A 144,179-nucleotide genomic window follows, 5' to 3' on the forward strand; every position below is an offset into this window, starting at 1 on the left:
ATCACTAAACTGGAAGCAGCCGACTCAGCCGGCCAGCCTATAGATGCACAAGATCCATAAAAGATCAGAGTATTTTAATGCAAATTTTTGGGCTCCATGCTCCACTGAGCATCATTCATAGGAATGAACTGGTCCCAGCCTCCTATGTTGCATCCAGTTCTCTTTATGCATCCATACCACGCTTTTACTTTCTCCAGCGTCGTCACCTGTGACTGCTCTCTGCCGGGCTGTGGTTCTCTGTGCGCTCTGCTGAGCAACTAATGGTGCAGGAAGGAACGTAACAGTTGCAACAGTCAATCTTTGCAACACAATACATTGACGTCTTTGACATTACGTCAACACTGTCACTTCTTCATCGATAATGTTAGTTTTAAGGGCGTTTTAAACTAAAAATATGTGCATATCTAACACTTTACGCCTTTTTTAGAGAGCTGAATCAAAGTGCTATAAGCTGTGGAGTGCTGCAGGTTTTCTTCTCAGGTGTTTCAGCGCTGTGAGCAACACTTTAAGAGTCATTTGATACAATTTAAATATCACAAATCTCGCTTAATGAAGCTTTAAGCTCATCACACCCATTCACATTCAGTCTAAAAAAAAAAGGGCTTCATTGTACATCTTGTGTTTTCAGGAACAAAGCCTCAGAGGATAAAAGAGATTCAATGTATGTGAAATCGTGTTTTTCTCCCAAAGTACTTCCCGAAATGGCTTTTTTTATGGTGAAAGAAGAAAGAGAAAGCTATTTATTTAAAAAAAGAAAAAATGAAAAAAAAGGATTTTCTCACAACCACCATGCATTTGACTGCAATAGCAAAGACTTGTGTTTTCAGCAAAGAAATAACTATTCACACTCACTCCTGTGTGCCAATGTATAGTACATGTATATAGCATTGCGTACATAAATATTTATTGAAAGTTAAAGGGTTCTGCTTTGTTTTTACAGTATGTGCAGTGACAACTGATCAATAAGCTGCAGCGGATAAACCATTGAGTCACATTAAAGACCATTTTTCTTCCACATTTTCATCTTTTTAATGGATTTCTACTTTTTTTTAAAAACTCGATAGACTAGGAATTACATTGTTTTTTGCAAACAATTAGATGTAAATATACATGCTCAATTTTGAGATGTTTTACTTGTCAGAAAGCTGTTTTTTCACAGCTGTTTTGTAGAAGTTGTTAACAAAGCTGTTACATCACAGCCAAGTGTACTGACCAGACAGATGCTTTATTTTAACCAATAAAACATTAATAGTGTAGTACCAGTAAACCAGTAAAGTTGTTTTTTTTATGCTGTTTGTAGTTGTCAGTATTGTCTAACCATTTTACATTTTCCTCCCTTGTTCTTTTCACATCCTTTACTTGCTGCCTATACAACATTGCTGCTAATGTTATACAGAGCTTGTAATGATAAATAGGGTACAGTAGTTGTAGATGTTACCTTGACAATCCCTGAGCCTCAGACAGATATTACTGCATAGGATTCTCCATGTACTGTATCAATACCCCTGTGCTATCCGTGCATTGAAGTATTACGATTGTCATGACTGTCAGTCACTCTCTGCTCTATTCGCTTTTCTATGTATTTGTGTAGATTGAAGTGTACACTACTGATGCTGTTTGTTGTAATGGGGAGCACATAGCAATAAAAGATATGTAAAAATACTCTTTATTCCTTCCTTTCGGGATTTCTCCACCTTCATTTCTGCACCCGTGAGGTTCAGTATTGCAGCATTAGACACAAAAATTATAAACTCGATAAAAAGGTAAAATTACGTTCTTGTGCATTTTGGGACTTTGTGTGAATTAAATAAGCGGCAGTGTCCAGTTCTTAAAGGTAAAGCCAATGCATAAGTGCCTTAAACCTGCATTCTTTTAAATGGCCAGCAGGGGGCGACTCTACCGGTTGCAAAAAGACTTGTAGATATGTCTATGAGAAAATGACCCTATTTCTTATTTGCCGAATGAGTTTATGATCTAAATTGATAGTTTAAAGTCTTTTTCAATGCAGCATCATGTTCATTTTGTAAATTATGGTGCAATTTAGCATAAAATAGAAGATAAAGCTTTAGGGCGTTGCCACCATGGTGTTTTCTGGTGTTTTCTGGTGTTTTCATCTTCAATCTTTAACCCTTTCACTGTGTGTTTTTCGATCATCAAAGTGAATTGGATCATTTTTGTTGCCTAAAAAATGTTTTGTTCAGTTGTACTAAAAGATACTCTGCAGCTAGTTGATAACTTAGCTCCACCCTCTTGTCCAAATATGGTCACTTCTGGCTCCAAAAAACAAAAATGGCAACTGACAAAATAGTAGTCCAAAAGCCAATGGACCTAAGTGATCACATCTACTTATTTAACACAGTCTGTGGGAACAAACAGAGAAGACAAAACAGATTTGTGTCCTTAGAAGGTATCCGTCAGTCATCATATTTTACTTTCAATATCTTTGCCATTTTTTCAGTATTTATGCTAAGCTAGGCTAACTGCTAAGCTGAGCTAAAGGCTAACATGACAGCTATTAGGGTAGTTCACATGCTCAAAGCAAAGAAAAAGTCTAGGCTACTTTATTGCACAAGATCTGCTGAGAAACTGTAGAGAAATGTGCAATAATTTGAGGGATAAGGTTGCATTATTTTATAGTTTCTTTGTAGTTCATCTCTCATTTCCTCATTCATTCCCACTAAAAACATGTTCACAAGCATATAGTTTGTTTTTAAAGGGTTCAATAAGCTTGTTAAACAGCTGGAGGCTGCAATAGATGTAACAAATTAGAAATACAATTGGCACATATGGAAATAACTCACAATAATAAAATGTGGTCTTCTCTTTAAATAGTGGATTTTTATGGGACTATTTTCAGCGGCGGATTAATACACATCTGGAGCTCTGGTCTCTTGCAGCAGCAGCACAGTGTATGTGGGATGTGTTCACAATAGAGTACAGTGTGTTTTCACTGGAGCTCTGTGACGCAGGAATAAGATCTAACAGGCTTTGGATACATCTTAATACGATCAATTCATTTGATTTGGAAAGTACAGAATATTTCTGGCCATATGCTGCAAATAGAAAGAAGCCCTAACGAGCGTCAGATGTGCAGGAAATGTTAATGAGTACGCCATGTCCTAATTGTTTACTCATACCTGTCGAGATAACCTTCTAATCTTAATTTAATTGCCAATCATCTGTTCTGCAGTAGAGGCTACTGCTGCTGCTTGTGGTTAATCTGCTGCCATTCATCTGTTTATTCCCAACAAACCACATACACATGACTGCCTGTACATGAGACAAACAGCTCATGTTTGATCCAGCAGCATTACAGATTTCATTAAGTCACTATTTCACTGTGGCTTAAATCACTGTCATATACATCTAACATGAAATGTCAGGCATAAAATAAGCTGTATATGTACTGGAAAATTGAGGCTGAAGCCTGTGTATTGACTGAGCAAGCACCCCCTCCATTCAGGATTGATTCTTGACTCTTTCTTTAACCGTTTGTCTTGACAAAGGCAATAATTACACCCTTATTACAGCACCAGGTTACACGCTTAAACCTAATTTCCTGTTTGAAGCGTCAACACTTGATCCTGGATGATTGATTAACTGGGAAAAGGAATAAAAATAAGATCCTGCCACGTGTCACAGTAACACTGCTGCTTTTTAATTTCCTTCCGAGCATTGTCTGCATTACTGGCACTGCTTTTATTCAAATGTCTTCATAGAAATGCAGTTTAGCTCGGGCACAACATGCAATAAAAATGGGACAGCAGGCTCAAAAAGCTTCCTCGTCACCCGTTTTGAAACATTACCTTCTAGTAGGTTCAGTAGGGTGTTATCAGCTAATTCAATGGCTGCTCGCTGGAAACTAAGCTGTTACATTTAGTTAAAAGGCTCCAGTTTAGTTCAATTTATGCTACAAAACCATTTCTCTTCAGTTAGGGCAAAAACTCCTTAGTTAGGTGTTATAAAAGTTAAAATAGTAAATGAAATGCGCGTAAAGGCCGTAAGTGAAGGTGTTATGAGGATGACACGATTCTGATGGTTATATTTCTATATAACATTATATATAACTTTATTGACACGTTGCCGTGGATACGCATTGTTCTGCTTCTCTCCTGATGACGGCTTGCCTTGTTAGTGACCTGTCAATCAAAGGTAGCCCCGCCCCAAATCATACGATTCTTTATCTTCTATTTTCTTCTAAATGGGGCCATTATTTACACTATTAACATCAGATTGTCTTGAAGAAGATTTTTTACTAGTGATTGAGACCATAGTGTTGTCCTAAAAAACATTTCTGAGGTAATAAATCAAGTGAGAAGTTTTCTCATTTTGTATTGAAATGAATGGACCAAAATGCTTTTGCAGCCAAACTTGGCGCCCCCTGCTTAGAATGCAGCTTAAGGCATTTCCTGGTTTGCCTCCATGCTCAGACCCGGAGGTTGCCGCCTGGCTCCAAAAGCTATCCAAAAAATCCCCATAGACCCCATTGATTTAAAAAAACAAAACAAAAAAAACTGCCTAATGTAACAGCAAATAAACATATTTTATGGCATGTTACAAGGGTTTTGTTCTCTATTGCTAATTTCACAGTTCATGACTTCTGTGAGGGCTTTGGATTTTTACGTAACTCACCCTTTTAGATTATATTAAGTCTTTAAAGTTATGCATAATTAATGGCATGGTTGCTTTGAGTGACAGGTGGGTAAAATGTATGCTGCAGTGTGACAATTCCTTTAATTGCAATCAAAGGGGGGCCTATAGTGTATCGGAAAACTGACAAATAATTTGTCTGTGTCTCTCTGTGAGCCACAGATCAGACAGCAAACCATGTTAGTGTGTAAATGTTAAGAAGCCCCCCCAACCGTAATTGTCCATCGTAAATCAATAAACGTAATCAGTCAGAGATGTGATTAATGCAGCAAATGTCAACTCTCATTAAGGGTTAGAAGACTGAGTAATGAAAGGAAAAACGTAAGTAATTATGTGTAATATTCATTGATTTGAACAACCAATGATTTTAATTGACAGCATACAACCCAAAATATTACACTGGTGTCGCCCTGAAACAAATAATGCATAATATTCTCCACCAAAAAGTTATTCTTTAGTGCTCTACATTGAATTTTCTTCTGAACTTGACAAGAAGGGCAGAACACAGCATGCACACACTGTAAAAAAAAAAAAAAAAAAACGGTAAAAAACGGCAGCTGTGGTTGCCAGAACTTTAATGTAATAAATACAGTAGAACTTTTTTTTAAATATTACGGTAAAAATATATTGGCACTGTTGATTTCATGTTTAACATTGCATTTTATTCCATTTTTTACCGTATCAATAAAAATCCATCAAAAGAAACGCTGTTCTGCCACATAATTGACAAGAAAATACGTTATAAATGCTGCATAAATTAAAGATTTTACCATTAAATATTACAGTATATTTTTGATATATGGTGTTTAAAACATTTAACAGTTAGAAAAAGTATTTTTTACAAAAGATTATTGCAAAAATTACAGTGATGGCTTGTACATTTACAGTGTTTCATTGTTACTGAAACTGAATTAATGGTTTAGCAGTTTTTCACTGTAAAATCAACAGACATTTTTTACAGTATATCTTTAAATTAAAAAGTATTACTGCTGTATTTTATACGTTTTCTGCACAGCATGATTCAGATTCTGGTTATTATAATTCTGTCGGAAGCAACAAAAGCTCAGTGTGTCTGTAAGCTGGAGAGCAGCGAGTATTTCCCTGATTTTAATATCCTTTCACACTTCAGGAAATTGCTTATATTGTTCACTTATAACAAGGACACAGCTTATATGGACAACAATAATCCTGTACTGGATTAGTCTGGTTGGCTATTTTCACCTTTTAATAGGGATTTAGATTATTTTCAACTACGTTGTAATTCTTCAAATCCAAACATTTAATGGTCAGCTGTATTACTGCAGGGTTCTGTTTGACTCAGCTCAATGGGATTAGCTGTGAAATGGATTTCTATAAAAACCTGATTATGAGTCTAAGAGCACCAAAATAACTGAGTAAGTAAGTTTTGTCCACATAGTCGAAAAAACTGTAATTCCAGCTCATCATGTTCTGTCTGCTTAGTGCTGCACTGCATCTTTTCTGAACGGAAAAAGGACTTTAAAAACTTCTTCATACAGTAATAAAATCCCAGAGGAGGAACCACGGCTGGAGACGTCAGTGGGACTCCTCAGCAGATGATAATAAAATCCCAGACAGTGCATGTAAGCGTCTGAGCTCTCTTGAGAAATGGGATGAGACGGAAAAAAGCCACAAGCACAGAGAATAAAACAAGAGAAGGAGGATGACACACTGCCGGTGCCGAGTCGTCCTGCTGTGTGACATAATCAGGAAACGAAGGGGGGACAAAGAACACAATGTCCACTCTGATTAGAGTTGGATAAAAGTTAATTAATCTGCAGAAAGGCTGACTGAGCTAAAGACTACATTTAATGTGCAAGAACTGACATTTTTCACCTTTTTCTCCTTCTTCCGTTCAGTTTTTAAACCTCTATTCTGCCTCCTTTTTTATTGAGAATTGGTTGTTGTGGACAGTGGATTTTTAAGGGGAGACAGCAGGTCAACAATAAATACCACATACAGTCATGGAAAAAATGATTAGACCACCCGTGTTTTCTTCACTTTATTGTTCATTTTAATGCCTGGTACAACTAAAAGGTACATTTGTTTGGACAAATATAATGATAACAACAGCTGCGGTCACAGAGCCGGAGGGGATGTTAACCCCTTAGCGTCCAGTCTGCAAATTGCTAACAGGCTAACAGTTAGCTCTGTAGCAGTACAGTGTGTATGTGCTAACAGGCTAACAGTTAGCTCTGTAGCAGTACAGTGTGTATGTGCTGCTGCTGCAGGAGGTGTTCACTTAGCGATCTCTGTTTGTTTACAACAAGCACCGGACACTATGTGCACAGTTAGTGATGCCGGTTAATTCACAATCACGATGTTTATGATCAGTAAGGCAAGGCAAGGCAAGTTTATTTGTATAGCACAATTCAACACAAGGTAATTCAAAGTGCTTTACATACACATTAAAAACAGCAAGACATAATTGAAAACAGTAAAAACAATCAATTAAAACAGGGATAAAATAAGATACAGCAGGATAAAAAAAAAGAGAGATAAAATAATAAAAAGCACAAGTCAAACATTGTGTAGTTAAAAAGTAAGGGCAGTAGAGTAGAGCAGATAAGTGTTAAAGTTAAGAGTACGCTGCAGTAAACAATAGTGTTTTTAGTCCTGATTTAAAGGAGCTGAGTGTTTGGGCAGACCTCAGATCTACAGGTAGTAAAGACGCTGTGCATAATTAGCCATGCTGGTTTGTTTATTATCAGCGGTGGACGTTGTGCACAGTTAGTGACAGCGGCCACAGTTGCGTCTCCCGTGTTTAATCCGTCACGTATGTGATCACAGTCGAAACTGTCGCTAAGCAATTACGCGACAATTGAAAAACCATACGTCACCTCCAGAGTCACTAAATCCCTCTGGGGACCTTTTTTAAATGGAGACACGCAGAGTGAGCGGACATTTGAGAGGGCGTGGCCTGAGACTTTCCCTCTGGCCAGTCTTCCCCCTAAAGGAAACACGGCAAATGTGACCAGTTTAGTAAAGTACTGAGGTATGGTGGCATGTCGCCTATTAAGACTTTATAAATGAAGAGGAACCAGTGCATGTCTCGTCTGATAGATAAAGGTGCCCATCCCACCTTCTTGTTTAGTAGCAATGATGGGTGCAGTAATTGCCACCAGTGATTAATCGGAGTGCAGATTGATGAACTGAGTCCAGTGAGGTGAGAGAGGAGGCAGAAGCATGTCTATAGATAACATCAACATAATCCAGAACTGATAAAAAGGACAGCAGATAATTAAAAACAGTCAGAAACCCCTCCAGAATATTACATCAACACACCAACCGAAAGACCCATGTCTCAGCTTTCAAGAAATACCAGATTTATGCAATTCACAGAGTGACCCCAGTATGCAGACATGTTCAAATAAAGTAGGCGAATATAATGCATGAGAAAAATAATGTTGTTTTTGTGTTAAACTGCATTTTTTTCATCATAAAGTAGCCTTGTGTATAAAGGGTTTCCATAGAGCCCATTTTCATTCAGAAGTTGAACTTAAAATCGAGCCTGATACAGCAGAAAAATGTCTGCAAAGAAATCCAATGTCCTGGCTGCGAGGGGGTGGATGTGTTTCATAAAGAGCAGCACAGAAGGTTGATGAGCAACAGGCAACGCAACCTGAGAGTTGGTTCCTCTGTGGCGCTCCGAGCTCAGCCTTCTGACAGCGAGCCAGCAGCCGCTGTGCATGACTGATGAGGGCTAATCCTCTGAGCTGACACACTATAAACTACTTTCCACTTGGGTGGCGGCTTTTGGCAATGTTGTCGAAACGTGACGTCAGTCTGCTGCAGGAAAGCAGCGCTGATGTTTGACTCTGACATCCTGATGTAACGGTTGCCGCGTTAGCACCAGTTGGTCAACTGTCGGAGCTGCGTGTCTCCTTCAGGAGAGAAGAAGTCGACTCCTGGCTCCAGCTTTCCCCGATCATGATGTCAGTGACAGATTGGTGGTGTTACAGTTGCAAATGTAACACATTAAGTGTGAATAAAAATTAACATGTTTCTCAGGAGGAACTTGTGACGAATGACTCAGTGACTCTAATGTGTTCAGTCACGAGGATGTAAGAGCAGTGGAGGTACTAACATGTATACAGCAGGCGGCAACCTCCTGGTCTGAGCCAGGCGGCAACCTCCTGGTCTGAGCCAGACGGCAACCTCCAGGTCTGAGCCAGGCGGCAACCTCAAGGTCTGAGCAGGCAGGCAACCTCCTGGTCTAAACCAGGCGGCAACCTCTGGGTCTGAGCCAGGTGGCAACCTCCGGGTCTGAGCAGGGAGGCAAACCAGGAAGTGCCTTAAGCTGCATTCTACTGAAAATTCCAGCAGGGGGCGCTAAGTGTGGCTGCAAAAGCATTTAGGTCCATTCATTTCAATACAAAATGAGAAAACTTCTCACTTGATTTATTACCTCAGAAATGTTTTTTAGGACAACACTATGGTCTCAATCACTAGTAAAAAAATCTCCAAGACGATTTAATGTTAATAGTGTAAATAATGGCCCCATTTAGAAGAAAATAGAAGATAAAAGAATCGTATGATTTGGGGCGTGGCTAACTTTGATTGACAGGTCACTAACAAGGGTGCAAAAGCAGTGGTGGGAGGTACTTACATGTATACAGCAGGCGGTAACCTCCAGGTCTGAGCAGGGAGGCAAACCAGGAAGTGCCTTGTGGTGCATTCTCCCAAAAATTCCAGCAGGGGGCGCTGACGGCAGCTGCCAAAGCATTTGGATCCATTCATTTCAATACAAAATGAGAAAACTTCTCACTTGATTTATTACCTCAGAAATGTGGGCGTGGCTACCTTTGATTGACAGGTCACTAACAAGGCGAGCCGTCATCAGGAGAGAAGCAGAACGACGCGTATCCACGGCAACGTGTCAATAAAGTTAACCCCTTAGCGCTCCTGCAAATTAACCTTAAAACGCCTGAAGAAAACATTGAAAATGTAAATTGAAAGCTGTTCTTGAATAGAGTAAATATGTGGTGACATTTGAAAGGAGGTAATTCTCATCATGTGTGCAGTAAAAATAGATTATTTGGATCCACACGAGTCTCTTCTTTACAGACAAATATACACCGTGCACCTGCCTGGCTGCTATATGAATACGTTGTTTCTTGTGTTGTTTTCTGCCTTTCAGTGAAGACTGTTTGGTGTTTTGGTTTTGTTTGTGTGCTTGTCTCTCTCTCTATCTTTTCCTCTCACAGCTCACCTGCAGATCTGCAACAACCCACCTGTCTGGCAGTCAGACGTCTCCTCTTCACTACAGAAACCTGCTCCGACAGCCAATATCAGGCCGGATTATTGTGCCATACAGGTTTGGTATGTGCCAAGCTTTCAGCACTCTACCAGTTTAGCCTGATAGTCTCATCTATCTGCCTGTCGGTTTGTTTCTCGTCCCCCCCGAGGAGACTGAGTGACTGGGCCCAGCACCAGCCGGCTCTCATTCCCTCTCAGAGAGCCAGAGAGTCTCATCTGACCTTTCTGCTGACAAAGTTTTACTTTTCACCTCCCGGTCTGTCCGCTGTCTGCATCTGCCTTCACAACTTTATCTCTCTTCTACTCCACTGCATTCATTTTTTCTCCACAATGTGAAACAGACCCAGAAAATGATGGGGGATATATGACAGACAAAGTGAAACACATAGAACACATTTATGAGGTTTTTTCAAAGCTTCTACCCCTAAATGTCAAAGATCTGTCCATATGTGTGTCACATTGGGCGTTTATGGTATTTATGTTTATGATATTTCTTATTTTAAAATATAACAAGACACATTTTCTGCTTACAGAAACACAAATTTGCTTTTTTCTTTGCATCTCCACAACATATATCAAAAGTGTGACATTAGTAGTGCTGTTTTACAACAAATTATTTTTCAGATTTGATCAAGTAACAAAATAATAATAAATCAATAATAAAGGAAAACAAATGACAAACAAACAAAACATTTGCCTGTTTGTTTGCATCTCCATTACATATATCATGATTGTGACTTTCATTTGTTCAGGAAATATGGTCAGAACATGTTAAATGTAATACAGAACATCCTATTAATGGATTAGAATTGTTAAATGGGTTTAAACTTAGCCTCGTAACAAAAAATAAGCTTTTTGAAATTAGCTACTTTTTCACATTTCTGTTTCCAGTCACAGCCACATTTTCACTTCTTGTCAAAGTCAAACAGTCTCGCTAAAGGATTTAATGAGTTAATGTTAAGCATATATATGGGAATATGGGAGATTATAGAAGATTTAAAGTGTTTGTTATATGGGTGTCACCATGGGTTCTTATGGGATATATACAACCCTAACCCTATATATATATATATATATATATATATATATATATATATACAGATTTACTATTATATATACAGATTTACTATTATATATATAGTTACTTGAAAAGAAAGATATAACACAATCTTCCCAAATTTGTCTGCTATGATCCAATAGCTGTCAATTTAAGATAGATATTTGCTATGTTTGTTCATTTTTGTGCTACTATAACATTGTAGCATGTCAGAGATGAACATTTTAATGGCTTTACTAATAAAGTGAATAAATGATGATGTTGATGTGTATCAAATCAAGATATGTATCAAATATGATACACTTGGCTTTATAGGGTTAACATCAGCTCTGACAACAACAGGACTTGGTCCCAGGTGTTCACAGCTTCACATCATTTTCATGGCTGCAGTTTTAACCAAATGCATCCAGTCATAGAAAGGATAATTGTTTCTTCATATCAAACTGAATCTGCAGCGTTGCGTGGCCAAAGCAGCAGTGGGTCCGGCGTCTCGCTGCCAGGTGACTCACTCTGTGTCAACATTTGCATGACAGTGTCTCTAATTGATGGAGCTCCTTTAGAACGAGAGCCGAGCTCGCCACAGTGTTTCCACGATATGGCTTCGGAAAAGACACGGTGAGGTTTTGGAACAGTTTTTTTTTTCGGGTGAACATCTGTGATGTGACTGGCTGAGTGTCCTTTGTGTGCTGAGAGACACACTGACAGCTCCTTTCAATCAGTGTGGGAGAAACAGGCGACATTTCTCCTCAAGCAGCAGTTCAGTCAGAACCAAACTGTTTCTAATTGTCTATTCACGTCATTTGAAAGACCAATGAAGTCTGTATGCAACATGTTTTTCTTTCATTTCACACATCTGCTCTTGTGTAAGTAGAGAGTGGAAAACAGGGCAGAAATTCATAATTAAATCCAAAAAATCTGCTAGTTTGGGGCTAGTTTGTCGGTTTTCGACTCCTTTTCATTCTGCTTATATAAACCACTTAAAAATATTTACCATGACGTGTTGGTATCATTGTTTTCAGCACAACCTCACCTATATGACCTGATTATTATTTTCATTTTAAGCTCCCCCTCAGTATCAGGGCAGCTGAGTCTGTGTATCATTTTAAAAAACTTTTAAAAACCCACTTGTACAGACTGGCATTTGTGCAATTACACATATTTTAATTTTGTATCCTATTATTTTTGCTTGTTCACTGTTTTTGATGATGTTCTGTTATTTTTGTTTTAACTGTTGTATTGCCTCCGTGATAATGTACTTTGTAAAGCACCTTGTAACCCTGGTTTTGAAAGGTGCTATAGAAATATAATAATAAATAAATATATAAATACTGGATCAACATTTTGAACACAAAAAAATACAAAAAACACAGATAAAACACATAAAAACACAAAAAAATGTTTAAATATAATGAAACTATATACAAAAAAGTCAGATAAAAACATGTATTTTTAGGGGGTTTTTTTTCTTGTTAGCTGCAACTCTTCAAAAACAAACTATGTGCAAAATTACATATTGTCATTATTAGAACCTGGTCTCACAAAAATCTGTGAAATAGCCACGGATTTGCTTAACTCAAAATCCGTGGAATAGCCACGGAATCACTCAAATTTCCGTGAAACTGACACGGATTTCGCTACAATGCAAGTTAATATTTTTTCCTATTGGTTTGTTCCAAGTCATTTCATTCACCTTTATTTAACCAGTCAGGTCATTAAGAACAAATTCTTATTGACAATGGTGGCCTGACACGTGACTTTCAAGGTTCTGGCGGTCAGAACAAAAAACATGGCGGACAGTTCTCTCATTTTTAGTGAAAAAATCAATATTTTGACTTAGTTTCTGCATAAAAATGGATTTTGATCACATTTCTAGCGAGAAATATATGTTTTATTTTCTAAATATTCACTCAGTGAATGTACATAATCACTTTGTATGTTGGAATAGCCACGGGATATGACTGTCATTAACTTGCATTGTAGCGAAATACGTGTCAGTTTCACGGAAATCTGAGTGATTCCATGGCTATTTCACGGATTTTGAGTTAGGCGAATCCGTGGCTATTTCACGGATTCCTGTGAGACCAGGTTGATATAAATACAGATTTACTATTATATATATACTTACTTGAAAATAAAGATATAACACAATCTTCCCAAGTGTGTCTGCTATGATCCAATAGCTTCTAGAAGCTAAAATTAGGAAATTTCAGATAGATATTTGTTATGATTTGTTCATTTTTGTGCTACTATAACATTGTAGCATGTCAGAGATTAACATTTTAAGGGTTTTACTAATAAAGTGAATAAATTATGATGATCATTAACTTGCATTGTAGCGAAATCCGTGTCAGTTTCATGGAAATTTGAGTGATTTATTATCTTATTATCATATCTTTGGTTTTACATGACCTGGGAATGTCAATGTTGAATGTTTTTTTGTTAAACTTCACGTGATCTGATCAGGATAGACCCCAGAGGGTTAATTATCAGTAGCACAGGTGTACCTAACAAAGTGGCTGGTGGATGTTTCAATGTCACAGTCAGATTGAGCTCATTACGGCTCTCCATGCACCAACCTTTGGCTCCTGGTCTTAATTTAAGATCCTCCTCTTCCTCGTGCACCACAGGACGTGTTTGCAGCTCTGCATGTGTTGCCTGATAATGAAAAATACATTTCATACAAGCTCAAGTGCATCTCTGAGTAGATTCCCAGCGGTTAGGGTGACATCTGTAAACCATTTGGCTGTCATCTGACACTGAGCAGCAGTGACACGGGGAGAAATATTCACCTCTGTTTGGACGGACAGCAGCCCCAGCGGACCATGATGCAATGCAAAAAAGTGCGGCTGCAGCCACAAATACTCCAGTGTGCATTAACTATTCATATCCTCATGCTGTCAACTTTGTATTGTAGCAGACAGCTTCATTTTCATTCTGCGGGAGCGCGGCCCGATGTGGGAAATGAGTCGCTGGTGCAGAAGTTCAGCTAATAAAAATAAATTACAGCTCTTCATTACCAGATAAATCATAGGAATGCTCCGCGGAGACATTTAAGCACCCTGGGGTGGAGTTTTATTGTCAAAACAAAGTTCTCCACTTAACAGATAAATCAATGGAAGAGGAGAAGATGTCTCCTGTTGCCTCTCAGTGCTCAGTGGACGTGAACTGCAGCCTCACATTGTGCACTGTGTCATTTTGTTGCATTACACACCAACCTACCTCTTCAGTCAGCTGTAAAAAAAAAAAAAAAAAAAAAAAACATGATGCATTTAAAGTGATAGACATTTTATTAAATTTAACCATATAACAGTGTATTTTGTGGTTAAAATGAGCCCTGTCTTACAAAAATAAACCACTGCTTACATAATTGCATCAATAATAATAATAACTAGAAAATTTCCTCTGGGGAAATTCTGAAAGGGCCACGGGGGCTACTGCCGGTGTGTGTACACTATGATGAGATTCTTCAGAGATTTCAAACTATGCCCTTTAACCTCAAAATGTGTGTGTGTGTGAGAGAGAAACATGTATGTGGAGGAGTGTGCGCGCATTTGTGTGTGTGTGTAGCGAAAATCGCATAAAGTTACACGTGTGTGTGTAATTAAAATCACAAAGTTACGTGTGTATGTAATTAAAATCACATAAAGTTACACGTGTGTGTAATTAAAATCACATAAAGTTACACGTGTGTGTGTGTAGCGAAAATCGCATAAAGTTACCTGTGTGTAATTAAAATCACATAAAGTTACACGTGTGTGAAATTAAAATCACATAAAGTTACACGTGTGTGTGTGTAGCGAAAATCGCATAAAGTTACCTGTGTGTAATTAAAATCACAAAGTTACCTGTGTGTGCGTGTTTGAAGCAGGTGTATGCATATGAGGGGTATTTTATGCCAGCACACTATACTTAAACGCCTAGAATGCGTCGCCTGTGCCAGCATAAAGTCTGATTAATAGGCGTGCTTACAGACACGCGTATTGCGAGTACACCAGATGACATCGGTGACGGGTGAAAAGTGCCACGAGCGAACGTAGTGGACGCCTGTGTGTGTGTGTAACGCGTGTACGTTAACAGTGTGTTACTCTGTGTAACAGTTCAGCTGTTACACAGAGTATATGGTATTGTTTATAAGAAAGCACAACTTACAGATGAACTCCAAGCCCCCACAGAGCTGTCAGGATATTTCTATTATTTTCAGGCCAGTTTTTATTTTCTTGTTAACGAAATCTCTCTCTCTCTCTCTCTCTCTCTCTCTAGGTTTGAATGATATCGAATTGATATTTAATGATAGCAAGGGTGAAAGGGATAATTAAAATAATTTCAGCTACTTAAAAATAGTAGGCTAATAGTAAAGTGCAACGGTCACAGCCAGTTCCCAGCTTCGCGCGCGGACACACAGCTCATTACGCACCAGCTGTAATTAGGTAGGTTTACCTGCCTGCAGAAGCGTTAATCGCTGTCACCCCTGAATATTAAGTAGCCATGCGGACCTATCTAATGAATATTCAGTAGCCATGTGGACAGCAGTCCGTTCACAATATGATTCCATCGGACCTTATATCTACACTGTTTAACCCAATTCGGCACTTATGCACAGTCCCATTATGTTTTACAGACATTCGTAGTTAACTAATGAGGTAAAACATTTTGTTTAAGCTGCATTTTGCTGACTTTCACTCCTAAAACAGGCTAATTAAGCCTCCGGTTTTGGCCGGAAAAACGTTAAGTTTATCTGGTACGTACGAGATAGTCTTTCTCTTCATCTATAAGTTGTGCTTTCTTATAAACAATACCATATGAAGCTGAGACTCTGTGTAACAGCTGAACTGTTATAGGCTTACACGCGTTACACACACACACACAGGCGTCCACTACGTTCGCTAGTGGCACTTTTCACCCGTCACCCATGTTATCCGGTGTACTCGCAATACGCGTGTCTGTACGCCTATGTAGAATTGTACTTAACAGTCACACGGGTCTTCATGTCACGTATTTGAGGCGTAGTTCACCCGTCACGCAGCCGTCACGTAGGCGTATGTGCAACAACGCGTGTACAGCGTCTGCGTGACGCCTACGTGACGCCTGTCTGTCCATTGAAAGTGAATGGAATTTACACGCGCACGTTAGACGTTTGATGTCATCGCATAGGCGCTGTACACGCGTTTTAGTATAGTGTGCTGGCATAAAATGCCCCTCATATATGCATGTGTGAGGAGTGTGCGCACTTACGCGCATGTGTGTGTGTGTGTGAGTATCTGTAACTGTAATCACATCAAAGATCAAAGGCAATCAGATCAAAGCAATCAACTGAATTAACTGATACCACCTGTTAAAGTTCCGAAGGAGTGACAGCAGCCAGAGGTGGACTGGAATTTCTGGCCTCGAACAGAAAGCATTTTTGGCAAAACCATAATACCTATCATTGATTCGACTTCACTTTGAGCGTCCTGAGTTCTTCCTGAACGTCTACATATGGTTTTTTTCCAGAAAATTTGAAAAAATAGCTTTGTTAGAGCGATCTAAAAAAACTGTTCCATCTCCCTCTTTCAAATATCTCCCTGTATTTTTAATATGGGACCCAATGAGGCAGTTGGTGGTTTTGGTGGCGCATCTTTGCGTCGTAAGCCCAAACTATAACTCTGACAGCTTTACCAGAGGATTGTGAGTGAGAAGACAAATTTTCCTACATTTCTATGTATGAATTATTTCTGTAGAGTGGAATTTGCGGCCTGGAGCGCAGTTTTCAAATTTATTTTTTGACAGTTTTACCTCTCCCTCTACACTCTGAGTGATGACATCACACACTCTGACACGACCATTCCGTGCAAATGATCATGGTCATTGAACAGGGATTGATAAAAAACTATATGACCTATCGAAACGTGGATTAACACACCGATACACAAGACTTGTGTCTACTGTTTAAAGTTTAAATGGAGTCTCTAGGTGAAATTATGCCAGAGAAGTAGACGTTTAAAAATCTCCAATTATTGTTCTTTTTCGCTCATTTTTTGTTGGCCGTCCCATTCATTTCAATGCAAAATTTTGGGCAGTTTTTAGCGACTTACGTCGCGAAAAATTCGTATTCTGTAGAGAAAAGTAATAGCACACCGATCCCGATCAAACCGCACGTTTTGATAAATAATTTGTCCTGCAACTCTTTAAGTTGTAGGACTAGTAGCGGGACGAAATTGCGTCCGCAAGAGGAATAAGAAGAAATCCACAGTATAACAGTAGTGCAGCACTGGTCCCTACAGCTATTGCTGTATGGGACCAGTGCTCGGTGCGATTGCCCCGAGGCCCTAATAATAATAATATATTTGACAATCTGAGTGGGTCCATTCTGCATAACAAGTACTTTTACTTTTAATACTTTATTTACATTTTGATGCTGATACTTTTGTACTTTTACTTCAGTAAGTTTTGAATGCAGGACTTTTACTTGTAGTGGAGTAATTAGGGCCTCGGGGCAATCGCACCGAGCACTGGTCCCATACAGCAATAGCTGTAGGGACCAGTGCTCGGGGCAAAGCCCCGAGCACTACTGTTATACTGTGGATTTCTTCTTATTCCTCTTGCGGACGCAATTTCGTCCCGCTACTAGACAAATTATATATCAAAACGTGCGGTTTGATCGGGATCGGTGTGCTATTACTTTTCTCTACGGAATACGAATTTTTCGCGACGTAAGTCGCGAAAAACTGCCCAAAATTTTGCATTGAAATGAATGGGACGGCCGAAAGAAAATGAGCAAAAAAGAACATTAATTGAAGATTTTCAGACGTCTACTTCTCCGGCATAATTTCACCTAGAGACTCCATTTGAACTTTAAACAGTAGACACAAGCCTTGTGTATTGGTGTATTGATAGGTCATATAGTTTTTTTATCAATCCCTGTTCAATGACCATGATCATTTTTGGAGAAATTCTGAGATTATAATGTGTGTGTATTGCACGGAATGTTCGTGTCAGAGTGTGTGATGTCATCGCTCAGAGTGTAGAGGGAGAGGTAAAACTGTCAAAAAATAAATTTGAAAACTGCGCTCCAGGCCGCAAATTTCACTCGACAGAAATAATTTATACATAGAAATGTAGGAAAATTTGTCTTCTCACTCAGAATCCTCTGGTAAAGCTGTCAGAGTTATAGTTTGGGCGTACGACGCAAAGATGCGCCACCAAAACCACCAACAGCCTCATTGGGTCCCATATTAAAAACGCAGGAAGATTTCGGAAAAAGTGAGATTAAACTGTTTTTTTAGATCGCTCTAACAAAGCTATTTTTTCATTTTTCTTAAAAAAAAACATATGTAGAGGTTCAGGAAGAACTCAGGACGCTCAAAGTGAAGTCGGATCAATGATAGGTATTATGGTTTTGCCAAAAATGCTTTCTGTTCGGGGCCAGAAATTTCACTCTGCCCACCTCTGGCTGCTTTCACTCTGCCAGAAGACTCCACAGCTGTTAATTCCGTTGATTGCTCTGCTCTGATTGGTCGACCCCAACGCTTTGATGTTTTGATGTGATTACAGTTACAGATACACGCACGCACACACACACACACACACACACACTGGTCATTTAATGTAATAACAGTTAAAGATACACGCACGCACACACACACTGGTCATTTAATGTAATATCAGTTAAAGATACACGCACGCACACACACACTGGTCATTTAATGTTATAACAGTTAAAGATACACGCACGCACACACACACACACACTGGTCATTTAATGTAATAACAGTTAAAGATACACGCACGCACACACACACTGGTCATTTAATGTTATAACAGTTAAAGATACACGCACGCACACACACACACACTGGTCATTTAATGTAATAACAGTTAAAGATACACGCACGCACACATACACACACACACACACACACACACACGCACACACACATACTTACCTTACTGATTACTATTTTTGGTCATTTTGTGTCTTTTTTAATAATTTTGTGTCTTTTTTGGTAATTCTGTGTCTTTTCTTGTAATTTTGTGTCTTTTTAAAGTAATTTAGTGTTTTTTCAGTCATTTTGTGTCCTTTTTTCTGAAGAGTTACAACCTGCTGCATGGAGGCTTGATTCTGCTCCATGACATGTTGTTTCAGGGCTGATTTTCACAGAAAAAGGTTAAAGGTTGAGGCTGAAATAAGTGATCACATGAAGATGAAGGTTTTAATTACTGTAATCATTCCTCGTTCCGTGAAAAAACGCCTGATTTAAATGTTGTCAGACTATTATGTGAGCATCGTCACTGGTTATTAGTAGTGATGGGACAGACTGTGCCGAGGCTTCGGAGCGTGTGTCGAGTAATCCAGGAATTCTTTTATGAAGCTTGTTTCTTTAACCCTCTATGGCAGGGATGTGCAACTGGAGGCCCGGGGGCCGTATACAGCCCGCACCCTCACTTGAAGTGGCCCTCAGTACAACTACATGCATTTGAGCATGAAATCTTAAAAGTGCAGTGAAGAAATGCACAAAATTACTTCTTGCAATTCATGTTGGTCTGCTGTTCTTGCACTGAAAAAAAAATCACAGTCTTTTCGTGTCTTTGTAAGTCATTTTGTGTCTTTTCTAGTTATTTTGTGTCTTTTTTTTGGGTCATTTTGTGTCCCCTGTGTTTCTTTGGTCATTCTGTCTTCTCATTTTGTGTCTTTCTTGTAGTCATTTTGTGTCTTTTTTGGTCATTTTGTGTCTTTCTTTTAGTCATTTTGTGTCTTTTTTGCTCATTTTGCGTCTTTCTTTTAGTTATTTTGTGTCTTTTTTTTGGTCATTTTGTGTCCCCTGTGTTTCTTTGGTCATTCTGTCTTCTCATTTTGTGTCTTTTTTGGTCATTTTGTGTCTTTCTTTTAGTCATTTTGTGTCTTTTTTGGTCATTTTGTGTCTTTTTTGGTCATTTTGTGTCTTTGTTGGTCATTTTGTGTCTTTTTTAGTCCTTTAGTCCAACATAAAATGTCATTTTGAATCTTTTTTTTTTACCTTCAAAACGCTATCATGCTCAATAAAGAATTTTAAATGTTGCAAATGTGAACAAAGGTGTCAAATCTAACATATAAGAGGGTTCCATCCAGTTCTATCATTTTATACTAAATCTATTTGAGCTTGTCTCCAGTTTTACTTGGTATATCATCATCAAACTGAAACTGGCCTCATGGAGTTTACAGCCAGAACTTTAGAGGTAAATTTACAGTAGGGCTCCACGCTGCTTTGTTTTCTAGTCTGGATGGAGGCAACAAGTCTGGATTATTTGGAGCTTTTGGAGACTCCACAGGGTTAACATCCAGTCGTTGATAACACCAAACCAGAATGTTTTCTGCCCCTAACCTTAGAGAAGTGGTTTGTGGTATAACACTAAGGAAACTGCAGCTTTTAAATTCAGCTTTCAGAGAGTTTCCATTATATGGGCTGATAAGAACCTCCTCCACCTGGTGGAGCAGGCCCCTCCTGGCCCATTCTCACCGGCTGATAACAGCTGATAAAATCCTTTCAATCGTCTGATAACGCTGGAAACGGGTGGCAAGTATACATTTCAAACTTTATCTCCATCAGCAGTCTGACGGAGGTGAAATGAAGTGGTTATCTGACAAATTTACAATGTTTTTAGTGTGAAATGACTTCCCTTTTCCTCCAGATAGTGTTTCCAGACTCATAAGACAAACCTGAGACCACTCTTGGTTTTCTTTTTAGGATGCAATCTTTTTTTTACATGATAATATAAGACATGTTATTCATGATTTCATGTCATATTTCTGTTTGATTTTAACCCTTTATCGGGTGAAGAACTGTATTTGGTAACTTCAGTGGATATCTAAATGGTCTCCATGTCTCACATCTGACCAATCAGTATGATAATAATATAAAAATATTAACTTTATTGACCTGGACCTCCAATGTAAAAAAGAAAAAATTTGAAAAAAAATATGCAAAAAACAGTCGAACAAACAGTTATTCTTCTTCTCTATGAAATCTGGAGCTATTTTGTACATTTTTTAATCCTTTTCATGTATTTTCGTGTCTTTGTAAGTCATTTTGGTTCTTTTTTAGTTATTTTGTGTTTTTCTTTTAGTCATTTTGTGTCTTTTTTGCTCATTTTGTGTGTTTTTTTGCTCATTTTGTGTCTTTCTTTTAGTCATTTTGTGTCTTTTTTGCTCATTTTGTGTCTTTCTTTTAGTCATTTTGTCTTTTTTGGTCATTTTGTGTCTTTCTTCTAGTCATTTTGTGTCTTGTACGAGGAGAACTTGACTATGATGACATATTAGGGCATATTAAGTATGAATAAAAATAAAATTTAGAGAAAACAGTTGCAAATTTACTAGATTCAAGTGGCAAATCTACAAGAAAAAAAGTTGCAGATTTAAGAGATTTAAAGTGGTAAATCTGCATGAAAAAAGTTGCAGATTTACGAGAAAAAGTCGGGAAAAAAGCAACTTTTTTCTCGCAGATTTACCACTTTAAATCTCATAAATCTGTGCAAGGTCCCTTTAATTACTTTTTTTTGGTAATTTTGTGTCTTTTTTAAATAATTGTGTGTCTTTTTTTGGTAATTTTGTGTCTTTTTTAATGATTGTTTGTCTTTTTAAAATAAGTTTATGTCTGTTTTAATAATTGTGTGTCTTTTTTTAATAATTTTGTGTCTTTTTGGTAAATCTATGTCTTTTTTTGTCATTTTGTTTCTTTTTCAAGTAATTTAGTAATTTGTCATTTTGTGTCTTTTTGGGGTAATTTTGTGTCTTAAAAAATTGTGTCTTTTTTGGTAATTCTGTGTATTTTTTTGTTTGTCTTTTTGTGTCTTTTTAAAGTAATTTAGTGTTTTTTCAGTCATTTTGTGTCTTTTTTTGGTAATTTTGTGTCTTTTTTAATGATTGTTTGTCTTTTTAAAATAAGTTTGTGTCTTTTTGGTAAATCTATGTCTTTTTTTGTCATTTTGTTTCTTTTTCAAGTAATTTAGTAATTTGTCATTTTGTGTCTTTTTGGGGTCATTTTGTGTCTTAAAAAATTGTATCTTTTTTGGTAATTCTGTGTATGTTTTTGTTTGTCTTTTTGTGTCTTTTTAAAGTAATTTAGTGTTTTTTCAGTCATTTTGTGTCCTTTTTTAGTAATTTTGTGTCTTTTTTTGGTCATTTTGATACTGCCTCCAGTGGCCCCCAGGTAATTTGAGTTTGAGACCCCTGATTTAAATGATTCAATATGAATCAGCTCCTAACTACCGATAATATAAACGTCAAAATTCTTCCACGTTGCACATTTTCACCTTCAAACCAACACAAACCTGCAGACTGGGAAACAACCATCAGTGTCCCTGTTGAACGTTGGCTCATCACAGCTGAATATTGATGTAAACTGAATCACTCAGTCAATCCTGGAGTATCAGCTGTGTTGTGAATTCTGTGTGCACGACTCCACACCACTAGAGCTGGTGCTTTTCCACCCAGTGCATTAATTCAGCCTCAGTGCTCCCCTCACCATCGCCTGCAGCAGAGCTTCTCTTTAATCTGCCTTATTAGCCGGACTGTGGGAGCCATGCCACTGTAGATAAGTGTGTTATGAAGCTCTACTAGTTCTGCAGAGCTTTGATGACTCTGTGACACACTCCACGATCTATTCCTCTGAGGAAAAGCTTGTTTGAACTATTAAAGGAGATCGTATATAATGTATGAAATTGAGGTTTATAATGCAAAAGAAATGTTTAAATTATGACTGATTATCATACAACTAAATTAGCATGGATGCAAATTTACTAGGTTGAGTGATAAATAAAGCACAATAACCTGCAGCATGCAGAAAATCACATGGCTGATATAGATTATGCAACATTTTTTTTAGAGAATTTAACAAAATGTATAACTTTGCCTTATATCTGAACTTATGAAGCAAAGATGTGGCACCAAAGTGATAAAACATGCTTTCCACTGATTATTAGGTGCTTTGTACCTTATAATTCATACTATGAGCTTTTGCACATTACTGCACAATAAGGTTTGTTTTTTCTAATAAAAAAAATGCCACAGTTTATATTCTATGCTATTCTATTTTAATGTATCTTGACTTTGACTTAAAAGAAAGATAAATACCATTTTCAGAATGAGCAAGTCAACACCTAGAGTGCACAGAAAAGATGGGAAAAAAAGTATTGGAAATTTAAAAAAATGTTGGAAAAAAGGGGTTGAAAATGTATTATTTTAATTACTAATTAAAATAAAACAAAAATGCAGATTAATACATCTTTTAGAATATTTTTCTCTTACCTTTTTTGTATTGCTGTTTGTTTGTTTGTTTTTAAATAATATTTTTTTATTGGAAATCAGCATTCATAAGCATCAATACAAGACATAAGTTATTCCAAAGCTGTTTTCCACATTTTTGTTTTTTAAACGGTACATTCGAATGAAGAACCACAAAAAAGATAAGCCACAAAACAAAAAGAGAAATAAAGTATTATAATAATATAAAGGGAGGCAAAAGAGAGGAGAAACATTAACAATTATACTAACAGCAATACATAAATACACACAGGATGCCGAGTGTGCTCTTTAAAAAACTTTGATAAAATAAATGAAAATTGGATGCATCAAATCAACTCAGTTGGGGTCCAGTCATTTTCCATGGTTTTCTTGATAATGATTTTGATTATTATCAACAAAACCATGGGAAATGTCTAGACATCAGCTCTTAAATGTAACTCTTATCAGCTATTTTCGTTGTTATCATTATATTAATCCAAACAAATGTACCTTTAGTTGTACCAGGAATTAAAATGAACAAGAAACTGAAGAAAAATGGTGGTCTAATATTTTTTTCCATTACTGTGTATGTAAAAACCTACTTGGCAATAAATCTATTTCTGATTCCTGACCCCGCCCGTCCGGCCGTGTATCGGTGTACGCTGTGTAAATCTAAAAGTGTACCCCTAAAAAAAACAACTCCAGACCACCTACTGCGCATGTCAGAGCGCGAAGGACGAACTCAATTCACCTGTACTGCACCTGAATTTGATAGCACGTCACTTGTATGAGTTTTATCATTAATATTGATTATATTGAACATTTGATCATGTCAGCTGTACTTTTGAAGAGGTAAAACACCTGTATCGGTTTCTAGGTGACTTTGGTAAGTCTAACTTCCATTTGTTTTTAGCATTTACTTGTTATTTTTTCCGTTATTTTGGACCGTTTGTGGACGTAATATTTTTATTTTAACACATATATTTGGATGGACCATCATGACCACACAGGTGGCTATACTGCCCTACAAAGCCTAACTAACTGCAGTAAATACATTTTTGGTTGAAATTGAGTTATAACTAAAAATGAACTCCTTGATGTCTGTTTTATCTTGTGACAAAGTTTTGGATTTAAATTTTGCTTTATTTCAGAGAAATAATTACATAAAAACCACAAAATCCAACTCAAAACCAAGCAGTAATTGTGCTTACCATGGTCTGCTTTGGATATATATACTAATATAAACATAAAAATAATAGAAATCATAAGTTTATTTGAGAGGGAAATTATTATCTAGATAGTGATCAACTAAAAAAGTGAGATACAATTATATTAAGACTAAAATATAACATTTCTTTATAATATTAAGTCTAAAATATGTTGTTAAACACTTAAATACATTTATAACAAAATCAATTTGGAAAATGTTAATTCACTGAAAACAAAATATAAAAGCTGAAAGAAGACGACAACATTATAGTTACTGCATCATTATTAGATCATTTACAGCAAAACCAGAGTGCAGAAACTATGTTTTTGGGGTCAAAGGTCAAATAAATCAGCATGATTTTTGATCATAAAAATTACATCATCAATACATGTAGAAATAAGTCATATCACTTATCTACCTTTCACCCATTTTGCTGTCCAGTTAAAAAACGTTAAAAAACTTTAAAGCAGTTTTTCTCAGTTTTAACCTTTGCGTAGTTACTGCAGTTAGACTTTTTGGTTGATGTGGTAAAATATGCAAACTTAACTTCTCTTGTAAGTGATGTAATAGACATCAAGGCTTGCTGCTACAGAAACTGTTGGGGAGAGCAGTTCAAATCAGGCACTAATCACTTTCTGCACATTCTGCAAAACTTGGAAATCTGAAATTCAGCTTTCCAGTCATGGAAAAGAATAGTTTCCCTATGAAATTGTTTGTCTTGCCTCATGATCAATTATGTTGGTAGATGATTTGGAGCTGGGAGTTTAGAGGAAAGTTTAAGGAAAATTTACATTTTCAAAAACAAACACTTCACATAATAATGGGCAATTTTTCTTATCATGTCTGTGCACAAAAAGTTGGAAAAACTAGAGCAAAAAAGTAAACAGTCCCCAGTAAGCTTAAAAACAAAACTTGCCAAAGAACTACAAACATTAGATGTTCAGAAAGTTATTTGTTTAGTTGTGAAACTCTCCACATTGGTTTTACATTCACTGGACTTATTTTCATTATGGATTAATCTGTCGATTATTTAAACAATTAATCGATTAGTTGTTTGGTCAATAAAATGTTGAAAAATATGACGTCCTCAAATCTCTTGTTTTGTCCACAAACCAAAGAGATATTCAGTTTATTGTCATAAAGGAACAAAGAAACCAGAAATATTCACATTGAAGAAGCTGAAATCAGAGAATTTGGACAAATGCTCAAACCAATTATTGGATTATCAAAATAGTTGACGATTAATTTAATCGATTATTATTCAATTAATCAAATAATTGTTGCAGCTCTAATGATAATTGGTTCATTTTGCACTAAAGTTCTTAGTTTTTTCTTTGTATTTTCAAAAAGGAAATTAGCTTTTGTGGAGGGCATTAAGAGAAAAGGCTTTATTTTTTCAAAAAAACAGCGATCTAAACTGTGAGAAGTGCTACAGGAAGCCTGGAAAAGTCATGGACATGAATGTTCTGTGTTAAATCAATTGTTGTCGAAAGGTTTTTATTTAAAAACAAAAAGGTGGTCACATACTGTGAACTTTCTAAGCATCACAAAGCCTCCAATTCTTTTCTCCTAATGTTTTTGTACCTAGTCTCTCCAGGAACAAGCTCAAGATGAACTCATGCAGGGTTGCACACTAACATAATTCATATTCATCCCATTATTCACTCTGTGAATATTGCAATAAGCTCTTCTCTGGCTTTTCACTAAAAGAAATTGATTTTCTACAGAAATTATAATTTCTAAAGAATTTAGATGAGCTTTTTTTCTGAACTCATAACCCGGTCTCATTGTTGACTTGCACTGACTTTTTAAAAATGATCTACACAAAGACATGTCCTGCAAAATGTCCTTGTAAATGAACTCGCTGGACTCTGAGGGAACACGGTGACAAATTGATTATAACCCTGAAAAGAAAATGTCACTTTCATGAACCTCAGTCCATTCAGAGAGCTGTGCATCGTCTTCAGTAGCCCTTTGGGGAGATTGTCAGGAAGTTCTGTCTGTGAAGATTATAAGCACATACTTTATTAAACTAAATATATTTCACTTTTATATGAATGAACAATATAGCCATAATGAGGCACAATTCATTGTTTTGTGCTAAAATAATATTTTCTATATTTTGAACATATTTTTGATTCACAAATTCATTACTGTAATGCGTCCAGATAAAAATGTCATGGTTTCCTCACATTTATATACAATAAATATTTAATAAACTTTATAAAAATAAATATACATTTGTTTAAAAATGTATAATTTAACAAAATATAATCAAATATAATGTTTTTTAACAATGTAAAAAAAACAAAATCTGAATGAAAATGAATGAGAAAAAATGGTTAAATGTTACGGTAGTGATGGAATTGTTGGAATTAAAATATGTGTATATTTTAAAGGAACACTCCACCGTTTTTAAGAAAGTAAGACGAGTTTATACAGACCTCTTGCATCTCAATGCGTGCAGTCAATCGCCCTTGCGCGTGGCGCCACTTGGCTAGCACTTAGCTTAGCCCAGTTCATTCATTAGGACCCAAACAGATGGACAGTTAGAAGCGACCAAACTCCTCCACGTTTTCCCTATTTAAATACAGCTCGGCGCAGTAATATCATCACTCCTGAAAAATCTTCTCTCCTCAGGAGTGATGATATTACTGCGCCGAGTCGAAGTGCTCCCAAGTGCTATTCTGCCATACATTATAGTTCTCCTTTTTATCCGCTTCGAAAAGCGCCACGTTTTATTTTGTGTCGCCATACTTGGTCGTTTAACTACTCGTGTAGCTGTATTTAAATAGGGAAAACGTGGAGGAGTTTGGTCGCTTCTAACTGTCCATCTGTTTGGATCCTAATGAATGAACTGGGCTAAGCTAAGTGCTAGCCAAGTAGCTCCGCGCGCCAGGGAGATTGAGTGCACGCATTGAGACGCAAGAGGTCTGTATCAACTCGTCTTACTTGACCGAATAACATGTTTTAATATGAAAAAACGGTGGAGTGTTCCTTTAATAAAATACATTTTTGTGATACCAGCTACTCTTGAGCATATTTAAGTGCTTGCCAAAGAAAAAAAAAAGAAAAAAAACCTTTTGTTTTTTTTTTTACTTCTATTTAAAAATGTGTTACAGTAATGAATTTTGCTCACACTGTCTCTAAAAATGTCAGAAAATACATTAAAAATTTTCAAATAGATAAGGGTCAAATAAGGTGTATAGGATTTCTGCTATGATCTGTACCATGTTTATGAGAATCACCCCACTGCTCTGTTCTTTGTGTTTTACAGGTGAATGGTCACTGGGAGACATTAGAACCTGATCCAAACCTTCTGCAGCACCACAAGTTCCCTAAAGAAAGATCTTCAACATCTGAGTCAGATAAGGTACGAGTTGTCTTCGAATGAATTTGAACAATTATCCCATTTTGAACTGGTTATTTAATCTACTCATGTGCATTGTTTGTTTGTTTTTCATGGTGTTTAGAAGTGCAGTGTTTTCCTATCTTTGATGGCGATATGGCTTATCATAATAAGACGCTCATCCACTTCTGATATTTATTGAACAGAACTCCTTGACTTTCCTTATTTTCAACACAAAATAAAACGTTTTCACTTAATGCGATGCAAAACATTTGGTTTCTAAGTGTGTATTCTAGTGTGTGAGTGCGGTCGGAAAACTGTTTACACTCCGCCTCCTAACCCTCCAAAACTTCATTCACAAAAATTAAATAGCCAGCTGCCCATGGGAGGCCCATTACTATGTCACCATATAAATAAAATAAGTGTCTTTAAGTTCCTTTAGAAGTTTCCTTAAAAATAATTTATTTTACAAATAAAAAATAACATCCATCCATCCATCCATCCATCCATTTTCCTCCGCTTATCCGGGGCCGGGTCGCGGGGGCAGCAGGTTAAGCAGGGCATTCCAGACATCCCTCTCCCCAGCCAAGTTTACATATTTTCAAATTATATTAAGTGTTCAATATGGCTCCAACAGATGGCTTTATTCTTTATGTGCTTTACTGCTCCTACACTAACACTATATTATACACTATACTATACACTAACACTAACACTAACACTAACACGTAAATACAAAAAGTGATTTATCTGTTCCAAATTGGAAATAAGGTTTTATTACAGGAAATGGTTAAAAAAAATGTAGCTATATGTTTGTAATTTTCGGGTTTTGTCCCCTGAAGTTCTTTCTTGGTATTACCTCACTCTCTTCCCACAAAACCTCTTTCTTACACTTCTGAATTATTATTATTCGAGCAAAAAAAAGAAGAAAAATTCATGTTCAAAATTCATGTTCAAAATCCCTTGTTCGCTGTTCCAAATCCAGTTTGCCATCTGCACTCTGCACAACCTCTCATTTGTTTTGAAAGTCTACCAGGAGATGTAAAGTCGAAGTCACAGTCACAGTCAATCTGCCAAGAAACCTGAAACTCCCCGGCAAAGTTTACACAATATTGTGCATATTTCCTCTGCGTCTGTGGGTTTTGTTTATTTTTGCCATGTACGCCAAAGGTTTTGATCATTTACAGGATGTATGGAGGATTGAGTCGACTGCCAAAAAGCACCAGCTCCTGTAGATTTCTAAAATCAGGAAATATGACGAAAGCACTTTTTGATATATTGCAACAGTTTAAAGGAAAGCGGTTTCATGATAACTTGGGGAACTGGGTTGTCGCCCATAACTCTTTTAGGAACACATAAGTTTCCTAACATTCAGTGTCTTAAAATTGCATCATTAAGTGTAAAAATCTGCAGCACAGAGCTAAAAGATGCTCCTTATGTGGTCCAACACACTCTCTTCTTCACAGGGGCCGTTGCTAATTAGCTACAAAGTAATGAATTCAGAATATCTATTAAGAGATGCTGACATTTTACAGTCCCCAGGCCTAAGTCAAAATTCACTGAATCAGACTTTTGCTGAGAAAATGGCTTGAATGCAAAAGGTTAGAGAAGAAGAGAGAGCTGACAAATGTGGAATAGAAAAGATTAATGGACCAACAAGGAAGAAAAGATTAAGCTTCACTGTCTGTGGAGGAGGAAACACAAATGCATCTGCCATACTGTGTATTTATAGTGAGGTGAACATCTGGACACATTACAGCCCATTATGTTTCACTGCTTTTCTTCTCCTGCCTGTCTTACTTCATCATTGTCTCCTGGAATGAACGATCATTTAGAGTTTATAAGCTTATCTAAGGCAGCGCTTTTCCTACCATTATACTGAGTGGCTCATTGTTTCTTTAATAACCAGTGCAGTGCTCGTAGGAAGTATGTATTCATATAGTGGAAGATGAAGTAGATTTTTCAATTATGGCCAAATGAGGTTGTGTGTGAAAGTGTGATGTACAATGAGGTGTAATACTCTAGTAGTGTTAATATACAAAGGTTATATTGGGTAATACATGGATGTACATTGAGATATAAAGAGACACAGAAATGGTTATTTTTAGAAAAAGAAAAATAATCATTTAACATGGTTATACATATATACAGACACAGATATAGGAGGGAATACATTTCTGCATAGAAGAGGGGTTAAGGCTTTTCCACTGCTTATGTTTCAAGACAACAAGTCCTCCGCACCATAAGAATATGTTTTTGTTCCTATCATTACATTTTTCCAAAATTACCAGGAGATCAAAGTGTATCAAAGTACACCATTTTGCACATAACTTCAGAACATCTTCACTGTACTTACACACAATCATGAACCAATTGAATAAGGTATAAAACTACCATTTGACATTTTCATTGATTTTCTTCTTTTTTTTTCCCACTTACAACATCTGTCAGAACAGCTCACAGTGACTCTTGACAATCCTTTTTGGGGAGAAAGCCTAATATTGCTTCAGGCCAGAAAGGGCAATAGATGGGTGGCACCAATGTCAAAAGTACATTTCTGAGGGTCAGGAAAGTGGCAGCAAAAAGTTTGGTACATTTGAGGAGCACGGTCTCTAATGTGGTTGCTGCAATTTTGGCTTTCTGTGCACCATCTCCAGTTCTGAAAGTCTGTCATTTTTTATTACATGCTCCTGACCTGGCACCCACCTGTCGACAAAAGCACTTTAAGTTATTCAATTAAACCATTTTTTAGGAACAGTGAGCAACCTTTGTGTGATGTTTGAACAGACCGAGATGAAAGATGAGTTCCGTTCATCTTTTATCTGTGAATTGGAAAGGTCATTCTGCTTTCATGTCTGATTTGGAGTCTGGTTTGATGATAAGTTATGTTTTGAACAACACACCACAAAGCTTGTGCAATCCTGTTTTTATCACCTTCGAAATATTTCTAAAATACGATCTATGCTAACTTTTAAAGACACATAGACCATTTTTACATGCTTTTATCTCGTCACGCTTGGATTACTGCAACAGCCTTTTTACCTGCCTGAATCAAAAATACATTCATAGACTCCAGATTGTCCAGAATTCAGCTGCAAGACTTTTGACACAAACCATGAAACATGATCACGTTACTCACGTTTTAGCGTCCTTACACTGGCTCCCAGTATGTTTTAGAATTGATTTTAAGATTTGACTGATTACTTTTAAGGCCCTTCATGACCTCACTCCGTGCTACATCTCTGACCTCTTAACACCTTACACACCAGTCTGTACTCTGAGATCCTCTAGAGGTCTCCTGACTGTTACAGAGGCTAAAACTAAGGGGGTTAGAGCGTTGGCAGTCAGGGCCGCGAGGCTCTGGAACAACCTGCCCGAGGAAATCAGGTCGGCTGAGTCAGTGATCTCTTTTAAATCTCTTCTTAAAACATACTTTTATCGGAGAGCCTTTCCTGATTTTACCTGAACTTTACCTTCCCTTAACTGTCTTTTAATTGCACAGAACGATGTCATTTTCTAACATTATTAGGGCCACGGGGCAATCGCACCGAGTACTACTGTTATACTGTGGATTTTTTCTTCTTCCTCTTCCGGACGCAATTTCGTCCCGCTACTAGTCCTGCAACTCGAACTGCAGCTCGACTGTAGAGTGGAATTTGCGGCTCCAGAAATAATTTATTCATAGAAACGTAGGAAAATTAGTCTTCTCCCTCACAATCCTCTGGTAAAGCTGTCAGAGTTATAGTTTGGGCGTAGGACGCACAGATGATCCACCAACACGCACCAACAGCCTCATTGGCTCCCAAATTAAAAATGCAGGAAGATTTCTGAAAAAGGGAGATGTAACAGTTTTTTTAGATCGCTCTAACAAAGCTATTTTTTAAAATTTTCTTAAAAAACAAACATATGTAGACGTTCAGGAAGAACTCAGGACGCTCAAAGTGAAGTCGGATCAATGATAGGTATTATGGTTTTGCCAAAAATGCTTTCTGTTCGAGGCCAGAAATTCCAGTCTGTCCACCTCTGGCTGCTGTAACTGTTCAGGAACATTCAGGTGGCAGTTAATTCTATTGATTGCTTTGATCTGATTGCCTTTGATCTTTGATGTGATTACAGTTACAGATACACACACACACACACACATGCACGTAAGCTCGCACACTCCTCAAGATACACATACTTCAAACACACATGCACATACACACACACAAACACACACACACACACGCACGCACGCACACACACACACACACACAGAGGTAACTTTATGGGATTTTAATTACACACACACGCACACACACGCGCGCACACACGAGCAAAAACACACACACACACACACACACACACACACACACACATTGAGGTTAAAGGTCATAGGTTGCTGTCTAAATAAATACTTGAAAAGGAATGCTTGTTGTAGGTGTGCAATCCAGAGGAAATTTTCCTCTGGATTGTTTTTATCTGTTGTTTAATGTCTGTTTTTAAAGCACTTTGTAACATGCGTTTTGAAAATTGCTCTATAAATAAAATTATTATTATGATTTGTAAATGCACACTCGGGTCTGTAAGTGACGATAATACTGAATTTATGTATGATGTTTACGTATAGTGTATGTCTGCTGAGGTGGTGATGTCACTCCTACATGTTCACTGTTGTCTGATGTCTGCAGCTGATAATCCAACAACAAAGTCATTAGTGTCCTCTCAGTGACTGGAAGGAAGCTGCTTTTAGCCTAAAGAAAATGTACTCGCAGTTAATTGTTGGTTTACATTGTGGAAGAGATAATTAGACAGCAGCTTCTCTCATATATTCCTATTACAGGCTCAGAGACATACAGTCTGAAGAATGAATTATAACGCAGGTTAATTATATTTAGAAGCTGCCCTCTGAAAGTCAATGAGTTGACTCATCAGTCATAAAGCCATCAGGTTTTATTTGTTGATTTATCAGTCAGTGTGCATTAGGCTACATTATATTTTGTATTCTAGCAGAGGAAGTGCACTGCATATACAGTGCTTAACACATTTATTAGACCAACTGTCGTAAAAACAATAAAAACAATATTTTAGAAATCTTTCAAAACTGAATTTGCCTTTTTATAGCCAGATTTGAGCTGGCTCACTGAGCTAAGTCAGAAATTATTTTTGATCATTTTCATTGATAAACATAATTCTTCAGGTACAAGTACGAGGCTTAAGTGCTACAATCTGTCTCTATCTCTGATATAAAAGAATCATGAGGGAAAACTAAGACTTAGGCTACGTTTACATGATGACGGTCTGAACAGAAGACGCAAAAGTGGCGTTGCGTCTTCACTTTTTATTCCGCGTTTAGACGAGCGTTTTCGGGAGGAAATCTGCGCGCAAAAGTGTGTGGAATTGGATTGTATGCATGCCAGGCGGCATCACTTAAAGCGATAAGAGCATCTTTGGGCATGTGGAAGTTTTCACACCACGTATTTTCATCAGCTACTCCTTCCACAAAGTTCTCCACCATCACTAGATCTCCCAGGTCTCGTCCAAAGCCGTCTGGCTCGCCTCCGACCAATCGGTGCATCCAAAATGTGATGGAGGTAATTCCAGATCCTTCTCTGTTCACTAATACTATCTGTACATATCCTGTACATTTGGTGGAAAGACTCCTGTAAGTTTATTAGAGCTGCCAGAGCAGCTTGAAGGTCCCACCATGGAAAAAATCCAACATATTTGTTTATTTCCTGTACTGGAGCATGTATGTGACGTAAACACATACGTGACGTGAGCAGATCAGATCAGAGTTTTGTGTCTTGTCAGTGTAGACGACACGCTACGGCGGAGCGGATTCAACTTTTCCACTTTGGAAGGTGGTTTCAGATTTTTGCATTTTTAAGCCGATAAAATATTTTGTCGTTTTTACCCGCAAGCGTCCTCGTGTAAACGGGGCCTAAGACTGGGTTAATCCTGAAGTTACTTCACTATCCCCAAATCCTGCTTCGTAGTACAGGCCTGTGCACATGATGCTTTATTCTAAGCTATAAGTTAGAGTCTTGGGGTCCATTTACCAGATAAGCTAAGGACAGGCCACCTGTTTCACAATTGCACCTGGTACAGTGGGACCTATTTGTAGAAAGAGGGCACAATAACCACTTCACGGCCCTGTGAAGCGTGAGGTTGGGCTGATGGATTCTGCACAGCCGGAGCATAGATCGACCTTCACCATGGGCCTTTTTAAATGCGCCGCCACGAAGGAAATGAGGCACACTGAGCGGCCGTACCTGACTCATGACTTAACCCCCAAGCAGACAGCATGATCCCCACCTGGTCATTAGTGTAAAACTATTTCTGCTTCATTATGAAACTGTGGCGGGTCACCTTTTACCATATTTGAAAAAGTTAATGTTGTCAAAGTCACCACTGAAACTCATACCAATGGATTTTATGATTGCAAGATAGTACGTATGAAAAAGGAACAAAGAGTTTATTCTTATCGAACAACCAAATCCATTTCAAATGAAAAAAAGTCTGATTCTGGTACAGATCTACTCTCTTTATATACAATAATCACTGGAATTCAGCCAGTCATACAGAGTTTTTATTCTCAAAGTGTCAAAACATCCATACAACGTATCATTTTTATAATAATGTTTGGGATGTGTTCCAATCATAGTTTTGCCAATATGAAAAGATGTCCTTGGATTTTGTGAGGATAATGAAAAGTGTTACCCCTTCTCTTCAAATGAAATGACATCTTTTTCATACTGAGTCGGTTTATTCTGCTCAAGTTGTTTTCATGAGTTGTTTGTGTTCTGGTTGAGCTCTTTTTCCTCAGTTAGAGAGGTACTGCTTATACGGATGGTTAGGGCTCACAGGTTGGATCGTTTCTTGCAGGCAGTTGTTGGAGTTGCGTGCAACTTTTTTCAAGTTTTACAAGAGTTAAAAAAAGTTTTTCTCAATTGCAATATTTACCTTAACCCTTTGGAGTTTGGGGCTATTTTGTCGGTTTTTGACGACTTATCATTCTGCCTTTATAAACGACTTAAAAAGTGTTTACCATGCCATGTTGGCATTGTTTTCAGCACAACCTCACCTATATGACCTGATTATTATTTTTTCATTTTGACTTACTGGATCAACATTTTAAACACAAAAAACACACAAAAAAACACACACACAAAGTTATAAAAACACACATAAAAAGCACTTTTTAAATTAAAAAAAAAAAAAAAAAAACACATAAAAACACACTTAAAACACACTGAAAACACGTACATTTATTTTTTATTTTATTTTATTTTTTTTTACAAAAAATACAAAAAACACACACAAAAACAAACAAAAAATGACAAAAAAAACACATAAAACATACATAAAAAACACACATAAAAAACACACATAAAATTGACAAAAATCACACACAAAAAACCATTGTAGCATGAAGAAGTCTTGCTCCGGTGCCTTCGTGGACTCCAGAGGGTTAGAGCCAACTGTAGTACTGAATATTAATCGTTTTCCCTCTCTACCCAGCTCAGTCTTCCCTTTTGCTTTTTTGCTTTTTACGAGCTCTGCTAAAAAAAAATGTTTCCAAACACTTACACTTAGAAAAAACAATACATTTTTGTTATTCAGTGAATGCCAAAGCTGTGCAACATCCCATTTGTTGTGGCTTCTCTGTGAAATATCTGCAGGCATGGCTGAGCAATATTCTTAAATCCTGCACAGTTGGCTGCTCCCTCTCCAGCTCCTCCATCTGTCCCGACTCTCTGTCCCCTCCAGGGAGGCTGGTTGACCCGCGGAGCCAACCTTCTCTCCTCCACAGTGCTGTGGTTTGCCTAATGTACCACTGAGAAGTGGCTGACTCTAATGAGATGTGGTTACAAATGCTGTTAGGTTGTGTTTTAGACTGAGTGTCTTGATATTTGCTTCAGCTGTTTTGCCACTAGTAAACTAACTGGCTGTAGTCACCTTCTCCTGCGTGCTTCAGAGCGCTCTCAATAAAAGGGATGCATGATAATGAGCCAACAAAGAGAAATCCCCCCACAGTTTTTCTTTTCCATCCGATTGCACAGCCACTCCAAGGTCAGCCCGGGGAACAGGCAATTAGATGTATGATGCTCATGACTCAAGTCATGCTTAAACCTGTAGGGCAGTGCTCACCAGCTCTATTAATTAACCACTGTTGTTATTTAGACTATCAAGCCCAGTCTAAATATACAGAAGAGAATGCACCCAATGATTTGTTTTTGGGGCTGGAAAAAAAAAATAGGAAGAAAGCAGAAAAGACAGTCTGAGAACACAGAACTTGAATTCATCCCGGTGGGTGATTCTCATGAACATGGTGCAGCTCCTAGCAATAATCCAAGAGCATTGAATACATATTTTATTTGACCCTTTATAACATATGCAATCTAAAGTCACTGTTTAATATGAATTTATAATCTTTTTAAGTAATTTTAAGGTATTTTCTGACATTTTTAGAGACACTGTGAGCTAAATTCATTACCGTAATAATTAATATTAATTGCAATTTAATTAACATTAAATATTAATGTGCTCAAAGGTAGCTGGTATCACCAAAATGTATTTTTTATTAAAATATACACAATTCTATCATTACCGTAACATTTAACCATTTGTTCTTTATACATTGTTAAAAAACATTATTTTTGATTATATCCTTTTAAATTATACATTTCAAACAAATTTATATTTATTTTTATAAAGCTTAAAAAGTATTTATTGTATATAAGTGTGGGGAAACCATGACATTTTTATCTGGATGCATTACAGTGATGAAATTGTGAATCAAAAATATGTATAAAAATATAGAAAATATTATTTTAACACAAAACAATGAATTGTGCCTCATTTTGGAAATGTATTTAGTTTAATAAAGTATGTCCTTATAATCTTCACAGACAGAACTTAGACTGGCTTCATGACATCACTCAGGTGTCTGATTCCAGACCTCCCTGACTCGCTTCAGCAAACCTTTTGTTGCCGTTTCACAGTTTAGACGCAGCCGATGGGACTGTGTGGTGTGCTAGTTGGCTTATTTTTGTCTTATTTATGGTCTGAAAAACAAATGAGAAAGGGAGAATGGGACAAGAAGGGGTTGAGCAAATGGATGCTGCATTCAGCTCTGCAATGCAATAAGATTTTTCCCATTTAAAAGTACAACATCAGTGTGTGGAGGTTAATGTTGATAATGTGGCGGCCACCACAAGTCAGTCTATAAGAAACTGCACTAGCTTGATGAGCAGGAACAGCTAAATGTAGCAGTTAAAGTTTACTTTCAAGAAAGCTAATTATTTTTTTCTTTGTTATACATTTTATGAATCTTTTTTGCAGTATTTGATGCTGCTGAAGTCAGTTGTTTTTAAAAAAAATCAACAAATGAGTATATCATCACATCCTTGTGTATTATCTTCACCAAAAATAGACACAGCTAAGAGTTTACATGTGTAGTTTGGGGTAAAATGTCTCAACAACTATTGGATGGACTGCCAAGACATTTGGACTTTCATGTCCCCTCAATAAGAATTATAATACCTTCGGTGATCCGCATACTTTAAACTTGGCTCCGTCTTTGGGTCATCACACTGCAAAAAGGTGTGTCTAAAAACACTAAATCTAAGGGAAATTATCTTGCTGCATGGACAGATAATTTCATTTGACAAGATTTCTTAAACGCTTAAAATAAGAAATGAACTCTTAAAACAAGATAAATTATCAAACACTTCTAAATCTAAAAGTATAGCAATGAAACTATGATCTTTTTTTGTACAAACGTGATCTTTCTTCCAAACTTTTGGCCTTTAGTGTAGATTGAATGACACATTCTGCAGACACATAGTATCTGAGGCCCAGGCAGGTTATGATTACATCAACAGTAGGTCTTTCAGCTTAGAGATCAAGTTCTCCCATGTCAATATTGTATATGTGGCTGAGCATTATTTACTCTTGCTGACCACAGTTCCATATAAGATATGACCAAGAATGTCTGCAGCCAGTGAGTCTGAATCAGAAATGTCATGAGGGGATTTCCAGCGCTGGGCAACAATCTTTTTGGCTGCAGTGAGCCCTGTAAGCTATAGCTTACCATGTTTTTCCTCAAGGGAAAGCTGGGAATCATTATTCAAAAGGTGCACAGCAGGGTCCATAAGGAACTCCTTTAAAATCAGTAATATTTTCGCTCACCTTTCTCCACACTGCAAAAAAAAGAGTGTCTAAAAACCAGATAAAAACACTAAATCTGAGGGAAATTATCTTTCTGCATGGACAGATAATTTCACTTGACAAGATTTCTTAAATTAAGATTATTAAATCTAGAAATAAGCATGTTGAACACTTAAAATAAGAAATTAACTCTTAAAACAAGATAAATTAAAGCTGCAAGCAGCGATGAACTGGCCCGAGCAGAGTGACCTGTGAAATATTTGTTTCTTACCAAGATAAAAAAAACTTTAGATTTAGATATGTTAGATAATTTATCTTGTTTTAAGAGTTAATTTCTTATTTTAAGCGTTCAACATGCTTATTTCTAGATTTAATAATCTTAATTTAAGAAATCTTGTCAAGGTAAATTATCTGTCCATGCAGCAAGATCATTTCCCTCAGATTTAGTGTTTTATCTTGTTTTTAGACACTCCTTTTTTGCAGTGAACAAAATATACAGTACAGGCTAAAAGTTTGGACACAACTTCTCATTCAATGTGTTTCCTTTATTTTCATGACTATTGACATTGTAGATTCATCAAAACTATTAATGAACACATGTGGAATTATGTACTTAACAAAAAAGTGTGAAATAACTGAAAACATGTCTTATATTCTAGTAAGCAAAGGGTGGTTACTTTGAGGAATCTAAAATACAAGACATGTTTTCAGTTATTTCACACTTTTTTGTTAAGTACATAATTCCACTTGTGTTTATTCATAGTTTTGATGCCTTCAGTGAGAATCTACAATGTAAATTGTCATGAAAATAAAGAAAACGCATTGAATGAGAAGGTGTGTCCAAACTTTTGGCCTGTACTGTATGAATAAATAACATTTCTGTTATCCTCAACTGTACTTTGGGATTATCACTAGTTGGTAAATGTTACTAAAATGGTAAACATGTTGGACATTATATCTGCTATATAGTACCTGGCTTTACACTCTTAGTCTTCATGTTCATGTGCTTTTTGGTCCTCTCATGTCGACAGCCTCACAGGAGGATGGAATCTATCCCAGCATGCATTTAGCTTGAAGTACACTCAGGACAATCCATTCTGTCAGACTGTTACATTTATTCTTGCAATATTGAGAGATTTGAGCCCTAACCTGTATGAGTGTATGAAGCAGAGCGGAGCCCCCAGAGTAAACCTCTATAGATGGAGAACATGCTAACTCCTGGATTCAGATTTATTTTCATTCCGCTGCTCTTGACACATGGCATCTGTCTTTGTCGCTGAGAACCCGGTGGTCAGAGGCCACGCAACTGGATGCCTGCCGTTATGGGATTTTAAAACCACCAAGGCAGAATAACACCATTTCACTCAGACTATTATGGTAATTAGAGTGTAATGGCTCTCCCCAGAGCTCCATTCGGCCTCTGTGGCCAGACAGAAAGACATTTTACATGGGGAGAGGCCGAATAAACTCCCTGTTGGAGCAAGAGCTCGCCATCATGACTCAACACTGTTGATCAGTGTTATGCAGCCACAAGGGCAACAGCGATTATAATCACTGACATTTAATTCACCTTTTTTTTTTTAATTAATCTTTTAGTTAAGTCTTTAAAGTAGTAAGTAAGTAAAGCTCGGGTTACAAATTCTCAGATCCCAAATAACATCTTCATATTGCTTGTTTTATGTGAAAAAAACAACCTAAATATGCAAATATGCAAATTAATGCAAACTAGTGCAGTGCCCGTAGGAAGTATGTATTCATATAGTGGGAGATGAAGTAGATTTTTCAATTCTGGCCAAATGAGGTTGTGTGTGAAAGTGGGATGTACAATGAGGTGTAATACTCTTTAGTAGTGTTAATATACAAAGTGTATATTGGGTAATACATGGATGCACATTGAGATATAAAGAGACACAGAAATAGTTATTTTAAGAAAAAGAAACTTAATCATTTAACATGTTTAGACATATATACAGACACAGATATAGGAGGGAATAAGTTTACATGCAGCACAAACAGATGGATGTGAATAATGTGAGTAAGGGTTATTAGCTGTGTTAATGTGGAATGTATAGATTGATTGATAACTATTGTGTTTCATATATTGTGGCTATGCAGACCACTACAACGTCTGCAACTCCATAAAACACTTACTTTTCATAAGGTACCACACCATCCAGCACATACACACTGAACATTGATATTAGCTGAAAACTATTAGAACGTTATTGTAAAATCAAACCTTGTAGCCACTTTAAAACTCCTAAAGATAGGTAGGCTAAATAGACTTCCAGATGAGATGAGTCAGGGTGGAAATCCAGAGTGAATTGTGTTACTGACCAGGTGTAGGCCTATCACACAATGGGGCGGAGCTCCCCTAAAAGGGGGCGGAGCTCCACTAAAAGGCGTCCGATCGGAAACAGTGCATTGCACGTTCTATGTAAATAATGATATTTTGAAAAATTAATTCAAAAATCTTCAAAATCGAGGATGCACACCTTCGTGCCATGAGCAAGACACATACGAGATCTGAGGTCAGTCTGACTAACGATCAGAGAGATATGAACTAGACACACACACACACGCACATACAAGCTTCTTCCTTTTATAGATAATATATATATTAAACTTCATCAGCTGCTCGTTTCATGCGTATTTATGCCCAGCATATCTGCGTAGAAATCATTCTGCTGCCAAATGTATCACCTCAGACACTATACATACTGTACTGTAGCGTGCCAACTGCTTCTGACAGGGACAATATGAAGAGAGGTTGTGTGACAACATCTGTTGCTACCAACATTTTAATAATTCATCTTTGAAGTAATATACAGACACCTCGATGGCTTTGAAGTTATGAAAAGAAATCACAGCGTCAGATCAAAAGGATGTGCACTCGTGTGGGCTGTGTCTGTGTGGAAGAATTCAAATTAAAGTCTTGTCTACATCCATTTTGGAGTGCAATAAGGCTATTTGCACTATATCAAACAGAGAAAAGCAGCCAGTTATATCATTTGAGAGGCTAGACCCAACACGTTTGAGGTTTTTAACATTTGTAAAGATCCACAGATCATTGTTTCTTTTCTCCGACATTGAACACTCACATTTTAAAGTCTTCTTTGAAAAGATGGTTACACGGTATCAAGTGTGATATAACTGCCATACTGAATTTGAAATGTACTTCGCTAAGGCCAGCTCGGAGAAGCTGCTTGTCACTAAAGTGAGAATAGCTGGTCGACCTTGAAGGTCTTCTCGCCTTAAATGAGTCGCCTGAAGCAAATCTTCACTTTAATCAACAGACTCCATAACAGACCGGAGCTTGACCCTGGGCCTGTAGGAGCACAGATACAGATACATTCACAAGGCTTATGTCACATCTCGATTTTTGATTTATAATCCAAATATTAACCCCCATATAAAAAACACCAATCCCCAAAAAGTTGGGACACTTTGAAAAATGGATTTAAAACTAACAGAGAGAAGATATTCAATGCTTAAACTGTGATGCTTTTGTTTTTTTGCATTCTAATATGCAAAACATATATACTTTATTGCAGGAGTTAATAGAAATGTACTAACCATTTTCTTCATTCTTGTAGCATTCCTGCAAATGTTTTTTTTTAGTAAGGAATGATTAATTGTAAAAAATTGAATAAAAAACAAGGTAACAAGTAGAGGACACAAATTATTATTTTCCTTAAGCTACAGCCAATGATAAATGACGGCACACAGAATCAAATATCGAGTTCATGTGTTTTCAGTTTGCACTGCAGCAGCACTGAACACCAGGCAGCCATATGGAGATATCTGTGTAACAAGATTGTGTGTGTGTGTGTGTGTGTGTGTGTGTGTGTGTGTGTGTAACAAGATTGTGTGTGTGTGTGTGTGTGTGTGTGTGTGTGTGTGTGTGTAACATAATTGTGTTTGTGTGTTGGTGAAACCAGCTGTTTTATCAGCTTGTGTGGGTGGCGTGAATGACATCATGTCTCTTCCTAATCCTATGTTATGACATTTATTTATGTAAATCAAAAAAACAATAATAAACCCATTATGTTATACAGTCAGTGGTACATCTCAGGGTCCTAGTTTACCCAGTGAGCAAAAATATTTGTTGTCATTCAAAAGGGCCAGTAATGCTTCATTATTCTTTTATAAACATATCACTTTAGTCTTTGCCTTTCATAAATTGGGATCAGTGAAACAGAAACCCAAATATTGTCTATGAAGGCTTATAAATGGTGATTAAGTAGATGGTGGGAAAAATGACCTTTTCAGTGACTTGTGTTGCAGATTCCTTTTTCTTTGGTGAAATTTGGAGCCGTGAATGGAGGAAAATAACTGTAATTGAGTTTGCTTGAAAGAGAACACTGTCTACTCTCCACCGGGCTTAATCCTAGATTTTATTTTTCCGTTTCTTCTGTTTTTTTTCCCAGTCGACTTTTTTTTTTTTTTAGTTTTGGTCACACATACACGAAAAAGGTATTAAATCGACTGACTCGGCCATGACAAGTGTGCTATGACACATGTGGGTTTTGGCAAATGGTTTTCAAATTATTCTGCAAAAACACAGCAAAAAAATCCCCCCAATGTTACCCTATGGAGAGGCTAGAGTGGATGACATCATCGCGAGAGTGCAGAGGGAGAGAAAACATTTTCAACAAAATACATTTGGAAACTGCGCTTGTGGCTGCAGATACCACTCTACAGAAATAATTAATACATAGAAACGTAGGAAAATTGGTCTTCTCAGTCACATTGGTGTGGTAAAGCTGTCAGAGTTATAGTTTGGGCGTAGGACGCACAGATGATCCACCAACACCACCCACAGCCTTATAGACCGCCATGGTAAAAAGGCGGGAAAAGGTCTGGAGGAAACCAGAGGTACCAGTTTCTTCTGTAAAAAAACAATTCCTTCATTTTTCTTCACAAAACACATATGCAGACGTTCAGGAAGAACTCAGGATGCTCAAAGTGAAGTCGGATCAATGATAGGAGCTATGGTTTGGACAAAAATGGTTTCTGTTCGAGGGGTAGTTTTTGCTGTTTTTTGCTCTCTGTCAGTGGCTTCACAGGAGCATTTCAGTTGATTGCTCTGCTCTGATTGGTGGACATCGCCTGGCCCTGGTTGCTTAGCTACCAAAGCCTGCCCCCCCCCTCCCCAACACACACACACTAACTGAAAACTGTCATTTTACACTAACTGATCAGTTTTACACACTAACTGACGAGTTTTAGACACAAACTGACGAGTTTCACACTACTTTCAGACAAACACACACACCAACACCTGCTTTATTATCTTACATGACTTCCTCCTCTTTTCCATTTTGAAAACAGTTCAGATTGTAATCTAATAATGTATGCGTGAGAGTCACTGGCCAGAGTCAAGCACACTTTAAATTTCTTTAGAAATTTTGTAGTTATCTTAGTTTTGCTGCATTAGCTGTTACACAGCTTGCCATTGTTCCAATGTAAAATTGGAGTTATTAGTTCCATGCCATTTTGTACCGCCGTTCTACTCTGACTGCATTGTCTTCACGTCACATTAACAAAAGCTTTATTGGCATTACAATAAATATATTGAGGGAATATGTAACAGAAATAGAATAATTCCTGTAATTCAGAGCGATGTGAGGCAGTTTTTATACTTCTAACATCCAAAGTTGTTAAGTTCCTAAGCCTGAAAGAGAAAACGATATTGACATTGATGTTATCTTTGGCTGCACCTTCACAGCACAGTAAATTGAAAACGTCAGGCTCTTTCCTCTACCTATTTAATTTGATTCTAGCCTTGAGCATTGTCATGTTATCAGGCGTATTAAGTCAATGTCAGAGTGGTTTTAATGGATACATTTTAGTATCAAACTAAGCCTTTAGACACAATAAAACCTCGCAGTACTTTTGCAAAATGCTGTCTTTTTGTAGTAACTACGGTCTTTTAGACGGCACTAAAATGTTTCTCTAGGGAATGTCTTTAAAACGACTTTGGATTTTATTTGAACGTTTGGAATAGAAGAGGCTGCTTTGAAATGCAGCAACACTCACCTTTTAAAGAGACCATTGATACCGCCATTACATGAGATTACATTTACATGAACATGACAATAGTCTTTGCCTTTCCCAAATCATGAGCAGTGAAACGGAGAGGTCCAGATGTTGTAGTTACAATACAATACAATAGTTAAACTAGTTACAATAGTTTAATGTTACTTTATTACCAGAGAACGTCTCTCTCTCTTTGTGGGGGGATAATCAGCAACGTTATAATAGTTTTGGATTTTTCATTAGTTTTAGTTTTAATTTTGTTGTGATTTTTTTTTTTTTTCAAATTCAGTTAGTTTTAGTTAGTTTGTAGAGTGAGTTTGCTAGTTTTAGTTTAGTTTTTATTTTTTGAAAATGCTTAGTTTTAGTTTAGTTTTTATTCATTTTAGTGTTAGTTTTAGTTTTATCGTAATGGGTATGTGCCTTTATTTCCTTTGGTTTCTCCATCTCAGCCCCAATAAGGTTATTAACTCTTACAGTTCTGGGTGTTTTGAATTTTGGTTCTAGTCTGGAAATCCCAGTCTCAGTAAACATATTTACCTGCATGTTCACTAACAGAATCCTCTTTCTAATAGAGACACTGAATTATGTATGAAAAAAGTTGACCAAAACATAAACTAAGGACATTTTCACTATAATTTTAGTTCGTTTTAGTTAGTTTTGTAACCACACAATATAGTGGGGCGGATTAGCTGAACAATCGTTCACTTTGTGATAAAAGCATGAAATTTGGTAGATGTGTTGGTGAATATGTTTCAAACAAATCTGGATATTGGGCCACCTCAAAAGCACCCCCTAGTGGCCGTGGCAGGCATTTGTTATACGAATAAATCAATGATGAATAAAAACTGCCCTTTTAACAATACCAACTGGTGATGAATTGTATATTGTTGGAAAGCCTGATTAGTCACCTTTACAACGAGGTACAGCTTGTAAGGATCGTGCATTCATGGAATGAGCAACGGGGCTAAACGTGTGGGTAGCACCCCCCAAAAATGTGCATCCCCTGTGGGGCGGATTAGCAGAACAATCGTTCATTTTGTGATAAAAGCATCAAATATGGTACACTCATTGCTGAATACATGTTTAATGAATCTGGATATTGGGCCATCGCAAAAAAAAATTCTGATGGCTGTGGCGGCCATTAACATATTCACCAATTCACCAATTATCGTTTTTTTAAAAAACTCTTTCAATTAACGAAAATGTTTTTTCAATTTTAGTTTTCGTTATTTTGTTAGTTTTCGTTAACTATAATAACCTTGATAATCAGTCACAGATAGCATCAAACTGCAAAAAATGTTTTTTTTGTCGCCAGATATACTTGACAGCCAAAATATACCTCAATGGCCAGCCCAGGTAGTCTATGTGGATAACTGTAAATACAAGTTGGATTTAGCGCTGTGACGCTGTTGGCACAGGCTTGTTGACATAGGCTGCTTTTTAATTTGTCTTAATGACAAATGTCAGTTCAGCAGGTTGACATAAAATCAAACCTGACCTGACCTGAAAAAACCGTAAATCGACCCAACTCTAGTTCCTAATCCTAAAGGAGATGTAGATATTGACATGTTGGTTTTTATCTTTGGCTGCACCTTGACAGCCAGTGACCCATGTCTACTGTCAGGTTCCTCCACATTAAGCCTAGTTCTCTGCTTATTTATTCATTTATTTTGTCATGTTTAGTGTGGTTTTAATGGATATGTTTTAGAATTATATTTTGCGGTTTAATGCAATAAAACCTTTTCAATGCTTTTACAAATTCCTGTCCGTCTATAGTAAAAACAGTCTTTTAGAATTCAGACAGCAGTTAACTTTTACCCAAGGAAATGCTTTGAATACTACTTTGGATTTATTTTTGATTTGATAAAATGGAAAATGCTGAAATCAATGCAGCAACATTCTTGAGACTTTTGATGCTGGCATGACCTTTTTCATTTTCAGCAGCATGAATCCTACAAAAAATGAATAAACAAACTTGTTTTGAAGTGGCGTGCAAATAAGAATTGGGAAAGTAAGATTAAATTGAATGAGTAAGAACTGTATTTTGAAGAAGGAAATGAATCAGAACATGACTCACAACATCTTTCAGTTCAGATGACTTCTTTTTTTGCAAAGGGTCTTCCATTGCTCTTTGTACACAGGCTGTATTTTTCGTATTACTTCTTTTTCTTTTGGATTGCTTCATTTTTCTTCATATTTCAATATTTTCAAACCAATACCAGCCAAGGTGCCCTAGTGATCAGCAATAAGATGTGTCAACATTTCTCATTTCCTGTCGATAACCTCACACACACAGCTATCATCAGCCTATAGGCTCCATGAGCCACCGGGATCAATCTGCATCAATCTATATACAGATTATTTTGTTGGTGGCCACTCTACTAGCCCCACACTTTGACCTCTGTATCATGATGGTTCAGTATGAATACACCAACAGATGCAGCCCTGATATTATACCAGCCACTTGTTTTTTGTCACTGACTTGTGTGAATATTATATATACTATTCTGTGTTTTTTTCTATTGTTTTTATTTATGGTACCTCAGTATTTTATTCTATTGTATTTTATTGTACTTGAATACTAATCTATCTATCTATCTATCTATCTATCTATCTATCTATCTATCTATCTATCTATCTATCTATCTATCTATCTATCTATCTATCTATCTATCTATCTATCTATCTATCTATCTATCTATCTATCTTTCTTTACCAACATGGAGAGTAGGCAAATTATATACATACAGTCATGGAAAAAAATTATTAGACTATTGTTTTCTTCAATTTCTTGCTCATTTTAATACCTAGTTAGGGCTGGGCGATACATCGATATAAAAGATTTATCGATATATATTTTTAAATGTGATATGGAATTAGACCATATCGCATATATTGATATAGTTTTTAAAAATATCTTTCTTTCTATCTAAATGCTGCCCTTACTAGGGTTTGTCATATTTCGTTATTTTGTAATGTTCGTTATTCTATTCTCATATTAATATATTTATTTTGGAAAAAGATTGGCCTATTTTATTTCATAGGCTATTTTTATTTAAGATTTTTATTTATTTATTTAAATGTGCACTTTATGGAGCTTTGATTTGAAAAGGTACTCCTGTTGTTATACAATATTAATGTTCACTTAAATAAACAGTTGCAATAAAACTACTTGTGACACGTCATATTTGACTTTGACTTTGACTGGACATTTGCTCTCACTTTGCCATAAAAATATTGGGATATATATCGTATATTGATATTCAGCCTAAATATATCAGGATATGACTTTTAGTCCATATCACCCAGCCCTATACCTGGTACAACTAAAGGTACATTTGTTTGGTCAAATATAATGATAACAACAAAAATAGCTCATAAGAGTTTAATTTAATGCTGATATCGAGACATTTCCATGGTTTTCTCGATAATGATTTTGGTTATTATCAAGAAAACCATATTTTTTTCCATGACTGTAGGTGCAAACCTTGGCATATTGCAAGCACTTCTCTTTAATATAGTGACTCAGTGGTTTGAAAACTAAGCACTGTGGGCAGTAAATCTCAGTGTTCACTATCTCTAAGTGCTCTCATCAGACCCTGAGAGTAAAGACACAGATTCTACTATAGATTTAACTGTTGCTGAAGGCTTTTTGCCAATCAGACTAATCACTGTTAGCTGCAATGTGTTGCATGGCTTGTCCTTATCTGTTTACACTCAATCAATTACAACACCAGGGAGACATTTTAGTACTTTATTGTTAAATCTCTTTTATTAATGACCTTTTTGGACATTTTGCTGATAACAGGAACACAGATGCACCCTCTCACAATTTGGGCACATTGAAATATCTCTTGATACAAAGGCAAGACAGAAATGAGCTCGACAACTTTTAAAAGCATAAACACAACTGCAACTTTTTTTCCCCCCCTCCATTGATTTAATACTCTCCACATTTTATAAAAACAATAAAAAAGACTATATATACTCAGTGACCAGAGAAATGGAACCTCTGTACCTGAAGAAGACCTTTCATTTGTGTTATATAACATGAAGGGATTATGTTGTCAAAGGTGTGGTTATTATGGTCTGCAGAGTGGGAGGCAGCCCTTGGTGGGTGAATGTGGGAGACATCGGGCTTTCAGCTGGAGGACACTGGGTCCTTTATTACCTGGAGGTCGAAACCTTCACGCCAGGTTCATGGAAACAATAGGAATCTTATATGATGGGCCTTCAGAAAACACTTTCACACAACAGTATTCACTGATGTCTGACGTCAAGCCTTGGTCTCAACCTGTGAAGCAGCTGAACAGTACATGTGATAAAAGAGATCACACCTCTTTCTTTACGTCCTGTCTTGGTACAAGAACACAAGGTTTTCTTTTTCTGGTCACTGAGTGCTTTTAGAACACAGCAAGGCAGAAGGCGAGCATCCAGCGTTTAGGCTAGGTAGACCGAGAAGAAGGCAGAGAAGAGAAGAACTCAAAAAATAAAAGGATTGTGTCAGAAATTGGTCACAATTACAGGCTCTATTATAGCTTGTTGGTAACTTTATAAGAGCATCTGACATACAGTAATTCTGGTTTCGAAAGTCAGTTGTTGGTCTGCAATTTCCATTTTATACTTTTATGTAGGATCGATTGAGTAGAGTTTCAGCAACTGTCACTGCACAACTGGACACCATTACAGCCGTATTGTTCTGTCACTGTTCCCTGGAGATAAATGACATCTTTTCTCATACACAAAATAAAAAAATACAACAACGGTATGAGTTATATGATGGAGCAGCACAGATTTTGAAATATAAAACAGCTTTAAAAGAAGGAAAACACCATGCCAGGATGAATTCAGCTCACAGATCAACAACCATCGTTATCACAGCAAAAGAACAAAAATGGTTTAATGTTAAAGCCAGTTGTCACTATGATTCATTGCAGAGTTGTAAAAACCAATAGGCAATGGGCAATACTAACTGCTGTGCAGTATTTGGCCAGTCTTACAAGCTTTTAAAAGCATGAATCTGAAAGTCCAAAAACGACTTCCAGGATCATATTTCATTGTCTCACAAATACATAAACAACATTAAGGCAGAACAAATGTTGTCAAGCAGTTAGGTTGCTATGTGCACAACATTAAACTTATCAAAAATGTTACCAGGGAATAGTTTTTTTATACTAGATTTCATATTCAGTTTATTATCTCTAGCAGGCAGTTATAATATTACAGTTGATGTAAGCAAATGTTGACTCCAGGCCAGCTTTGTATTCCACAGTGTGTCAGAGATTTGGGGCAAAATCTGTTATTTTATTATGGGGGTTTGCTTTAACCAGAGGCACATCATTTTAATCTTCTAGTAATTAAATTCTCAATCCTCTTCATATATGGTAAATTACATCAGATAATGTGCAAATAAAATATTCATTACACCACTAGTGCTGCAAAGCAGAGGCATTCACAAGCCTTTGTTCATCCTCAGAACCTTGCAGTTATATTTTCTGCAGACAATCACAGAGGTAATTAATGTGATGAATAGCCCTTCACAATTAAATGGGACACAATTTACTTCCTCACTTTCTATAAAAACCTACTATCTCGCTTCCTGTAAAAACAGCAACCAGCCTTTGTAGTCCCGACAAATAAATTTGTTATTTAACATTATTTAAGAACGTGTAGGTGCAGACACAAAAACCACACATGCTATAGTACACAAGATACATGCAGACTATACAAAGATACCAAGAGTCTTTACGTCCCCAAAAAAAGTTCACAGTAATTAGCCCACACTTGTTAAAAGAAACAAAAAATATAACAATTGAAGCAGAGAGAGAAGTTTTTCACCACAGGCACCAAAAAGTACAAATTCATTACATTCAATACTGGAGCGTCACACTTAACATGTTGTTTCTGCCAAATGTCTCACAAGCAATGTTTCCAATGCCATCAAGAATAAAGAGGTGTTATTGTATCTACCCATGACTTCCTTGAAGGATAAATCAATGCAAATGACAGCTTAAAACCCAGAAAAAAACATAAACCCCTTTAGAAAATGAACTAAAAATTTGCACTTTTGCAAAATTGCTTTTTTTTTGGTTTTTACCATTTAGTAGGAAATGGTGAATTAGAAGCTGGAGTTGTGTGTAAAACTGGTTATTGAATCCCAATACTAAATAAATATGGACTGATGCGTCCTGTAGTATTAATGAAGTATCAAAAAGTGTTTAATGAGTATTGAAACTTGTTATCAAATGGTTGGTCTGATGTGGGTTCGTCTTGGGCTTGTTTCTTTTAAGTTTAATCAGTTTTGGTCCAATCTAAATCAGGAAATTTAACAACGCGTTTGTAGGCAAACTCAGTTGATTTTGACAGTTTTGAAATGTGTTACATTTTCCAGGTTTTGTGATAGTTGCAGATGTGGATATACTACTATGTAGATGGGTAGGTTACTGAGGAAGAGGTGGGTATTCTCTTCCAATGGCTTTCTGACTGATAGGTGGGCAAACTATAAACTGCAAGAAAAGAAGCAGTAAATACCCCTTATAACTGTGCATACCTTCTATTACACCAATGCATTTCACCAAATATGGTATTATAAAAGGTATTCTTTTGTTACGAGTACCAAAACTATTGTATTGGCATTGATTTCCAACAACGTCCAGCCAAAGCTGTGAGGCTGAAAGTTGAAAAAACCTCCATGACCTCCTGCTGTTTTGATGCTGTGCCTCATTTGTAAATTTTGGTCTGCAACAATTATTCGATTAATCTAACAATAATCGATTATTAGATTAATCGTCAACTATTTTGATAATTGAATAATTGGTTTGAGCAGGGTTTTTTTAAAGACAAAAGTCCAAATTCTCTGATTTCAGCTTCTTCAATGTGAATATTTCTGGTTTCTTTGTTCCTTTATGACAATAAACTGAAGATCTCTTTGGTTTGTGGACAAAACAAGAGATTTGAGGACGTCATCTTGTGGTTTGGGAAACACTGATTGATATTTTTCAACATTTTATTGAACAAACAACTAATCAATTAATCGTTTAAATAATCGACAGATTAATCGATAATGAAAATAATCGCTAGTTGCAGCCATATTGGATTTCTGATTGGTGGTCCCATTTTTGGAGCCTTGTTCTGAGCTGCTATATACCCAGCTTTCTTGAGCTTTACTTTACTATGAAGCTAAATCCAACTACATTCAATGGACTCAAAAGCATTCAAATTGAATTAAACCTTATCACACCCTGACTATGCCCGGTGGCTGACAATGCTTTGTGTCATACATAACAGCAGTCAGATGCACTCAGCGTGCTCAGAAGCCTATAGGAATTACATCTAATTATAAACCGGATGTATAAACAAGGTTTCCAGATGGTCAGTCCGCCAGATAATAGCAGGAATGTATGGCAGAAAATGGCAATCACCCAAGTTGAGCAGCACTATTCAATGAGGAGATGTGAGCTTGCTCTTCAAAATAGGGGTCAAATCTGGGTCAAGGGGCCTCGCTGCTGAATGTGTTAACACATCACAAAGCCATACCCAATAGGGAGACATAAAGCCTTTTCAGAGGAGAGGTTGAGGTCACACCACGGCAGAATGAGTCATGAGCACACAGAACAAGGGTGCGACTACAGTATGGAGACTAACAGGTGTTAGAAAACTCTTAGCAGCCATGTCTGGTGCCATCTTGGAGGTCCTCAGAAAGAAGAAATGGTTGCTTTTATTGTGATTTTTAATTCACAGATTAAAAAAAAAAGCATTGAGACTAGAGAGCAGACCGATATATATCGGGCCGATATTTGCGTTTTTTACTTGTATCGGCATCGGCCGATACGTGCGGTCAATTAGCCCATTTCCCACCGATTATGTGGGAACAATGCTAAACTTTAACCCTTATGCCGTCCTCAAACTTACTACCCTCTGGTGACCCTCATGGCCAAAAATGGCCACACACACTAAAACTGCTATAAAATCACCATACATCAATATTTTTTTCAGATTTTTTTTCATAAATCTCTTAAACAACTTCCGACTTGTTCAAAACTACCAAACACCCAGTCATTTAAAGAATTTTAACCCTTTATATGCCAGTTTATATCTTTGAAGTTTTCCAAAATTTCTTCCAAATATATAAACTGGCATATAAAGGGTTACAATTCTGAAAATGATTTAATGTTTGGTTCCTGCAAAAATTCATGCCTCAAGCTGAAACACAGCCAAAATGATCAACAAATGAAAAAAAAAAGAAAAAGGAAAATGTACAAAAATGCCAGAGGAAGGCACAAGGGTTAAACAGGAGTTTTGCTACATATCTGTGAACAAATATACGGGTATGGTCTATTGTCAGACTAGAGAGCAGACCGATCTATATTGGCCGATATTTGCGTTTTTTACTTGTATCGGCATCGGCCGATACGTGCGGTCAGTTAGCCCATTTCACTGAGCCAACAGCAGGCAAGGCTTGGTGCAACATCTGCCATTCTCTGGTGAGCTGTTGCTGATACCGGAAAAAAGAAAAACACATCAAATATGTGGATCATCTGAGGCGCCACCACCTCCAGGCCTAGAACAACATACACATTGTTTGCTGTTGTAGGCTGTTAATATGTTTTGTTTGTTTTGTTAATAAATGTTTCTTTTTTTTTGTTTAAATTGAAACTTGTGTGACATTTTTTATCGTGTCATTTCTATAATGTAAATGGAGGGACAAAAGGCAATATCGGCTTCAAGAATCGACCCAAAAAAATCGGTAGTATCGGTTAAGACTGATGTCAAAATAATCGGTATCGGCCTTAAAAAACCCGTATCGGTCGACCACTAATTGAGACCAACTTCTACGTCTTAAAATGTATAACCTGACTCGTGACTGATGGGTCTCATATGACAGTATTTGACCTCAGCAAGTCTCATGTCTCACTAAGTGACACATAGGTTAAAGTGTCTGACGCCTGCAGCCGTTTGGAAAAAGCCTCCCTAAGTTGTTTTTGACATACTCGGTGTAGAATGTACAGGAGGATGATGTTAGTGGACAACTTGTCAGGATAAAGGGTGTCTGCGTATGTTTTTTCTTTCACCGGTAGCAGCACTAGTAGTGATCTCAGCAACTCAAATAAAATCTGCTGTTAAAGCACTGCACAGTTCAGTTGATCCGACTCTACTTCACTTCTAACCTTTCAAGCCTCACACAAAGCAGACTAACAGCCAGTGTACACAGCATCCGGCTGCTCCATCACAGCTGCAGCTTCTCAATGTACTGGCTAAAGATACATTTCAGTCTTTTCTGGCTTCACACATGCACAGTACAGTTTGTTTTTTGTGTTTGTAGTAGCACAATTTGGAAAAAAAAAATAGAATTGCAATTTTGACTATAGCAGTTGTGATGTGATTCACAATGTTGAGGGTAATTAACATAGTGTGATTGTTTTAATCAAGATTCTTTTCATAGTTTTATAGAATACAGTTTGTATGCTGGGATGTCTCTGCAGCACCCTGATACTTCATTCAGAATTGAATTTGACACTTTTTTTGTTTTAACAGCAATTTGGATATTGCCTGGTTCCATAAACTTTTGATGTATTGTGCAGCCCAGAGAGGTCCTGGACCTCTGTTTGGTCCCTTCCTGCTCTCTGTGATCACATATATTGTGTTATATTGCAACTGGATTTACTATATAGTTGTTCTCATTTACATTACTTTTTCCGTTGATGGATAATGGAACAAGTACGACATTTCACAACTAATCACAATGTTGAGCAGCAGTCAGTACAAAGCTGCTGAGCTGCAGATAAAAACATTATTTTCTAATCACAAAAAATTAACCAAATTATGTAAATGAGAGCAGCTGTGCTGCGAGACCAGCTTTATTGACATTTAAAATAAGTGATCACAGAAAATTACAGAAGTCGTACTCAAGTACAGCCCAAAAGCATCAACTTAATGAGCTGCTGACAATTTAAAAAGCAGAAATTAACAGCAGACGTTGCACTTTGGAAATGTCTCCCGTGGACATTGAAATGGAGCGTAGCTCAACATGCAATGCAGCCTTATACTGTGTACATTTGGCTTAAACTTTGCAATAGAGGAAACTGATTTGTTCCCACCGTTTATGTGGGAACATTGCTAAACTTTGACCCTTATGCCTCCCTCAAATGTACTACCCTCTGGTGACCCTCATGGCCAGAAACGGCCACACACACTAAAACTGCTATAAAATCACCATACATCAATATTTTTTTCAGATTTTTTTTTCATAAATCTCTTAAACAACTTCAGACTTGTTCAGAACTACCAAACACTCAATCATTTAAAGAGTTTTAACTCTTTATATGCCAGTTTATATCTTTGAAGTTTTCCAAAATTTCTTCCAAATATATAAACTGGCATATAAAGGGTTAAAATTCTGAAAATGATTTAATGTTTGGTTCCTGCAAAAAGTCATGCCTCAAGCTGAAACACAGCCAAAATGATCAACAAATGAAAAAAAAAAAAAGACGAGGAAAATGTACAAAAATGCCAGAGGAAGGCACAAGGGTTAAAAAGGAGTTTTGCGAGATATCTGTGAACAAATATACGGGTATGGTCTATTGTCAGTATTCAGAAAAGGCTGCATTGTTTTGCAGGCTCAGTAGTATAAATCAATCTGTCACTTTGTGTCAGTAAAATGTGCATCATTATCGCACTGCTACCGTCAACACACATTTCCGATTTTCCATCTGCCTTGGCACTGATTTACGACTCGGTAAACTAGTGAACTCAAAACTGATATTAAATCAGCTGAAGCACACAAAGTGTCTGTCACATATCTGGCCAGGCTCCACCACAACTTAAGATGAAATTAAACCTTCTGAGGCCATTTCCTCCTCAGGTTTAAGCTATAAAAACATCTTGTTGCTTCTTCTCGTACCTTTATATCTGAATGTTGAAATGCATTTTTTCATCTGCTCATGCACGATGTTTATATGCACAACAAGTCACAACAAGTTGCAGAGAGTTTGGCCCAAACTGCCAGTTAGACGAGCTACTAGGACCTCCAGTATGGCCACCTGAGATTGCACAATTTCTCTTGTAGCTTTTTGTAATCATTATAATTATTGTATTTTATTAATGCATGGTTTAAGAAATTAGCAGATGCTGTTACTGATTATTCAATGTTTTTTTATACAGTTTTTACATATTTCCTATACAAGTTTTAAAAATGGGCCCCTCCAAGAATTGAACAGACACCACCAACAGAGATTTAAATTTAGTAAAACGCCTTTGAACCAAAGCTTGTTTAGTACACTACCCCTGCAAGAAGTTTCCTAAAAGTTCACTCAGACAGATTCACATTATCACTTGTAACCTAAGCTTTAGACACAGTAAAATATACTTACAGTAGACAATTCATGTTTCGGCCCACTGTTCCCAGTTACTGCACAAGACGGTTCATAGAGAGATAAAAAATAAACGGCAAAACACTTTGTTATCTGAGATTTACATGGCACATTCTTAACAGGCTCTTGAGATATTCATGAATAAATAATATTCAATTCAGCATCATTACACCTTTTTATGTACATGTTTACAGAGCAGAATTCAGAATAAAAGCCTGGATAGAAATGGGACTCGTAAGTAGATGACTCACATACAATCATAATCAGAGTCTGCACAAAAAGGGATTTCAAGCCTGGGCGGCTGTGGCTCAGTTGGTAGAGCGGGTTGCCCACCGACCGGAGGGTTGGTGGTTCGAGCCCTGACCATGGCAGCCTACACGTCTTCAGCAAGATACTGAACCCCAAATTGCTCCCGATGCTGCGTTCATCGGTGTGAGAGTGAATTCCCAATGGTGGCAGGTGGGACCGTTTAAGGTAGCCTCTGCCACCAGTATGAATGTGTGTGTGAACGGGTAAATGAGTGCAGTCTGTAGTGTGAAGCGCTTTGAGTGGTTGCAAAGCGACTAGAAAAGTGATATATAAGTGCAGATCCATTTACCATTTAAAGAAATAGCTGTTGGAGTGAGCAGACCTCTGTCAAGGCTGGTTGTGCATTAATGTGCTCCTCTGATGACCCCATTTCCAGTCATAATCAAATTTTTTGTTGTTGCATTTTGTTATTTATTCTCAGAGTACAAAATGGTTTTGAGTATGCTTATCAACGAAGAGCAAAGAAAGAAAAATCAATTGAGCCATTGATTGTCCTGCTGGCAAACAGAAAAAAACACAGCAAAATCATAACCTGCTTGGCAGATAAAATAATAAAAGTTGTTGGTGTTAATATGTGTATCATCTGCATAATTGGCCCTTTCCATTTGTGTGTCAATTCAGTCAGGTTTCCAGCTTAATAAAAGTCTATTCTGTCATAAAATAAAACCATAATTTAAACGGTATAAAGTATTTCAACTGGCTGAGAAAAAACTAACTGTATTTCAAGTAACAGCTTTATAATGAAAGGTTCAAGTGTTTTAACACCAACACATCCTTAGCACATTAATTGTTAGAACTTCGTTTAATTACCATACGCAAAGAAATCCAATGACAAGACCATCAGCAGCTCCTAGCAGCCTGTATACTGCATCTTACATTTTCAGAAAACCAAACACACTTCGTCAGAAGAAGTGTAAATATGTGGCTTTTATTTCCAGAAACACCAGCAGCAACTGGTGTGTGAGCTGCCAATGGTCTCCAGCATTTCAGTAATTATACCAATGCATGATTAACTCATTAAATCAGTATAATCCGGTTTAGCCATTGGCATGCTGTGAAAGCATCAGGTGCTGTAGTTGAATGCTAATGAGTAACAGTTGTTAAAATGGCAAGATGTTCAAATTTACTTGCCAGATGCCACTTTGTTCCATAATATGGACCGGAAGCCACAGGGACAAGTTTCAACTTTTAGAAAGACTGAAAAAATAAAACCCACAGAGAAACCTTGGCTCTTGTGACATTTTATCACAAGTTTACTGTGTAAAGAATGAAATTAAACTTTCTGAATAGGCAATGTATTTTCATTAATTGGTCTATGAATTATTAAAAAAGTTTGTATTCGATTCATATGATATTCATTTAAATATTTGCACTGGAGTCTCTGTAATGGAAGTAATCCCCCTCCAGGAATTAATAAGAATTAAGTACTTCTGATCTGATCTAATCCTTTGAAATGTGACTTTTACACATTGCTGACTCATGACTGCAACTCATTGTTAAGATGCAATAACAGCTTTCGTAGGCTACATCACAAACAAAGTTTGTATTAAAACCTGTTGATTCTCTAAGGTTCCCTTTGGTTTAGGAACCAAAACCAATTCCTTAAGGTTAGGAATAAAAACAGGGTTAGGCTTAGAAAACACTCCTCCTGGGCATAACTTCCAGTGTATTACTCATTCGGAAGAAATCATCAGGCGGCCTGAAATATGAGTCTGAGGGCGTTTTCACACCTGAAAGTCTGAACCAAGGTCCTTGTTCTGTTACATTGTATACATTTGGTCCTGTTGGTCACAATCCTGCCAGTTATGGCAAAGTCTTTTCCTGTACCGTAATTAGAGAGCGGAAGAAGAAAAAAGCTTCCTGTCATTGATACAAAGGTCCGAACTATAAAAAAAGTTGTTTTCACACTGCAAAAGGTTCAGACCTTGTTTGGTTTGGTCCGGACCGAGACCACCTCTTTTGGTCGGACCAAACTTTGGTCCTTTGGTGTTTTCACACCTGGAATTTAGGTTTGGATCAAACTAAAGTCCAGACCAAGGTTATAATAGTTTTGGATTTTTCATTAGTTTTAGTTTTAATTTCGTTGTGAATTTTGTTTTCAAATTCAGTTAGTTTTAGTTAGTTTTTAGAGTGAGTTTGCTAGTTTTAGTTTAGTTTTTATTTTTTGAAAATGCTTAGTTTTAGTTTAGTTTTTATTAGTTTTAGTGTTAGTTTTAGTTTTTTTGTAATGGGGTATGTGCCTTCATTTCCTTTGGTTTCTCCATCTCAGCCCCAATAAGGTTATTAACTCTTACAGTTCGGGGTGTTTTGTATTTTGGTTGGAGTGTAGACATCCCAGTCTCAGTAAACATATTTACCATGTGTTCCTGCATGTTGAAATAGAAAAACTGAATTATATATGAAAAAAAGTTGACAGTTTTCGTTATTTTGTTAGTTTTCGTTAACTATAATAACCTTGGTCCAGACCAAACGACATAGGTGAGAAAACGCCCTGACTCACCAGATGTAGCCTGTTCAGCACCTCCTTCAGACCCTGACCCTGAGCTGAGTTCTGCCAAATACGGTTGTGATTGGTTTTATTCTGGACACTGACTTCAAGTTTACTAAACAGATAAGCTCGACAGTCAAAACTAGCTTCTTCCAGCTACAACTACTGTCAAAAGTAAAGGTTTATCTCCCCACTAATGATTTTGAGCGAGTCATCCACACATTCATCACATCACGCCTCGACTACTGTAACTCTATTTATTGGTCTTGACCAGTCAGACCAGTCAGACCAGTCAGACCAGTCAGACCAGTCAGACCAGTCAGTGTGCCGGGTGATTCTCATGAACATGGTGCAGCTCACGGCAATAATCCAAGAGCATTGAATACATATTTTCTTTGACCCTTTATAACATATACAATCTAAAGTCACTGTTTAATATGGAAATATAATCTATTTTAAACATTTTAAGGTATTTTTAACATTTTTAGAGACACTGTGAGCAACAAAATTCATTACGGTAACACATTTTTAAATAAAAAAAACAATATTTATTTTCTTTGTCAAGCACTTAATATGCTCAAGGGTGGCTGGTATCACCAACATGTATTTTATTTAAATATACACATATTTTAATGCAAACAATTCTATCATTACCGTAACATATAACCATTTTTTATCATCAATAAATTATATTTGTTAAATCATACATTTTTAAACAAATGTATATATATTTTTATAAAGTTTATTAAATATTTATTGTATATAAGTGTGGGGAAACATGACATTTTTATCTGGACGCATTACAGTAATGAATTTGTGAATCAAAAATATGTTTAAAAATATAGAAAATATTATTTTAACACAAAACAATGAATTGTGCCTCATTATGGATATATTGTTCATTCATATAAAAGTGAAATATATTTAGTTTAATAAAGTATGTCCTTATAATCTTCACTTCTCAGCCTTATACTGTGTACATTTGGCTTAAACTTTGCAATAGAGGAAACTGATTTATTCCCACTGCTCATGTAGGAACCAAAGTTATAATAGTTTTGGATTATTCATTAGTTTTAGTTTTAATTTCATTGTGATTTTTTGTTTTCAAATCCATTTTGTTTTAATTAGTTTTTAGAGTGAGTTTGCTAGTTTTAGTTTAGTTTTTAGTTTTTGTAAATGCTTCGTTTTAGTTTAGTTTTTATTAGTTTTAGTTTTTTGTAATGGGGTATTTGTTGGGTACCAGATTCAAAAAAGTCACAATAAATGTTTCCTTTATTTCCTTTGTCTGATCCATCTCAGCCCCAATAAGTTTATTAAATCATAAAACCAGATAGATGAATCAATGATGATGATCAACCAAAAAGGTTTACGTATGAAAAAAGTTGACAAAGATGAAAACGAAGGACATTTTCACTTTAATTGTAGTTTGTTTTGTAACCCTGTTGAGCACTTTAAAACATTATTAAAAACCTATTCTCATTTTTTACTTTTTTTACTCTTTTATTTTCTTCTTTAACTCTAACTCTGTTTTTAGATTGAGTTGTTATTACTATTTTATTGTTTTACTGTTTTTAGTATTTTATTTTCATTGTTTTTTATTTATAACTATATTTTATGTGTGATTTTTTATTGTATTTCAATAACTTTACAGCACTTTGGTCAACTGTTTTTAATTGTGCTCTATAAATAAACTTTGACTTGACTTGACTTTAAAGAAATACAAGCGTGAATGATGATGGCTGCAGCTATATAAGCAATATTAGAACCTTGGAAAAACAACAAGCCATTTAAAACCGAGTGTCTATTCAAGGGTTGATTTTAATTATTGAGTTAAAAAAACATGGTTGAGATTTAAGTGGGCTCGTTCTCTGGAGTGTGTCAGACGTGCTGCTGTCACAATGATCAACAAGGACAAACGCCTTCAGCTGTTGCTAAAGTTCACCATCCCTCTGTGGAGTTCTGAATTTTAAATACAGTTATGTAAAAAGCCATTGTGCTGTATGAGCGACGTCACAGATCCCTGAACTTCAGCTTGTGTAGATGTGAAGAATTAGATGTTGGAGCCCTTTGACAAATATAATGTTGTTTAAAAGCTTGTAGAGCAGCTTCACAGGCCAGAGGTTCTCCTCTCCAAGTGCTTCGACTCTCAATATGAATAAATGATACACAAATGCAGGATAGTCGTCATCTAATGTGCCACCTACAATGTCTTTAAATTTTAATATTTTTCTTCCGAGTGACTTTACTTCTGAATCTGCTCTGCAAACATCGCGGTACATTGTGTTCGATGCACCTTTATACATTTATACATACATGTTTTATAAGGTCTGTCATGGAGCAGGACCAACCTGGTCTCACAGAAATCCGTGAAATAGCCACGGATTCGCTCAAATTTCCGTGAAACTGACAGGGATTTCGCTACAATGCAAGTTAATGACAGTCATATCCCGTGGCTATTGGTTTGTTCCAAGTCACGTGACTTTCAAGGTCCCAGCGGTCAGAAAAAAAAAACATGGCGGACAGTTCTCTCATTTTTAGTGAAAAATCAATATTTTGACTTAGTTTCTGCATAAAAATGGATTTTGATCACATTTGTAGCGAGAAATATATGTTTTATTTTCTAAATATTCACTCAGTGAATGTACATAATCACTTTGTATGTTGGAATAGCCACGGGATATGACTATGTCATTAACTTGCATTGTAGCGAAATCCGTGTCAGTTTCACGGAAATTTGAGCGAATCCGTGGCTATTTCACGGATTTTGAGTTAAGCGAAATCCGTGGGTATTTCACGGATTTCTGTGAGACCATGTTGGCAGGACAGAAGCTTGTTATCAATGCAGCATCAACTCATCCTCCATCATGTTCTGTTTCCCCTTTTGTTGATAACTACAGTTGCAACAGCACAACCTGCTTCCATTTCAAACATGGCACAATATGTGCAACATACATTGTGTGGCTAAAAGGTGATAAGGAAAGGTTAACTAATTAACCAAGAGTTCTCTTTTTGAAATTGGTAATTTTAGACATATATTTATTTCAGGAGCAACACTGTGAGGTAGCTTGCTGCAGGATAGTCGGAGAAATAAATGACTGCTTTGTATGTCTTATTTTTCATTTGCTTTTCTTTTTTTATTTAATCAAATTGCCTTAGACAGATTGCCTCTAAACCTCAGCTTGAAAAAAAACAGCCTTGCTGCCGTTTATTTTCACTCAGCGGAGGAATTGCATTTGAAAGATAATGGGAAGTTTGTTGGAAAACCTTTGCTTATCACCTTGAAGAATGTCTGTCTCCTCAAATTGACACTGCAGTCACACCCCCGCTGCTGCAGGATGCCTTCTCCAGGTCCTCCATAACCAAGTCCTGCTCAGTGACATGGTTGACACGCCTGGAAGTGTTCTTATCGAGGCTGTTGAGAGAAATGGGCTCCAGGGACGTTTGTGCCTGATTAGCTGGGAGCACAGAGTTCCCCTGCAGCCTGTGCGAGTAGGTTTTCCTCCGCTGCCCGTCCGCCGTGCACAGGCTGAACTTGAACACGGCTTGAAATCCTCTGCGGAAATTCTCATTGAAGAAACCGTAGATGATGGGGTTGACGCTGCTGTTGAAGAAGGCCAGCCAGTGGGCGAAGGGGTAAATGTAAATGTTGATGATTCTGTACTGCTGCTCCGTCAGGCTGGCGTAGTCGCTCAGCATCATGAGGGTCCACAGAGGCAGCCAGGACAGGATGAAGAGCAGCGCCACTATTAGGAGCATTTTAATCACCCGTTGCTTTTTCTTTGACACCGTGTGGCGGTTGTCGTGGCCCGGCTTTCCTCCCGTCGGAACCGCCGTCTTAAAAAGCGTAATGCCGATCCGGGCGTACATGATGACGATGAGGGAAAGCGGAGCAAGGTAGATATTAGCAAAGAGGACGGTGGTGTAAATCTTCCTCATCTCCTGGTTGGGCCAGTTCTCCCTGCACCAATAAAAGGGACTGGTTTTGTTATCGTAGCCCAGTAAGACCCGGATGGATTGCTCCTTGGTCACTTGTAGCATCACCCCAGAGGGACACATAATGGAAATGGCCAGAACCCAGATAATGACTATTATCAAGGTGGCCGTGGATATGGTCAGCTTTTGCTTGAATGGGTAGACGATGCATCTGAATCTGTGAGGGAAAAAAAAAAAAAAAGACGGATCAGGAAGATGCTTGCGTATAACCTGATTTATAAAAATATGTTTTCCACAAAAGGCTGAGTGACAGCACAGAACATTCACTTAAATGTCACCACATTGTATTGTTACTGGACTTTATAAAGGGACAAATCCAGGCTCTAGTCACATGGGGGGCTGATTGGTTGATGCCTTTATTTCTTTGTGCGAATGCTCAGAAAACAACATTATATAATAATGTTACTTGTTCGCAACGTGACATCCAGTTGTGTGTGTGCCAAACAGTAAAAACAATAAAAAATGTATTGACGTGATTATTAATTGCATGAAAACAAAACTTCCCCGGCGTGTAAAGACCTTTAGAATTTCATAACCCGTATGACTGCTGCTTTCTCTCTTTGGTGAATTTATGTTCAGTGTTCAATAAATAACACTCATGTCACTTTTTGTACTGAATTCTGTTTTTCTTGCCGTGTGCTGTAATTTGTCAAACAGACCCATTTCAAAACAATAGGGGCATAATTAACACAACTCCCCTTATTACTGTCATTGTGATCCACGACTGTACCGGCTCTTTTACCTAAAGGAACATAATATCCACTTCAAACTCGGCACAAAGGTTGTCTTGGTGTTTTTCAGCAGACCACAGAGGAACACTAACTGTTGATAATTAGCTCTTGGAACATCTTGTCCTGTGTCATTTTTCTTTCAACTGCACCGCTTTCTGAGCACAAATGTTTTTAAAAACCCTAAATGGGTTAAGAGAGATGTATAGCTAACACAGTGGTAACTTATTATTTTTCATTTTATTTTATTTTTTTATTCGTATTTTTATCTCTTATTTTTTATTTATTTTGTTGTATTCCTTGTCTGCGTGCTGTGCTGTTTGTTTGTTTTTCCCTTTTTCTGTGTTTTGTTGTGTAAGTGCTTTTTGTGGGGAAAAAATTAAATAAATATAAAAAAAAAAAGACCCTAAATGGGTGATTCTCATGAACATGGTACAGCTCATAGCAAAACTCCAAGATTATTGAATACATATTTTCTTTGACCCTTTATAACATACAATCTAAAGTCACTGTTTAATATGAATTTATAATAAATTTTTTAAAATGTAAGGTATTTTCTGACATTTTTAGAGACACTGTGAGCAAAATTCATTACCGTAACACATTTTTAAATTAAAAAAACAGCGAAAGGGTTTTGTTTTTTTCTTTGGCATGCACTTAAATGTGCTCAAGGGTAGCTGGTATCACCAAAATGTATTTTTATTAAAATATACAATTTTTTAATGCAAACAATTCTATCATTACCGTAACATTTAACCATTTTTTCTCATCAATTTTCTTTATACATTTCTAAAAACCATTATATTTGATTATATTTTGTTAAATTATACATTTTTAAACAAAAGTATATTTATTTTTATAAAGTTTATTAAATAATGTATATAAGTGTGGGGAAACCCATGACATTTTTATCTGGACACATTACAGTAATGAATTTGTGAATCAAAAATATATTCAAAAATATTATTTTAGTACAAAACAATGAATTGTGCCTCATTATGGTTATATTGTTCATTCATATAAAAGTGAAATATATTTAGTTTAATAAAGTATCTCCTTATTTATCTTCACAGACAGAACTTGGACTGCCTTCATGACAATCATACAAATATTCTTTTAAAGTACCACAGATGTCGACTGTACATTTAGATATTGATGAATTAGCAGATACAGGTTTCTCTCTGTATATTTCCATTGTTATGAACAACAGCAGTGTGTTCATGCAGGTTGTGACAGTCCAGCAGCACTTTGTCTGAGTTTGGCAACCTCAAAATGAAGTGAGAGTGTCGGGTGACCTCTCCTCCTTTTATATCCTTTATCCCTTTTATCCTTTATATCCATGAGTGTGGAACTGCATTAGTGACCTTTTGGCCGATCTTTTTTGAAAGGCCATTGCCAGCTTTTACTTTTTCTTTTCTTTTTTTTTTGTGGAAGACTTAATTCTACATGTTGGGCGGGTGGCCCCCAATGAAAATTTTGAAAAACAATGTTTTTCAATTAAAGGAATTAGGGGTGTCCCATATCGTATCGTTCATGATAATATCTGTATATTTTTTTTAGGGTTAAAAAAATGCATATCATGATATTGGCAACGTTCCTACTTTTTGATATAGTGGTTAAAGTTGTTATAATCACAAAAAGCTACTTACTACCTGTCGCTAGATACATGCAGCTTTCAAAATAAGAGCATGGTGTGTTAAGAGAATCCACCACAGAATTTACAAGAAGACTGTCAAAATAAGATGCCTTAAATAAAAAACATACCCCCCGGAACCCTTAAATGGTTATTTTTATTATCTTCTCATACTCAAGAGTCAAGAGTAATTTTTTTTGTATTTGGCAACTGTTGAGATTTGCACTTCAAACTACATTTTAGATTTTTAATTATTTATACAGACTAAAAGAAAAATCATGTTTTCTATATATTTTTAAATATTTCCTAATATCGTCAAGAATATCGTTATCGCAAAAATAGCCTTCAATATGGTGATATTCTTTTAGGGCAATATCGCCCAGCCTTAAAAGGAATATGCAATGTCACTTCATTTTAGACCAGCATTATTACCATATGAGTGTACAGAAAGTTGGAAAGCTAGAGCTCAATAAACAACACAGAATAATCCAAAAACTTGAGAAAGAAGTCCACTGGGGACCAACTACAACCTCCAGATCTGGGAAAAGTCATTTAATTATTTGATTTAACATTAACCCATTTAAGCCTGGAAAGCATTACCGCATTTCTACCATTAAAGCCGGGAAAGCGGATACGTTGTTTTGTAGTATTTGTAGTTTTTTCCACCTATTTTCGGTGTCTTGGCCAATGAAATGCATCAGAATACATGTGGAAGTGCCGCAAAAAAAAGACACAAAATGACTAAAAAAGACACAAAATGACCAAAAAGAAACACAAAAGGACACAAAATTATTTTAAAAAAAAACACAAAATGACAAAAAGACACAAAATGACCAAAAGAAGACACAAAAAGACTAAAAAAGGACACAAAATGACTAAAAAAAGACACAAAAAGACAAAAAAAAAGACACAAAATTACTAAAAAAAAGACACAAAATTACTAAAAAAAAGACACAAAATGACTAGAAAAAAAGACACAAAATGACAAAAAAAGACACAAAAAGACACAAAAAGAGAATACATGTGGGAGTGTCGCAATGCATCATGGGACTTTTCCAGAACTGAAATCATGGAGGAAGACGACTATAGCGGAGGGAGCTCAGATATAACAGCTATAAGCTCTCAAATACTTTTTGAATTTCATTTCTATCTGCTACAGAGGCTGAAAAATCTATTATTTAGTAGGAAGAGTTGACACTTCTGTTGAATTTTACAGAAAAACTTCAGGTTTTAGGGGCTTATTTTAAAATCGCCCAGAGGTTTTACAGGCATTTTTTCCAGGCGTTTTAGGCCTAAATGGGTTAATTGGGCTTAGGTGGTGCCAAAATCAGCTTGGATGCTGAGCCTAAGCCTTATAATAGAAGGAAAACCTTGACTGCTGAAGCCTTAACCCTATAAAGCCAAGTGTATCATATTTGATACACACGTTTTTGAGACCTCTAAATCATCAGTGTGACTTTGTTTTTTTCTTGAAAAACCTGATGTATACATGTGTTGAAGAAAAAATTATATAAACACCAGATGTAGCCCAAATAATTTGCAGGTTCCACTGGTGGATCCATCATTGCGGCATGAAAACTTCATATCAGCAGATGTATGATGTTGTGTTATTTTGAAAAAAAATATTTTGTATGTTTGAGAAAAATTTTGAAAGGAAAGTCAAAGTTTAATTGGTTAAAAATATTTTAAGGTTGCACGAAAAAGACCTGGTGTATCAAATATGATGCAAATTAGAATTCATACATGCAAATTGATATTGATTTTTTTGTTTTTGTTTTTTTGGTTAGCAGGTTCAATAAACATAAATAGAATTTTCTGGCAATTGTTTCATGGTTCAGGCTTTATAGGGTTAAAAAGGGTTCTGCCATTTGCCATTTTAACCACTATCCTAGACATCTTAATATTGACTTACTCTACCATGTCAGTGTAGGTAAATATGGGTCTGACAGTTCTAATGCTAATTTCAGGGTAACCTAGTAATCTACGTACAAAAGCGTCCCCAAATCTGCAGAAAGTGTAATTATGGAGGACGTTACTGTGAAGAATGCAGCTGTCTGATGTACACAAACAAGCTGAGACACTGAGGGGAATTAAAGACCTGATTTCAATCCGGATTTGTCGCTTTTCTGGCAACAGATCAGTTCAGAACAATCCAGGGGGATGGATGGATGGAAAATAATGACACTGAGACAATAGTGGTAACTATCATGTTGAGCTGGAGGCGGATCGACTGGAGCTCTCACTGAGAGAGAAGCTGGTGATTGTTGGTTTGAGAGCTCATGCAGGCAGAGACGCCCAGAAGATCGATTTCTCAATTACTTTAGTTGGTGTTAGCGTTGATGTTTAGAAATGGAGGAAATGGAGAGGTTTCAATTCAGCTTAATTGTATTGAGATAGCTCAAAATCACAATGTGTTTCAGAGGGCTTTTAGAGTCTGCACAGCATACGGTGTGACCTTTTGGATAAGGGGGAAAACCTTTTTAATGGGGAAAACTGAGCAGGGATCCACCTTTTAGGATGGACAAACATGCATACACTGTAAAAAAAAGAAAAGTTTTTACGATAAAAAACGGCAGCTGTGGTTGCCAGAATTTTACGGTGCAACTTTTTGTAATATTACAGTAAAATTATATTAGCATTGTTGATTTCACATTTAAGATTGCCATTATATTCCATATTTTACTGTATAAATAAAAAGTTTTTCCATCAAAAGAAGCGCTGTTCTGCCATATAATTGACCAGAAAATACTTTATAAATGCCGCATAAATTAGAGATTTTACCATTAAATGTTACAGTATATTTTTGTATATGGTGTTTAGAACAGTAAGAAAAAGTATTTTTACAAAAAATAAATGCAAAAATTACAGTGGTGGCTATTATATATATTACAGTATATTGCCAGTGTATTTTACAGTGGTTTCCTTGTTACTGAAACTGAATCTGAAAGTCTTTTACTGTCATGGTTTAGCAGTTTTTCCACCGTAAAAACTGCAGACATTTTTTACAGTGTAAGATATGTGTACAGAACAGATTAACATAATAAAATAACAATACATAGAATACAGAATGTGAGAGGAGAGAGTTTCCGGCAGAAGGAGGGGAAGGATTTAGAGGATTACTATGAGATGCAGGGTTCCCACGGTCATGGAGAACCTTATAGTGTTTGACCCTCTACTAGAGTTTGTCATTTTAGGTTATTTTGTAATGTCTGTTATTCTTTTCTCATATTTTTTTTCTTTTTTCAGAAAAAGATTGGCTTATTTTACTTAATAGGCATTTTTTTTAATTTAAATGTGCATTTTATGGAGCTTTGATTTAAAAAAAAAAAAAAGGTACTCCTGTTAAACGGTATTTATGTTCACTAAAGTAAACGGTTTCAATAAAACTACTTGTGACATGTCATATATGGCTTTGACTTTGACTGAACATTTGCTTTGTAATACAAATATCGGGATATATATCGTATGTCGATATTCAGCCTAAATATATCGGGATATGACTTTTGGCAGTATGACATCAATACGTCACATTAGAATGGATGCAGTAGTAAAGATCTAGTCACATTAGAATAGATGCAGTAGTAAAGATCTAGTCACATTAGAATAGATGCAGTAGTAAAGATCTAGTCACATTAGAATGGATGCATTAGTAAAGATCTAGTCACATTAGAATGGATGCATTAGTAAAGATCTAGTCACATTAGAATAGATGCAGTAGTAAAGATCTAGTCACATTAGAATGGATGCAGTAGTAAAGATCTAGTCACATTAGAATGGATGCAGTAGTAAAGATCTAGTCACATTAGAATGGATGCAGTAGTAAAGATCTAGTCACATTAGAATGGATGCAGTAGTAAAGATCTAGTCACATTAGAATGGATGCAGTAGTTAAGATCTAGTCACATTAGAATGGATGCATTAGTAAAGATCTAGTCACATTAGAATAGATGCAGTAGTAAAGATCTAGTCACATTAGAATAGATGCATTAGTAAAGATCTAGTCACATTAGAATGGATGCATTAGTAAAGATCTAGTCACATTAGAATAGATGCAGTAGTGAAGATCTAGTCACATTAGAATAGATGCAGTAGTAAAGATCTAGTCACATTAGAATAGATGCATTAGTTAAGATCTAGTCATCTCTTATCTTCTCGTTCATTCAGGTCTGATTCTGGTCACGTGGCTGATAGATATGTGAGGTGACAGAGTGACGTCACTGCGTGTCTGGTGTGTGAGGACCAGGCAACGCTTAAAAAATAAGCGCTGTTATAACTCCAGTAGATGTGTATATCCCACTGTGAGATTCTGCAGCCACCAATGGCTTATAAAGTGATTAAGCAAGATTAAAGGCCAGCTGGTGTCATCTCTACATGAGCAGAAATTAGGCAATTCAGCTTAATTGTTCAAAAGAGGACAAGTACCAGATAAAGATGAAAACACTGTACAAGCTTTCTCATTTGTCTTCATAATTGGTGGGAAATGAGAAGGGGCCAAGGATCAACTGACTTAATTTTGTTTTTGAAGATTTCTTTACATTGGGATATTGGCCATTTCCCCTGTTTTTTCATGAATTATTGAAGTGTAAAAGATGTGTATTTTGATGCAGACTGTCTGTCTGTGAGTCGATGTAGATCAAAAAACATAACTTGTGTTGAGTTGAGCTGGGAGGTTCACTTATGACACTGGGAACACACATCAGTGGTGAAATATTCTGAACTCAAGGCTCACTTACCTCAAAAAACATGGGGGAAATATCTATTATTTGGTCCATAATTAATTCTGTGTACAAACACATAAAGCCATGTTTTGTACTTCAGCAAATGTTCCTAAAATGCAGCTTGTGTCTGGTCTTTTTTGAAGGCAAAGTTTAGAAAACTGCAGATAATTATGACACCAAACTGCCACGTCCACTTTCCCAAGAAGTAATGTAAGGAAGCATTTAGAATTCAACACCGCAGGTGAAAAATATGTGATAAACAAAAAGGCTATTTGTTTGGATGATTTAGTGTGGCAGCCAAATCATATTCTGTTTTGTCCTGGAGCTTTTGCCCATATCTTCCACTCGCAGAAGGTTACGAAGTACAAAAAGCTCCAGGCGAAAGGCAGTCAATGAACCTTGAGTTTAGTATATTTTTATCACATAAATAGGATTTTGCAGGTTTGTTTGTGTTTATTTTCCTTTGCACACAAAGCATTTTTTTTGTGATGCAAGTGGAGTGTGAAAGGTGCTGGGTAATACATATTGGTGGTTGACGTGACGCTCAATTTTTGTGTTCCCAGTGACAAATATTACAAAAATTTGATAATATTTCAATAAAATTAATGTTTTAATATGCAGTTCATTCTTCTACATCTAATCCATCTGCAAACAATGAATATCGTTCTTCAACTATGCAAATATTCTGTTTTGAACATGACATTTGTCCACCGGTGCAACTGTCCTAGGTAGCATTACTTATCTTAAAACAACTGTAATTTAGTGAAAAATGAATCTAAATACATTAAAATACTTGAATGCATGTCATACGAGTGTTTACTTAATGAATCTAGAGGATATAAGTGTTAAGGTCCCTATGTAGAGTTATTATGACACATTACATTTTGTCTGCAAAACTGGTGTCCTCCTGGAGCAACGCCATTATGTAGATATAAAACAGGCATTAATGTGACCACCCCATTACTGAGAGGGGTCCTTCCAGAATCAGGAAGGACAGAAGACATCTCTGGACACAAGATCAGTTCTGTCTCAATATTTTCATAATATTACTATTTCCGTGCAGTGTTGGAACTGGTCGTCTTAAGGTAGTCCTTTGGTACAACGCAGTTTAAGTATTAATGAATGAATATGAATATTTTTATCAATTTACATTGATTGATCATTGAAAATAATGTAAATTGATAAAAAATATTCATAACTAATATGCCTTGGGCTTATCTATCTTATCTGTCCAACATTCTCTGAATTAAATAATGACATTCTTTATTTTGTTGCACCGGTGGACACATTTTAGGACTACCACACCAAAAAGTTAATAATATGCTAAATATATGAAGAATTAGAAATGGACACATTCAGTTTTGAATTATTCACATATAAGGGAATATAATTGTATGTCATTTGACATATATTTTTGAATTATTCTTTTTTTCACTTTTGAATTTGAGTTCACGTCAACCACCCATATACAGTGTGTAGAAGCAGCAGTAGTGAAACACAGCCAGCGTACCTGTCAACAGCAATAGCCACCAGAGTGAAGACGGATGCTGACACGGAGATCCCTTGAACCATGCCGCTCATTTTGCAGACCAGGCTTCCAAAAGGCCATCCTGTTGGCAGGAGACATGCATTCAGCTGATTTACTGCTAAAACAACACGTTACAACAGAACAGCAGTTCACGTCTGAATCCAGCCCGCCTTGAACAGATTCACAGCCACAAACACATGAGAGGAGTGGAGCTGAAGCGATGGCTCCGACATCTTAACTGTCTTTCTTGATGGGGAGTAATCTCTATTTTAGTGTCGCTGCTGGCGGTTAGCAGCAGAGATGCTGACAGTGTCGGTGTCTTACTGTGTCTGACTCAAAATATTCAGACTGTCATCCTCTGAAACGCAGCGTAGTCTTCACTATCACTGGTCCCTTTCCTTATACCTTATTCACTATTCACTATATCAGTAGTTCTCAAACTAACCCCCAATTTAACATGCATGTTGTCTCACTGAACAGAGTCTCATGCGCACTGTTCAAATCATACAAACTCAGTTGATACGACGAATTTTGGACAAATAATGAAGCAGACAACAACTAGAACATCTCTCTGTCTGTGCATTTATATATTTCTTTATATGTTATTGTTACTTTTAATCTAAGTCCTTTGCTATCAGTTTAAAGGTCCATTCTGACCTCCTGAGTGTGTAACAGTCAGCTTCAAGCCAGAGACTCCTTGGAAAGTAATAACTTGATACTTTGGGATTTGTCAGAAAAGACACAAAATTACCCAAAAAAGTATCAAATTGACCACAAAATGACACAAAATTATAAAAAAAAAAGACACAAAATGACCAAAAAAATTAGATAAAATTAAGCAAAAAAGGACTCAAAATGACCAAAAAATGACCACAAAAAGACACAAATTGACCAAAAAAGACACAAATTGACCACAAAATGATCTCAAAAAAGACACAACATGACCAGAAAAGACACAAAATGACCCAAAAAAAGACACAAAATGACCAAAAAAGATACAAAATGACAAAAAAGACACAAAATGACCCCCAAAAAAGACATAAAATGACCAAAAAGACTAAAATACATTAACACACGAACACTTTACCACAGTGGAGACAGAGCTGACTTCCAAAATGATTTGGCGACCCCCAGAAATCATCTCGCGACCCCAATTTGGGTCAGGACTCCCAAGGTTGAGAATAGCTGCACTATATCACTACCCCCCTCTCTTTTTAATGGATGTATTTATTTATTTGACATATTTCCTGATGCGATATATGTATATGAAAATTGATGAGCGGCTGTGGCTTAGTTGGTAGAGCGTTCGTCTAGTGATCGGATGGTTGGTGGTTCGTCCCCGACCGTCGCAGCCTACATGTTGGAGTATCCTTGAGCAAGATACTGAACCCCAAAATACTGAATCCTGATGCTGCATTTATTGGTGTGTGAATGTGTGAATGAATTCCCAATGGTGGCAGGTGGGATTAGGGTAGCCTCTGCCACCAGTATGAATGTGTGTGAACGGGTGAATGAGAGCAGTCTGTAGTGTAAAGAGCTTTGAGTGGTTGCAAAAGCAACTAGAAAAGCGCTATATAAGTGCAGGTCCATTTACCACTTTAAATGTGATATGGAATTAGACCATTTTGCATATATCGATATAGTTCAATTTAAACCCTTTCTTTATATATAAATGCTGCCCTTACTAGGGTTTGTCATATTTAGTTATTTTGTAATGTTCGTTATTCTTTTCTCATATAAATATATTTATTTCAGAAAAACATTGGCCTATTTTATTTCATAGGCTATTTTTATTTAAGATTTTTTTTTTTATTAAAATGTGAACTTTATGGAGCTTTGATAAAAAAAAAAGGTGCTCCTGTTATGCAGTATTAATGTTCATTTAAATAAACGGTTTCAATAAAACTACTTATAACATGTCATGTTTGACTTTGACTGAACATTTGCTCTCACTTTGGGATAAAAATATCGGGATATATATCGTATATTGATATTCAGCCTAAATATATCGGGATATGACTTTTGGTCCATATCGCCCCGCCCTACCGATGACAATTTAATCTGCCAGACAATCACACAGGAATAAACTGGTGTCTAGCGACTAATGCAAACCCCAATGGTCTGTGCATCTCTCTCCCCTGCTTTTTAATATTGTCGTTTTTTATTAAAGCAATATTGGCAGTCGGGGAATTTCAATATCACCTAACGCTGAGCTAAATCCATACCTTCAAATCTGAATATCTCTGCCTCTGCTGCTTCGACTTCGACCTTTTTTTTTTTTTTTTTTAAATCTCACAGCTTTTATGACAGTAAAATGCTATATTGCTGGATCATCCATCCATCCAGCCATACATACATCCATCCATCCATCTATCCATCCATCCATTTTCCTCCGCTTATCTGAGGCCGGGTCGCGGGGGCAGCAGAAAGGATATGATGCCAAGTAATAATGATTGGGAAGGAAGTTCTCCTTTTGGTTTCCTTTAACTAAAAACAAATATTTTCCAGTGGTTTCAATTCACTGACATTACAAGACCACATTGAACATAAAATATATAAATTAATAGCCGTCAGTGCACAGGTCTTTCACTGTATAGTTTAGGAAATGGGCCCCTAAGTATGTGCACAAACCTGTCCCAAAACAATACCTTCAATTAATTCCTTTTAAGTTAATAATCACTCGCTGTTTGGTTGTCTACACTGCTTTGTGCCCGCCTGGCTGCTAATTTTCCAATAGAGCGAGTGATGATGCTGAAGCTCGTTGCGGCACTACTTCAAATCGTCCTGATTTCACACCCGACCGCTCTGCATTTAAATTAAAGTGATTTGAACTTTAACCCCGGTCATTGCTGGCATTTCAAAGCATGCCCCATCAGATTACAGCTGACCCTGAGAGGCGTAAAGGTGGAGAGAGTTTTATGAGATAGATTAGTCTGAAGTGTGTGTTGGCATTTCATCAAGTTTATAAATTATACTGATGCTTTGGCATCAAGCTCAACTCTGAGTGCAGCTCAGTCTACTTGATTGTTTTTCATGCTCCCTTCAAATACTAACTGATCTTTGCTCTGTTGGGCCGGATGAAACCGTACAAGATAACGGGATGATCAATCTAACAATTACCTGAAATGTCAGCATCTTTTTTTACTATTAAGGTTATTTACACCTTAATGCAAACAAAAGGAACGAAGTGCTTCGTCCTGAAAACAAAAAAAGAGAGGAAGGTAACAATTACCTGAAATGTCAGCATCTTTTTTTACTATTAAGGTGTAAATAACCTTAATAGTGAAAAAAGATGCTGACATTTCAGGTAATTGTTACATTTAAGTCTTTTTTTGTTTTCAGGACGAAGCACTTTGTTCCTTGTGTTTGCATTATGTTGGAATACAATGTCTGCACAGGTCACAGACAGAAAGAGAGGGATGCAACAGATCGATTGGAGGCTAGCTGTTATTGTCGGCAAACCCAAACAATCAGAGCTAATTGCAATTTGGAGGAAAGGTCGAGTCTCTTTCGAATAGTGTTTAATAGGGCAGAGGTCTGTCTGAATTGAAGAGTGTCTGTGACAAGATAGAGAAATTTCTTTAACAAGGTTAAAAAACTGAAACCTCCACTTATGAAGCCAGCCACTGCAAAAATGTCTTTGTAATTGACTGAAGAAAACACTTATTTCCACAGCCTAAGGCTCTGGCAGATTAGTTTAGTTTAGTTTATTATTAAGATCCCCATTAGCTGCAGCAAAGCCACAACTATTCTTCCTGGGGTCCAACAGTATCAAATATACAGTTGAAAACATAAACACTCTAAAAATGAAAAACAAAACAAAAAAAAATTATTCACATACTAAACCATATTGCACACATTTCTACATATATATGTATACATTAGGGGTGTGCCATATCGTATCGTTCATGATAATATCGGTATTTTTTTTTTTATGGTTAAAAAAATGCATATCATGATATTGGCAACATTCCTACTTCTTGATGTAGTGGCGTTAATATTAGCTAACAATTAAAGTTGTTTTAATCACAAAAAGCTACTTACTCCCTGTCGCTAAACACATGCAGCTTTCAAAATAAGAGCACAGTGTGTTAACAGAATCCACCACAGAACTTACAAGAAGTCTGTCAAAATAAGATGCCTTAAATAAAACATACAAGAACCTTTATTCTCCTTTACAAAATGTAATTAAAATATGCCCCCGAAACCCCTAAATGGATATTTTTATTATTTGATCATACTCAAGAGTCAAGAGTAATTTTTTTTTGTATTTGGCAACTGTTGAGATTTGCACTTCACACTACATTTTAGATTTTTATTTAATTATACAGACAAAAAAAAACATATTTTCTATATCTTTTTAAGTATTTCGTAATATCATTAAGAATATCGTTATCGCAAAAATAGCCTGAAATATCGTGATATTCTTTTAGGGCCATATCGCCCAGCCCTAGTATACATCATTTCACAATCTATTAACACATAATACATATATTGTATATACATTCATTCTTACAGCATATACATTATAATAACACATATATATCTATAGAAATATACTACATACATATAAATATACCATGTTTTCTTATTTTGATAAATACCGCTTTATTAAGACTTTGAATTGCTTTATGTTAGTAGTGAGATATTTTTAGGCAATTAATTCTATTCTTTCATACCTCTATACAGAAACGTGTGCTTGATGCCGTTAGATCTTGCTTTAGGTAATGTAAAGTTTCCTACAGCTGCATGTCTGGTCATATATTTATGACTTTCTGCACTAAAAGTGAGGTTTTTAAACAAAATAAAAGGTGCTTTTAGGACAGATATATTTCTAATAACGATAAACAGTGAGTACAATAGTCTGTCTTTGACCAATAACCAATTAAGTTTCTTGTGCATAGAGATAATATTTGTCCTGTAGTCACACTTTAGTATTGTGCGGGCAGCTCTATTCTGTATACATTGTAGTTTATTTAACATGTCTCCAGTGGCATTCGACCAAACTGCTGGGCAATAGTGGAGATGTGATAATATTATCGATTGGAGCAGATCTTCAGCTGCATGTCGTGTATCACACACTCCTCTCTGCTGTTATTCCAAGAGCCTAAGTACTACTAGACACACCAGACACACCTCATTAGGGGTTCTTGTAAATTGCTTGGACCTTTATTCTGAAAAACAATCCAGCTGTTATATAACTATACCTGACCAATAACTAATGGAGCTAATGGTCCCAGGGCGAAATGCGTCATACTCTGACAAACACCTGTTGTTTCTGTCATCGGGATGCCAGTTAGGTCTCTCAAAACGCTTTAGTGGACACACAACACTTACAGGTAGTGTGTGCTTAGTGCACTGTGGCTGATTTAGTTAATCTACAGAAAACACAGATTTTTTCCCCCCTGTGGACCAATCTATCAGGTGAAAAATATTCCAACTGACAAAGATTTCCTTGGTTAACTTACAGCACAAGACAAAATACTTTCTGCACAGACAACATGTATACTAGTCAGGAGGCTTAGCTGAATAAAAGGGACACACTGGACGAAAGCACCACATTTTGTCTTCATCAAGATTGCGGATCGGAGATGGTAGCCATATAGGCCTAACGTCTATGAGAACAAATACATCTTCCAAGCCACTTAACCCTTTGGTGCACAACATGGGTCTGTAGTGACCCAATATGTATGAGTTTTTATGTTCTATATCTTTGCAATAAATTATTTTTCATCATTCAGTATTCAGTAACTACTTAGCTAACTTCTTGGAGTAGCTAGCTTGCTAAGCTAACTACTTGGCTAACTTCTTGGCTAAGTAGCTTGCTAAGCTAACTACTTAGCCAAGATGTTAGCTAAGTAGTTAGCGTAGCAAGCTTCTTGCTGAAATTACTAGCCAAGAAGTTAGTTAAGAAGTTATCTTAGTAGTTAGCTTAGCAATCATAAAATAAGTTATCATCAAAAGAAAGAGCACAGAAACACACAGCAAGCATTATTAACACAGGGAATGAATGCGAGCCATTTTTGACCCATGTTGTGCATTAGAAGGGGGGTCAATATGTTGTGCATCAAAGGGTTAAAAAGGTCAATATTGGTGTCAAAATATACATTTTCTGGGTCAAGGAATCATTCAAAGCTATTGAGAATATCACTAGATGATTATTTAATTAAATAGATATGTTCATTTTCACCCAGACTGGTAGGCAACTCTCTTCAAGTGCTGTAGCAGGGAATCCTGAGTTGAAAATGTTTGGAATCTATGTTCACAGGAGAGTTTGGATTAGCTGCCATGTACGCTCCCCAAAAAATCAAGGGAACGCTTTAATCTCATATCAGATCTTGTATATACAATTTCCAAACAGAAAGTGTAGATTTTGACACCAAGATTGACCTTCTAAGTGGCTTGGAAGATATATTGGTTCTCATAGACTTTATATGGCTGTCGTCTCCGGCTCCTACCAAAAATTTAAACCTATGGTGATAGAGAGCATGTGGAAAAAATGTCCGGCGTGTCCCCATTCTTCTCAAATCTGGTCCTGAGCTGCCGGACTATTCTGCCCTACAAAGTCTAACTGACAGTAACTAACTAACAGTAACTACGCGAAAGGTAAAACTTAGAAAAACTGCTTTAAAGTTTTTTTTTTAACATTTTAACTGGCCAGCCAAATGGGTTATATGTTGATAAGTGATATGACATTTATTTCTACATGTATTGATGATGTTATTTTTATGCTCAAAAATCATGATGATTTATTTTAACTATGACCCCAAAAACAAAATAAAGTAGTTACTGCACTGCTGTAAAACGTTCTAATAGTAATGATAAACAGAGTGCAGTAACAACAATGTTGTTGTCTTCTTTCAGCATTTTCAGTGAATAAACATTTTCAAATTGATTTTGTTATCAGTGTATTTAAAAGTGTTTAACAACTCTATTCAAAGATTTGTGTATTCTAGACTTAATATCATAAAGAAATGTTATATTTTAGTCTTAATATGATTTTATCTCACTTTTTCACTTCATCACTATCTAGATAATAATTTCCCTTTCAAATAAACCTATAATTTCTATTATTTTTTTGTTTAAATTAGTATATATATCCAAAACAGAGCATGGTAAGTGCTATAACTGCTTGGTTTTGAGTTGGATTTTGTGGTTTTTCTATCATTATTTCTCTGAAATAAAGCAAAATTGAAATCTCAAACTTTGTCACAAGATAAAACAGACATCAAGGAGTTTACTTTTAGTTATAAGTCAGTTTTGACAAAAAATGTAGTTACTGCAGGATCACACAGTTCTCCATTCTTCCTGCTGAAGCCTCGCATCTTCATCCACCTGTATCCATATTTATGTTCTTACAAGCTGAGGTTTTACAGTTCATCAGCTTATATAAGCGTAGTTATGGGTTCTTCACCCTGTTGGTAATGCATTTCACATCACAGAGGCTTTCAAACACTTTCCTGCTGCATGTGGACAGATGGAGTTGACATGGAGGCACCTTCAGCAAACACAAAGTCAGTGGGGAGAGATGAACTGTTTACCCCTCCAGTGTGGGCGGGACTTAATTGTTCTGTGTCCCTGTTCAGCTCACGTGTTGTTTAATAAGCTGCAGTAGTGATGCAAGTGTGATAATGCAGTCCCATTATCCACAGCATCCTTACAGAAAATTGATTGTTGTTGAAGTGACACGGAGAACACTTTCCGATGATGCTGTTGCTTTCATCTCCTTGTTGTGATGCTGCCTTTTATATGGTTAACACATTGCAAAGGCCAATAAGCATTGAAGCAGATGACAAAACCCACATTATGGTCCATTAAAGCCTTATGTGCTGTAAATACCCTAATGCTGCATTAGATGAAAGCCTTCTTTGAGAGACAATGGCAGATTGCTAGTTGTCTCGTCTTAACAGAGCACTCAGGAGCCAAACAAGAGGCTCCTGTCGCTGCAGCCACACAGATAAAGTGACAGAAAGCTGCACATGGTGCTGTGTAGGGTTGTCATGATACTAAAATGTTCAACTCGATACCGATACTCAAGAAAATATACCGATACTCGATACCATTTTCGATACCAAGTTTACTAAGTTACTAAGTTAGGTTACTAAGTTTACTGATATAATGTATGTTTTATGTGGTAATTATGTTTGATGTTTGTTTGTGTCTAGTTTTAGTTTTAATGTTATTTAATGTGTTAAAGTTAAAGTTATTTAATGTGTTAAATTTTATTATTGTTGTTTTATTTATTTATTTATTTAGGTTGGTTTTGTGATTTTTTTTTTTCTTTTTTACTGTGTTTGTCCATTGGTGACTTACAGTACAGGCCAAAAGTTTGGACACACACCTTCTCATTCAATGCGTTTTTCTTAATTTTCATGACTATTTACATTGTAGATTCTCATTGAAGGCATCAAAACTATGAATGAACACATATGGAATTATGTACTTAACAAAAAAAGTGTGAAATAACTGAAAACATGTCTCGTATTTTAGATTCCTCAAAGTAACCACCCTTTGCTTACTAGAATATAAGACATGTTTTCAGTTATTTCACACTTGTTTGTTAAGTACATAATTCCGCATGTGTTCATTAATAGTTTTGATGAATTTAAATGTCAATAGTCATGAAAATAAAGGAAACGTATTGAATAAGAAGGTGTGTCCAAACTTTTGGCCTGTACTGTATGTTGTGTTTTGTTTAAATTAATTATAAAAAAATAAAAAAATAAATAAAATTTAACAGAACCACAGGTTAAATATTTATTATAAAAAACAGTTTTTTACAAGCTTCACTACTACTACTCAATACTTTTGAAAATGAGTATCGTATCCGGATACAACGTTTTAGTATCGATACTTTTTCGAGTATCGATACTTTTGACAACCCTAGTGCTGTGAGTAACTGATCTCTCATCTTGGGTTTTCATCAACAACACAGACCACAAACACACACCCTGTGACTGGTGTATAGTCAGCATCACTGTACTGTTACAGTGTGACTCACGGTCCGGTCAGATGTCATTGGCTGTCTGAGTGTCTGAAACGCTCTGCACAGCATGAGGCTGTCATCACAAACCTTCCTGCTAGGAATGCTGCTAGACTGTGATGAGCTGTGCCTCTAGTCCGATCGACACTAGGCTTTCTGTTACAGCTGACTAATCCAATTTTCATCTGAGCGACACCAACAAGTCTTTCGCTCTGCCTTGGGAGTCTCTCTGAAGTCTCTCCCCACTCCAGCTCTCTTCAGATTTGAGAGGTGCTACTCTCACTGCTGTGTTGCCAGCAGGCTCCTTTGCATCAAAGGAGTGGCTTTTTTTTTTTTTTTGTCGCTTTTTATTTATGATGTTGGGCTACTTGGTCTCCTCCCTTCATCCCTCGTTGCTCAGTTTGGTGTTAGCTGTAGAAAAAAAAATCACACTTCCATATCTGTTGACTATCAGCCAACTGGAATATTTATGATTGCTCTCCCTCTCACTGCTGTAATGTCTGCCTCTCCACCAGGCACTGATGTTGAGATGGTGAGGAGTTTTAAATTCTCCTGCTGTCACGATTTCAGATTACTTTACAAGTAGGGCTGCACGATTATGGCCAAAATGATAATCACGATTATTTTGATCTATATTGTAATCACGATTATTCATCATGTTAGGGAAAATGTGTATTTTTATTTCACTACTTTTAAACAAACAATAGGAACCTTTTTTAATGTGTGCACAGACCTCCTGCAGCAGCAATTTGCAGACTAAGGGGTTGACATCCCCTCCGGCTCTGCAGCTGGGAGAGACTGCTGCAGGAGGACTGTGCTGATTCGACTCGTTCTTACTCTTCTTAACGAGCCGCGGGGGCCGGCGGCTCGTTAAGAAGAGTAAGAACGAGTCGAATCAGCACAGTCCTCCTGCAGCAGTCTCTCCCAGCTGCAGAGCTCCAAAAATCTCCAATAACACCAGAAAAAGTCGCTGGATTTGTCGCCAGTCGCTTTTTTTTGAAAATAGTCGCTAAGGGGGTCTGAAAAGTCGCTAAATATAGCAACAAAGTTGCTAAGTTGGCAACACGGCTTCGCGTTTTACTAATGGCGCGTGTTGTTGTGGCATCGAGTACTACGTCACATCCTGCTTAGCGTTCTATCCAATCAGCAACCAGGCTTTTTTCAGGGGAGAAAAACGTCCCTGCTCTTCGACAGGGCTAAAAAAAAGTCTGGAACTGGAAACTGGAAACAGCCACAGAGTGACTTGAAAGTACTGCTGCAAGGTACGCTCGCTCGTTAATTATTTAGGCAGCTACATGAAACCTTAACGATGCGTTCGCCCCCTGGTGGTTGGTGGACTACTGGTGTAGAAAGTGATTGATTAGACATGCAGGAGAGACGCATTTTAAAATGGAAATATCGCCGATGATCAGGTTAATTTAATCGTGGCGGCCAAAATCTTGATCACGATTAAAACTGTGCAGCCCTACTTACCAGTCATATTGTTAAAATGTCCCAGCAGCGTCTCTTCTTCTTAAGGAAATTTAAAGAATTGACCTTTAACAGACAGATCCTCCATATTTTTTACAGCAGTGTTATTTAAAGCATCCTCACCAGTTCGCTGACCATCTGGTTTGGAAATCTCACTGTGCAGGAGAAAAAATCCTTAAATAAAGTTGTTTGCTGTACTAGTAGAACAATTGTCGTTAACTTGCCAGCTCTAGAAGATATTTTCAGTGCTAACTTCCTGTCGCGTAGCGTCACCATTATCAGGGACCCCACAGCTCATCCTGCTGCCAGCCTTTTCGTCCCTCTTCCTCAGGCAGATGGTATGACTCGATTAAATGCACTTCATCTCATCATGCAAAGAGTTTCTTCCCTGTGTGCAGCCTGAACAAACTGATATGAATTCAAGAATTGTTCTTACGTGGCCCCATGGTCTCTGCTTTTTATTTATATTGCCTGTTTTAGATCTGTACTCTTATCGTCCAATGTCTCTGTCCGGTCGTACCATTTATCTCCTGCACATGTATTCCAATATGAATTATCATTATCATTATTATTATTATCATTATTATCATACTGCAAATGGCAATAAACTGGACCTGAACTGTGTCACATAACATGGTTGCATGGAAAAAAATATTTAAAAAAATGACAGCACAACAGACTGTACTACAGAGCAGTTTGATGAAGCTCTTAATGTTAATTTGAAAGATCTCAAAGCTTTTTTTCCCCATTAACCCTTTGATGCACAACATGGTCTAAAGTGACCCGACTAAGTTTTTATATTCTATATCTTTGCAATAAATTAATTTCATCATTCAGTATTCCAGGGTTTCCTCAAATAACTTGTTTTTGATCATCATACATCCTATTTTTTTGTTTTCATTTCTTTTTTAATAAAACCCCTTTTTTTTTTATCACTACTCTTCTAATGCACAAGGTCATTTTTGACCCATGTTGTGCATTAGAAGGTGTTTATATGTTGTCACCAATTTAAAACCTGACAAAGAAGACACAAATATTAACTATCCTATTTTGTTAAATTGGTGTTTTTCCACTGGAAATTATTATTTGGTGGCTCTAATAAGTCTCAAATGTTAAAATAGGTGATTTTCCAATGTAATCTGGTGGTTCTAACAACTCTTTTAAAGTTAAACCTTAAAAATAAGACAAACATAGTTACACATATACTCAAATTGTTAATTTAGTGTATCACTTTTTGTATCACTACGCTTCTAATGCACAAGGTAATTTTTGACTATTGTGTGTAAACTTGATGTAATAATACAAAAACTTTTTCTTCATAAAGTATGAAAGGAAAAATGTATATAATGATCTGTTATAAATAAAAATAAAAATATATTCAAACACACAGCCAGCATGAAACAACATGGGGAATGAATGCGGGTCATTTTTGACCCATGTTGTGCATCAAAGGGTTAAAAGTTAAACTACTGGACCAAATGTTTCCATTCTGTTCACGCTGGAGGAGCTGATGTTTCCACGTCAGAGTTGTGTGATTTTCTTACTGGACCATGATTGTGGTGATCATCAGATCGTCCAATCATGGTAGCTCAAGAGTAATGATAGCTGATCAGATCTGCAGCTGTGGACCGTTTATGGGCTTGCTGCTGCAAAGCTATTCTTCCACTATAATCAATGAAACTGACCTCAGGCTTCCTGCTTGACTGATATGCTGCCATGAGCGTATTGCCTCATTTCCAGTTGCCAATACTTCTGTGCTCACTGTCTAACTCAGGTCAGATCATTCTGTTGTATTCTTTGTTATACTGTCTAATTGTCCACTTCACACTCAAACCAATACTGGCTCTGCTCAAGCACTTATTCTTTAAGTGACTTTGGTTTCTCTCTCTCCAGCACAATGTGTCGAATGTTTAGCTTCTCCTCAGCCTCCTCCATTGATATTGATCTATACCTATTTTTAAGTCAGTCATCACTAGGTAGTCAGGGCTGACCTCATGTAGCTCCTGTTCTTCGTCTCCAAGCAGCTTCTGAGCAGCCAGGAAGTTGCAGAGGTTTGGAAGCAAACAGCAAACTGGTTTTTAATTAACAATTTAGAATTAATTTGTCACTTGTGGTGATTAACAGGGCTCAGCAAACCGACATGCTGCTCTACCACAAACATCTCTACAACCCTGATTCTAAAAAAGGCACTGAGAAAAACATAATAAAAACAAAATGCAATGATTTGCAAATCCTTTGACACCGCAGGATATCTAATGCTCCAACTGGGAAATTTTTGTTTTGTGTAAATGTGAACATTCATTCTGAATTTAATGCATTACATCTTAACTCTGTTAGTAAGCCGGTTAAAATTGGCTCAATATCAGCATAGGAAAGTCCAATAGTCTATCATACGGGCTGAAATATGTGCCACCAGAAACTGAATCTGAATTATTTATATTTGAATTTGAATTGCTGTAGTTTGCTTGGGTAGTTTAGGCAGAGCAATCGAGCACAGATACACAGAGCGCCTCTTCGGCCAATCAGCACCTCCGTTTTCTTTTGTAACATTTGTTGCCACCCGGTTGCCACTTGCCATGAAACAGAGGAAGAAAGTAGACTGGCTTGACCATGGATTGGCCGAAGAGGCACTATTGCAACCGGGTGGCAACAAATGTTACAAAAGAAAACGGAGGTGCTGATTGGTCGAAGAGGCGCTCTGTGTATCTGTGCTCGATTGCTCTGCCTCAACTACCCAGATGTTCGTCGCAGAAGATTGAAATTGAATTTTGCAAACTGAATTTGAATTGTGAGAACTGAAAGTTCAGTTCCAAACTAATAAATTCAATTTCAAATTACAATTCAGATTCAGTTTTTCAATGCAATGATTCAAATTGAACAATACAAATTCAAATTATGTGATTCAAATTCAGTTTCTGGTGGCACATATTTCAGCTCATACTATCATCCCTTCAGTTGTTGATACACAATCTGATCGTCAAATTGGCATCCGAACTAGTTGTGAGTCACAAATAGTTTCCTAAAGTGATATTTAAGGTGGAAACAGAGAAACCTCAGCAGATGAATGTAAAGACAGCCTTTAAGTGTCAACTGTCAGCTCATACATCATTCTGCACAGTGAAGGTCAAACATCCAAGTCGCTAACAATAACAGATTTTACAGAGAGACATGTTGCTTCTCGTTTGCTGGATGCCATTATTGTCACCCTGTGTATCCTATTGCATTATATTCATTTTATGGACCCCTTACAATAAGTGCATCAATCTTGAAAGGCGAGATGTAATCAAAATTGCAAGTGCATCCAGTTCAAAAAATCAATCAAGTCAAGTGCTTGTTGCCCTTTTGGTTTCTTTTTTACAGAACACTTTTGTAAGAGTCAAAGCAGAGAATAGCAAAATGGACAGAGGTGTAGTTTGCCTTCGTATTTTCCATAAATATATATATTTTTTCACATCAGTGTTCAGCAACATGGCAACACAAACAATTCAAATGATTTCTGTTGGTGGCATGTTTTGTTGAACCTTGTGAGGAAGAGAGGGTCAATAAATAGGAAAACAAGCACAGTACTGTTTGTCATCATCACTAATTTACGTCAAGTGTCAAATATTTTGAACCTTTTCCTGATGAAGCCAACAGTGCTGTTATGAAGTCCTGCTGCTTCACTTCTCTCCAGATCGATGCCTTTCTGATTGTGTCTGACAGACTCCACACTGACAAGCTCGGGCTTCTGTTGCAGCATAAAAATACACATGCTGCTTTTTGATTTGAGTCAGGACAAACGGTTAAATGTCTACAGCTGATACTTAGCTAACTGTTAGCCTGTTAGCACATACACACTGTACTGCTACAGAGCTAACTGTTAGCCTAATAGCAATTTGCAGACTGGACGCTAAGGGGTTAACATCCCCTCCGGCTCTGCAGCTGGGAGAGACTGCTGCAGGAGGACTGCGCAGCTTCTACTCGTTCTTACTCTTCTTAACAAGCCGCCGGCCCCCGCAGTCTCCAATAACACCAGAAAAAGTCGCTGGATTTGTCTCCAGTCGCTTTCTTGAAAAATAGTCGCTAAGGGGGTCTGAAAAGTCACTAAATATAGTAAGAAAGTTGCTTAGTTGGCAAAACTGCTTCGCTAGCTTTTACAAATGGCACGTGTTGTTGTGGTGTCGAGTACTACGTCACATCCTGCTTAGTGTTCTATCCAATCAGCAACCAGGACGGCTCGTTTTCAAATTAGGGCGTTTCCGCGAGTGAGACAGAGTGAAAAGCAGAAATATTTTATTGCATTTATTTGCATAAGGAATGACAGAAATAAAAGTCAGGTTGATTTCATTTTTACACTTGTGGACCGGTGCTGTGATTTTTTTTTCATACCACAGATGTTATTTATGGTTAAAAAACAGAAAAGAAGATCGTGACTACACTATTCTCAGTGACGCAGATGTTGCTTAATCGTGTCTTCGTTCTCTGCCAAAGAGATATAAAACTCTAATGCAAAGCTAATAAGCTTTAATTCTTGTTTACTTCTGGTAGCTGCAAGCTGTCCAAAAAATATTTTGGGATTTAAATCTCAATTATGTCACTGTAGCAGGGGTTCAATCTGACAAAGCTCTCTGCCAGCTGGATTTTCCCAAAATTCCTGTCAGGGTTTGACATTTGATACTGCTCCAGAGAATAATGAGCACGCTCTTTTTTTCCCGCTGTACTTGTTAAGAGGCAATTTGTGTATATTTGTTGTGGTATTATCTATTTAATCATACCATAAAATAATCTCTGGAGGTGAATAAAGCAATTGAATCCACTGAATTACAGAAGCATTAGCTGTGATTGCTCACAAATCTCTTCTTATCACCATAAGAAGCACGCCTGCTGAACTTTTGTCTCCCCTCTCTGGCAGTGAATGCAATTACAAAAAACACTATTGAAGTGCTTATGATGTTTGCTTGCAGGTGAGCAAGAGCACTTAAAAAAAATCGGAATACACACACAAGTTTGTTCACAAAGCAGTTGGTTGTCTGCGCAAAAGCGAGGTTAAAAAGCAAGTATATCTCCAGCCTTAAAATCCAAAAGGTCACAGTAAACTGCCTTCCAATGCGTTCAGAGAGCACACCTCATTTTCACCAGACATTCATAGATGATAATAGCAAAGTAAAAGAAACATTTTGATTTTGGGACAATTTACATTCATTCAGGACTCTACAAAGGACAGGGCTTGAAAAAAAAGTTAGTGATGAGCCATGGGAGCCACTTAAATGACCACCAAGGTTATAATGGTTTTGGATTTTTCATTAGTTTTAGTTTTAATTTCGTTGTGATTTTTTTGTTTTCAAATTCAGTTAGTTTTAGTTAGTTTTAGAGTGAGTTTGCTAGTTTGAATTAGTTTTTATTTTTTGGAAAATGCTTAGTTTAATTTAGTTTTTATTAGTTTGAGTTTTTTTGTAATGGGGTATTTGTTAGGTGCCAGATTAAAAAAAGTCACAATAAATCTTTCCTTTATTTCCTTTGTCTGATCCATCTCAGCCCCAATAAGTTTATTAAGTCATAAAAGCAGATAGATTAAATAGATTTCATATCAACTAAAAAGGTTTATGTATGAAAAAAGTTTACAAAGATCAAAATGAATGACATTTTTAAAAAAAAAAAGGTTTTTATTTTTATTTCAGTTAACAAAAATGTTTTTTTCAATTCTAGTTTTCGTTATTTTGTTAGTTTTGGTTAACTATAATAACCCTGGTGACCATCTGTGGGTCTCAAGGAGTCACTACATTGGATATAACCATCACTGGTCTAGATTTTAGTCAGTTTAGAGGAATCTTAAATCCTCATAAATTATTATGTCTGGTTTTTTTTGGCGGGCTTCCCCTGCAGCCTCTTTAGACAGCCTTTACACAGAATCTGAACTCTCAGCTACTATCTCTCGCCTTCAGACTCCTGTGAGATTTCTATTGTCTAGAGCCAACTGTCAAGTCTAATCAGCAGAATATGTGAAGAGCCCTGGCCTCACTCATGCATGCAGGGAAGACTGTCCAAGTCCTGCATGACAAATTGCATTTCAACTCCTCTGAGCCTTCTTTACTTTTGATCATCACAGGCTGTTTAGAAAACAACAGGTCATTCCAGGATCGTCTCAAGGTTCATGTTAGGTGTGACGAGTACCTCTTAGAAGTCATTATTAATGCACGTCCATACTGAATAAAAAGGCAGCCCTGCAGAGAAATGAATAACATCAGTGTTTAGGGATTAGGGAACAAGGTTAATCAAAGGATTAGCGGAGCTAGCAGCCCTGTGAAGCTGTGATGCATCACAACACAAAATGAAACTGTTGGCTGGAGGGAAATGAAGAGAAATATTTGGCCCCATTTGGCCTGGGGGTGGCACCCAAGGAAAATTAAATGGTTTATTTTCTGTAGAGGAGCTATTTCAGAATGTCTTGGGCAGATTGCAGGCCCATATCCGATTTTTATTTTGCACATATGTGACTCAGATGCGATTTTTTTTTTTTTAAATACAGTGTGAACCGCACAAATCAACAGCTTGGACTGTTGGCTGGCTCGTCTTTATCAACAGGAGATTTTAGTTTTAAATTTCCTGTAAGTTGCCTTGTTTCTCAGCTAAACTGCCTCGGGACTGACCTCTGGTGGTGGCTGCTGTGCATTACAAGTAAAAAAAAAATACAGCATCACTTCCAGTTTAAATTGACTAAAAAAGCAGCGTCTTTGTTTTGGATGGTATCATACTATCAGGTATAATAATATCCTGGTATACCGTAATACTGTAATGCGCCTAAACTGAAGCGTTGGCCCAGTGGACGTTTTGAAATGTCTTTACTACATAGTTGTTGAGACATTTTAGCCAGTTTGTGGCTCTCAAGGAACACTCAGGGGATCATTGCGTTTCTCACTCAGAAGGCAGCTCAGCTCCTGGTCATCTCACGCCTGGACTACTGCAGCTCCCTCATGGCAGGTCTGCCTGCCAAAACCATCCAACCTCTGCAACGGTTGGTCTTTAATCTTCCCAAATTCTCTCACACAAGACTCTGGTCTACTCTGCTGCTAATGGTTCAGGCCCAGCTTACATCCAGGACCTTGTCAAACCCTACACCCATGCCCTGGATCACCATCTCTGACAACCAGCTACAAAGACTACAAATCATCCAAAACAAGGCACTTAAACTGGCTCACGGACTCCTGTCCTACATCAGCAACCATTACATCCACACCTTAACTGGCATCCAGACCATCAGACAGAGACACAGAGTCATTTCACAGAAATACATGAAAACAGCAATAAACAACCCTTCTCTCCAGAAAACACACCACAGTCGATACACCCATGCCATTCATGCTGCTCCTGGCCAAAGACCCCCATTCACAGAACCCCCCAAAGCCCCCATGACCGATTAAATGAACTGACATCACACCACATGCACACACACACACAGTTATGTAAATAACATACACACACAGGATGTTTCCTTGTTCTTTTCATTTGTTTATTTGTGCCTTGGTCCTCATCTGCTTCAACCTCTCGAGTCCTTTGCCTCCTCCCACCTCTCCAGCCCACTCCTGACATCACAAACTATGGATAGAAAAGGGCACAAGCCCTGAGCTACCCTGCGTGGGTCAACTCGCCAACAGCCTGGACATCTTCCAGCTCTAGGATTCATTGTCTGGGTGCCATGAATTTATGTTTTAACCAAATTTTATGTAACTTCACAAAATGTTGTTTAGATGGGTCATGATATTGAGTGTTTGGAAATTTGACCAGCTGGTGGCACTAGATGGGTCAAAGTCTTACAGATTCATCCTCTGGAGACCATGAATGCCTGTATCTATCTTCTCAGCAATCCATTCAATAGTTATGTATATATTTCTAGATATTTCAGTCTGGAAAGTGCTGAAACAACCAACTGACAGACTGAAAAGAACAAAGAACACCACAAGCTTGGCGAAAAATTACTTGTTTTGACACAGTGTAAACACAACAACAACAGCACAATGAAAGCTTAAAATTACCGCTGTGCTCACCTGTAATTATGTTGTCAAGAAGTGTTGTGGGCATGCAGAAAATCCCGACCAGGAGGTCACTCACAGCAAGGTTTAAGATGAACAAGTTGGTGACAGTCCGCATGTTTTTGCTCCGCAGCACAATGAAGCACACCACGCCATTTCCCACCATGCACACCAGGAAGATCAGCAGGTAGGACACGATGAAGATGGCAGCGGTGGACGGCTGATGCAGGTAAAATCCAACATATGTGATGTTCTTCCTGGGTATGAAGAACTCCACGGAGGAGTTGTAAAATGTCCAGTTGTCATACAGTTGAGTCAGGTTGTTCTCAAGTCCTTCGTTCATTTTAAACCTGAAAAATCAAAGATGAGTTCATGGTGAATCGGCTTCATTTCTACTACATTTTTTTTAAACTGTCTTTTTATTGATTTTTTCAGTGAAAAAACGTACACATATAATTATACACACAGAACAGGTACATCAGACAGGATCATCCACAGCAAAACACAATGACAGGATTTCTTCCAGTATTGGTCTTTTTCAGTACTGTATCTCAGGGAAAATGTTAACCTTTCCATATTATAGATTTCTTCAACTATTCCTATCCAGTCTGAAATTGCTGGACACTCCTTGCTTAGCCATTTCCTGGTTATTGCCTTTTTGCTACTAGCCAATAATAGTTGTAATAGGCATCTGTCTTGTTAATTTATCTCAGTTGGTATGTTTCCTAAATATATAACACTGAAACTTAGATCAGGCTGCAAATTGATTATTGAATTAATTGCTGCTATAATGTCTTCCCAATAAGATGAAATTGTAGGACATTCCCAGAATATGTGAAAATGGCCATCTGACATATTACCACATCCTCTCCAACATTGTCCTTGAGCTGGGTTATTGGTCTGTAAACTTTTGATTCTGGGAGTTATAAAGAATCTTAGTGTGTTTTTCCATGTGAATTCCCTCCACAGATCTGAGCTACAGGTAGAGGACAATGTCCTACAAATATTTAGCCAATCATCTTCAGATAACTGTATGTTAGCTTCTTTTTCCCACCTTGATTTAATATACATTGTGGAAAGACCTCTGTCCTTCTGTAAAGCTGAATAAATCCTGGAGATTAGTTTACTGCTCGTTTCTACTGCAATTTTAAAGAATGCAAAGTACTGCAGGTGTTATGTTAGTTTTAAAAATGCTTAGTGTTTTACTATTCTCTTGTATACTCAATGGTTAAAGAAGAAATAGAAGGTTTTCTTGACTCAAAACCAAAACTTTGAAATGGAACAACAATGTATTTTTCTGCATTCATGGTAAAAGATACACTATTTAGAAGATAGCACTCTTGAAAACTACTTCATCCTGTTTCAACCAAAAATACATCAAAAAAGAAGGACACTCAGAGCAGGTAGACGGCCAAGGCCAGCGATCTTGAAACATGCACAAAAAGGAAAAAATATAATTGTATCTGCCCTCAGAGCCACTTCAGAATTGAAAATTGAATGGGCACGACATCTTTCCAACTTTTATCAAAATAAGGCTATAGTTTAAGTGTAAACCTGCTGACAAACACACAAACCAAACTGAAAAGTCCTTGGAGGGAAAGATCTTCACAGAAATGGGACACCATTCTTACTCTATATTTATATTCTTTGTGTAGCCAAGGATTCATTTATTTCATGGAAAATATTTTAACCATACAGAAGTGAAACACTGAAGCTTTAACCTGAATTTAAATGATTTTCTTGAGGCAGCTGTTCACCCAACACTGATCACCGTGTAAGGTGATAATGCCACATGAATAATCAATAAGAGTCATGTTTGTCTACAGCTGATGAATGTTAAGTCAGCAGGGAAACAAAGAAAACAGCTGGAGCAGGGGTGGACAATCTATTTTCCCAAGGGGCCACATGACCAATACCACGAAGGTTGCAGGGGCCCGACCAAAACTCTGAACTAAATTCTGCTCAATATTAATTTAATCGCTTTATAAAACACAGTAAATTATCTGGTTTTGAGCTGCTACTGATAAGACTGTTAATGTGGAGTAAATCAAATATAGCAGTAAAAAGTAGTTCTGTGGGGTCCGGCGGCTCCTTAAGAAGAGTAAGAACGAGTCGAATTGGTACAGTCCTCCTGCAGCAGTCTCTCCCAGCTGCAGAGGTGGAGGGGATGTTAACCCCTTAGCGTCCAGTCTGCTGCAGGAGGTGTTCACTTAGCGATCTCTGTTTGTTTACAACAAGCACCAGACACTAAAAACTGTTCTTATTGTTTGTTTAAAAGAAGTGCAATAAAAATACAGATGTTTTCCCTAACATGATGAATAATCTTGAATTATAATCGTGATTACAATATTGATCAAAATAATCGTGATTATCATTTTGGCCAAAATTGTTATGCAGTAAACCAGTCATTTATTAACTTTATGCAAAAAGCAATACATGTTTTTAACACGGTACCGAAGTAACTCAGTGTATTTTGTGGAACGCGTTTCTTTGCAGGTGGGTATGCAAGCAGGCAGATATACGTAAACCGCCTTCAAAATAAAAGCACTGCGGTAGTATTGATATCTCATTTCTGGGTAACCTCAGGCATTGCCCAGGTCTGAGCTAGAAGACGCTGAAATGCTCAGCAGAGTCAGGTGTTAACCCACGATAAGCGACCCCTTGTACTTTATGTGTTGTCTTTTGACCCACTGCTCATATTAAATTTAAATGACTAAAATATTGAAAGTGCAGCTAATTTTAGTGACAGTACATCTATGATGTAGTTCCATCGCTTCCATTAGGGTGTGCATTATTAATTGTATCCGAATCTGGAAATCAGACGCAATTTCAGCCCTTCACGCGGTTCTTCTCATTAAAAGTGGCGTGGATCTCACATGGCACAAGTTAAGCAATCAAGCATCCTCACCATGTTGTTATTAATGTGCTCGGGGAAAAGAGGACAAAGGCAGCCAGCAGAGCACAGACAGATGGCCCTTTCAAGGAAAACAGACTTCTTTATATAAGAGGCGGACGCAGCAGACCAGAGGCGAGAAAGTCAACAGCCTATAAAAAAGTGTCATTACTGGAAGATGACTTCAAAGAGATGCATGAAAAGGGCTTCACCCTTTCTACTATAATGAAGTTGAGAAAAGAGCAGATTTAGATGAAGCGCCGCTGCCTCTCCTCTAACCTCAGCCGTGACATTCAGTGTATTTCAGACATCACTCTATTTTATGATAAAGTGCCTTCTTACCCTCACCTCCCTCATCGACTTCTTAAATAATTCAACATGACTTTAAACAGCCCTCAGTGGAGGAGCTGCGGCTGCTCGCTGCATATGTGCAGGTGAAGAGAGAGCAATAACAATCAGAGTAAGGTTGTTTTTTCACCCCTGAGAGAGATTTGGAAGCAAACAGAGAACAACAGAGCCACTTCTGTCTGTCTGGAGAGAAACCAGTGTCTCAGCCTCTTTTGTCAATCTCAACACAGAGTGATGAGTTTAGACAGAAGTCTCTGCTCTTTGATTCCGACGGTTCGCTCCCAAAGTATTTAGTTTACTGTTGAAGCGTAAAATGGTTGAAAGTCTAAAACCGATTATATTCATGATGGATTTCTCTGTCCTCGTTTTTTTTTTACTCATCATTTAATCGTTTGATCCACAAAATGTCTCGAAATTGCCTGTCACAATTTCCCAAAGCACAGGGTGACAGCTTCAAGTTGGTTTTGTGTAAAGATATTCACTAAATGATCCCAGCAGCAAATCCAAACAACTGAGAGGCTCGAACAAGGGCATGTTTGCTAGAAAAAAATACTTTGTTGCCACTAAATGAGTGAATTATTTGAGCCTTGTTGAAACATTGACACGGACTACAATTATGTGACAAGTGGAGAAATAATTTTTATTGAACAATCTTTTGATTCATTAATGAAGAAAAAAATGCCAATCATTTTCTGCTTCAGGCTTCTAAGATATAATGTTTTATTCTGCTTTTTTTGGTTGATTGTAAAAGAAATATGTATTGTAAATGAAATACCATTTGTCTTTTGGACATAAAAACTAATTTCACAGTTTCAGCTTGAGTTCTGGTAACTTTGACATATTTAACATGAAGTGATTAATCAAAAATGAATGAATAAAGTAATATGTTGCAGTCCAAAGTCTAACAATTGACCCCCCTGTTCATGGGGTTTCATTTTGCTTTTATAACAAATCCTATTCCTGATTCCATGCTATGCACGAGAACCCATTATGTATTTAATTAGGTTTCACTTTATCATTCCAGGGTTTAGCGTGCACTGTCAAATTGTCCTATGTGCAGAAATGGCCATCAAAACTGCCATTAAGGGTCCATTAAACCTAAAGTCCCTTCAGTAATGGGAAATTAACGTCCATTACTCAGTCTGTCATGTTATCGTGGTCATTTCTTCTTCACACCGTCATCTGTCCTTGTGAGCATCATCTCATGTCTGACTCTATTGTAGCTCTGCTGGAAACCGACATTTTGAGAGAAATAAGTCAACGTCTGTTGTTTACTAGTAGCAACAAAGTGGAAATTCAAAAAAATTCAACCAGCATCTCAAAGATGTCTGACGGGGGCACTCGGGCTTTGAAGTGGATTTTTTTCTCCCCTGAGTCCAGAGCAAATAAAAACCGTTGAAAGTATCTACGTGAAACTGGTGCTTTAATTTTGAAAGGTAGTGACAGGAAATAACGGGTGGAATGGTTAAATGAAAAACGAACGGTAAATAATAACGAGTGCCGGGCCCGACCAAAACTCTGAACTAAATTCTGCTCAATACTTATTTAAGCGCTTTATGAAATACAGTAAATTATCTGGTTTTGAGCTGCTACTGATAAGAATACATGTTATGATAAGACTGTTAATGTGGAGTAAATCAAATATTGTAGTAGTAGTAAAAGTAGTACATTTACTCCAATCACTATCACTTTTCCATTTATTTTAAACACAACTGTAAATGACCTTTAGCAAGGTTCCTATTGGTGTTTTTGTATTATATAGCTTGTTTTTCATGTTTGTATATTTTCTAGGTGTTTTACGATGTTGTGATGCTTTTATTTAGAAAAGGTGCCATCCAGTGTGAAACAGGTGCTTTAATTTTGAAAGGTAGTGACAGGAAATAACAGGTGGACCGGTAAAATTAACAATAACGAGCGAGTCGTAATTCATCTAAAGTTGATATAAAGTATGATGAGCCTTCTATAGTGGCTGGTCCAGAAATTCAACCAGCATCTCACAGATGTCTGAGGGGGGCACTCTGGCTTTGAAGTGGATTTTTTTCTCCCCCGAGTCCACAGCAAATAAAAACCTGTGAAAGTATCTACGCGTGAAATTAAAGCGTGGAGATTTGCATCAGATAAGTGTAGCTGTTGTGATAATCAATCCTACTGATTGTGTCTAATTGCTACGTTGTGTAATCATGATTGGATATTACTCATGCTTGAAGACAATAGCAGAATTTAGATGAGAGAAATCATATTTATGACCTGTCACGCAGTCCTTCTGGCTAGAATACATTCTTCATTACCTCTGCCACCTTTCCTGACCTTTTAACTGCCCTCCTCAATGACTGATGTCAAAAGAAAAGCCTCCAAGTAGGAGCTGTTTTCTGGAGTTTGGCTGCACGTAACAAACGGTGATAAATCTCACAGTTATAGGCTTACTGCTGCTCTGTTTGTGTGGATAAGCTGAACAAATGTGAATAAAACATGAATGGACAAATGGGGGGCATGGGTGGCTAATTGCAGGGACTGAGGAAGTATAGATTTAGAAAGCTCTTTAATGTGTCCGCCAGACTCTGCAGATTTAATGACTTATTTATAGACACGCAGATGTGTACGGGTCCTGGCGGGAAGTTGTGTATCTGATAGAATGTCTTATTATTGTTATTATTGAAGCTGTTTTTCTAAGAGGGGATGGAAAGCTTATTTATGGCTAATAATAGATATACATTTTGATCATAGCCGCTTTTCACTGAAACAAATCTGCTGCACTGAGAACACAAGTTCTTTGTGTTTTTTTTGGGTTACTCATTTTGTCTGATCTATAAAATGGACACAATATAAAGTAAAGTTCATCGTAGGGCTGGGTGATATATCGATAAATTGTTAAATGTGATATGGAATTAGACCATATCTCATATATCGATATAGTTCAATTTTTTTTCTTTCTTTATATATAAATGCTGTCCTTACTAGGGTTTCTCTTATTTAGTTTATTTAGTTTGTTATTCTTTTCTCATATGAATACATTTATTTCAGAAATTTTTTTTATTTTTTTTATTTCAGAAAAAGATTTCTATTTTATTTCATAGGCTATTTGTATTTGAGATATTTTTTTTATTCAAACGTGCACTTTATGGAGCTTCGTATTTTCCATAAATACATATATTTTTTCACATCAGTGTGCAGCAACATGGAATCACAAACAATTCAAATGATTTCTGTTGGTGGCATTGTTTTGTTGAACCTTGTGCTGAAGAGAGGGACAATAAACAAGAAAACAAGCACAGTACTGTTTGTCATCATCACTAATTTACGTCAAGTGTCAAATATTTTGAACCTTTTCCTGATGAAGCCAACAGTGCTGTTATGAAGTCCCGCTGCTTCACTTCTCTCCAGATCGATGCCTTTCTGATTGTGTCTGACAGACTCCACACTGACAAGCTCGGGCTTCTGTGGCAGCATAAAAATACACATGCTGCTTTTTGATTTGAGTCAGGACAAACGTTTAAATTGTCTCCAGCTGATACTTGAGCATCACTGGCAGGTTGGAAATTCCCATTGGCCAACACAATGACTTGTTTTCTGATCTGTCGTCCCTGTAGTCAAAGTTTGGTTAGGAGAAACTTAACAGTCTAATATCTGGAAAGATTATATTTATTATGATTATATATTTTTAAATGTGATATGGAATTAGACCATATCGCATATATCGATATAGTTCAAATTTGCGCTGTAATGCTTGTTCCAGGCAAGCTGCTTTATTAGGGCACTATTGTTATACTGTGGATTTTTTCTTCTTCCTCTTCCGGACACAATTTCATCCCGCTACTAGTCCTGCAACTCTTCAAGTTGCAGGACAAATTATAAATGAAAACGTGCGGTTTGATCGGGATCGGTGTGCTATTACTTTTCTCTATGGAATACGCATTTCTTGCGACGTAAGTCGTGAAAAACTGCCCAAAATTTTGCATTGAAGTGAATGGGACGGCCGAAAAAAATGAGCGAAAAAGAACAATAATTGGAGATTTTTAAACGTCTACTTCTCCGGCATGATTTCACCTAGAGACTCCATTTGAACTTTAAACAGTAGACACAAGTCTTGTGTATCGGTGTATTAATCCACGTTTCGATAGGTCATATAGTTTTTCATCAATCCCTGTTCAATGACCATGATCATTTTTGGAGAAATTCTAAGATTATAATGGGTGTGTATTGCACGGAATGTTCGTGTCACAGTGTGTGACATCATCGCCAGAGTGTAGAGGGAGAGAAAAAATTGTCAAAAAATAAATTCGAAAACCGCGGTCCAGGCCGCAAATTTCACTCTACAGAAATAATTTATACATAGAAACGTCGGAAAATTTGTCTTCTCACTCCCAATCCTCTGGTAAAGCTGTCAGAGTTATAGTTTGCGTGTAGGACTCACAGATGCGCTATCAACACGCACCAACAGCCTCATTGGCTCCCATATTAAAAACACAGGAAGATTTCTGTAGAAAAGCATATTTTACAGTTTTTCAGATCGCTCTTACAAAGCTATTTCTTCATTTTTCTTCACAAAAACCACATGTAGACGTTCAGGAAGAACTCAGGACGCTCAAAGTGAAGTCGGATCAACGATGGGTATTATGGTTTTGCCAAAAAATGCTTTCTGTTCAAGGCCAGAAATTCCAGTCTGTCCACCTCTGGCTGCTGTCACTGTTCTGGAACATTCTACAGCTGCAGTTAATTCTGTTGATTGCTCTGCTCCGATTGGTCGACCACAAAGCCTTTGAACCTTTTGATGTGATTACAGTTGCAATGATTCAAATTGAACAATACAATTTCAAATGATGTGATTCAAATTGAGTTTTTTAATGCAATTATTCAAGTTAAGCAATTCAAATTCAAATATTTATGAATCAAATTCAGTTTCTGGTGGCATGTACTGTATTTCAGCCCATAAATTTCCCCCAAAAATGACTCACCAGCCTGCTGGCGGCCGAGCCTGAGGCAGCGAGTGGAACAGATTATGCAAAGTGAGATGATCGCTTGTGTCATACAGAGTATCAGAAGGAAGTTCAGAGGGGCGGTTTACTTCTTGCAGCTTGTGTTTTAAAGTGTCGTTGTGGCGTTCAGAGGATGACTCAGTGTTGGAAGTAATTGCAAATTTTAAATGGAGGCTTTGACTGCTTCACTGTTACTATGATTACTTCTAGCCAGCGCATTAATTCAGAACAGTGAAAATTGACTTTAACTGGAACTACTTAGTAGGTGCCCACTGAAGGGGAATTAATGGCCGCCCTGCAGCCAATCAGGATAGAGTACTCCCCCAGACTGTGGTGTTAGGTCTAATAGATGTCTAATAGAGTCTTAGACTGAACCCCCAGTGAACTGTGTTGCTGCAGACCTGCAAAATGCTTTTTTTGACTTCCCTCTCCAAAGACCCAAAATAGAGTAATACTCAAAAACCAATTTTATCCTGTGCTGGTTTTCTGAACAGTCATGCAGTTTTCACCACAATAAGCGACAAATAATTTCTGACAGTAAAATTGTAGACCAGTTCCACCATAAAATAGGATTTGTGTGATTTGTGTGAACCCCAGGCATGTGGTACGTCCATTACATTCCCCTGGTTTTAAGCTTTTTGGGATGGGATGAATAAGACTTCTAAAGGGTTTAAATAATCGTTTGCAGTCAGTATACCTCTGGATTAGGGCTGGGCGATATGGAGCAAAAGTCATATCCCAATATATTTATGCTGAATTTTGATATATAATATATATCCCGATATTTTTATTGCAAAGTGAGAGCAAATGTTCAGTCAGTCAAATATGACATGTCACAAGTAGTTTTATTGAAACCGTTTTGTTTAAGTTAACATAAATACTGTATAACAACAAGAGTACTTTTTTTAAAAATGCAAAGCTCCATAAAGTTCACATTTAAATAAAAAAATATCTTTAATAAAAAGAAATTTACCTCTGGTTTCACTTGAACACACTCATACAACCAAGTGCCTTCCAAAATCAAGCTTTAGAAATATTCTGCATTTATATTATTTTCTCATTTCATAGTTTATTGTTTTTAATCAACACCAGTCCTAATCATAGATATCAGATATTATATTTATTTTCTGAAATGCAATATGGTCTAATTTCATAACACATTTAAAAATATATCGATATATTTTTTATTTCGATATACCGCCCAGCCGTACTCTAGATGGTTGGTCTGTATTTGTATATAAGCAACAGTATGGGTTTTTTTATGTAGTTACATATATCTAACTTACAATTTACAGTGTCAGATTGGTGATTTTTGTTTTCAAAGCGTTGTTAAAGCATGAGGCAGTGAAATAAATCTTCTATAATGTTGTGTTCTATTACTTTTAGTCAAACTGAAGCCAGTTTCTGTATGAATGTGGAGCCATATAATGAATGAACTAAGGAAAGTACATTCTACCATTGAGCTCAGTCTTTTTAATTTCTATTTCAAAATCTGTGCATTGACTGATAAAGACTCCTTTCTCCTGATCCAATGTGTACGATGAAAAGAATATTGTGTACAGTCCTTGGGTGGAAGTTCCTCTTTCACCACATAGCGAGTGGATTCTTCTTACAATTGTTTGACCAGAGTGGAATGATTGTGGTGAGCTCGTTCTCTCAGTGCACCAGTCCTTCAGGGTTGTCAATGGATAGCATTATTAAAGGTCTAAAGGTGGTTCTGGGGCTTTTTTTTTCATTCTCAGAGAAACATTTTTCTAAGAAGACACATTAAAAGCTCTATGTCACGACCCTTTGTCATGTTTTTCCCTCAGACCAAAAGCTTTGGAAACTTAGAACAACTGTCTAGATTCAATGATGGCAATGAGAATCCTTCATAAGAGGCATGAATCTGGAGTTGAAATGATGGAAGAGCAATGTATTAAGAGCTCAATATGTTGGAGAGATGATATAATCCTGTTCAGTAAGTACTGCATTGATCCAGATATGATGTGGATTGAGATTATCCTGGCTAGCTCGCCATTTATGTGATGAAAAAGCAAAAGTTTCTAGAAAGAGTCTTGTGCGGGATTTATTGACAAGTATCACAAAACAGATACAATATTCAGGATACACAAAAACAGGTCCTTGGTTCGAACAGCAAGACCCAGTAATCCTAATTTCTGTTGCTCTTATACCTAATGTTCGTGTGTCAGGTCTCTTGCTTTCCTGTTATTGTTCCAAATGGTGCAGTGGGATTTTCTAAATCAGAGCTGCTCATATCTTAATCAAGCAGAAATTTCCTATAAAGCATGGGTTTCAAACTTGCGGCCCGCGGGCCAATTGCGGCCCTCGTGATGATATTTTGTGGCCCTCACCTTGATATGAAAGTTTAATGTGAGTTTTATATGAATGGCACTTTACCGTGTTGTGTGTGGAAGGTCCCTTTAATTACTTTTTTTGGTAATTTTGTGTGTTTTTTTTGGTAATTTTGTGTGTTTTTTTAAATCATTTTGTGTCTTTTTTTAAAATATAATTTTGTGTCTTAATGGTAATTCTGTTTCTTTTTTGGTAATTTTGTGTCTTTTTAATAATTTTGTGTCTGTTGGGTTTTTTTTGTGTCTTTAAAATAATTCTGTGTCTTTTTGGGGTCATTTTGTTTCTTTTTTAAGTAATTAGTTTTTTCTCTGTCATTTTGTGTCTTTTTGGTAATTCTGTGTATTTTTTTTGTCATTTTGTGTCTTTTTAAAGTAATTTAGTGTTTTTTTTCAGTCATTTTGTGTCTCTTTTTGTAATTTTGTGTCTTTTTTTGGTCATCATTTTGATACTGCCTCCAGCGGCCCCCAGGTAATTTGAGTTTGAGACCCCTGCTATAAAGAGACTGTGACTGTTGGTCAGATTTCTGTGTGTTTATCAAAACATGTTTGATGCATATTTAAACTGCTATATGTCAGATAGTTTAATACATCTTCAAATTAATACACAACACCAATTTTATTGAAATTTACTGCAGCATGCAAAACTACTGTGCTGTAGTTTAGCAAGCTTATTGGCATTTTCTGTTTTTATTTAAAATATTTACTGCTGCATAAACTCATGAACTTAAACTCATGTGTTTAACCTTTTTCCCACATGACCCTTTAACCTCAGTTACTAAACTTATAACAGCCCTTTCATTAGCAGTCATAAGACCAACTTTACCCTCTGCGTCGAGCTGACTCCATCTGACTGGGGATTTCCACCGGACGCGTTACAGCAGCAGCACGTCAGCTTAGCGAGCCGGCCGTATACACGCGAGATAACGAGATCACGCGATAATCCTGACCATACGGGAGACCGCAAGATCCGGTGATAAACTTTAAACTCTATTTATACAGTCTATGGATAAACTGTGTGTATAAAGTAAACAACAACAACAAAAACCAACTTACTTTGCTTGTCTGAGGTGAAAGATCTGTTGATCTGACCATCTATCCTTATAAAAACAATATGTTATGTCATAAATGATTGTATGATGTTCCACTTCAACAATCAGTCTCTTGTCTTCTGTGCCGCCGATCCTCTGAGACCCTTTGATTGATTGATTGATTGATTGATTGATTGATTGATTGATTGCTGATCTGGTGCCCCGGTCATAACATAATGTTGATGTGAAGTAGTTTTAGGCTGCATGAACTGCGTATTGTGTTTTATTTTGAAAGGGGCGGAAGTGTTTTACGCTGATTCTGAGTCGGACTTCCTGTCTGGTGCGATCTGCTCTGTTGAGATTCACGCGGTTTGGCAGCGTCTGGCGGAGAAATAGAAGTCCTACCTAATGCTCGCGTAGAGACGCTGATGTGACGCTGCAGTAACGTTACGCTACGCGCCCGGTGGAAATGCTCTCATTGATTAGAGTGTTACCTATTTGCAACGTCATACGCGACGCTGACATTACGCTGCAGTAACGCGCCCGGTGGAAATCAGGCTTGGTACTGGAAATGATGAAAGAGGAAGCTCTCGCTCTGCTATAGGCTTCTCATTATGTCATGATGTTATCACACGACTACTAATATTGGCAGCTTACAGTAGCTGCAACAGGGATTAAAGCCAACACTGTCCAGATGTCGCAAGGATGAACAAAACATCATCATAAACATCATTTATTTTTCCAATAAATAATTAAAACTGTCACACAAAAACTTTGCTAATATGGCACAACCTTCATTTGTATTTTGAGTATCCCATCACCTTTATTTTACCTCATTTTTATATATTTAACACAAACACTCCTACACCTTTTAACATCTTCAAATATGGGCTCCATATTCCTGCTCTGCAACTTTACACTACACATGCATTTTGTGCTATTTTTTGGCTACTACAGCAGTACACTTTAAAAAATAATCTGTTTAATTTACGGTAAAATACTGGCAGCTTTGGTTGCCAGAAATTCACCGTAAAAATGACAGCGAGTGGGTTTTCCACACTAAATTTAAATGGAAATATCAGCAAAAACTGTAATTTAGACTGAAAAGTCCCTTTATTTTTAGGGTAATTATGTCCTTGTGACAATATGGTATTTCTCCATTAATTTTACAGGACAGTTTCATATTTTTACAGTAAAACTGTTTTCTACAGTTTTTCATAAGTTTTGTGCTATTCCTTGTTTTACGGTAATTAAAAGTGTCTACTAAGGTGATATGCAATTCTTAATTTAATGCACTATTTCTCATGCAATTTGACATTATTTTACTGTAATTTTTACGAACATTTTTTACAGTGTACATATGTATATATGCTATTTCCCACTTATTTTAAGCTATCATGAATAAAGCTTTCTGCTCATTTCCTTTGTATTTTTTTCTTCTGTTACTGTACAATTTTCTGCTGAAAATAATAAATACTATTTAATAATCCTCCACTTGCTTACTTTGTGCATGAGCAAATAAAGCACAAAGAGGCAGCTTCAAATAAACTTGAAGCTCTTCACAGTGCACAAAAAAGGGGGGCAGGGAAATCTAAGAATGTGCATGTTGTCAAGCCCTTCCCAGTTCCACTTCATAGTTTCTCTGCTCCGCTGCAGAGTGATTAAGTTTGATATTTCACTGTTTCCTTTGCTGCCTGTGAGAAGATAAGCACTGTAATTACAGTTTAGCTGAGACATGGAGCTTCAGCAGAGCCAGTCAGGGTCAGAGGTCACTGGATGCTCAGAGGCTGATTATACACAAGCTCAAGATCAAGACCAATGCTTTAACCCAGGGGTCTCAAACTTGTGATCCGCGGGCCAATTGCGGCCCTCGTGACAATATTTTGTGGCCCCCACCTTGATATGAAAGTTTAATGTGAATTTTATATGAATGGCACGTTACTGTGTTGTGTGTAGAAGGTCCCTTTAATTACTTTTTTTGGTAATTTTGTGTCTTTTTTTGGTAATGGTGTGTCTTTTTTTTATTATAATTTTTTGTCTTTTTTAATAATTTTGTGTCTTTTTTTTGTCATTTTGTTTATTTTTTAAGTAATTTAGTTTTTTTTCTGTCATTCTGTGTCTTTTTTGGTAATTTTGTGTCTTTTTGTGTCTTTTTAAAGTAATTTAGTGTTTTTTCAGTCATTTTGCGTTGCCTTTTTTGTAATTTTGTATCTTTTTTGGTCATTTTGTGTCTTTTGTGTGTTTTTTAAGTAATATAGTTTTTTTCCATCATTTTGTGTCTTTTTTGTAATTTTGTGTGTTTTTTGGTCATTTTGTGTGTTTTTTTTGTAATTTTGTGTGTTTTTTTGGTAATTCTGTGTCTTTTTTAAGTACTTTTTTGGGTCATTTTGATATTGCCTCCAGCGGCCCCCAGGTAATTTGAGTTCGAGACCCCTGGTTTAACCAGGTTTAACCCTGATGCACAACATGGCTCTAAAGTGACCCGGCTATTCTATATCTTTGCAATAAATTAATTTCATCATTCAGTATTCCAAGTTTTCCTCGATTAACTTGTTTTTGACCATCAAACATCCTAATTTTTTATTTTTGTTTCTTACATTTTGAATAAAACATTTTTTTTATCACTACGCTTTTGTGTCATTTTTGACCCATGTGTGTAAACTTGAAGTAATAATACAAAAACTGTTTTTCTTCATAAAGTCTGAAAGGGAAAGTGGATATAATGATCTGTTGTAATAAAAAAAAAAAGGTATTCAAACACACAGCCAGCATGAAATAACATGGGAGATTGCATTAGAAGCTGTTTATATGTTGTGCATCAAAAGGTTAATTAAAGCCAGCAGAAGATTGATATTTCACAATGTATGAGCATTTTCCCCCTCTGCATTCTTGTTCATCATACCTCCAGTCTCCCCTCAAGCCCTGAAGAGCAACATGTTCTGTAGCTACGCCTCTGATTCCTCTCAGCAGCACTGTAAAAAAAAAACCTGGTGTTTTTACGGTAAAAAAACCTTTACCGTAATAAATATGGTGCAACTTTTCCTAATATTACGGTAAAATGATATTAGCACTGTTGATTTCACGTTTAAGATTGCCACTTTATTCCATTTTTTACCATAAAAAAATGAAGTTTTTCCATAAAAAAGCTGTTCTGCCATATAATTGACAAGAAAATACTTTATAAATGCTGCATAAATTACAGATTTTACCATTAAATAGTACAGTGTATTTTTTTTTTAGATATGCTGTTTAGTACATTTAATAGTGAGAAAAAGTATTTTTTACAAAAAATAAATGCAAAAATGACAGCTTGTAATATATATTACAGTATATCTTTTGCTACAAACATGGTGCCAGTGTATTTTACAGTGGAGTAATGTAATTAGCAAAAAAATCAACTAAAAAAAAATACTGTTTGGCTGATATACATTTATTCATTGTTACTGAAACTGAATTAACCCATTTATCATTTTACGTCTTTTACTGTCATGGTTTAGCAGTTTTTCACTTTAAAATCTACAGACATTTTTTTTTTTACAGTGCAGAAGATAAATATTTCACAACGTTTGAGCATTTCCCCACTGCATTCTTGTTCATCATACCTCCAGACTCCCCTCAGACCCTGATGAGCAACATGCTCCGCAGCTTCGCCTCTGATTCCTCTCAGCAGCGCACAGCTCCACCAGCAGCCCTGAGCTGCTGCTGGATGAACACCAGAGGACACAACAACGATGCACATATCCCGTGCCAACATTACGCGCAGCAGCCTCTGCACCTCACACGCAGTGATGAAAAATAATCTCTTCCCAGGGCTGTTTCTTTGCTCCTGATTGGACTCCTCTAATGGGAACTTTGCGCATGAAATTGCGCGATGGCTGGCACAGGATGCAAACCCCAGGGAACTGACTGTGCGTAAAAACACGCATGACTGACCACCCGTGGACAAAGAGCTTTCTGTGTCCAAACTCGGTGCATAACAGCGGAGGAAACTAGCTGGACAGAGAGCAGGAAAGACAACACGAGACTACGTGCGCGCACTGAAACGCCTGATTAGGTGCGCTGAAAGCTCCGTGCCCTGATAGCCTATTACGCACTTAATTGCTGCAATGAGTCCGACTCAAACTTTGAAGAAGATAATCCGTTTTTAAAAGTGAATTTCACAGAAAAACATCCACATTTTTGCACAGTAAAAACGCTTAGAAAGTAACTTGCTCCTACCTTGGTTTTATTTCAAATCAAGCTGGGGACTGGATGTGTGCTCCAAGGAAAAGAAAAGTAAAAAATGTCCACTTTCCTCTGAATAAGACATGCGTAGATCAAAAAGAGGAATAAAGCCACTCAGACAGAGCATGGGAGAAAGAGAAGGTGCAGCTCCGTCCCCCGCTGGCTTCACTATCAGTCCGGTTTCATGTGCGTCTCCGCGGAGCGCTTCATGTATTAAAGGATGCGCTCAGGCAGCCGCTCAGAGCGCGAGTGGAGGATTTAGAGCCGGAGCCGTCCGTATTTGACGCTGTGACGTCGGGAGAGGAGGGGGAGGGGTGAGAGCTGGATGAACAGGCTAATGGTTGACTGATATCCCTCCTGATCTCTTCCAGCTGCTGTTGCTTAAATGTCAAGAGTCTGCAATTAAAAAAAGAGTCTAAAGTGATGCTGATTGTGGGAGGTCAGGGCACAGATGGTGAAGCAGCGCACACAGAAAAATACTGTATTATTTTACAGGGTTTTTCTTGTTTTTCCCCCCTGACGTTAAGTACAAATGCCATGAGGAGAATAAAGTATAACAAAAAAAGTATTGGAACTATTAACCATAAATGGATGTGGAAATTGATAAATTAATATAATGGAACATAATCTTAATGATTTTAATTGCTAAATTACAGTTAACTCTATGTAAAAATGTAAAAGATATAGAAACAAATATAGAAATAGATAGACATATAGCAACTTTCAGGTTTTTTGTTTTGTTTTAACAGTTAAAAATGGAAAAATTAATTAAATATAATTTTTTTGTAAAGATGAAAAAGTCTGGCAGCAAAATTGCCAAAGACTGACAATCATATTAATGTTTTAAAAAACATCAACTTTAGTTATCCTACAGATATTTAAAAAAAACTGATATTTACTGTACATTGTGCATAATTTTAAAGAAATGATCTGTAAAATACCATGTGTTGTTCCCCCGACATTAAGTACAAATACCATGGGGAGAATAAAGTATAACAACTATTAACCATAAATGGATGTCGAAATTGATAAATTAATACAAATGGAACATAATCTTAATGCTTTTGAATGCTTAATTAAATATAATGTTTAAAAAAAGATGAAAAAGTCTGGCAGCAAAATTGCCAAAGACTGATCATCATATTGCAGTTTTAAAAAACAGCTTATTATATACTAATATTTACTGTATATTGTGCATATTTTTAAAATAATTTATCTGTAAAATACCATGTGTTGTTCCCCTGACATTAAGTACAAATGCCATGGGGAGAATAAAGTATAAAAAAAAAAAAGTATTACAACTATTAACCATAACATGGATGTCGAAATTGTTAAAATTAATACAATGGAACATAATTTTAATGCTTTTAATTGCAAAATTACAGTTAACTATGTAGAAATGTAAAAGATATAGAATGAAATAGACATATAGCTGAATTTAAAATCAAGGTTCAGGTTTTTTGTTTTGTTTCAACAGTTAAAAATTAAAAATTAATTAAATATATTTTTTTTTTAAGATGAAAAAGTCTGGCAGCAAAATTGCCCAAGACTGACCATCATATTAAAGTTTTTTTTTTAAACAACTTTATTTATTCTACATACATATATATATATATATATATATATATATATATATATATATATATATATATATATATTGAAAACAGATATTTACTGTATATTATGCATATTTTTAAAAGAAATTATCTGTAAAATACCATGTGTTGTTCCCCTGACGTTAAATACAAATGCCATGGGGAGAATAAAGTATAACAACTATTAACCATAACATGGATGTCGAAAGTCATACATTAATATAATGGAACATAATCTTAATGCTTTTAATTGCTTAATTACTGTTAACTCTATGTAAACATGAAAAAGATAGAAAGAAATAGACCTATAGCTGAATCTAAAATCAAGGCAACTTTCAGTTATTGTTTTTTTACAGTTAAAAATGAAAAATGAATTAAATATGTTAAAAAAAAATATGAAAGAGTCTAGCAGCAAAATTGCCCAAGACTGACCATCATATTAAAGTTTTAAAAAACATCAACTTTAGTTATTCTACATATATTAAAAAAAACAAAAAAGATATTAACTGTATATTGTGTATATTTTTAAATAAATTATCTGTAAAATACCATGTGTTGTTCCCCCGACATTAAGTACAAATTCCATGGGGAGAATAAAGTATAACAAAAAAAGTATTACTATTAACCATACTAACTATTAACCATAAATTGATGTTGAAATTGATAAATGAATATAATGGAACATAATCTTAATGCTTTTAATTGCTAAATTACAGTTAACTATGTAGAATGTAAAATGTAAAAGAAAATAGACATATTGCTGAATGTAAAATCAAGGCAACTTTCAGATTGTTTTTTTACAGTTAAAAATGAAGAATTAATTAAATATAATGTTAAAAAAGATGAAAAAGTCTTACAGCAAAATTGCAAAAGACTGACCATCATATCAAAGTTTAAAAAAAAACTTTATTTATTCTACATTTGCACTCTATGTATTTGAAAAAAACAACAGATATTTACTGTACATGATGCATATATATATATATAAACATTTTTTACATTTTGTCTTTTTTTAGAATCACATTTCAATGGTACATTACAACAGTCATCACTGTTATGATAATGGGCATTTTGATCCAAATTTTCAGATTTTTTTACAAAATAAAAACTGAATTTGGGGTGTTTCCATCTACAGCAAGTAGTAAAACTGATTTTTTTTAAATTAAAAAAGAAACTTACATAATATTAAACTAAAGAAGGGCGTTTCGGAGCGATGTACAATCTCCACTTCTCCCAGATTTCCTCAAATTTGGCTCATTATGCATATTTTTAATGCAATAATCTGTAAAACGCCATGTGTTGTTTCACCGCTTTTAGGTTGTTGTGTTTTTTTACAGTGCATTACTGCTGCACGTTTTACTGCATGACTATAAACATAAATCCAGCAGAAACACATTGTGTGGGTTTAATGTGCAGAGAAATTCAATTTGAAGCAGTCAAATCAGCAGAAGCCCAAAGGTGCTCTTCTTTAAATAATTAAACAATTAAAAGAAATGAGCTTCATAACAAGCCCTGAGTCTTTTTCTTTCTAGTCTTGCACTAATGACAGTAAATCCCTATAGAAATTATTTCAAAGTACATTAATATAAAGTATACCCTACAGCAACTAAAAAGCATTATTGTTTCATGTCTTTGTCCAATGCATTAATAGTTTCAAAAGTTTCTCATTCTCAATTAATAAAACTTTATTATATATATTACACTAGACATAAAGGTAACTTTGAAATACCAGTGTCATTTAAACTTATGTAAATCAAAGGGTTATATTATATTTGAGCAGATCTGTTTCTGGAACAAAGTTTTGATAGCTGCTGCAGCTGTCATCGTGTTTATAAAACCACAGAAGGTTTAAAACATCAGTATGAATAAAAAAAGATGCGTGGACCCAGGCTGTGACATTTGAATGGTGAAAATGTTCTGAATGCTGATGATGAATGTCACAACAGCAGCTGGTTGCATAAAGTTCACTTTGATTAAAGTTAACTTGCTGTCAAGTCGGCATTTGTTTTTGCTGCATCTCCCTGACTGATATCTCACAGGAAAAATTAAAAAGGCTAAAAAAAAATCCTTTTTTTTAAAGTAAATCCTAACAAACAAATGAATTATTTATATAAGTTGACAATGGTTTTAACATGCATTAATGTTTAAATGTTCTAAGTCAGGGGTCTCAAACTCAAATTACCTGGGGGCCGCTGGAGGCAGTATCAAAATGACCAAAAAAAGATACAAAATGACAAAAAAAAAAGACACAAAATTACTAAAAATAAAATAAAAAAAGACACAAAATTACTATTAAAAAAAGGCACAAAATTACAAAAAAAAAAAGACACAAAATGACCAAAAAAGACAAAATTACAAAAAAAGATACAAAATGACTGAAAAAACACTTAATTACTTTAAAAAAGACAGAAATTGACAAAAACGACACAAAATGACCAAAAAAATTCACAGATTACCAAAAGACACAAAATTATTCACAAAATGACCCAAAAGACACAAAATGACAGAAAAAAACCTAAACTACTTTAAAAAGACACAAAATGACCCAAAAGACACACAAAATTATTTTTTTTAAAAACACAAAACTACCATAACAAGTAATTAAAGGGACCTTCCACACACAACACGGTAAAGTGCCATTCATATAAAACTCACATTAAACTTTCATATCAAAGTGAGGGCCACAAAATATCATCACGAGGGCCACAAGTTTGAGACCACTGCTCTAAATAAAGGTTTAGAATGATTACATTTGTGAGGGGCATCCGTCACTATTTCTATTTCCCAACACCACTCTACAGTTTGCTAGAATGTAAAAGCCCCTCAATATTTTCATCATCAATTATTAATATACAAGTTGTTGGGTTTTTGGACGACACTCAAATGCCAAACCCAAATACACTCACAATGACATGAAACAGGACAGCAGCTGGAACTGGACAGAGTAAACTTTATTCTTGTTAAATGATTTATTTTCACTGTAGTTTAATCTGCTGATTATCCCCATTAATAATTCAGTCCATAAAATAGTAAACCCAACCATCATGATTTTTTGAGAAGCTAGAACCAGCAAAGTTTTGTATAATTAATTACACTAATGTGAAGATCACATCTAAATTCAGGAATAGAAATACGAGTCTAGAGCCATGCTCGCCGCTCTGTGAGGCAGTGCTTATATCAACATTATATAGTACTGCAAATTAATCACAATAACCGTGTTTCCTTTAGGGGGAAGAGTGGCCACCAGGAAAGTCTCAGGCCATGCCCTCACTAATGTCCACTCACTCTGCGTGTCTCCACTACAAAAAGGCCTCCAGAGGGATTTAGAGACTCTGGAGGTGACGTTTGGTTTTCCATCATTGTGATGGACTAAACACGGGAGACACGGGAGTCAACAGCTGCTCATAAACAAACCAGCATGGCTAATTATGCACAGCTTCTCCGCTGATCATAAACAGTGATTGGGAATTAACCGGCATCGATAACTGTGCACTGAGTGTCTGGTGCTTGTTGTAAACAAACAGAGATCACTAAGTGAACACCTCCTGCAGCAGCAGCACATACACACTGTACTGCTACAGAACTAACTGTTAGCCTGTTAGCACATACACACTGTACTGCCTCAGAGCTAACTGTTAGCCTGTTAGCAATTTGCAGACTGGACGCTAAGGGGTTAACATCCCCTCTGGCTCTGTGACTGCAGCTGGGAGAGACTGCTGCAGGAGGACTGTGCCGCTTCGACTCGTTCTTACTCTTCTTAACGAGCCGCCGGCCCCCGCAGCTCGTTAAGAAGAGCCGAAAATTGCTAATTATAGCAACAAAGTTGCTAAGTTGGCAACACTGCTTCGCTGGCTTTTACAAATGGCGCGTGCACTTAAATGAACCTGCACTTATATAGCGCTTTTCCAGTTGCTTTTGCGACCACTCAAAGCTCTTTACACTACAGACTTCGCTCATTCATCCTTTCACATACACATTCATACTGGTGGCAGAAGCTACCCTAAACGGTGCCACCTGCCACCATTGGGAATTCATTCTCACACCGATGAACGCAGCATCGGGAGCAATTTGGGGTTCAGTTTCTTGCTCAAGGATACTTTGACATGTAGGCTGCCATGGTCAGGGATCGAACCACCAACCTTCCGATCAGAAGACGACCCGCTCTACCAACCGAGCCACAGCTGCTGTTGTTGTGACATCGAGTACTACGTCACATCCTGCTTAGCGATCTATCCAATCAGTAACCAGGCTTTTTTCAGAGGTAAACTTTACAGGGACTAAAATAGTCCCGACAAAAGTCCGCTCCGGACAGCTCGTATTCAAATTAGGGGCGTTTCGGCGAGTGAGACCCACCTCATTCCGGGTATTGGGCTGTAGTGGAAACAGCCCTAATGACATTTAATCATGTGAACGTTAACCATGTTCATTAGCTTAGTTATGGGAGCAGCACGCTAACATTTGCTAATTAACACTAAACTCAATGTACAGCAGAGGCTGGTGGGAGTGTCACTGGTTTGGAAGTTATTTGGTAAAAAAAACAAAGTTTTGAACAGATTAAAATTCTGACCGGATGATGGAACTAGATGGAAAAAAGTCAAGTCATAATAATTCATCCTGAGGGGAATAGGACTGTCTGAACCAAATGTTTTGGCCATCCGTTAAAAAAAATGTTGGATGGTTCACACTGAAATACTTCAACTAAAAGTTCTGTTAAGGTTAGTTCAGGTGAAATTGTTGAAAAAGAGTTTTATGCTAAGAAAACTTATCAATGAAAACCTCACTGGAGAAAACTTTATTCAGTGGAGAATTGAACCATTGGGCGACTTCCTTTGGAGCTCCACTGGAATGTCTGATAGACGGTTCATATTAGGGTCAATAGACTTTATTCTCTATTCAACCCACATGGCTCCCAGCTCTTTAAGGACACTTTGAGGCACTACTTTTCCCTTATGTGATATTTCTGTCTTTTTTATTTAATTTATCATTACAAGCCATGCTTGAGCAAAGAAGTCCAAGCCCTTGAAATTTTGACCTGAACTGCAGCTTTGAACTGACAGATTGCACAACGGATGAGAGGCTTGGCTTTGCCTCAGCAGCACCCGAAATACAGAGTGCAGCTGCAACACTAATGCTGTATCTATTAAAACTAATAGTTTTCCATGATTGAAATGGGAACGAATTCAGAGTCAGAGAGTCAGATTTTCCTTTGTCATTGCACAGAGAAACAAGTACTAGGCAGGGTTGGTACGGGTGCTTGAAATCCTTGAAAATGGTTGAATTTAAATGTTATATTTTCAAGGTTTAAAAAGTGCTTGGATTTTGGATAAATTGCTTGTAAATGCTTGAAATTCTTCCTGTATTTCTCTTGCATTTCTCATGACTATATCCATCTATAGACTATAGATAATCAGGGCCGGTTATTCCTACAGGCCACCAAGGCGGCTGCCTAGGGCGCCAAATTGGCAGGGGGCGCCCCCTTGTGGCGCCCTTAAGCATACATCTTTGTTTTGACAACATTGATTAACGAAACATTTTTAAAAAAGCATGGGCAATAAAACCCTTATTGAATTAAATGAACATGCCCCAACCCATATTTCGAATGAAAATGTAATATTATATTATATAAAATATGATACGTGCATGGGTGTCGTCACTCGTCATGACGATGCAGTTGCAAGTCACAAAACACTAGAACTAGATCACGCTAACGTTCATAGAAGGTCAACTAGCAAAATTAAAAGGACCAAACTGTCTGGTGCACAGGGGCGAAAACGAAGAAAAGAGGAGGAGGAGAAGAAAGCACAGTATAGAGGTATGTATTTTCATCTCAGACATTAGTTCTAAAGTTTAATTAAAATTGTGTTTTCTTTCACTGTTCATGGTTGACGTTTCATTAGAAGCTAGCTATCACTGCATAACGTTACTCCGCTAGCATTAGCTATTTCTAGAATGCTTGTGGGCTATCGTTTAGCCTGCTAGCTTAATCCACAAGCTGTCTTTCACAGGCAACAAAATCGTTTTTTAAAGGAAACTAAAAACCTAGAGTTACTCTTGTAAGCCAACCTACTTTAAGAAATACCCTAGCTAGTTTTCTTTTGTTTTATCAGTTAACATTTGTCGAGCCTTCCAGCTAGGTAAACATTCAAAGTAATCAGAGAAAACGTAGTGATTGTGCTATGAGGTGGAAAGTTGTGGCATGCTTGGGAGACGTCAGGCTTATGAAAAAAAATGCTGACAAATTCTATTCTAAGCCCTTTTTCTTTTAAAAGATGTAACGTCGGTTTTGTTGTGGTAATGATCATTCAATCATCATCAATCATTTGCGGTGGATCATAATACATATAACATAGTGTACCTATATCAAAATGAATACATGGAATGGATGTGGTTCGGGGGGGGGGGGGGGGCGCAAAATCTCAATATCGCCTAGGGCAGCCAATGGGCTAGAACCGGCCCTGTAGATAATCACATGTTCAATGTAAAAAAAATAATGAGAAGCCTATCTGAAATGAAGACCGGCCTTTTTTTGGTAATTTTTTATTTTTTTTAAGTAGTTTAGTTTTTTTCTGTCATTTTGTGTCATTTTTGGGGTCATTTTGTGTCTTTTTAGTAATTTTGTGTCTTTTTTTGTCATTTTGTGTCTTTTTTTTTCAATAATTTTGTGTCTTTTTTGGTAATTCTGTCTTTTTTTGGTCATTTTGTTTCTTTTTTAAGTTGTTTAGTTTTTTTCTGTCATTTTGTGTCTTTTTGTGTCATTTTGTGTCTTTTTTGTAATTTTGTGTCTTTTTGGGTCATTTTGTGTCTTTTTAAAAATAATTCTGTATCTTTTTTTGGCCTTTTTTTTTTCTTTTTTAAGTTGTTTAGTTTTTTTCTGTCATTTAGTGTCTTTTAGTAATTTTCTATCTTTTTGGGTCATTTTGTTTCTTTTTTAGTGATGGTTTAGAACTCCTAAAAGTGTAATACCGTTGCTGTTGGTATGGTTCAGTGAAATCTCCCCCTTTTAGTATGTAAGTACTCATCTAAAACATGCAATTTAAAACAGGTGTAAGATACTGGAAAAGCTTGAAAATTAACATTGAAAGTCCTTGAAAAATGCTTGAATTTGACCACTGCTAAAGTGTACCGACCCTGACTATAGGACAATGAAATTAGCCATCAACCCGTCCAAACGTATACTTTAAATGCACATACAATATGACAGAGATGGAAGAAAAGAAATACAGCAACATAAGCACATAATTCTAGTGAACTGGAGTTGTGCATCAGTAGACACGAATCCTAGAAAAGTGGACTTTGTGTTTAGTTTTCAGCCTGCCAGTGGCGTTCCAGGAGCAGATCTGCTCTTTGAAAGCAGCAGCAGAAAGATCAGAAAAAGAAACTCTACCGTCTTCCTGTGATAGATAGAACAAGGCGTAAAGAAAAGACAGGAAGTCAGTTGGAAGGTTCTTCTCCTCGGGTTATTTTTCTTTATTCCTTAGAAGTCTAAGCATTCACATTACTTAACCCGCTGGAGTTTGGGGCTATTTTGTCAGTTTTTGACTGTTTTTCATTCTGCCTGTATATAAACCACTTAAACATCTTTACCATGACGTGTTGGTAGCATTGTTTTCAGCACAACCTCACCTATATGACCTGATTATTATTTTCATTTTGACTTACCGGATCAACATTTTGAACACAAAAACACACACAAAAATTACAAAAAACACACACAAACACACTCAAAACACACCAAAAACACAATAAAAATACAAAAAACACACAAAAATTACAAAAAAACACACATAAAGACACAAAGAAATTACAAAAAACACACAAAAATTACAAAAAAACACACATAAAGACACAAAGAAATTACAAAAATTACAAAAAAAAACACAGAAAGACAGAAATTACAAAAAACAGACAAAACTTACAAGAAAACACACATAAAAAACAAAGAAATTACAAAAAACACAGATCAAAAAAACAAGAAAGTGGAAATTACAAAGAAATTACAAAAAAACAACAACAAAAAAACAGTAAACACAAAAGATTGCACTACAGATGCTAAATGCACAAAGCTAAATTAGAAAAATCTCTGCAAAAAAAGTAAAATCATGTTTCTACACTTGGTCGAGGTGTTTTTTATTTTATTTACCTTTGCTGAAAAAGGGTTGATGCATTAAATTGGACATGAAACTCCTGGTCTCCAGAGGGTTAAGTGAATGTTTCAGAGCAGACGAAAGACTTTGTTTGGAAACCCTGTAGTGAGCATTTAAACTTCACTCTAACTGCTGGTTAAGTCAATGTGAACCCTTCAACAAATCCCCAAATAACTGTTAAATTTCCAGTGTTTGTAAAAGCATTCATCTGTCAAATGGTTGCTATCCAAATGTTTTCCTGAGTCGACACATTTCCTATAATTTGTGCGTCCCCTGTGGCGTTTCTCAGCCTCGTTGTCTTTTGCAAACATGCAGTTTTTTTGTATTATTGTCTGTGTGTCAGCACTCAGCTCTGCTCTGCCTGAGGAGCTTTGGCTGCAGACGTCTGTCTCATGTTATGTTCCTGAAACATTTTCTGGAGACAGGCCTTTACATAATTTGATCTAATGCACTTCATTTCCATCATGTCTTTGTGTTTCCTTCAGCCAATGTTTGAGTTAGTGTTTATTTATACAGGTTATACTCTCAACAAGTATGGTTGGAAGTTTTTATTACTCTTATTATAAAATGCTGGTTCACAACGACATCACATCACCTCGATGTTAGCTTCTCTGCTCTGGCTCCCTGTTCGTTTTAGGATTGATTTTAACTATATGGAGTCTTGGGCTATTTTGTCTATTTTTGAATCCTTTTCATGTCTTTTCGTGTCTTTTTTTGGTCATTTTGTGTCTTTTTGGTCATTTTGTGTCTTTTTTGTGTCTTTTTTTAGTCATTTTGTGTGTTCTGTGGGGTTTTTTTTGTCATTCTGTCTTCTCATTTTGTCTTTTTTTTTGACATTTTGTGTCTTTTTTCGTCATCTTGTGTCTTTTTTGGTCATTTTGTGTCATTTTGTGTCTTTTTAATCATGTGTCTTTAGTCATTTTGTGTCTTAGTCATTTTGTGTCTTCTGTGGGGTTTTTTGGTCATTTTGTGTCTTCTGTGGGTTTTATTTTGTCATTCTGTCTTCTCATTTTGTCTTTTTCTGGACCTTTTGTATCTTTTTTAGTCATGTTGTGTCTTTTTGTGTCTTTTTTGGTCATTTTGTGTCTTTTTTTAGTAATTTTGTGTCTTTTCTGGTCATTTTGTGTCTTTTTTTAGTAATTTTGTGTCTTTTCTGGTCATTTTGTGTCTTTTTTTGGTCATTTTGGTCACTTTTTTTGATGATATTCGGCCAAGTAAAACCGGAGATAATGTCAAATATATTTAGTATAAAATATTGAACTAGATATTATCCTCATTTTACCTGTTATATTTGCAACCTGTATTCATATTTGCATTCAGTGTTTTCAAACATAATTTTCAAGATCAGATTTGATGTTTTCCTTAGTTTCTTTTGGGTTCAATATTTTGATCAAGTAAGTCAAAGTTAAAAATTAATTATCAGAACTTATAGGTGAGGTAACGCTGAAAAAACTGATACCAACATGACATGGTGAAGATTTTGAAGAGATTTTTTAACAGACATAATAGCCGAAGATTTCAGAGTGTTAAATCACTTCTTAAAACCCACTTTTATAGACTTGCTTTTATGTAATGCTGTCCATCTCACCACTCCTTTTACTTCTTCACTTTACTTTTTTTTTTACTCCTTTGACCTTTTATTTTCTGTGTATCTGAGAATGTCTTGTGATTATTCCTGCTCTCTCTCTTATAGTTTTTCTTTTAATGTAAGAAATGTTCTTAGCCTCATGGCATCATTCTCTGTGTGATTAACTGTTCTCTGTCCAAGCACTTTGTAAACTGCTGTTTTTAAAAGGTGCTATATAAATAAAGTTATCATTATTATTATTATAAAATAAATAAATAAAACGGTGACGGATGCCAAACTCAAGTACTTATTTTTCTCTGACCAAAGTAATAACTTTGCAGGAGAATGAGAAACTTTCACATTTTGAAAGCTGAATCCATTTATTTGAACTTTTACTGAATATTTCTGACAATTCCAAAATTGTGAGAAAAGTCAGCAATTAATGCAGTAATTAATTTGTGTCCTGCGGCAGCAAGTGTTCCAAACCGTACGACCACATACGTAATTTATTCTTTTACTCAAAGACAACCAGCAGGAGAGTTTCATACATTACCGCTGGCAGGAGATCAACACCTACTCATGCATAAAAGTACATAAACCTGCCTAAGGTTAGGGGAGGAAAGGAGGTGGTTAGGCTTAGAAAGAGTTGCTCTTATGACATGACATTTTAGATATTTTAATATGTGATTGTTATTATTATGTGAAGCACATTGGGCTACCGTTCTGTGTATGAAATGGGCTACAGTACAGGCCAAAAGTTTGGACACACCTTCTCATTCAATGCGTTTTCTTTATTTTCATGACTATTTACATTGTAGATTCTCACTGAAGGCATCAAAACTATGAATGAACACATATGGAATTATGTACTTAACAAAAAAAGTGTGAAATAACTGAAAACATGTCTTGTATTTTAGATTCCTCAAAGTAACCACCCTTTGCTTACTAGAATATAAGACATGTTTTCAGTTATTTCACACTTTTTTGTTAAGTACATAATTCCACATGTGTTCATTAATAGTTTTGATGAATTTACAATGTCAATAGTCATGAAAATAAAGGAAACGCATTGAATGAGAAGGTGTGTCCAAACTTTTGGCCTGTACTGTATATCAATAAACATGACTTGACTTGACTTGACCTTTGCGGGACCACACTATGAAAGAGGTTATGAACTCCGGTCTCTTTGCATAAAGTTCTGTTTGTATGATCCATCCACCCCCCATAGTGTCACATTATCCATCATAAGTACAGCAGCCACTAGAGGGCGCTGCCAACCAAGGTTATTATAGTTAACGAAAACTAACGAAATAACGAAAACAAGAGTTTTTAAAAAACGATAACTAACTGAAACTGTATTTTGTGGTTACATAACTAACTAAAATAATAGTGGAAATGTCCTTAGTTTTCGTTTTTGTCAACTTTTTTCATTCATAATTCAGTGTTTCTATTTGAACATGCAACACATGGTGAATATGTTTACTGAGACTGGGATGTCTACACTCCAACCAAAATACAAAACAGTTAATAACCTTATTGGGGCTGAGATGATAAACCAAAGGAAATAAAGGCAACATTTATTTTGACCACTTTGAATCTCGCACCCAACACATAGCCCATTACAAAAAAACTAAAACTAACACTAAAACTAATAAAAACTAAACTAAAACGAAGCATTTTCAAAAAAAATAAAAACTAAACTAAAACTAGAAAACTCACTCTTAAAACTAACTAAAACTAACTGAATTTGAAAACAAAAATTCACAACGAAATTAAAACTAAAACTAATGAAAAATCCAAAACTATTATAACCTTGCTGCCAACTACAACAAACATATCGATTATTTTCGGCTGCATTATAAACAGCACAGGGTTTGTTTTCTTTGGAGTCAGAAAGTCTTTCTTGCTGATGTGATGAGGCAAAAGATCATTTTCCCTAAGGTGATCTGCTCACAAGTCATTTTTAATGTTTATGTTTAAAACTTTATCATCATTTTTTTTTTATTTGTGACCGCTGCAACCTGGTCTCTGCTTGTTTTTTTTACATAAACTTTTGTTCGCCCCTAGCCAAAAAAACAAATTAAGAGCTGTATGCTGACAATTCCAGATTCCTTTCCCATTATTTCTGCGTGTTCCTCTCAGAAAGTGATGTTAACGTTTTATTTTCTATAAATAATGCATTTGAAATGAGGTTTTGGTAAAATAATGTAGTTTTTCCTCATACATAAAAATGTGTTACTTGTGCCTATTTGAATATATTTAATATTTCACATCGGATTCTCTAAACAGGTTTTGAATTGCATAAAAGCTGAGGCTCTTGTGGATTCAATGAGCCCAATGTTATTCATGTGTGATGGATTGGCTTTTTTTTTCATTTTTTACATTTCTTTGAAAACTTGAACTCTATAAAAGATCTGTATAAAATGACCTGCTGTGATAATCGCCCAGCCTGCGTCCTGTTCTCTTTAAAACCATCTAAAAATCTGAAAACCAGTTCCAGTGTCAGAGAAAGTTTTATGTAAGAACTCTTTTTATTTCATTGCAAAATATAAATCAGACATGAAAATCAATTTCTCTCTTAAAGATGGCTCAATACGCAGCTCTGGCGTTTGATTGTTAGTGGCGCGTTGCAATCGGCTGTCTGTTGCTGGCAGGTTGGACAAAGGCAGAGTTTCCAAACTTCCTCCATTGATCTGAGTACTAATGTTTGTGCTGCAGGGTGAATACACAGGTTCCTTTGTTTTTGTTTGTTCTCCTGCTGCTTTCGTCTCGTCTAATGAAGACGGGATGAATAACAGAGAAGAAGAAAAAAAAGATCTGAGCTCCAACTTCATGCTCGGCTTGTTCCTAATTTACTGAATTCAGTGATTCATTTTCTCTACCTCCTTAGTGTCATCTTTAAACCTTCATGTTTTCATTGTTCTTTTCCTGAATTATTTAATAATTTTACGCTCTGCTGCCTTTATTTCATACATAGAACTCTTTCTCTTTGCTTTACTTTTCTTTCGACGTTGCTCTGATGGTCCTGTGTTGATTCTCAGCATCCTACAAACTAATTTAAGTTGTCTAAAGTTTTCTTTTCTCAAAAAGTATAAAGTTGACTTGAGTACATTGATAGTTAAAGGGTACTGCAGTGAATCAGGCTGAAAGGAAACAGAAGAGACAGCTGCCAAACACAGACAAAGACATAAATATGACTGGGGAATTGTTCTCAACTGATGATGAGTAACTGTGCTACCTGCTAGAAAATAGTTATCTATCACTATTACTTGCACAATGTAACTTTTTGAACAATTTCAAAAACCGGTTACCATTCAAAGTCCAACAGGAAAATGTTATTGTCAATCTACCTAGGGAAGCTGCTCCAGGTCTCTAGTTTATGGTTGTAAAGTTTCATGAGGCTGTGATTATCCTTGAGGTCACAGCAGCTTGTTTTATACAGTGAAGTCAGTCATTCAAAGCCTGTTTAGTGAACTCAGGATGCACAAATATTAAACTCCAGTAGGCGGAAATAGCTCTAGAGACTGGATCCCAAATCAGACACATCTGCAATGCCGCACTTTTCTGGCGTTTTCACGGTCATTTCGAATAAGATTGCCACCACCAGTGTAGGTATAACTGATTTATACATATTTAACATTCTACGTGTGAAATTTAATTTATGTACATGGAGATTAACATGTCTCATTACAATAAGAAAGTAACTCTGATGAGGGAAAGCAGTAAGAACGCCTGGGAGACACTCAGGCGACGATCTTAAAAGTCCATCTGTATTTTTACTGTTCTGTATTTTATTGTGAAGGACAGAAGTATGGTCCGGGTGTGTTGATAAAGATGGTTGATAACAGTGAGGTTTATTTGTCTTAGCAGCCCCCATTGTTTTATTGTTTTACAGCGGGGAGATCCAAGTGTCCGATTTGGGATACAGTTAGCACACGGCTAATTCACCGGTGTTAGCGTCCATTAGCCGACTCTGGTAAACCCGAGGCTAATGTACGCTGTTAAAACAATATACGGTTCCAAAGAGAAGAAGTTAGACTTTAGGATCACACCATTTAACTAGAAAATTTCTACTGGGGGAATTCTGAAAGGGCCACGGGGGCTACTGCCGGTGTGTGTACACTATGATGAGATGTGTGTGTGTGTGTGTGTGTGTGTGTGTGTGTGTGTGTGTGTGTGTGTGAGTGAGTGAGTGAGTGAGTGAGTGAGTGAGTGAGTGAGTGAGAGAGAGAGAGAGAGAGAGAGAGAGAGAGAGAGAGAGAGAGAGGAACGTGTATCTGGAGGAGTGTGCGCGCGTAACAAAAATCACAAAGATACCTGTGTGTGTGTGTGTGTGTGTGAAGCATGTGTATCTGGAGGAGTGTGCTCGATTACGCGTGCATGTGTGTGTGCGTGTAAATTTCGTAAAATTCGTATTGCGTAGAGAAAAGTAATAGCACACCGATCCCGATCAAATCGCACGTTTTGATACATAATTTGTAACTAGTAGTGGGACGAAATTGCGTCCGGAAGAGGAAGAAGAAAAAATCCACAGTATAACAGTAGTGCTCGGGGCTGATTCTCCAGATGGAGTTTGCCCAAAACATATTTGTTGTTTGAGTATGGAGTTTTTCTTTTAGTAGTACTGGCACCTGTAATGTTTGCACACCTGTGTAGCATTCATTCTGTCTGAGCTCCACCACACACTGATTAATACATATCTGGCTTAATTGCCCTTTTTTGATGTCTTTGGTTCAATATTCGGCTCAGTCCAACCACACAGCTGCACCATGAGAGAACTTTTGCTTGTGCCTCCAAGTTCTTCTGTCAGTGAAGAGTCGGCCATTACACTCCACTCCTGATGTGGCGATGGCAGGGTCTGTATTTCCACCAGCCAGCTGGCTCTCTGTTGTTTACATGGACCAGGTCCCTGTAAGCTGGACTGTAGACCCGTCTCAGCCCACTTTGGTCTCCAGCACTGTTTGTCTTCAAGCTTTCATCTTTGTAGCTTCTTTTGAACAACTTTAAAAAAAAATTTTTTCATCCTTATCCATTCATTTTTTTTTATTTGAGTTTTGGTTTTAATATCCTCGGCTGCATTTTAAAGTCTTTTATGCCTTACGTAAAGCACTTTGAGTTACCTGCTAATTAGTGTTGCATAAATAAATTCGCCTGACTTTTTGAAGCTCTCTATGAACGCTGAGATTATCACTGATTACATGTTGAAGGCTGATTTCTCGCACATATCACTTTGCTGACTGCCAGACTAAACACTTTTACGTGTAAGTGTTTAGTCGATAGAAAATACGAAAAAGTAAAGAGAAGAAAGTGGATTTGTGACATAATTTGTGCTGCCTGTAAATAGGTGACATTTACATAAATCAGCTGAACAATAAGGGTAAAAAAAATGAAATGCAAGCAAACATTTCTGTGCCTGTGTTGAGCCATATAGGTACAGTTATATAATCAGTGAATAGAGCACATTAGCACATATATGTTGAATAATAGGGCTACTCTATCTCTCTGTTGAAAGAAAAATTACAATATGCCAGACATCTCTCTTTATGATCCCTGTTTTAATGTGCCTCCACGTATTCATTTTAAATGTACATAATGGGACATAATTATATCTTATTAAAATGGTTAATGGGCTGCATCAATGTGGCATCTTCCATGATCTCTTGTTATGGAAATGCTCCTGTGGGTTGTATTGGAGGGTTTGAACAAATAAAACGTGGTTTTACAATGTTGTATGGTTTGAAGGACTTGTTGTATTTAATCTGTAAATCTCTATTTTTCAAGGTAGTTTTCTACTAGATGAAATGCAACTATACAATTTGAAATTGAGGATTAGATGAGATGCAACATTTTAAATATTTAAAATTTATTACATACATACATTTAAAATATTAATTCTTATTAAAGGTTCAGTGTGTGGAAATGGTGAAACTTAAGCCCGCTAGTTTCTCATCACTCAAACTAAAATCTTTTCCCAGCATAAAGCTGTGCAGTCTCCTGGTTTCGACACAAATCTTTTTTTCTTCTTTTTTTTGTTATCCCAGTTCAAGTGGAGGCGAGAGTCACCATGGTAACAAGAGTCAGTGTACCGCTGTGGGTGACAAACATCATGCACTCCTGACAGGCGCCACTGAAGGATGAGAATAGCAGCGTTTTATATGCACAGAACCTGAACAGACGCTTTTCAGAATATGTCAAAAACTTTACTACTAGTGGGGCTCTCTCTCTCTCTCTCTCTCTCTCTCTCTCTCTCTCTCTCTCACTCACTCTCCCACCTATTCCCACTCACTCACACTCGCTCGCTAACTCACTCACTCCCTTGATCACTCACTCACTCACTCACTCCCTTGATCACTCACTCGCTCGACCACTTGCTCGATCGCTCACTCACTCGCTCACTCGCTCGCTTGCTCACTCCCTTGATCACTCTCTCGCTCACTCACTCACTTCCTTGATCACTCACTTGCTCGACCACTTGCTCGATCATTCGCTCACTCACTCTCTCTCTCTCTCTCTCACTCACTCACTCACTCCCACTCGATCGCTCGCTCACTCACTCGCTCACTCACTCAGTCACTCGCTCGATCACTCACTCGCTCACTCCCTTGATCACTCTCTCGCTCACTCACTCACTCCCTTGATCACTCACTTGCTCGACCACTTACTCGATCACTCGCTCGCTCACTCACTCACTCACTCACTCTCACTCACTCACTCCCACTCGATCACTTGCTCGCTCACTCACTCACTCAGTCACTCGCTCGATCACTCGTTCGCTCGCTCACTCCCTTGATCACTCTCTCGCTCACTCACACACTACCTTGATCACTCACTCGCTCGACCACTTGCTCGATCACTCACTCACTCACTCGGTCACTCACTCACTCACTCGCTTGATCACTCGATTACTCACTCGCACACTCTCTCCCTCCCACTCGATCTCTCTCACTCAATCACTCCCTTGATCACTCGATCACTCCCTTGATCACTCATTCACTCACTCGCTCGCTCACTCACTCACTCACTCACTCTCTCCCTCCTACTCGATCTCTCTCACTCGATCACTCGCTCACTCACTCACTCACTCACTCACTCACTCACTCACTCACTCACTCACTCACTCACTCGCTTGATCACTTGATCACTCACTCACTCACACACACACACACACACACACACAAAAATTCACTCCAGGATGCATAAATACGGTTTGCAACAGAACTGAACTTCAGAAGCAAAATGATAATTTTTCAGTTTTTTCTGACACTTCCTGGCATCAGCTCTAAATGTGAAACAATGCATCAATACACCTTTGTGTATCCAAAATGCAAAACAGCTTGTTTTAAGTTTGGCCATCCTTATCTTTAGTATTTTCTCCTAACTGCAATATGAAAGTGCTTCCTAAACCCAGAGTGTGATCCAGGCATGAGCAAAACATCCTTCAATTATTTTGAATTTAGCTCACTGATTATTTTACCTGCAATGAAAATTTAGAGCACACAGATAATGACCCCGTCTCAAATGATCGCCAACCATGTGTTGTTTTGGAACAAAGAAAAGGCTAATTCCAATTACAGGCAGGGGAAAAACAAAAGTATAAATAAGCTCATGAAATTGGGTAAATTAGATGATAACCTCGAGGCAGACAACACGTTGTCCTCAGCCACTTTTGGAGGGTTTTCATTGTCATATTTTAGTCCTGGGTTTACAGATTCCTTTTGTCCTTAAGATGAAAACACATGATGGTAGTCTGAGCAGCACTTATCAGCCAAAGTGCAGCGTTGCATAATCATTGTCATTATAATAATCAAACACCTTAATAATTAAAACTTAGTCAGCACTTCAAAGTGATTGTTTCAGTTTCCATCCAGTGTGTTGGACTAGAATGAGATCTACTCTTGTATCACAGAAACCTAGTCACGAAATATAAAGCAGACGGACTCCACTCCAAGTACGGACAAAGACGAGAGGGAGAGAGAAGGTCAAACTGGAGCTGCTTTGTGTTTAAATCAGTCAGTGGTGTCTGATGGTGGCTCACAGTGAGCAAATGTTTTGTTTTTGACTTTTCTTTTTTCTACACAGACTGAAGAAGCAGGAGAGTAGTCACGTTGTTGAAATAAAGTGAGACAAAAATCAGCTTCCCACTCAGCCTGATAAACACCTGCAGGTCTTCACTATGAATTCTGTTAGATCCCTCTGCTGCCTCTCGCATTGTTGAATAGTGTTTTTAAGAAAATATAAATATAAAAAAAGTATGGATGCATATTGATATTTCAGACATTTTCAATACAAATGTTCTTCAGTATAGACACACGGGCTGCACTTTCCACTTTTTTTTTTTTTCCTCAGGCTCCATTTACATGATGACGGTCTGAACAGAAGACGCAAAAGTGGCGTCGCGTCTTCACTTTTTATTCCGTGTTTAGACGAGCGTTTTCAGGAGGAAATCTGCTGCATATGGTGACGCAAAAGTGTGTGGAATTCAATTGTATGCAGCCAGGCGGCATCACTTAAAGCCATAAGAGCATCTTTGGGCATGTGGAAGTTTTCCCGCCACGCATTTTCATCAGCTACTCCTTCCACAAAGTTCTCCACCATCACTAGATCTCCCAGGTCTCGTTCACAGCCGTCTGGCTCGTCTCAGACCAATCGGTGCATCCAAAATGTGTTAGAGGTAATTACAGATCCTTCTCTGTTCACTAATACTATCTGTACATATCCTGTACATTTGGTGGAAAGACTCCTGTAAGTTTATTAGAGCTGCCAGAGCAGCTTGAAGGTCCCACGCATGGAAATAATCCCACATGTTTCTTTATTTCCTGTACTGGAGCATGTATGTGACGTAAACGTGACGTGAGCAGATCTGAGCAGAGTTTTGTGTCTTGGCAGTGTAGACGGACACGCTACGGTGGAGCGAATTCAACTTTTCCACTTTGAAGGGTGGTTTCAGATTTTTGCGTTTTTAAGCCGCATGCTGCAGTAGCCCCGCCTCCTCTCGCTCCCTCACAGAGGTGTCTTCTCGTCACCCAACTCATTTGGTGATTTTATTTCCCCGTGGTTTCAGAAATGGTATCAAATATAGATACTTTTCAAACTATTGTGTCAAAGTTAGAAATTCCAGTTTCGTGACAACGCTTGATACAAGAATATCTGGCAATTGATGGTTTAGAAATGGTTTAGCTGATACCTGACTGATAACTTTGCATCATCATTTACATCTTTTTGCTTTCGGTGTACCTCATTGTTCGATTTAAGGCCTTTTTACTATTTTTTAAAGCAACTTAAAAACCCAATTTTAGCTTCTTTTAGGAATCGAGGTTGAATTGAATCCATTTGAGATCCCAAATGAGAAAAATATATTTTTGTCATAGCGTTGGTTAGTGGCGGCAACCTCCTGGTCTGAGCAGGGAGGCAAACCAGGAAGTGCCTTAAGCTGCATTCTACCGAAAATTCCAGCAGGGGGCGCTAAGTTTGGCTGCAAAAAAAAATATGCCCATTCATTTCAGTGCAAAATTTGAAATCTTATCACTTGATTTATTACCTCAGAAATGTTTTTTAGGACAACACTATAGTCTCAATCACTAGTAAAAAATCTTCTTCAAGACAATCTGATGTTAATAGTTCTAATAATGGCCCCATTTAGAAGAAAATAGAAGATAAAGAATCGTATGATTTGGGGCGGGGCTACCTTTGATTGACAGGTCACTAACAAGTCGAGCCGTCATCAGGAGAGAAGCAGAACAATGCGTATCCACGGCAACGAGTCAATAAAGTTATATATAACGTTATATATAGATATAAAAAAGGACGTTTAGCGGTTTGGTCTCATAACTTTGACCCTTTCACTGTATTTTCACTTAATGGCAGTTTATTTGAAGTTGGACTAACGGACTCCAAGGAGTCGCTGCTCAGTTTTCTGAGGTCAGTAACGTACATTTGCTGCTCCCCGTATCAGAAACAAGATGGAGACGAGTGTAAGGCTGAATTCGATGCTTCCAACGGGCCACAAACCAACGGGTGACGTCACGGTGACTACGTCCATTATTTATAGTCTATGGTTGGTTAATAACGTGGAATAAAAAAGATGTGACTTAACCACAAGGGCACACTGTGTTCCTGGATGTTGTAGAACATTCACTCACCGCAGTCACCTTGTCATTATGAGTGTTTTCACACATTTTGTATTTAATGACTCAATAATTAGCTTTGAAAGATGAATGTAAAGTATTTCATGAATACTTCATACACCATCAACCTGAGACAAAAGTCTGCAGAGTGGCTCAGCGAACTTTGGCACGAATAAATGAGCCAGCCGAGGTTAATGAAGGCTTTTTCTGGTGTTCATGTTGTTGCAGAGAGTCAGTTCTTCCCTGCTGGAGACTTAACAATGATGACACAACAACAGACATTTAACCCATTTAGGCCTCAAACGGCTGTATAAAATGCCTGTAAAACCTCTGGGCGATTTTAAAATAAGCCCCTAAAACCTGAAGTTTTTCTGTAAATTCAACAGAAGTGTCAACTCTTCCTACTAAATAATAGATTTTTTAGCCTCTGTAGCAGATAGAAATGAAATTCAAAAAGTATTTGAGAGCTTATAGCTGTTATATCTGAGCTCCCTCCGCTATAGTCCTCTTCCACCATGATTTCAGTTCTGGAAAAGTCCCATGATGCATTGCGACACTCCCACATGTATTCTCTTAACCCATTTTGTGTCTTTTTTGGTCATTCTGTGTCTTTTTTTTTTGTCATTTTGTCTTTTTGTGTCCCTTTTTAGTCATTTTGTTTCCTTTTTTGGTCATTTTGTGTCTTTTTTTAGTCTTTTTGTGTCATTTTTTTGGTCATTTTGTGGGGGGGGTTTAAAAACAATTTTGTGTCTTTTGTGTCTTTTTTGGTCCTTTTGTGTCTTTTTTGGTCAGTTTGTGTCTTTTTTTGGTCATTTTGTGTCTTTTTTAGTCATTTTATGTCTTTTTTTAGTCATTTTGTGTCTTTTTTTGGTCATTTTGTGTCTTCTTTTAGTCATTTTGTGTCTTTTTTTGGTGATGATTTCAAAGTTCTGGAAAAGTCCCATGTTGCATTGCGACACTCCCACATATATTCTGATGCATTTCATTGGCCAAGAGACCGAAAATAGGTGGAAAAAACTACAAATACTACAAAACAACGTATCCGCTTTCCCAGCTTTAAAGGTAGAATAACACAACAGCGCTCCCGGTTTTAATGGTAGAAATGCGGTAATTCTTTCCTGCCTTAAATGGGTTAACCAGTGATGGTGCACTGTTAAGTGCACTTTCATGTTGTTTCCATTCAAGCCGAAGTCTGTAGGATGCTTCCAAATTGATGCAGTTTTGTTTTGTTTTTTAACAAAAAGGGTGTACTGTCACAATCTTTCCTTTGCCTTCTTTTTTTTCTCTCCATCAAACATTATTGGAGACTTTCTGTGTCATATTGCATTTCTGTGAGCTCTGTTTGGCACAAAGACTAAAATAGTGCCACTTTTTCAGTCTATATCCTCACAAAATTGGCTTTTCATTGTTTGAGAATTGATTACAAATCAATTCAAGACATTGCTAATGACTCCCGACACTGTATTCAAAGACCAACAAGTCCCTGAATTGTGTCTATAAAAATCCATCTACTGTAATTTCCATGGCATTACAATCATTTACTTTACTGCCAGATGTAATGAGGCACTTACTGCTTTTTATTTTTTAATTCTCAAGTTTTTTTCTGAGGAACTATGAATGCACGTATATTACAACCCCAATTCCCAAAAGCTGGGATGCTCTTTTGTCTAGATTTTGGACGATGTCGCAATTTCTTTAGAATCGGGTTTGTACATTTAGTCCAGATGAGACTTAATATTTGTGTCCAACGTCTCAATGATTAAGATTACCTTGAAGTACAAGGGCACCAAACAAAACCAGCACATTTCTTCAATCCGAAGATGAAAGGATTAATTTTGATCGAGTGTAACTCGCCAAGCACTTTGACTTCACTTTAAAGGATAATGATTTCATTATTAAGTGATCACAGGAGCAGTCATAATCCAGGGAGGTCAGCAGAAAAGCTAATTATCTAATATATTCACTAGTACATACAGTGACAACACAGTAAAGGCAGCTGTAATAAATAGAAAGTGGAAGATCAGCAGGAGGTCCGTATAACCAGCCTTCTTAAGGAGCAGTGAGAGAACCTGTTATTGAGGGTGATGACTCACAAAGAACATCATGTAATGTTATGTAAAACAAATTTAAATGCCTTCTCAGTTCTCCAAGAGGTCCATTTTAACATAATATGCTGTATTTGTGTTACATGACTGTGCCCCTGTTGCTTTGACACGCAAGTAGTGGCACATCGCACATTCAGGTATGAATCACAGCTAACACCTCATATCTATATATACCTGAGAGCTCTCACTTCATTAGCACACATTTTCTTCACCACAACAGTCTCATATACATTTGTAACTGGAGCAGATGTGTCTTCCACCAACTACAACACATCCCATCAATCTAATTTGGTGTCTGCTTTTAAAAATTATTGTAAACTGCACATCACATTTTTTTATGATTCAGAGCAGGAATCTTATAAAACTGCATATTCTTACTCGTTTGGTGAAATGCCTGATAGAATTTTTCATCAGCCGCTAATCATAAACAAACCAGCATGGCTAATTATGCACAGTGTCTCCGCTGATCATAAACATTGTGATCCAGAATTAACCGGCATCGTTAACTGTGCACAGAGTGTCTGGTGCTTGTTGTAAACAAACAGAGATCGCTAAGTGAACACCTCCTGCAGCAGCAGCACATACACACTGTACTGCTACAGAGCTAACTGTTAGCCTGTTAGCACATACACACTGTACTGCTACAGAGCTAATTGTTAGCCTGTTAGCACATACACACTGTACTGCTACAGAGCTAACTGTTAGCCTGTTAGCACATACACACTGTACTGCTACAGAGCTAATTGTTAGCCTGTTGGCACATACACACTGTACTGCTACAGAGCTAACTGTTAGCCTATTAGCACATACACACTTTACTGCTACAGAGCTAACTGTTAGCCTATTAGCAATTTGCAGACTGGTTGCTTAGGGGTTAATATCCCCTCCGGCTCTGCTGCTGGGAGAGACTGCTGCAGGAGGACTGTGCCTCTTCGACTCGTTCTTAGTCTTCCTAATGAGCCGATGCAATAGAACAGCTGTTTAAAATCCTCCTCCTGTAAAACAGTTTTGGTTGAGCATTTAAATGTGATGGCTGCATTTGGTGCTGAATTATTATGCATTAATATTTGTTAAGCAGGTGTCAAGTCACCTGGAACATGTTTCACACACTGCAACTGACTTGGCTGTAGCGCAAAACAGTCAGAAGATTTTTTAAAACTTTAATCCATGTGCACAGGCCTGCATGTGTACCATGCCTTCAATTGGCTCAAGCAAACACTTTTTAAAGCAACATATTTGTTTTAATAATTGTATGATTTTAGTAAACAACAGTTAAATGTTTAGTTTTTTTAAAGCTCTAAAATCTAATGAAATATAACCTAAGCAGTTGTTTTAATTTACACTTCCTAGTACTCTTGCAGTGTAGTAGTAGTAGTGAATTCCTGAATATTAAAAATTGTCTGCAATTTTCTGTAGTTGTCCCAGTAATATTAGTTTTTAAAAGTGTATTACTATTGAAGAAGAAGGATGTGTCATGATATCCACCTGCTTTTGAAGCATTTAAAAGGAATTTTAAAAAATACTTGTATTTCAAATAATCCTCTCATTTACAACTTCCATCCATTGTCGTCCGCTTATCTGGGGCCGGGTCGCGGGGGCAGCAGGCTAAGCAGGGCATTTACAACTTATTTTGTTTATTTATATGTAATTGATTGACTTTTGTCAGTACATGTGGCAGTCAGTTCTAAGGTGTATTGTAATGAACTAATATTATGTTGTTTACTCTTGTATGTTGCATGAACTTAATTTAGTTTTACACATTTTTTACGGTTGTAAACAGACACTGTACTGGACAGCGTTAAGTCACATGTAGAACTGTTTACAGACTCAGACTGCCAATTGCAATGACTGATTGCAACATGAACAGTACAAGCACAGTTTGTTTGAGTTAAGTGAAGGAGACTGATTTGAAACACGGCAGTTTATATACAGTCATTGTAATTATCCTGGAGAGCCTGATGAAGAGACGGCAGATAAATGTAGCTGCAGCTTCTGAGAAACTTGTGACAAGAAAAAGCCCCAACATGCCAAGAAGTAAAATATATAAGTGCTAGTCCTGCGTCACGAGTACCAGCTGACTCTTTGAACAGTGAACACAGCAGAGACACACTGGAGACACCGATTTGTTTTACTTTGTTTTTAAACTGCCAGTTTTAAAGCATCTGGACTGAAAACTAAAGAAACTAGCGATGAGGTCAATATTTTATTAACATACGAAGTAAATAACGAAGCAAATTAAATAAAATGAACATAGAAAAATTTAAAAACTATTTTTACTCAACAGTACAACAAATGTAGAAAAATATTAAATAACACAGTGAACTACTTTAGAGTGCTGAGTGGTTTTTTTTGCAGGTATGCAAGACCCAAATTAGACAAATTGTGAGCCTAAATTCTCCTCTGGGAATGTTGCTCGTACGATACAAAAAACGCAAAAAACAACGCGATTGATTGCTGTTTTAGTCTGGTTGCTGCACTGCTAGTAGCGCCTGAACTGCTAATGCTACATGTGCTGCAGCAGTGGCAGGCTGTTCGGACTCTGCTCGCATTTTCATGCTTTCTGTATAATCACTTGGGTGGAACTTCTTCAAATGACTGAACAGATTTGTTGTTGTTAGAAAGCCAACGTTGTTAATGTTTTGTCAACTTGTTTATTGAACTAAGTTCCATTGAGTAATAACTTGTTTGTCTGTACGTTTTCATATGTCCCATGCTTCCTGAATGCACCATAGCCGTTCCGACTCTATTGAATGCACCATACCTGTGTGTGAAGTGCCGTGCTGTGAATGTTTCTCTCGATACAGCGGCGGATAGATAGCATTTTCCCAACATTCACCTGTACCTCCTGTACCTGGTTTATTGTTCCAAGTCATGGCTGACATCTATTTCTCTGCCCTCAGCTCTGCGTTTAGCTCCACTTTCGGTCTTTCGGTTTATTTTTCCAGCAACTTACAAACAGTAGTGGAACAGGAAAAGGTCGCCTCTGATTGGCTGTTGTCACGCACATTTCCGACCTGTTTGATCGAGTAAATTTGCTCACAGCTGATCACCGTAATCAACCTGAAATTTATCGCGATCACTCATCGCAATCATATAATCGCCCAGGCTTATCGCTGCCTCACACACACACTGCCTTCTCCAGCCTGATTGCTGTAAACGTATAAATACACGGTGACAGTCATGCATAATGCAACATGATGGATTTTCTGTCAGTTTGCTATAAATCGCCGTAAAGAGCCATTGATCAGCAGACTCGTTTCTATGCATCTACAATCACGAGGTGCCTTTTTTGCATTGACCGTTTGTGGATTAATGTGGATGTCTGCAGGCTGATGTATGAGGCTGATCCTTTTGGGATTTATCAAATAATAGATAGTAGAAATAGTTCACTGGCATATGCACAGTTTTGTAAATCAGAATATGGAGCATCAATATTACAAATGAGGCCCATGGACAGGGCCATCATTATCCTAAACTCTCATACAGCAGCATCAGAGACCAGCTCATGTGTAGTGCATGTTTTTTCTTTGTAAAAGTTTTTTACCATCTACAAGAACTTCTATTTAAAGAAACAATTATGATCTGTTATGAAATTCTTAAAACTTTGTTACTATCAGACTGAATATGTTACTTTGGTAACACTTTAGATTAGGGAACACATATTCAACATTAATTAGTTGCTTATTAGCATGCAAATAAGTAACATATTGCCTCTTAATTAGTCATTATTAAGTAGTTATTAATGCCTTATTCTGCATGGCCTTATTATACAACCAGTAAGACATTAACTAAGAGTTTTCCCTCAATAGCTTCAGAATTACTGCTAATTAGCAGTAAGTAAGGAAGTTGTTGTATATGAGTTAGAATCTTAATATGGCAATTTGCCGTTTCCATGGTTTCGTTCACCGTTATGTAGAGATTATAAAGTCCATACAAAGTAAAGCATATTAAGATCATAACTCATATACAACAACTTCCTTACTTACTACTAATTAGAAATCATTAAAATTGAGGGAAAATTCTTAGTTAATGGCTTACTGGTTGTAGAATAAGGCATTAATAACTACTTAATAATGACTAATTAAGAGCCAATATGTTACTTATTTGCATGCTAATAAGCAACTCATTAATGTTGAATATGTGTTCCCTAATATAAAGTGTTACTGTTACTTTTAACTTTACATCCAGCAACCAAATGGACTTCTTGCCTTCGGTCCAGTTTGTGCTTCTACTCAGGACCAATTGGCAAATGATTGAAAAAAATGTAAATAAATTGAATTACACACATTAATTGAGTCCTGTTTATTCCTCTATTGCTGCATTTTTGGTCCTCTGAGATTATTTTTCTGCCTTATGACAAAGCAGACGATGTTGTTGATTGGTTTTGAAAAATGTTTTAAAATCGCTGTAATTTGTTTAAAGACACTGAGTCTGAGTCTGAGCTCTAGTTTTTCCTTGGGCGGGGTTGTAGAAGAGTTGAAGCATTTGTTAGAGCCTTTGAAGTTGGGTTCAGACAGCGTGGTGTTTGTCTCCAGTGACAGGGCAGACAGGATGCTAATCGCAGTGACTGCTTTACCCCCGGGGTCACAGCTTGAGTTGTGAGTTATCGGGACTGGCTGGAATCGACTCAAAGTCCCACGGTCACTGTCTAGATAATGTCCCCACAAGTCCTCTGAGCTGGTGGTGTGTCAGGCACCAATGTGCTCCCATAGGAAACACATCGGGACTCAAGGTTTTCTCTTTTGTTTGCTTGGTTTTATCATCACCCATGGTTATTAACTTTTAATGTTTCTGCATTTGCAGTTGCTCAGACTTGCTTGGCAATATTACAGTCCTATCAAATTATTGAGTTCTACTTTAACTGTCAGTGTTTCCCACAGGATTTAATGAGACTTTGAGGGAGGGCTCCGAAGCATCTAGAGGGGTCCGGGGACATCAGATTAGAGTGTGGCGGGCCGCTAGAGTCTAGATCATGGATGGGCAACTTAAATGCTGCAGGGGGCCACAATTTTTCATGTTCACTACCACAGGGCCACATATAGGAGCGTGCACTTCACCAGATATGATGAAACTGCAATTTTAAATATGTTTACAGTGCAATAACTTAACATATTTCATGCTCAAATGCATGTAGAACAGTATAAATAGGAAAACAAAAGGTTTGAAGCTAATAAAAAAATATCGACTTACTGTGATTTCTTTTTTTTCAGTGCAAGAACAGCAGACCAACATTAATTGCAAGAAGTAATTTTGTGCATTTTTACACTGCACTTTTAAGATTTCATGCTCAAATGCATGTAGTTGTACTGAGGGCCACTTCAAGTGAGGGTGCGGGCCGAATGCGGCCCCCGGGCCTCCAGTTGCCCATCCCTGCTCTAGTTAATTAATGGGAAACCCTGATTTTATATTTAGATTCAGTGCAATCCTTTTTGCCTTTTTGCTGGATCGTTTCTCCGGGTTACAATACATTTGCAGTGTTAAATCATTTCCTGTAGCTCATTTGACATCATTCATTAATCAAACCCAATTTCCACACATGTGACCAACACATCAGCATGCAAGAGCCTTAAAGAACTCCCAAGATTTATCTGCAGATTCTGAGCAACAATCATTTGAGCGCAGTATTGCTGTAAAATGTGACTGCCGCTATTTTATATCTGCAAGACAGCAGGGAACACAATGGCTTTTGTGTGGATAGAAAAGAATGAAACATTTCTTTCATTGGCTACAGTATACCAAGACCTAAAAATACATATACAAAGAATTAACATATGCTCTACGGTCCACTTAACAGAACATGGCTATTCTACTGTTACACCCACATGATTGTGAAATGTGTCACGCGGACATGTTTCTGCAGCTACATCAGCCTCCACTGTTTTCATTTTCTGCAGGTTTTGGAACTTGGCTGCAGGGCTTTGCTCCCACTCAGCCACAAGAGCATTAGTGATGTCCAACAGCGATAAGAGCTGGCTCAGAACCGGCATTAAAGTTCATCTTAAAGGTGTTTGGATGGAGCTTAGGTCAGCGTTTGAGGGAGGCAATCCAAGCTTTTTCACAAGAAACCGGAAAAAAACACCCAAAAGGTTTCTTTATGGGCCTCGCTTTGTGCTTTAGTGCAGTGATTCCCAACAGGGGGGGGGCCGTCCCCCAGGGGGGCGGCAAAGATCCACGGGGGGTCGCAAAGCCTTGATCTTCATTTTAAGGGATATAATAAATCTAATGTGTTAAATATAGATGAGTCAGCATTTAATTCGTTAGTGGGACAAAAACAACTAAATAAGGGCTACATTAAATGTTTAGTCATTTATTTAAATAGAAAAATCACTATAGAAAAGTTTAAAAAGAAAGGCTATATCGCAAGAATAAGGACATGTAACATCCCTCCTGCAGTATACACAGGTAACCTCAGCTAGCGGTAACCTCACCTAGTGGTAACATCAGCTAGCGGTAACCTCACCTATTGGTAACCTCACCTAGTGGTAACCTCAGTTAGCGGTAACCTCACCTAGCGGTAACCTCAGCTAGCGGTAACCTCACCTAGTGGTAACCTCAGCTAGCGGTAACCTCACCTAATGGTAACCTCAGCTAGCGGTAACCTCACCTAGTGGTAACCTCAGTTAGCGGTAACCTCACCTAGCGGTATCCTCACCTAGCGGGAACCTCACTCAGCGGTAACTTCACCTTGCGATAACCTCACCTAGCGGGAACCTCACTCAGCGGTAACCTCACCTAGTGGAAACCTCACCTAGCGGTAACCTCACCTAGCTGTAACCTCACCTTGCGATAACCTCACAGCAGTAACCTCACCTAGCAACAGAAACACAGAGCTAATGGAAAAATGGCGAAGCGTCAGGGAGACGAAAATGCTGAATATCTCAAGAAGAAAAAGAGAGGGTACCATGAAAGTCACATTGAGTTCGGCTTCATAGAAGCAATGGACAATGGGGGGGTCGCCAAAGTTTACAATGTGGGTCCCTCAAAAAAAAGGTTGGGAACCAGTGCTCTAGTGCATCGTGAGGTCGACACAGAAAAGAGCCAAACACAGTCACTTTCCACAGAACACCATTGTCCTGAATTTTTTATGCTGAAGCATTAAGATTAGAATCAGTGGAAGCAGGCTGCGGTGTAAAGCAGAGCACATAATGGTAGCGGCTGTTTAGTGTCTTTATCTTCTTCAGTGTGTTTTTGAATGGAGCTCAGTATGTGGGCGGGGTGTAGCTACGACAGGGATTTAAGTGAAATCCTTCCGATTGAACCGGCTTGTTAAAAGATGATCATGGGCTGCCAGACGTGTCACAACGACTGTTGGCCTCCACCCACACCGCCCCCCTCAAGCTGTTAGATCAGTCAAGGCATCTTTATCTCTATATAGCACATCACAGCAATAACACAATTCAAAGTGCTTCAGACCAAACAAAAGCATGTAAACAAAGTGCAAAAGCAACATATTATATAAGTCTCGATACAGCCTCGATTTAAACAATCTTGGAGTCGCAGAAATCCCCCAGTTTTCTGGGTTTGTTCCATGTATATACACTGCAAAAAAGGTGTGTCTAAAAACAAGATAAACACACTAAATCTGAGGGAAATGATCTTGCTGCATGGACAGATAATTTCACATTGTTAATATACAAGTTGTTGTTTTTTTGGAGGACACTCAAATGCCAAACACAAAGACATTCACAATGACATGAAACAGAGGACAGCAGCTGGAACTGGACAGAGTAAACTTTATTCTTGTTAAATTATTTATTTTCATAAGGAGGAACAGGAAGCGGAGAAAAAAGCAAAAAGGGCATCCAGGAAACAGATAGCATATCTGGAGAACCTACTGAAAGTATAAAACGATGCACTGCAAAAAAGGTGTGTCTAAAAAACAGGTAAAAACACTAAATCTGAGGGAAATGATCTTGCTGCATGGTAGAGGTGTGCCATATCGTATCATTCACAATAATATCGGTATTTTTTTTTTTGGTAAAAAAAAATGCATATCATGATATTGGCAACATTCCTACTTCTTGATGTAATGGTTAAAGTTGTTTTAATCACAAAAAGCTACTTACTCCCTGTCGCTAAACACATGCAGCCTTTAAAATAAGAGCACAGTGGGTTAAGAGAATCCACCACAGAATTTACAAGAAGACTGTCAAAATAAGATGCCTGAAATAAAACATACAATAACCTTTATTCTCCTTTACAAAATGTAATTAAAATATGCCCCCCAGAACCCCTAAATGGTTATTTTTGTATTTGGCAACTGTTGAGATTTGCACTTCAAACTACATTTTAGATTTTTAATTATTTATACAGACTAAAAAAAAAACATTTTCTATATCTTTTTAAGTATTTCCTAATAGTCAAGAATATCATAGTCGCAAAAATAGCCTGCAATATCGTGATATTCTTTTAGGGCCATATCGCCCACCCCTACTGCATGTACAGATAATTTCACTTGACAAGATTTCTTAAATTCAGATCATATTTACATCATTATTGTTTGGAAAATGAAAAAATGTATTATTTGACATATATTTGGAATAATCCAAGGCACAAATAACCAAAAAACATTAAAACTATATACATTTTTTTATGTCATTGTGTCTTTAAAAGTTGATGACAGTGGCAGTTTATGGATTTATTTAGTTCTGCTCTTAAAAAAGTTTGCTCTATTTGGCATTTACCAACTATTTGACCTATTCAGCTATTCTGAAACTCACTCACACTTTGTGTTAACACACTGTGATGTTGACAGGTGTAACTCTGGGGGATGGGTGTTGAAGAGTAGTGGGATAAATGCACAGCAGGGAGAAAGCCCGGATCCTGATTGGCACAGACATCAGGGGAGAGTTCAGCCGATACCAGCTGACACTTGTGTCCTGCACCACCTGAGAGGCCCTTGGCTCGGGGCCACGGGGTTCATCAGCATCGCAAATTCTGTTTCTATGTTTATCTCTTCCTGCACGCATTTGGATTTGTCGGCTCCAACCTCAGAGCACAAAGCTTGTGAAGGACATTTTCTTTTACTAAATCAGCATTTCAGTGTCTAGATCAGGGATGGGCAACTGGAGGCTTGGGGGCCACATACGGCCCGCACCCTCACTTGAAGTGGCCCTCAGTACAACTACATGCAATTGAGCATTAAATCTTAAAAGTGCAGTGTAAAAAATGCACAAAATTACTTCTTGCAATTAATGTTGGTCTGCTGTTCTTGCACTGATATAAAAAGAAATCACAGTAAGTGGTTATTTTTTATTAGCTTCAAACCTTTTGTATTCCTATTTATACTGTTAAACATGCATTTGAGCATGAAATATGTTAAGTTACTGCACTGTAAACATATTTAAAATTGCAGTTTCATCATATCTGGTTAAGTGCACGCTCCTATATGTGGCCCTGTGGTAGTGAACATGAAAAATTGTGGCCCCCTGCAGCATTTAAGTCGCCCATCCCTGATCTAGATTAAATACAAACAATACAAACTTAACTCCTGCATATATTGTTAATAGACTTTAAGACACTGAATCAAAGCTGCAGTGTTTGTATGTCAAACCTCAACCATAAACTAGAGACCAGGAGCATTCAGAAGATGTGCAGCTTTCCCAGGTTTATAGACAATAAGAGGGTTTCTCAGCAGTTTGTAGAACAGAAGTGCTCGTCATCCAATCGCTGAAAATACAGAAATCTCCAAAATGACCAAAGTTTTTGAACCCAAATCTCAGCATTGATTCCTCTATGTTTTTCCAAAGGTCTTCATATATTGATTTAATACTCTGGAGGTTTTCTCTGACCATTTTTATCCATTTTCGATATAAATAAAATTGCATTATTAAACAACAAATGTGTGTAGCAAACGGTATCAACCCAAAATTTGCTGCAACGACTTCTGGGACCCAGTTGAACCTGGACTGGACTTTAGAAAGCGTCCACTAATGTTATGACTCTTAATTCACCTTAATAGGCTTCAATAAATACATAAATAAATAATTAAGTCATTTTTATCGATGTTTTGACCAGAACAACTTGACACAGTGCTGCATCTTAAATTAATCTTCAGGTTCTCAGCTTTCAGATGATGTCAACCTCTACTATGACATTTATTGTTGACCTGCTATCTCCCCCTAAACATCCACTGCCCACAACCACCAAAAAGGTCGTTGAACAAAAACAGGTTAAGATGTTTGCAATTACATTTTTTAAAGTGGCTTTTTAAAGCCAATCTTTTTATTGACTATTTATTATGAGTCCAGTACGAGAGTGCATTGAATTTTGTTGTATTCCTGTGCAAAGACAAATTAATCTAATCTAATCTAACGGCTCAGTAATATCCTAAAACAGCCGGGCACTGCGTTTTTTTAAAAAGAAGCATCAGTCACACAAGAGGAAATAATCCATTTGTTTGGGACTATTTTTGGATGTGTATGTCGCAGAGAGTTAAATAGAACATGTAACTCTTTGCAACAGTGTGGCTCTCTGATGTGTGTGTTGCTTTCTGTCTACGACTACGATTCAAAAAGATATCAGGCTTTAGATACACAGATAATACCAGAATATCACCAGATAGGCTCTGTACAGAAACAGAAACAGAAATATAATCCTGACTGCTATTCCACGCTCCTTTTGGGATTCCTTCTTAAGAAGATTGTGTGCTCTCAAGCTTTAAGAAAACTAAATATACAATCACCTGAGAGTCTCCAAACTCCGACTCCTTGCCATCTGCCAGAAGATACTTTCTGCTCGGCAAAGCTTGCACACGCAGTCCCACACTCTCCAAAAGGGAATTGCACTGTGCTCAAACTGTACTGTAGTTATTTCATCAGTGCATGAATGTTAATGTCAAAAAGCTTTGTGGCTATATCAATAGTGCATCATGAAGGCTTTTCTGTATCTGGTAGAGCAGTGCAATGAGCTCGATAGAGCGAAAAACTGCCCAAAATTTTGCATTGAAATGAATGGGACGGCCCAAAAAAAATGAGCGAAAAAGAACAATAATTGGAGATTTTTAAACGTCTACTTCTCCGGCATAATTTCACCTAGAGACTCCATTTAAACTTTAAACAGTAGACACAAGTCTTGTGTATCGGTGTATTAATCCACGTTTCGATAGGTCATATAGTTTTTTATCAATCCCTGTTCAATGACCATGATCATTTTTGGAGAACTTCTGAGATTATAATGGGTGTGTATTGCACGGAATTTTCGTGTCACAGTGTGTGACATCATCACCAGAGTGTAGAGGGAGAGAAAAAATTGTCAAAAAATAAATCTGAAAACTGCGCTCCAGGCCGCAAATTCCACTCTACAGAAATAATTTATACATAGAAACGTAGGAAAATTAGTCTTCTCACTCACAATCCTCTGATAAAGCTGTCAGAGTTATAGTTTGGGCGTAGGACGCACAGATGATCCACCAACATGCACCAACAGCCTCATTGGCTCCCATATTAAAAACAGAGATAAAAAGGGAGATGTAACAGTTTTTTTAGATCGCTCTAACAAAGCTATTTTTTCATTTTTCTTAAAAAAAAAACATATGTAGACGTTCAGGAAGAACTCAGGACGCTCAAAGTGAAGTCAGATCAATGATAGGTATTATGGTTTTGCCAAAAATGCTTTCTGTTCGAGGTCAGAAAATCTGTCCACCTCTGGCTGCTGTCACTCTTCCGGGACATTCCGGCCAGTTAATTCTGATACATGTTCGTGTCACAGTGTGTGACATCATCACCAGAGTGTAGAGGGAGAGAAAAAACTGTCAAAAAATAAATCTGAAAACTGCGCTCCAGGCCGCAAATTCCACTCTACAGAAATAATTTATACATAGAAACGTAGGAGAATTTGTCTTCTCACTTCTGTACCTGGTAGATCAGTACAATGAGCTCTATAGAGGGCACTTTTCCTCAGATCTCGATATAAAAGGAAGAAAATCAAAATGACTTGATGCTGTTGTTGTTATAATAATTATACGCCTCTTTGAGTGCATCACACTGTAAATAGCATACAGGTTGTTTGAAGTTACTGCAGCTATTTCTGCTTTTCATGTAATAAAAACACACAAAAACAAACACTGAGTGTGTGAAGTAGTAACAGGGGTGCTTTGGTCATTGGCTGGCCAGCTGCAGGTGATTTTACAGCTTATCTGTTAGGAATCTGAAGCTGCTGAGAACCTTTGAAATGGAAATATTGATGTAAAAACCAGGAGGCCAATTAACAAGTAAGAGCTGTTTCACACAGACGAGGCGCCTCAGTCCCACAGGAAGCTGCATCTCTTATCTGCTCTCACCTCTCACAGGAGGACGATACATCAATGTCTTCTTTAAGGTGCAGCTCGGATTAGACAGGCACATGTGCACGAAATGATAATAAGAAAAGATTATTTTTAGTTTTTGAAAAGCTGTTTCACAAATGTGTGTGCTGTAGCATCACTTTTTAAATAATGAAACTGTCAGTCTCCAATGAAACTAGATGCACAAGGGAAAAAAAGGTATGCAGCAGCGTTGCAGGTGTGTCTAAAAACAAGATAAAAACAGTCAATCTGAGGGAAATGATCTTGCTGCATGGACAGATAATTTCACTTGACAAGATTTCTTAAATTAAGATTATTAAATCTAGAAATAAGCATGTTGAACGCTTAAAATAATAAATTAACTCTTAAAACAAGATAAATTAAAGCTGCCAGCAGCGATGAACTGGCCCGAGCAGAGTGACCTGATGATTATTTGTTTCTTACCAAGATTTTTAAAAAGTGTTAGATAATTATTCTTGTTTTAAGACATGGGTCTCAAACTCGCGGCCCTCGGGACGATATTTTGTGGCCCCCCCCTTTGATATGAAAGTTTAATGTGAGTTTTATATGAATGGCACTTTACCGTGTTGTGTGTGTGGAAGGTCCCTTTAATTACCTTTTTTTGGGTAATTTTGTGTCTTTTTTAATAATTTTGTCTTTTTTCAGTAATTTTGTCTTTTTTTTTAGTAATTTTGTGTATTTTTTTGGTCATTTTGTGTCTTTTTTAAAATAATTTTGTGTCTTTTTTTAAAATAATTTGTGTCTTATTTGGTAATTCTGTGTCTTTTTTCAGTCATTTTGTGTCTTTTTTTAGTCATTTTGTGTCTTTTTTGGTCATTTTGTTTCTTTTTTAAGTAATAAAAAAAATGTCTGTCATTTTTGTGTCTTTTTAAAATAATTTTGTGTCTTTTTTTGGTCATTTTCATACTGCCTCCAGCGGCCCCCAGGTAATTTGAGTTTGAGACCCCTGTTTTAAGAGTTAATTTCTTATTTTAAGTGTTCAACATGCTTATTTCTAGTTTTAACAATCTTAATTTAAGAAATCTTGTCAAGTGAAATTATCTGTCCATGCAGCAAGATCATGTCCCTCAGATTTAGTGTTTTTATCTTGTTTTTAGACACACCTTTTTTACAGTGTGTCATTTAGATAGACGTTCAGAAGTGAAGGCGGTCCAGAAGATGACAGTTAAAACAAGAACGTTGTTCCATATTCAAGGAGTCTGGACGGGAAAGTCACGTTCACCCTTTTATTCCCAGTCTAGACTTCTGGGACAAGCGACGTGTCCTTGCTGGAGGATTTTTCGAGGCGAGGGACGTCTCAACCCCCTGGATGTGTTGGTTCTGAGTACATGTTCCCAGGCAGTGACAGTGACTCCAGGCTGTGGAAACTTAGAGAGAAAGTCACAGTAAAGGCAGACTGAGACATGTCACTGCAGACCCCAGAAAATACTCCACAAATCACACCGAGGAAGCTCTTAACTAAAGCTCTGGTGCAAAACTGCAGCAGATTTATTTAGCTTGGTTTTACCTTAACCCTCTGGAGTCCATGAAACAACCTGCTTATTACTTCTTCATGTCGTGAAGACATAAAAATGAAGTAACATTGAGTCTTTCCATCACCTTCCCTCTAAAGTTCTGGCTTGAAACTACATGCCAGACTTTTTTTTAATGATATTTGGCCAAGTAAAACCAGAGATAATGTCAAATATATTTAGTATAAAAATATAGAACTAAATATTATCCTCATTTTACCTGTTATATGTTATATTTGCATATATTTTCATATTTGCAACATGTACATTTCTGTGTGTGAAACATAATTTTCAAGATCAGATTTTATGTTTTCCTTTGTTTCTTTTGGGTTCAAAATTTTTATCAAGTAAGTCAAAGTTAAAAATTTATTATCAGGACATAAAGGTGAGGTAACGCTGAAAAAACTGATACCAACATGGCATGGTGAAGATCTTTTAACAGATTTTTAATGGACATAATAGCCCAAGATTTCAGAGGGTTAAATCACTTTCGAAAAATGCAGCTGCACACAAAGTTTACTTCTGTGCATATGTATTCACCAAGATCTTAAACTCTTAGATAAGTTATTTTAGAGAAATTGGTTCAGGATGTAAGACAGCAAGCTCGACTGGTAAAACTGCAGCGGTGTTGTTTTCTTCTTACAGTCAGAAGTGAGGATTAATATGCTGTCTATGTTCCAGCCTGCTTGCCTTTGTACTTCTTCCAAGTGATACTGCGTTTGACTGCAACATTTCATCAGAAAATCAGTTTTACTAACGCCTGATGTGTCTTTATGGCTGTGACAGGATTAACATGTTCAGCTCTGAGAAGCTTCCTAAAAAGTAGCACACGTCTGATGGTCCTAGTTCGGTTTGTTTGCAGATTAACTTAAATGATCAACCATGAAATCTATTAGGAAGACTTGGTAACACTTTATATTTGGGTCATTTTGTGTCTTTTTTTTTTAAATACTTTTGTGTCGTTTTGGTAATTCTGTCTTTCTTTGGCCATTTTGTTTCTTTTTTAAGTATTTTAGTTTTTTTTCTGTCATTTTTGTGTCTTTTTTGGTCATTTTGTGTCTTTTTTTAGTAATTTTGTGTCATTTTTTAGTAATTTTGTGTCTTTTTTTAGTAATTTTGTGTAATTTTTTTAGTAATTTTGTGTCTTTTTTGGGTCATTTTGTGTCTTTTTTTAAATACTTTTGTGTCTTTTTGGTAATTCTGTGTCCTTTTTTTGGTAATTTTGTTTCTTTTTTAAGTATTTTATTTTTTTTCTGTCATTTTTGTGTATTTTTTTAGGTAATTTTGTCTTTTTTAGTAATTTTGTGTCATTTTTTGGTCATATTGCGTCTTTTTTGGGTCATTTTGTGTCTTTTTTTCATAATTTTGTGTCTATTTTGGTCATTCTGTGTCTGTCTTATTCTTTCTGCTCGTGTCTCAGTTGCACATCACAGCTTTAGGGTGTTTCTTTATCCCGTCTTGACATCAGTACACCTCCTCTGGAGGATCTGTAGAGGTGACTGCGCCCTTTTGCGTCTTCCTCTTCAAACAGACCACTCTGCTGCTGCAAGAAACATCGATTACTGTGAACCAGTGGACGTTTTTAATCTTTTTCACACAAAGAAACGCTGACACACACAATGCGTCTTATAAAAGCGCCATGTGTGAAACCTCTCTGTGTTTAATCACCTGTGAAAAGAGCACGGACAATACAGTTAAAGGTCATAAACTGTTAATTCACCCCTCTTTTCACTCCTTCGTCGTACAGAAACAATAGATTTATCCTGTTGTTGGTCGGCAGCTGTCCTTTTAAATTGCGCTGCAGAGTTA

General features: G+C 37.0%; 2 protein-coding genes and 1 long non-coding RNA gene across 3 annotated transcripts in view; 2 read left to right on the forward strand and 1 right to left on the reverse strand.

Moving 5' to 3' along the window:
• The window catches only part of adamts3 (ADAM metallopeptidase with thrombospondin type 1 motif, 3), a 270,315-nt gene extending 268,653 nt beyond the window's left edge, over positions 1-1,662 (forward strand). Inside the window, exon 23 of the mRNA XM_059338163.1 lies at positions 1-1,662. This exon is cut by the window's left edge and continues 3,352 nt beyond it. The gene's annotated coding sequence lies outside the window, so the exon portion shown is untranslated.
• Positions 1,663-23,969: 22,307 nt separating this feature from the next.
• On the forward strand, positions 23,970-89,385 carry LOC131975463 (uncharacterized). The gene is made up of 3 exons (XR_009394727.1): positions 23,970-24,105; positions 27,707-27,802; positions 89,334-89,385. It is a non-coding gene; the product is annotated as an uncharacterized LOC131975463 (long non-coding RNA).
• Positions 58,434-105,345, reverse strand: npffr2a (neuropeptide FF receptor 2a). The gene is made up of 4 exons (XM_059338157.1): positions 105,015-105,345; positions 89,216-89,550; positions 70,724-70,823; positions 58,434-62,291 (listed from the first exon to the last, which is right to left on the reverse strand). The coding sequence occupies exons 2-4, from the start codon at positions 89,541-89,543 to the stop codon at positions 61,439-61,441; spliced, it is 1,281 nt and encodes a 426-aa protein (XP_059194140.1). The 5' UTR covers positions 89,544-89,550; positions 105,015-105,345; the 3' UTR covers positions 58,434-61,438.
• Positions 105,346-144,179: the final 38,834 nt, after the last annotated feature.

Source organism: Centropristis striata, chromosome 7 (genome assembly GCF_030273125.1).
Source record: "Centropristis striata isolate RG_2023a ecotype Rhode Island chromosome 7, C.striata_1.0, whole genome shotgun sequence".
Classification (NCBI taxonomy): domain Eukaryota; kingdom Metazoa; phylum Chordata; class Actinopteri; order Perciformes; family Serranidae; genus Centropristis; species Centropristis striata.

Coding starts and splice junctions, on each gene's coding strand:
- npffr2a (XM_059338157.1), bottom strand. CDS start 89,543: ATGAACGAAGGACTTGAGAACAACCTGACTCAACTGTATGACAACTGG. Junction 70,824..89,215: donor TCTTGACAACATAATTACAG/GTGAGCACAGCG, acceptor TCCTGCCAACAG/GATGGCCTTTTGGAAGCCTG. Junction 62,292..70,723: donor GTGGCTATTGCTGTTGACAG/GTACGCTGGCTG, acceptor TTTCCCTCACAG/ATTCAGATGCATCGTCTACC.